The sequence below is a fragment of the Plecotus auritus genome (assembly GCF_963455305.1).
Source record: "Plecotus auritus genome assembly, chromosome: 9".
Taxonomy (NCBI): domain Eukaryota; kingdom Metazoa; phylum Chordata; class Mammalia; order Chiroptera; family Vespertilionidae; genus Plecotus; species Plecotus auritus.
Window position 1 is genome coordinate 56,706,791 of NC_137783.1, and position 144,179 is coordinate 56,850,969.

The window sequence follows — 144,179 nt, forward strand, 5'->3', positions numbered from 1 at the left end:
CCAGTAGGGGGAGTGCAGGAGGCAGCTGATCAATGATTCTGTCCCATCATTGATGTTTCTATCTCTCTCTCCCTCTCCCTTCTTCTCTGAAATCAATAAAAATAAAAATATTTTAAAAACAATAAAAATTACACCCATCTTTACCAAATTAAGATTAATTTATTTGCAAAATAAGTCAGTTCAATAAACTTGGCCTAATTATAAGTCCAGCAAGAAGAGTAATTAACCGGGGATGGGAGGAGGGTGGGAGTGGTGTTGGAGGGGGAAGTCAATCAGGGGAAAAGGAGACATATGTAATATTTTAAACAATAAATAAAAATTTAGAAAAAATAATAGTAATTATCCACATAGGCTCTTTTAAATCTGCTTTGCTGGACTTCTTCATAAGGAATCTTCAGATTGAACTTAAAAAGGCCTCTCAAGGCTAAGAAGCTAAGCCACATACTCGCCATCAGACTTCACCTGCAATGCCTATAGACTTGGAGTTAATTCCTCTCTTCTCAAGTTTCTCCATGTATTCTTAAGTGCTTTCTTTGCATCTCCCAGGAAGCAACTTTTGTTCTATACCTGGAAAGACTGCTATGAACAAGTTAGCAAGATATCAGGCTGTTTTCCCAGAGAGGGCTTTTATTGGCTTCCAAAGACAAGCTTGATTCTTTAAAGCTTTCTAATCATATCTGAGTCTATGCATGTCTCTCTCAAATATGACATTCCAGTCAAAGCCTTAAGAATTAAGTTCTGGAGTTCCAAAATGGCAGCAGAGTAAGTGGAAGCTACACTGACACTCTCCCAGAACCAAACTGGAATTACAACTAAAAAACAGAAAAAACATTCTGAATAATCAACTGAATACTAGCTAGAGAGAACCCTGATAACCAAGCACAGAAAATGGAGACCACACAGAGACTGGTAGAAAGTGCAGAGACATGAGAGGGCTGGCTGGGCTCCCACAGACAGTAGCAGCTGAAGTTCCTGAAGAATATTTCAGCTGTGCGGGGGTTCCCAGTGAGAACTCTGGGGTCAAAACCCCAAACTGGGCTCCCCAGCCGAGAGCACCAGAACTGAGAAAGGTGCCCACATAACATCTAGATGTGAAAAGCAGCAGATTTGCTGTCTGCCAGGGAGAGACGGCTGAAAATGCAAGCACCCTCTTAAAGGACCAAGGCACAAAAGTTTGTGTGCAGCCACTCTCCTTGTGAGAACACAAGGAGAACAGAGCTGTGTGAGGAGAATCCAGGGTTGGGGCTCTGTAGTGAGAGCTTGGAAGGCAGCTATTCTGGTTTCCTGTGTTGAGTCATTCCATCATACTGCAAAAGACATCTTTCTCCAGAAGACCTTTAACAACCAGGCAGCTTTTGCCTGAGGAGGAAGCATTTGTCCCACCCTATTGGAACCCCAACCTGTGGAATTTATGCCTTGCTGTAGTCAATAGCATGAGGCTAATTAAGACTGAGAATAACAATAAAACTGCAGACAGAGGCAGATCTCTGGAGGCTTTGAGTCCTTGTCTGATCTTCTTCTGGACCCAGGGTTAGGAAAAACAGATGTTGGTGCACATCTTGATCCTTTCCAAAGGCACCCACCCCAGCAGAGAGAGCCACAAGCTGTGGATTGCTTATAACTCCATACAGTACTCAGGACCAGTCACAAACCGAGTCTGACATTGTTCTTCACCAGAGACTAGGAATTGTAGCAGATCTACCTAACACATAACACAAACCCAAAGATGCAGTCAAATGGCAAGACAAAAAAAAAAAAAAAAAAAAAGCCCCAAATGAAAGAACAAGAGAATTCTCCAGAAGAAGAGCTAAATGAAATGGAGATAAGAAATTTATCAGGTATAGAATTCAGAATAATTATTACAAGGATGCCCAACAGCGTGAGAAAATGTAGCTATGAAAAATGACCAGTCAGAAATGAAGAATGACATAGCACTAATAAAGAACACATTGGAAGGAATACAGAGCAGATTAGGGGAAGCTGAGGATTGGATCAGTGAATTAGAAGACAGGGTAGAAAAATCATTTAATCAGAGAACCAAAAAGAAAAAACAATTTAAAAAAAACAGGAGGACAGCTTAAGGGAGCTGTGGGACAACATGAAACATAATAATGTTCGCATAACAGGAGTACCAGAAAGTGAAGTAAAGGAGCAAGGGATAGAGAATGTGTATGAAGAAATAATGGCAGAAAACTTCCCTAACGTGAGGAAAGAAAAAGTCACACCAGTTCAGGAGCCACAGAGAGTCCCAAGCAAGAAGGACCCAAAGAGGCCCACACCCAAGCACATCATAATTAAAATGCCAAAAATTAAAGACAAAGAGAGAATCTTAAAGGCAGCAAGAGAAAAGCAAATTGTTACCTACAAAGGAGCTCCCATAAGGATGACACCTGATTACTCATCAGAAACTCTATAGGCCAGAAGAGAATGGCATGAAGTACTCAAGATAATGGAAAGCAAGGATCTTAAGCCAAGATTACTATATCTAGCAAGGCTGTCATTCAAAATAGATGGTCAAATAAAGAGCTTCCCAGCCAAAAAAAAAAAGGCTAAAGGAGTATACCACCACCAAGCCAGCATTACAAGAAATGCTAAAAGGACTGCTATAATGAGAAGAAAAAATAGAGAGAGAAACCTAGGCATACTAATTAAAATGGCAATAAATAAGGTCACATCAATAATAACCTTAAATGTAAATGGATTAAATGCTCCCATCAAAAGGCATATGGTAGCTGAATGGATATGAAAACATGACCCAACTATATGCTGTCTATAACAGACTCATCTCAGAACAAAAGACACACACAGGATGAGAGTGAAGGGATGGAAAAATTTTTTTCCATGCAAATGGAAAATAAAAAAAAGTTGGAGTAACAATACTCATACCTGACAAAATAGAATTCAAAATGAAGACCATTACAAGAGACAACAAAGGTCACTACATAATACTAAAGGGATTGATCCAACAAGAGGATATAACCCTGGTAAACATATATTAGCCCAACATAGGAGCACCTAAATATATTTAAAAAAAAAAAAAAAAAACTTCCAGAGGACTTTAAGAGAGAGATCGATAATATAGTCATAGTAGGGGACTTTAACACCCCACTGACTTCACTGGATAGATCTTCCAAACAAAAACTTAGCAAGGAAACAGTGACTCTAAAGGACACACTGGATCAGAGCTATTTAATTGACATTTACAGAACATTTCACCCCAAAGCTGAAGAATATACATTCTTCTCAGTGGGCACATGGATCATTCACAAAGATAAACAACATGTTAGGATACAAAACAAGTCTTTACAAGTTCAAGAATATTGAAATCATATGAAGCATCTTCTCAGATTACAGAGGAATGAAATTAGATATCAACTACAATAAAAACACCCCAAAACATTTAAACACATGGAGGCTAAATAGCATGTTATTAAACAATGAATGAGTTACCTATGAGATCAAGAAAGAAATCAAAAACTTCTTGGAAATAAATGAAAATGAACACAAAACCACCCAAAATCTCTGGGACACAGCAAAAACAGTCCTGAGAGGGAAGTTCATAACAATACAGGCCTTCCTCAAAAAAACAAGAAAAATCAACAATAAACTATTTAATCCTACAACTTAAAGAACTAGAGCCCTAACCGGTTTGGCTCAGTGGATAGAGCGTCGGCCTGCGGGCTGAAGGGTCCCAGGTTCGATTCCGGTCAAGGGCATGTACCTTGGTTGCGGGCACATCCCCAGTAGGGGGTGTGCAAGAGGCAGCTGAATCGATGTTTCTCTCATCGATGTTTCTAACTCTCTATCCCTCTCCTTTCCTCTCTGTAAAAAAATCAATAAAATATATTTTAAAAAATAAAGAAAGAAAGAAAGAAAGAACTAGAAAGAGAACAACAAGAAAATCCCAGAGTAAGTAGAAGGAAGAAAATAATAAAGATTAGAGCAAAAATAAATGACATAGACACTAAAAAAAAATAAATAAAATACAAAAGATCAATGAAACCAAAAGCTGGTTCTTGAAAGGATAAACAAGATGGATGAACCGTTAGCCAGACTCATGAAAAAACAAAGAAAGAGGATGCAAATAAATAAAATCATAAACAAAAGCGAAAAAGTAACCACTGACACCACAGAAATACAAAGGATTGTAAGAAAATACTATGCCAACAAGCTGGACAATGTGGATGAAATGGATAAATTCCTAAAAAATACAATCTCCCAAAACTGAATCAGGAAGAATCACAAAACCTGAACAGGCCAATAACAACTGATGAAATAGAAGCAGTAATAATAATAATAATAATAATAAAATCCCAGCAAACAAAAGCCTGGATCCGGACAGCTTCACTGGGTTCTTTTACCAAACATTCAAAGAAGAACATCTATACTCCTCAAACTTAAAAAAAATAAAAATAAAAAAATAAAAATAAAAATAAAAATAAAAAAATAAAAAATAACACAAGAGGAAAGAATACTTCCAAGCACTTTTTATGAGGCCAGCATTATCCTAATTCCAAAACCGGATAAAGACACTACAAAGAAAGATTATAGCCCAAGATCCCTGATGAACATAGATGCTAAAATCCTCAACAAAATATTAGCAAAACAGATCCAGCAATATATTAAAAAGATCATACATCATGACCAAGTGGGATTTATTCCAGGGATGCAAGGCTGGTACAATATTCACAAAGCAATAAATGTGATACATCACATAAACAAATTGAAAGACAAAAATCACATGATCATATCAATAGGGCAGAAAAAGCATTCGACTGACTCAGTGGTTCTCAACCTTTCTAATGCCGTGACCCTTTAATACAGTTCCTCATGTTGTGGTGACCTCCAACCATAAATTATTTTCGTTGCTACTTCATAACTGTAATTTTGCTAATGTAAATATCTGTAAATAAACAGCAGCTAGCAGGGTCGCCTAAGACCATCGGAAAACACAGATATTTACATTACAATTCATAACAGTAGCAAAATTACAGTTATGAAGTAGCAACGAAAATAATTTTATGGTTGGAGGTCACCACAACATGAGGAACTGTATTAACGGGTCACGGCATTAGAAAGGCTGAGAACCACTGCTGACTGTATCAGAGGGGAGCGAGGTTGCCAGGAAGTTAAGGCATTAAGCAACAACAACAAAAAACCTCATGGACAGACAATAGTATGGTGATTACCAGACAGAAAGAGGACGAGTAGAGGTTAAATTGTGATGGACGGAGATTTGACTTGGGGTGATGAACACACAATACAATATACAGATGATGTATTATAAAATTGTGCACCTAAAACCTACATAATTTTATTTAGCACTACGGGCCCAGTGCATGAATTCATGCACCTTGAAAGGAACTGTGGGCTGTGAGGCTGTGGTAGGCACAGAGGCGGGTCTCAGCCCATCCTCCATGCCCCCGCCCAGCCCCTCCCACTGCGGCTCTGGTTCCCTGTCTGCTGGCAGCCCCACTTCCACAGCCACCTAGCAATTGGGGCCAGTGCTGTCAGCCAGTACGAGCAGCGGCTGCTGTTCCGATTGCCCCTCAGGAGCAGGAGGAGGTGGAGAAGCCCTGAGGGGTGAATGGGGCTGGAAGCCGCCACTCACATCCTGCTGACGGCACCAAGCAATCAGGGCCAGCGCTGGGCACCAGCAGTGGGTGTGAGCAGTGGCTCCAGCAGCAGCAGCAGGTACAAGCACTGGGCAGGACCGCAGTGCACGGGAGCAAAGAATTTTCAGTAACCACCAGAGGCTTGCCCCAATGGCAGCGACTTGCGCCCCCCTTGGTCTGGCACCCCCACTCACCTGCTCCACCATCCTGCTGCGGCCGACGCCCACCATCTTCCATGCACACCCCCTGGTGGTCAGCCCATGTCATAGCAACCAGTTGTTCAGTTGTTCCAGTTGTTCCACCGTTTGGTCTATTTGCATATTAGCCTTTTATTATATAGGATTGTTTATAAAAGCAATACCTCTATAAAAATAAAATAAACAACCCAAATGTCTATCAAAATGGAAAAGTGTAGCCATACCTGGTTTGGCTCAGTGGATAGAGTGTTGGCCTGCAGACTGAAGAGTCCTGGGTTTGATTCTGGTCAAGGGCACATGCTGGGTTGTGGGCTTAATTCACAGTAGGGGCAAGCAGGAGGCAGCTGATCAATGATTCTCTCTCATCACTGATGTTTCTATCTCTCTCTACCTCTACCTTGCTCTCTGAAATCAATAAAAATATGTATACTTTTTAAAAATGGAAAAGTGTAAATAAATGATCACTGTTCAGCAGTTTAGAAATGAAGTCATCCTATATGCATTAATATATTATATTATATTATTAAATAGAGAAAGCATGTAGCAAAAGCATGAATATATACAATATTGTTTATTTTTAGAATACCATTTGTGTTAACTCACAGATGAAACCCAAAGCACACAAAAGCAAATTAAACAAAAAACTGTCTGGAGTTTTTTCTTGGGATGGTAGAGGCCATGTAGCGTCGCCGTTACTTTGAGGAGCGAACAGTCGGTAGAGGGGTACAAAAAATGCAGAGCAATAAAACCTTTAACTTGGAGAAGCAAAACCATGCTCCAAGAAAGCATCATCAGCATCACCACCAGCAGCACCACTAGCAGCAACAGCAGCAGCCACCGCCGCCAGCAGTACCTGCAAATGGACTAGCCAGCAGCCAAAATGAAGGCTTGACTATTGACCTGAAGAATTTTAGAAAACCAGGAGAGAAGACCTTCACCCAATGTAGCCAGCTCTTTGTGGGCAATCTTCCTCCTGACATCACTGAGGAGGAAATGAGGAAACTGTTTGAGAAATATGGGAAGGCAGGCGAAGTCTTCATTCATAAGGATAAGGGCTTTGGCTTTATCCTCTTGGAAACACGAACCCTAGCGGGGATTGCTAAAGTAGAGCTGGACAACATGCCACTCCATGGAAAGCAGCTGCGTGGGCGCTTTGCCTGCCATAATGCATCCAGTCCGAAACCTTCCTCAGTATGTGTCCAACGAAATGCTGGAGGAAGCTTTTTCTGTGTTCGGCCAGGTGGAGAGGGCCATAGTCATTGTGGATGATCGAGAAAGGCCCTCAGGAAAAGGCATTGTTGAATTCTCAGGGAAGCCAGCTGCTCGGAAAGCTCTGGACAGATGCAGTGAAGGTTCCTTCCAGATAACCACATTTCCTCGACCTGTGACTGTGGAGCCCATGGACCAGTTAGATGATGAAGAAGGACTTCCAGAGAAGCTGGTTATAAAGAACCAGCAATTTCACAAGGAGAGGGAGCAGCCACCTAGATTTGCACAGCCTGGCTCCTTTGAGTATGAGGATGCCATGCGCTGGAAGGCACTCACTGAGATGGAGAAACAGCAGCAGGACCAAGTGGACCGCAACATCAAGGAAGCTCGTGAGAAACTGGAAATGGAGATGGAGGCTGCTCACCATGAGCACCAGGTCATGCTAATGAGGCAGGATTTGATGAGGCGTCAAGAAGAATTTCGGAGGATGGAAGAGCTGCACAACCAAGAAGTGCAAAAACGAAAGCAACTGGAGCTCAGGCAGGAGGAAGAGCGCAGGCGCCGTGAGGAAGAGATGAGGTGACAGCAGGAAGAAATGATGTGGCGACAGCAGGAAGGATTCAAGGGAACCTTCCCTGATGTGAGAGAGCAGGAGATACGGATGGGCCAGATGGCTATGGGAGGTGCTATGGGCATAAACAACAGAGGTGCCATGCCCCCTGCTCCTGTGCCTGCTGGTACCCCAGCTCCTCCAGGACCTGCCACTATGATGCCAGATGGAACCTTGGGATTGACCCCACCAAATACAGAACCCTTTGGCCAAGCAGCTACAATGGAAGGAATAGGGGCAATTGGTGGAACCCCTCCTGCATTCAACCGTGCAGCTCCTGGAGCTGATTTTGCTCAAAACAAACGTCGCCAGTACTAATAAAATTGCAGTGTCTAGTTTCCCAAAACCCTTAAGAGAAGGACCCTTTTTGGACTAGCCAGAATTCTACCCTGGAAAAGTGTTAGGGATTCCTCCCAATAGTTAGTTCTTCCCTGCCTGTACTACTCTAGGGAGTATGCTGGAGACAGAGGTCAAGGGAGGTTCCCTGCCTGTACTACTCTAGGGAGTATGCTGGAGACAGAGGTCAAGGGAGGTTCCCTGCCTGTACTACTCTAGGGAGTATGCTGGAGACAGAGGTCAAGGGAGGGGTGATATTTAACAAATCATTTCTGTGTGGTATATTGTTGAATCGTGTCTGTGTGGTGCATTCCTGAAGTCTCTCGATTATTGAAGGCCAGGGGTGGGGAGTAATGGCAAAGTGGATCCAGTTAGAGCCCCCATGAATCTTGATCATTCCATTCTGTTTATCCTGTTCTATTTGCATTTTCATTTTTAAATTTCCCGACCCCGGAGACACTACCATATGTACCACAAAAACCACAAATGTCCTCCATCACTTTATTCACTCCCAGGTGGGAATTCAGGCAAATGTCTGCAGAGGTCACAGATAACATACATACATACAGTTCTGTTATACCCCATATATTATCCCTTCATACCTTAAGGAAGACATTTTTCTCTTAGAGATTTTTTAGTGTATCTTTTAAAAAAAAATATATTGTGTTAACTTGCCTCCATCTTTTTCTTGGGTAAGGACAACCCAGGAATGGCCCTTTTGTGTCTGATGTTGCTGTTCACAGCTTTTCTTGATAGGCCTAATAACAACCTTGGAACGGGGTTGCTGTATGATGAATGTCCAACAGTAGCTCTTAGCATTGCCTATCATAAGTAGTTATGCTATGCTTTTCTTTTATTGGTGTACCATGTTTGATTTGTTCCTGATACCTTCGGAGTTTTTTTCTGAAAATGAAGCAGTAATGCAGCATCAATTTATTAAAATACATTTTAATCCTTAAAAAAAAAACTGTCTGGAGGGTTACATACGCTAAACCATTACCACATCACCTGTGGGGAGGGCCTCGGGCTTGGCAGCAGGGAGTTTGTGGCCATAGGAGAGAGCAGTTTCATTGTTCTAAATAACAGAACATTCTCATGTATTATTTGTGCATTTAGAAAATAACAGATTCTAGCTATAAAGGACTTGATTTGGTCTAAGGCAGTGGTCGGCAAACCGCAGCTCGCGAGCCGCGGTTTGTCGCTCTGTTGACTAATGAGTTTGTTGACCACTGTCATATACTACCCTTTACCTCTTTGCACACAATATGCCACAATTGCCTAATCCTCACAGCTTCCAACTACACGGTAACATTTAGTCTAGTCCAGTGGTCGGCAAACTCATTAGTCAACAGAGCAGCAAACCACGGCTTGCGAGCCGCATGTGGCTCGCGAGCTGCGGTTTGCCGACCACTGATCTAAGGCAAAGGACAGACATACATGTGAAGCACTTGCTGGGTCTTGGTGATGCTCACATGGGTTCCTGGATTATCAGCATGAAGGCCCTTCCAGGGCAGAAAGAGGAGGAGAGAATGCAAGTCTGCTGGTCATGGGAATGGGAGATACCTTGTCCTGGGGCAGAGGGTGTGTGTGTGTGTGTGTGTGCGTGCGTGTGTGCGTGCGTGCGTGTGTGTGTGTGTGTGTTGACAGAGAGGTGTTGGCATTCACTTTGTGACTCTGAGACATTGATGCCCAGGTTTTTCCACATGATGCCATCCTTTGTGCTGGCAAGAGCATGACTGATGTGACATTTTTTAGCACAATGCCCGCTATTTTTTTTTTTCTGGATTCTCTTCCATGCTGCTGATCCCCACTCTGCAAGGTTTGATGCTGAAATTTTCCTGATCTTACCAGAAGGTGTCAGCAGAATGTTTTAGAGTCACAGCACCAGGACTCGTTACTTCCTCCAGTGGTCCCTCGATGGCTTGCTGACAGAAACACTAAGGGTCTGGGGTCACCCAACTGAGCCACCAGGAGTGACAGTGCAGGAAGTGAGGTTGAGTTCAGGGCTGCCACCTGGCCAACAGGAAGTTAAGGCTGCCAATAGAGAGATGTGCCCTCATTTCTGAAATGTTGAGGTATAAAAGTGTGTGTTTCAAAACTGATTAAATAAACTACTTCTCCCCCATCAAACCCAAACGTCTAGTGACGTCATTAGTCTATAGGGAATCTGAGGAGGAGGGCAGGAAAAGGCAGCACTGTCTTATCACTTGTCACCCCTCAAGTAAGGTAAATGAAATGGAGGCTGTTCCAACCCAGTTTTATAAATGCTCCTGGGACAGCCCCATTCCCACCTGTGGGCAGTCGTGCCGCCTCCTAGGGCATCATGCCCCTTCCTGACCAGTCTGACAGGGGTGGGCAAACTTTTTGACTCGAGGGCCACAATGGGTTCTTAAACTGGACCGGAGGGCCGGAACAAAAGCATGGATGGAGGGTTTGTGTGAACTAATATAAATTCAAAGTAAAGGAGTGGAGGGGAGAGCAAGAGAACCAGATAGAACAGCTGGATCTGGCCCGCAGGCCGTAGTTTGCCCACGGCTGGACTAGACTCTAGGAGAATGCCACTTGCCTCTGTGTGCTGTCTCCCTGGGTCATTGCATGTCCCTCTGCCCAACCTGGTTAGAGCTGGGAATCCCTATGGAATCTCCAGGTCACTCTGGCTCCAAACCCGTGTTAGAAGCCAGCGCCCAAGAGCTCATCACCGAGAACTGCAGATGTCCCAGAGTCGCTGCTCACCTGACCCCAGAGCCTCCATTTACATCTGTAAGACAGAGCCACCTCTGGCCTCTTCGCAGAGTTCCTTGCAGAGCCTAAAGGTGTTAACCAAAGAGGAGCCCAGCCTTGCAAGTGGCCCAGTAGTGGGTTGTTCGATCTGTTCAGTGTCTGCTGTTCCTTCCACAGCCCCCACGTTAGGATTATGCTTCCCGCCTATTGACAGCAGGCTTAACAGTGTAACTTGTTTTGGTCAAAGAAATCTGAGTGGAAGCGACATGTGCCTCTTCCAAGCATAACATAAGGAGCCATTGTGCTGTTCTCCCATTGCTCTTGTCCCTCATCTGGGAGACCTGCAGGTCCCACATACCAGCTGCTTCTTCATCCTGAGGCCCTAACTGAGCAAAGCTGAGGCTCATTTACAATGGACTTTTTAAAAAATATATTTTATTGATTTTTTACAGAGAGGAAGGGAGAGGGATAGAGAGTTAGAAACATCGATGAGAGAGAGACATCGATCAGCTGCCTCCTGCACACCCCCTACTGGGGATGTGCCCGCAACCAAGGTACATGCCCTTGACTGGAATCGAACCTGGGACCCTTCAGTCTGCAGGCAGACGCTCTATTCACTGAGCCAAACCAGTCAGGGCTACAATGGACTTTTGATGTGAGTGAAAAGTGATTCTTTGCTGTCATGTACTGCTGAGATTTGGGGTCATTTATTACAGCAACACCTAAGAGCCTACACTTACTGATATACGCACATAGAGGGCCAGTGGTATATGTGGGTTCCTTACTATCTCCCCTCTAAGGTTGAAGAACCCATTAGGCTTAGTATAATGAATTAGGATGATCAATGCTCCAAGTTTCAGAGGCAGGGAGGGTCAGGGCCTGTTTGGGAATAGCAGGGGGTGGAGGACAGTGGCTGAAGTACAAGTGCTGGGAGTGATGTGGTGGGGGAAGGGGTGGGCAGGTGCAGGGCCCTGTGTGGCAGACTTGGAGCTTGGATTTTACCCAACAGGCTCAGGCCTGGCAGGGGATGGGCTTCATCAATATATGCTGAGATATTGGGATTATGGGTTGAAGACCTAGAGGAACCAAGTTGTGTCGCATTCTTGTCTATGTTTCAATGTGAAAACAGTACCATTACTTACCTTCCACGTCTTTCAGTGATAATAAAATTTTGTGAACCCCTTATTTTGGAGGGGGTGTCACATATCCCATTTCAGGTGTGCCAGTGGGGGCCACGCCAGTTATCCCAGTGTTAGCAGGTGACAGGCTTAGTGCAGGTCCGTGGACATGGTGGAGGTGGGATGGTGTGGACCAGGAGGCTGAGCACAGGTGCGTTAGTCGGTGTAGGTGGGGTGGGCTGGATGTGGGGCAGAGCCACATGGAACTACCTCTGTCCTTGACCCAGCCCAGGTTTCTCCACAGCAGGGCGACTACCATAGGTCAGATGTGACTGGGCTGGGACTACTGCAGCAGCCTGCAGTGTTTGTCTGGCATTAATGAGAATGTTATCTCCAAGAAAGGACACGCTCCTCAGCACACACGGTGATCATGAAACATATTTGGCATGATAAACTTGAAGCCCTGCCACAGAGATCTGAGTGGAAGGAATACAGCTTTTTGCTCCTTGATAATTTCACAGTTGACTTAACTGTCCTTTTTCTTTTGATGAGTTTTAACTGGTTTTTAGAGAGAGGGGAAGGGAGAGGGAGAAAAACATCAATGTGAGAGCCAAACATTGATCCGCTGCCTCCTGCATGCTTCCTACCAGGGATTGAGCCCATAACCCAGGCATGTGCCCTGAACCAGCAACCTTTCCATGAACGGGACAATGCCCAATCAACTGAGCCACACCAGCAGGGCGGACTGTTTTTTATTTTATAATATATTTTTATTGATTTCAGAGAGGAAGGGGAGGGAGAGAGAGAAAAAAAAACATCAATGATGAGAGGGAATCATTGATCGTCTGCCTCCTGCACACCCCCTACTGGAGACTGAGCCTGCAAACTGGATTCGAACCTGGGACCTTTCAGTCCGCAGGCCCATGCTCTGTCCACTGAGCTAGGGCCTAACTGTTCTTAAGTGATTATAAAAAATGCTGGTGAATATCTACAGTGAATATATATAGTGAAGGTGTGCTTGAAATGCTCTTACTTTTTTTACCACCAGTTTTTCTCCCTTTTTTTTTTTTTTTTTTTTTTTTGGTCCTAAAAGAGTCAAACTCATGATTTGAAGTGCAACTTCCCAGCTTTGATGATGATGATGATGGTGAAAGAACTACCTGCATTTCCAAGCAGTCCCCTGGCCAGGCTGCCTGAGTGCCTATGTTCCACGCATTGTTTTGTTGAATTCTCTCCACTGCCCATGAGGCAGGCACAGCCACCTGGACTGTGCGTTCCATGAGGGCAGGGCTTGTTACCACTGCATCTAGAACATACCTCGGTTGCAGGTTCAATCCCCAGCCTCAGTCAGAGTGCAAGCAGGAGGCAACCAATTCATTTGTCTCTCACATCGATGTTTCTCTCTCTCTTTGTCTGTCTATCTCCCCCTTCTCCCTCGCTTCCACTCTGCCTAAAAAATCAATGGGAAAAATATCCTTGGATGAGGATTTTTTTTAAAAAAAGATAGGCAGGGGAATGGCATTAGAGAAAGAGGCATTTTGGAAAGATACAGGAAGAACTTGTCAACAGGATGAGCTGCATGTTTTTAAATGGATTATGATTTAGGTTACACAATAATTTAAAAACTCTTGCAGCAGTATTTCCCAAAGGTGGCCACACACGCTCTTTTTACAGTGTTACATGGACTTGCCTCCATCCAGAGGTGGGGCCCACGTCTCCTGCCCTTGAGCCTGGGCAGACATCAGTAATTGCACTTCTGCAGCACAGCTTTGTCCTGGACCTCTCTTGGGACATGAGCCTTGAAAGTCTGAGCTGACGGAAGACTGACTTTCCTGGGGCTCCTATGCTGGGACTCATTTAGAGGCCACTGAGATAGAAATGCCTGAGGATTCCCCGTGTCCAGACCACCAGCTGTTTGCATCTCCCAGGCAACACTTGCCAGACATGGAAGTGAGGAGAGGAGGAACCAGACCATCAGGTGATTCCCACCTTGGTTTCCCATCTACCCCAGCTTCTGCAGAGTGGACAGAAATGAAAAGGCCCCACCAGAGCTGCTCAAATTGCAGCTTTGTGAGCCATATAAACATTGCTATGGCCCTAGCTGGTTTGGCTCAATGGATAGAGCGTCAGCTTGCCAACTGAAGGGTCCCAGGTTTGATTCCAGCCAAGGGCACATGCCTGGGTTGGGGGCGTGCAGGAGGCAGCCAATCAATGATTCTCTCTCATCATTGATGTTTCTATCTCTCTCTCCCTCTTCTTTCTTCTCTAAAATCAATAAAATATTTTTTTAAAAAAACCCAACATTGCTATGGTTTCTCATGCTCTGGAGGTAGAAGAGGGAGTGTGGACAGTGGAGCTGCTCCACATCCTGCTATACTATGCCCACTAGTGCTGCTGTCTGAAAAGTCCCAGCTGCAGTGTGACCCCTACACCCCTGGATCTAGCACTGCCACCTCTCCACCTGTCTACAGCGATGCTATGGTACTACTCTGCCCCTCCAACAGACGGGTAAGCCCATTACCTCGCTTAAGAAAGGATCCCTTCTCACTCCTACAGCATCACATTCCCTCTCAGTTGGATCTTTAATACAAATCACAAACACCTTTTTATTAATCCTACCCTTAAAAAAATACTGTCTTGGAGCTTCAGGTCAAGATGGCAGCATAGGTAAATATGGTACTCCGCATCCTCCAACAACCGCATCAAAATTACAACTAACTTGCAGAGCAACCATCATTTAGAATCACCTGAATTCTAGCTGAACAGAAGTTCTACAACTAAGGATACAAAAAAAAGCCACATTGAGACTGGTAGAAGGGGCAGAGGTAAGGAATGGGCTGGTCTCACACCCACATGTGGTGGTTAAAAATCAAAAGGGATATCTCAGCTGCAGAGGTTCCCTCTGAGGAGTGAGGAGGTCCCAGCCCCACACCAGGTCCCCAAGTCCAGGGTTCCAGTGCCAGGAAAAGAAGTCCCCATAATTCTGGCTGTAAAAACCAGCAGGGATTGTGGCTGAGTGAGGCAAAAGACAGCTAGAGTCCCAGGTGTTCCTCTTAAAGGGCCATCAGAAAACACAGATATTTACATTACGATTCATAACAGTAGCAAAATTACAGTTATGAAGTAGCAACGAAAATAATTTTATGGTTGGGGGTCACCACAACATGAGGACCTGTATTAAAGGGTTGAGGCATTAGAAAGGTTGAGAATCACTGCTTTAGAGTGTTTCTTGTATACAGAAGGAAGTGCAGCCTTCTGACATGTTAGCCATCCATTTTAACTCTGTAAGTTTAACTCTCCTCTGAAGGGAGGCACAGAAGACTTTCTTTAACTCTACTTGTCACATTGTGAAATTTAATCCCAAATGGATTATTTCACACTAAATCACTTTGATCCAACATGAGATTTGAAAGCAGCTTTAACAAAGTTTTGTAAAGCCTTTATAGAGATACTCTCTCATCATTGATGTTTCTATCTCTCTCTCCTTCTCCCTTCCTCTCTGAAATAAATTAAAAAATTTTTTTAATTTTTTTAAAAAGATAGTCTCTTCAATAAATGCTGTTAGGAAAATTGAACAGGTACATCTAAAAAATGCAACTAGACCATCAACTTACACCCTACACGATAATAAACTCAAAATGTATAAAAGACTTAAATGTAAGTTGTGAATCATAAAAATCCTAGAAGAGTCAGATCGGCATAGTTCAGTGGCTGAGTTTCAACCTATGAACCAGGAGGTTACAGTTCGATTCCCAATCAGTGCATAGGCCCTGGTTGTGGGCTTGATTCCCAAAGTGGAGCATGCAGGAGGCAGCCAATCAATGATTCTCTCTCAATCATTGATGTTTCTATCTTTCTCTCCCTCACATTTCCTTTCTGAAATCAATAAAATTATGTATTTTTAAAAATCCTAGAAAATATACACTGAGTGGCCAGATTATTATGATCTCTGAATGCATAATAATCTGGTCACTCTGTGTGTGTGTGTGTGTGTGTGTGTGTGTGTGTGTGTGTGTGTGTGTGTGTGTACCAGAGGCCCGGTGCACAAAATTCATGCACGGGGGGGGGGGGGGAGTGTCCCTCAGCCCAGTCCGCACCCTCTCCAATCGGGGACCCCTCGAGGGATGTCTGACCGCCCGTTTAGGCCCGATCCCACCAGGATCGGGCCTAAACGGGCGGTCAGACATCCCTCTCACAATCCAGGACTACTGGCTCCCAACTGCTCGCCTGCCTGCCTTCCTGATTGTCCCTAACCGCTTCTGCCTGCCAGCCTAATCACTCCCTAACCACTCCCCTGCCAGCCTGATTGATGCCTAACTGCTCCCCTGCCAGCCTGTTTGCCCCTAACTGCCCTCCCCTGCAGGGCTGGTCACCCCCAACTGCCCTCCCCTGCCAGCCTGTTTGCCCCTAACTGCCCTCCCCTGCAGGGCTGGTCACCCCCAACTGCCCTCCCCTGCAGGCCTGGTCACCCCTAACTGCCCTCCCCTGCAGGCCTGGTCCCCCCCAACTGCCTTTCCCTGCAGGCCTGGTCGCCCCCAACTTCCCTCCTCTGCCGGCTTGGTCACCCCTAACTGCCCTCCCCTGAAGGCTTGATCGCCCCCAACTGCCCTCCCTTGCAGGCCTGGTCCCTCCCAACTGCCCTCCCCTGCTGGCCTGATTGCCCACAACTGCCCTCCCTTGCAGACCTGGTCCCTCCCTCCCTTGCTGGCCATCCTGTGGTGGCCATCTTGTGTCCACATGGGGGCAGAATCTTTGACCACATGGGGGCAGTCATCTTGTGTGTTGGAGTGATGGTCAATCTGCATATTACTCTTTTATTAGATAGGATAGAGGCCTGGTGCACGGGTGGGGGCCAGCTGGTTTGCCCTGAAGGGTGTCCCGGATCAGGGTGGGAGTTCCCTTGGGGCATGGGGCGGCCTGGGCGAGGGGCCTGTGGTGGTTTGCAGGCTGGCCACGCCCCCTGGTGACCCAAGCAGAGGCCCTGGTATCTGGGGTTTATTTATCTTCTACAATTGAAACTTTGTAGCCTGGAGCGGAGCCAAGCCTTCTGCTTGCTCCATGGCAACAGCCATTTCTTTTGGGATTTATGTATCTTCTATAATTGAAACTTTGTAGCCTTGAGTGGAGGCCTAGGCCGGCAAGGGCAGGTGGAAAGCTTGGCTTCCTCCATCGCCGGGGAAACCCAAGCCTCCCTCCTGCTCTCTGTGGCGGTAGCCATCTTGGTTGGGTTTATTTGCATATTCGCTCCTGATTGGCCGGTGGGTGTGGCTTTGGGGTGTGGCTTGTGGGTGTAGCGGAGTGGTGGTTAATTTGCATATTAACCCCCAACCAAGATGGCTACCGCCACAGAGAGCAGGAGGGAGGCTTGGGTTTCCCTGGCAATAGAGGAAGCCAAGCTTTCCGCCTGCTCTTACCAGCCTAGGCCTCCCCTCAAGGCTACAAAGTTTCAATGATAGAAGATACATAAATCCAAACAGAAATGGCGGCAGCCACAGAGCTGGAAAGAGCAGGAGGCTAGGGTTGCCTGTGGCGATGGAGGAAGCCAAGCTTCCCCCACACCCTGGCCGGCCCAGGCCTCTGCTTAAGGCTACAAAGTTTCAATTATAGAAGATACATAAATCCAAAAAAAATGGCTGCCACCACGGAGCAAGCAGAAGGCTTGGCTCCGCTCCAGGCTACAAAGTTTCAATTGTAGAAGATAAATAAACCCCAGATACCAGGGCCTCTGCTTGGGTCACCAAGGGGCGTGGCCAGCCTGCAAACCACCACAGGTCCCTCGCCCAGGCCGCCCCATGCCCCAAGGGAACCCCCATCCTTATCCGGGACACCCTTCAGGGCAAACCAGCTGGCCCCCACCCATGCACCAGGCCTTTATCCTATCTAATAAAAGAGTAATATGCAGATTGACCATCACTCCAATACACAAGATGGCTGCCCCCATGTGGTCAAAGATCCTGCCCCCATGTGGACACAAGATGGCCACCACAAGATGCCAGCAAGGGAGGGCAGTTTGGGGTGACCAGGCCTGCAGGGGAGGGCAGTTGGGAGGGACCAGGCCTGCAAGGGAGGGCAGTTGGGGGCGATCAAGCCTGCAGGGGAGGGCAGTTAGGGGTGACCAGGCCTGCAGGGGAGGGCAATTAGGGACAAACAGGCTGGCAGGGGAGCAGTTAGGCATCAATCAGGCTGGCAGGGGAGTGGTTAGGGGGTGATCAGTCTGGCAGGCAGAAGCAGTTAGGGGCAATCAGGAAGGCAGGCAGGCGAGCAGTTGGGAGCCAGCAGTCCTGGATTGTGAGAGGGATGTCCCAGATTGGAGAGGGTGCAGGCTGGGCTGAGGGAAACCCCCCTACCCCATGCATGAATTTCGTGCACGGGGCCTCTAGTATAGGATAATCACATCACATTTGCTTAGAAGAATTTGTGGAAGTGATTCTCCCTCCATCAGAGAAGCATCATTCCCAGAGGGGCAGTAGCTTTATTCTTCTATATGCATATAGCATAGTGTCAGTAATATCATAAACAGGCTGTAGAATTTACTGAGTATGAATAAATAGTGAATAAACATATTAATGAATAAATAATATATATTTTTATTGATTTTAGAGATAGAAAGATAGAAACATCAATGATAAGAGAAAAATCATTGATCAGCTGCCTCCTGCATGCCCCCTACTGGGGATCAAGCCCAATCCCCAGCATGTGCCCTAACCAGGAATTGAACTGTGACCTCCTGGTTCAGGAGTCATACTCAACCACAGAGCAACACTGGCCGTGCAAATATTCAATAAGTTTTTAAATGGAACTTACTAAAAGAGAGAGGCACGGAGAAGCTGCAAGCTGCATTGTACCCAAGTATCTTTTTTTCCTTCCAGTTTTATAATTGACATATAACAGCACATCTTAATCCAAATTATTTTCTGACTCTTCTGAGGCCCCAGTAAGTGAAGGGATTTACATACTTTTGGGCAGAAAAACTTATGATCAGGCTAAAGCTGACAATTCACAATGGAGAGAACTAGCCCCCCAGCTCACTATCATCCAAGTCAGGACTTGTTGCAGGCTTGGTCTGCCCAGGAAGTGTGGTCAAAGTAAGAGCAGATACTAAATACGGCGCTGTCTCCGCCTGGAGTCCTTTGCTAAGGCTTGTAAGGAAACCAATCCAAGCAAGTAACCATTAAGCTGGGGGGGGGGGGGGTCGGAGGGGGAACACCACAACCCCTTTCACTATTTAACACAAAATGCTGTTTGAAAGAACTAAGTCCCTGAAAGAACTGCAAACCAGGTGGTGACTTACTTCTTGAGTAAGCATTGGTGCTGCTTCAAAGGGCCTGTTTTCTATCATTTTGCCTCTCATTGTCACCTTCCTCTGAGGACTCCTGCCCTTATTCTTCCAATGTTTTCTTTCTCGGATACTTCTTTTGACAATCTGTGCTCCTCTAATCCTCTATTCTCCTTGGCCAGTCATAATCTGACACTACTCCAAACACTCCCTTAATTTTACTGGTGATTTTAAAATAATCTTCTGCTTAACTTATGATGAGTGCCTTGATTTTATCCTCTTTATGAAGTGTCCAGGAAATGGTAATAATCATTAATTCTAGAACATATCGCGAGCCATCTGTTGCACTGCCTCAGGCGGGTCGTCCTGCCAGCCAGCCTGTGGGCTCAGGTGCTCTGTACCTGAAAGGCCCGCATTCCCCCTGAGGCTTCCGAGTCACCTTCGGAGGCTTTGGGGTGTTTAGCCCAAGAGCTAATCTCGTAAGCAACCTATTAATTCCCCCTAAATTCTGCCACCAGAGCAGCCTTCATCCGGTGTTTTCAGTTTCCTCCTCGGCAGGAAACGGCTCTCTCTCTTCTCTCACGCTGGTCTTCAACCCAGGCGTCCTTTGGGCTCACTGGGGGGCTCTCCCTGTCAGTATTTTCAGGGACTCAGCGCTGGGGTACGCTTGCCCCGCAACTCCCGCTGTCCCGCGGCCCACCCCTCGCTCCGCCCCCTCCTCAGGCCCTGCCCCCGTCCGGCTGACCAATCCCCGGCTCCGCTTCGGGTGCGACACAATGGCCACTTGGTGGTCCCGGTTCCCGCATGCCCGCCGTGGAGACCACGCTCCGCGGCTTTCTGCGTTCTTCCGGTTCCGTCGTGGAAGTACGACTGCGTTGCGTCCTCCTGGAAAAGGTGGGGTTCCATAGGGCAACCAAGGGGTCGCGCCGGCAGGCAGAAGCAAGGTGAGGGCGCGGGTTCTGGGGCTGCAGCTCCCGGGTGTGGGGGCGCGGGGCCGAGAGCATCGGCTCCTGTTGCGCTGCATGCGCACAAGGGGCGCTAGTTGTGGACGTGGGCCTGTCGAGCTCTGGGCCTCCGGGAAGCCCCGCCCAGGGCGCGCAGCCAGGGGTTTCCATGGTGATGGTAAACAAGCCTTAACTGCCTCAGCTCATAATTGATTGGCTGCCTCCTCAGGCCCGGGGATTGAGCCTGTAAACCAGAATCGAACCTGGGACCCTTCAGTCTACAGGCTGACTGAACCCCCAGCTAGGGTGGTTGACTCTTGTATATGCCCTGACCAGGTTTCAGACTGCAACCTTGGAGTATTGAGATGACAGCTTTAACCAACTGGGCTAGGTGGTTGGTTACATTTTTTATTCCTTACTAGTGGCCCAGTGCACGCAATTCGTGTACGGCGCGGGAGGGTCCCTCAGCCCAGCCTTCACCCTCTCCAATCGGGGACCCCTTGGAGCAGCCGTGGGCAAACTACGGCCCGCGGGCCTGATCCGGCCCGTTCGGCTGTTCTATCTAGCCCACGGAGCCAAAAGAGCGGAGGGTTCTCTTGCTCTCCCCTCCGCTCCTTTACTTTGAATTTATATTAGTTCACACAAACACTCCATCCATGCTTTTGTTCCGGCCCTCCGGTCCAGTTTAAGAACCCATTGTGGCCCTCGAGTCAAAAAGTTTGCCCACCCCTGCCTTGGAGGATGTCCAACTGCCGGTTTAGGCCCGATCCCACAGGGCCTAAACCGGCAGTCAGACATCCCTCTCGCAATCTGGGACTGCTGGCTCCTAACCTCTCACCTGCCTGCTTGCCTGCTCGCCCCTAATTGCCTCTGCCTGTCTGCCTTATTGCCCTAACGCCTGTGCCTGCCTGCCTGATCGCCCCAACCTCTCTGCCTGCCTGCGTGATCTCACCCCCAACTGCTCTCCCTTGCTGGCCTGATCTCGCCCCCAACTTCCTCTCCCTGCCTGATCACCCCTAACTTCCCTCCCCTGCTGGCCTGATCTCGCCCCCAACTGCCCTCTCCTGCCAGCCTGGTTGCCCCCAACTCCCCTCCCCTGCCGGCCTGATCACCACTGACTGCCTCTGCCTCAACCCCCACCACCATGGCTTTGTCCGGAAGGAAGTCGGAGGTCTGGAAGATGGCCGGTCAACCTGGTTTAATTAGCATATTACCCTTTTAGTAGTATAAATAGATTATATAGGATAGGATTGCTTAAATTGGGGAAGCGGGGGGAAGCCTTTTTCAGCAGGAGGAGATGCTCTTGGCAGACAAAAATACATAATCCTTATATCTGGACTGATAGCCAGCCATATGCACTATGCTGCCAAACTGGTCATTAGAAAATTGAACCGCTTTCTTACACCTTACACCAAACAGCTGTTGCCCTTAAAACCCCTCCTCAGCCCCCATCTTAGGTTCTGCCTTCACAGTTCACCCAGATTAGGTTCTGATTGGTTGGTTTCTGTGCCAGTCAGCATCAAAAGCTCCGCCTCCTAGGCAGCCATTGGCTCCTCACAGTCGCCCAGATTTGATTTTGATTGGTCGGTTTCTATGCCAGTCAGCATTTCCCAGCCAATCTCCAGGCTTGATCAGAGAGGTGGGGCTGATCAGCAGCCCCCTTGGAGGCCCGGAGAGAAGGAGAGGCATGGATGCTGGCCAGGCCCGGAGAGAAAGAGAGAGGCAAGCTCTGACCAACAGCTGCCACGGAGGCTACAGATCAGACCCTGCTTCTCTCTCCAGGCCTCTCTCCGGGCCTGATTCGCAGGACTGACTGCAGGACTGACTTCCGGTTGGTCGAGCCTTCGGTCCTTTTGGACGTTACAGATCCTGGGTTTTTATATATTAGTATGTTTATCAATATCCAGCGTAATGAACTCAATCCCTAGCATGTGCTAAAGACAGTTTTTCTGTTACCATTATGAATTCATGAATTTCAACACACAGTCTGTGTTTTTACCATGATAGGTTTTATTCTCTTGGCTCAAGGTATCCAATTTTTGGCCAGTGGGAGCTCTTCAAATTGGTTCTTGGCTTCCTTGGTTTAAAGTATAATAAATATTTCATTAAGTGGATCCACCAAAGTTTATCACCTGGATCCTTAGTGATGGGTATTGGGTAGTTTCTAGTCTTTTTCTACTAGATGTGGTGCTGCAGTTAACAGCCTTTGCAGGTTTCTTTTTCCCTTTTTGACCATAAAGGTTAAACCATTTAATATTTCCACAAACACTATTCGAGAGTTCCTGCTTATTATCTACAACCTTGCCAAGGAAATGTGTTAGCAAAATTCTGTGTTATTATCAATGTGATAGGTATTTTAAGTGTTATTTTATTTAAAATTTTAGTTTGTCTTATATGGGTGAAGTTGAGCATCATCTTTTCATGTTTAAGCCATTTTTGTTTGGATTATTGGACATTTTGTGTCTTTAAAAGCTCTTTATTAATAACACTTGGGAAATAAATTGCAAATATCTTTCCCATTTTATCATTGGTATTTTTTCTTTGCTTATAGTGTTTTTAGTCATGCAGAAGTGGCTTGGTTTTTAATGTAATCAGATTTTATGTTATTTTCCCCATATTCTGGTTTTTGAGACATGGTCAGGAAAGTTTTCCCTATTCTGAGTTTATAGAAAAATTGTGATAATTAGGTGGGGATGGGATGAATCCTGGCCAGGTAGCTCAGTTAGTTAGAGCAGCAGTCACCAACTGGTGGTCCGCAGACCACTGGTGATACATGAGAAAAATTTGGACATTATTTGCATTTTTTATGTTTTATTAATCCTAATAAATAATAATAAAACAAAATATTCCAAGAAATTCTTATATTCTGACTGAATGACAATTTTGCCTCTAGTACATTTTGTGAATTCCCCTTTCTAGTAACTAGAGAGGGGGAAACAGGAGAGGTGCAAGCGGCTTCAGTATTGTTTCAACCATGACAGCAGTCACCTGCTCTGTGATTACTGATTCTCATCCAGTTGTTTTATTTTATTTGTGTATTGTATGTAACTATTTTCTTTAACTGTTATATTTAACTAGTGGCCCGATGCACAAAGATTTGTGCAAGAATGGGCCTTCCTTCCCCTGGCTGCCAGCACCACCTTTGCTCCAGCCCAGAGCTGCCTTTCAGCCTTCCCACACTGCCCAGAGGCCCAGATCGGCTGGGGCAGTGCAGAGCACCTGCGTCCCACCCCCAGCCGCTCGACACCTGTGTATGCAAATTAACCTTCCATCTTTGTTGGGTTAATTTGCATACTCACTCCTGATTGGCTGGTGGGCATCACAAAGGTAAGGTCATTTTGCATCTTTCTCTTTTATTAGTGTAGATGGCATCAAATAGTTTGACTTTAATAACTATCATTTCTTGCCCTAACCAGTTTTGCTCAGTGGATAGAGCGTCAGCCTGCAGACTGAAAGGTGCCAGGTTCGATTCCAGTCAAGGGCATGTACCTTGGTTGCAGGCACATCCCCAGTAGGGGGTGTGCAGGAGGCAGCTGATCGATGTTTCTAACTCTCTATCCCTCTCCCTTCCTCTCTGTAAAAAAATCAATAAAATATATTAAAAAAAAATAACTATCGTTTCTTGTTTGGTTTTAGATTCGAATAAAATAAACCCATAATGAGTGAAAAAAAGCAAAGGAATATTTTGCATTTCTTTAGTAACACAAAAGATAATGTAACTAATGATAATAGTAACAATAGTAATATGTGTACTTCACTTAACTGTGAGCTGATCAATGAATAAGAGTCTCCACAGTTCTCATCAGGCACCATCAGGAAGAACATTTGAACTGGAGGCGGAGAGAAGAAAAAACTCAAAGTATCAAGAACATATGATTCGAACTACTTGAAATTTGGATTTGTTCAAAAACCTGGTAGTGAGCTGAATCCACGGCCACTTTGTGTTGTGTGTTCTGAGAGTTTATCCAATGATGCCACATAAACCTTCAAAACTTGAAAGACACCTGCAATCAAAACACCCGGATTTAGCTAAAAAACCACTTGAATAATTTCAAAGAATGCATGAAAATATGCAAAAGCAAGTAATTGCTCTAACAAAAATGACTGTTGGAGATAAATCCTTATAAAGGCTTCTCATCTGATAGCCCTTCAGATCGCAAAAAATAAAAAGCCATATACGACTGGAGAAAAATTAATTTAAGACTTCCATGTTACAAACCTGTGAAGAGGTTTTGTGAAAGCAGGCTGTCCAGAAACTGCAAGCAATTCCTATGCCCGCTAAAACTGTCAAATGCAGAATTGAAGTCATGGCTGAAAATATTGAAAATCAAGTTATAAAAATGGTGAAAAATTCACCATTTTATTCAATTCAACTTGATGAATCAACGGACATAAGTAACAAGTTACTTCTCTTTTGTTTTGTGAGGGTTGAGTGTGAAGGAAAGTTACAGGAGGAACTACTTTGTTTGCTCAGTTTGCCAGGTAAATCAACGAGTTCTGAGATTTTTGAAGCACTTAATAGTTATTTCCTGGAACACGGAATTGAATGGAAAAAATGTATTGGGATATGTACAGACAGTGCCAAAAACATGACTGACATCTTTCCGGAATTGTTGCAAAGGTCAAAAATGTTCACCCAGACATTTTGTCTACACAGTGCATTATACATCGTGAGCAACTTATGGCGAAAAAAAATGTCCCCAGAGCTACACGAAGTATTATCAGATGTTATTAAAATGATAAATGAAATTCAACACAAAGCGCTCAATTCTCGCATATTTGAGGCACTTTGTGAAGAAATTGGTTCCCAGTATACTCACCTTCTTCTTCATGCTGAGGTGAGATGGCTGTCGAGGGGCAAGATACTAACCTAACTGTTCACCCTGCACGAAGAAGTCAAAATATTTTTCCAGCAGCAAAATAATCCGAAATTACAAGAACTCTCTCCAACGATGAGTGGGTAGCCAAGCTTGCATACCTGGCAGATATTTTTTCACTATTAAATGAACTAAACATATCCTTGCAAGGACAACTTAAGGACATGTTCACACTACGAGGTAAAATGGATGCTTTTCAAAAAGAAATATTACTGTGGCAATGCTATTGGCTGAAGATGACCTGCAAATGTTTTCAAACTTTGATGAATATATGAGAGAGAAGAATGTCAACCGGCAGGTGGTAACCGTTGTTCAACAGCACCTACAATCACTCACAGAATCATTTACACAGGAAAGAAAATCCCAGACATGGCAATATGTGGATAGTAGATCCATTTGCAGCAAACATTGAAGATAGCAATTTAAGCACGAATGAAAAAGAAAGCCTCATCGATCTATCATCCGACAACAGTCTCTCACAGTTAAATTCCAGTCATCCTTATCAAGACCCCATTTTTGGATCTCCATTAAAAGTGAATACCCATTGCTGAGTGAAAAAGCAATGAAAATTTTGATTCAATTTTGAACAACATATTTATGCGAAAAAACATTTTCATCTGTCACAGCAATTAAAACTTGGTACCGGTCTTGGCTTGAAATACATACGGCTCTTCGTCTTGCAGTAACATCATTGGAGCCAAAAATACATAAATTTATTTCATGCAAATAGGAGCAGATATCACACTCTAAAAATGTGAAATACTGAGGAGAAACCAAGATGGCGGCATAGGTAAACACCTGAACTTGCTGCCTTGCACAACCACTTCAAAACTACAACTAAAAGACAAAATGGACATCATCCAGAACCACAGGAAGGCTGACTGAGTGGAAATTCTACAACTAGAAGGGAAGAGAAAAGCACACTGAGACTCAGAGGAGCTGTGGAAGTAAAGTGCAGAGGTACGGAGGTGCGCGCGAGGAAAGGGCTGGCAACTGAGTACATGGCTGGCTTTTTCAATCCGAAGGGAGACACAAACTCCTGACGGCTCTAAACTCCAGTTCCGGGCGAGACTCTGGGGAACCAGACTCATTCGGGGAGAAACTGGACTGTCTGGCAGTGGGTGGAACTCGAGGGAGGCTTTCTCTCAGAGGTGCTTGCAGCGATTACCACGGGACACTGAGACACAGGGGCCTCATAGGGCAGGACTGACGGGAAACCAATGTCTGCTCTGCCCTGAGACTCCACCCCATCCAAGCTGAGCACAGAGGCTTTTGCAAGTCTTGTCCCATAAGGGTGTCACCAGCACAGAAGTTCTCCCTTCATAGACACAGCTGATCCTCACAGCCAATTGGCCTGGAGGTCAATTCCTCCCAGTGATACCACAACAATCAAGGCTTAACTACAACAAGAGTGTGCACACAGCTCACAAAGGGGTGCATCAAGAGTGTCCACCTCAGATAACTCGGGAGGCTGAGCCACTGGGCCCTATAGGACACCTAGCACACAAAGCCACTCTATCAACTCAAAAAAGCAGCCAAAATGCGGAGACAAAGAAATAGGTCACAAATGAAAGAAATGGAGGAAAACAAAAGACTGGATATAGAGTTCAAAACCATGGTTATAAGGTTTTTCAAGAATTTCCTAGAAAAAGCCGATAAATTTAGCGAGACCCTCGAGGATATGAAAAAGCACCAACTAGAAATTAAGCATACACTGACTGGAATAAAAAATATTATACAGAGATCTAACAGCAGACTAGAGGACGCAAGAATCAAGTCAAAGATTTGAAATACAAAGAAGCAAAAAACACTCAACCAGAAAAGAAAAAAGAATCCAAAAATTTGAAGATAGTGTAAGGAGCCTCTGGGACAACCTCAAGTGTACTAACATCTGAATTTTGGGGGTGCCAGAAGAAGAGAGAGAGCAAGATACTGAAAGCCTATTTGAAGAAATAATGACCGAAAGCTTCCCCCACCTGGTGAAAGAAATAGACTTACAAGTCCAGGAAGCGCACAGAACCCCAAACAAAAGGAATCCAAACAGGACCACACCAAGACACATCATAATTAAAATGCCAAGAGCAAAAGACAAAGAGAGAATATTAAAAGCAGCAAGAGAAAAACAGTTAATTACCTACAAGGGAGCACCCATAGGACTGTGAGCTGATTTCTCCACAGAAACTATGCAGGCCAGACGGGAGTGGCAAGAAATATTCAAAGTGATGAATAGCAAGAACCTACAACCAAGATTACTCTACCCAGCAAAGCTATCATTCAGAATTGAAGGGCAGATAAAGAGCTTCACGGATAAGAAAAAGCTAAAGGAGTTCATTACCACCAAACCAGTATTATATGAAATGCTCAAAGGTATTCTTTAAGAAGAGGAAGAAGAAGAAAAAGGTAAAGATAAAAATTATGAACAACAAATACATATCTATCAACAAGTGAATCTAAAAATCAAGTGAATAAAAAAATCTGATGAACATAATAAACTGGTGAATATAATAGAATCAGGGGCATAGAAAGGGAGTGGACTGACAATTCTCGGGGGGGAAATGGGTGTGGGGGTGCAGGAAGAGTCTGGACAAAAATCATACACCTATGGATGAGGACAGTGGTGGGGAGGTAAGAGCAGAGGGTGGGGTGGGAACCGGGTGGAGGGGAGCTATGGGGGAATAAAGAGGAACAATTGTAATTATCTGAACAATAAAGATTTATTAAATTTAAAAAATAAAATAAAATAAAAAAATAATATACAGAGATCCAACAGTAGACTAGAGGATCGCAAGAATCAAGTCAAAGATTTGAAATACAGGCACAAAAATTTCAAAACTACAACTAAAAGACAGAACGGACACCATCCAGAACCACAGGAAAGCTGGCTGAGTGAAAATTCTACAACTAGAAGGAAAGAGAAAAGCTCACAGAGAATTGGAGGTACGGCAAAGGGGCTTTGTGCGCGCAGAGAGGAAGGGCGGCTAAGAGCCTGGCTGACTTTCTCTGGCGGAAGGGGGAAGGAAGCCTCCGACCGCACTGAACCCCAGTTCTGAGTGCACTGAACCCCAGTTCCGGGCGAACCCCTGGGGACCCACGCTCTTACGGGGGGAGTCTGGACTCTCGGGCGGAGACTCGAGCTGGGAACGGCAGAAGTCTGAACGCGCACACGGGCCAGTGCGCACAAAGGCTGCGGAGGTTGCCACAGGCTTTCCCTAGTGGAAGGGAGTCAGAGGATCCTGACTGCACTGAGCCCCAGTTCTGACAGCAGTGAACCCCAGTTCCAGGCGAGCCCCTGGGGACCCACACTCTTGTGGGGGGAGTCTGGACTCTCGGGCGGAGACTCGGGAGCTGGGGAAGGCGGAGGACTGAAAACGCGCGCGCGTGCCAGTGCGCACAAAGGCTGCGGAGGTTGCCACAGGCTTTCCCTAGTGGAAGGGAGTCAGAGGCTCCTGACGGCACTGAGCCCCAGTTCTGACTGCAGTGAACCCCAGTTCCAGGCGAGCCCCTGGGGACCCACGCTCTTGTGGGGGGAGTCTGGACTCTCAGACGGAGACTCGAGCTGGGGAAGGCGGAGGACTGAAAGCGCACATGCGCACAAGGGCAAGGCTGACAGGAAGCCAAGACTGAGACTCCACCCCATCCAAGCTGAGCACAGAGGCTATTGCAATTTGGCAAGTCTAATCCTATAAGGCTGTCTGCAGCACCGAACTTCTCCCAGCATAGACACAGCTGATCCTTACAGCCAACTGGCCCGGAGGTCAACTCTTCCCAGTGATACCAACAACAATAAAGACTTAATTACAACAAGGCTGTACACACAGTCCACAAAGGGGTGCACCAAGAGTGTCCACCTCAGGTTAACTGGGGAAGCAGACCCACTGGGCCATATTGGAAACCTAGCACAAATATCTACCTTACCAACTCAGGGAATCAGTGAAAATGTGGGGTCAAAGAATCAGATCACAAACGAAAGAAATGGAGGAAAACAAACGACTGGATATAGAATTCAAAACCACGGTTATAAGACTTTTTAAGAATATCCTAGAAAAGGCCGATAAATATAACGAGACCCTCGAAGATATGAAAAAGGACCAACTAGAAATTAAACATACACTGACTGAAATAAAAAATATTATACAGAGACCCAGAAACAGAATAGAGGAACACAAGAATCAAGTCAAAGAATTGAAATACAAAGAAGCAAAAAACACTCAACCGAAAAAGCAAAAAGCAAAAAAAAAAAATCCAAAAAGTTGAAGATAACGTAAGAAGACTCTGGGACAACTTCAAGCGTACCAACATCAGAATTATGGGGGTGCCAGAAGAAGAGAGAGAGCAAGATACTGAAAACCTATTTGAAGAAATAATGACCGAAAACTTCCCCCACCTGGTGAAAGAAATAGACTTACAAGTCCAGGAAGCCCACAGAACCCCAAACAAAAGGAATCCAAAGAGGACCACACCAAGACACATCATCATTAAAATGCCAAGAGCAAAAGACAAAGAGAGAATATTAAAAGCAGCAAGAGAAAAACAGTTAATTACCTACAAGGAAGCACCCATACGACTGTCAGCTGACTTCTCAACAGAAACTATGCAGGCCAGACGGGAGTGGCAAGAAATTTTCAATGTGATGAATAGCAAGAACCTACAACCAAGATTACTCTACCCAGCAAAGCTATCATTCAGAATTGAAGGGCAGATAAAGAGCTTCACAGATAAGAAAAAGCTAAAGGAGTTCATCACCACCAAACCAGTATTATATGAAATGCTGAAAGGTATTCTTAAAGAAGAGGAAGAAGAAAAAAGTAAAGAGAAAAATTATGAACAACAAATACATATCTATCAACAAGCGAACCTAAAAATCAAGTGAATTAAAAACCTGAGGAACAGAATAATCTGGTGAATATAATAGAATCAGGGGCATAGAAAGGGAGTGGACTGATAATTCTCAGGGGGAAAGGGGTAGGGGGGTTCATGAAGAGAATGGACAAAAATCATACACCTATGGATGAGGACAGTGGGGGGGAGGTAAGGGCAGAAGGTGGGGTGGGAAATGGGTGGAGGGGAGCTATGGGGGGAAAAAGGAGAAATAATTGTAATAATCTGAATAAAGATTTATTTTAATAAAAAAGATTTGAAATACAAAGAAGCAAAAAACACTCAACCAGAAAAGAAAAAAGAATCCAAAAATTTAAAGATAGTGTAAGGAGCCTCTGGGACAACTTCAAGTGTGCCAACATCAGAATTATGGGGGTGCCAGAAGAAGAGAGCAAGCAAGATACTGAAAACCTACTTAAGAAATAATGACCGAAAACTTCCCCACCTGGGGAAAGAAATAGACTTACAAGTCCAGGAAGCGCACAGAACCCCAAACAAAAGGAATCCAAAGAGGACCACACCAAGACACATCATAATTAAAATGCCAAGAGCAAAAGACAAAGAGAGAATATTAAAAGCAGCAAGAGAAAAACAGTTTATTACCTACAAGAGAGTACCCATACAATTGACAGCTGATTTATCAACAGAAACTATGCAGGCCAGACGGGAGTGGCAAGAAATATTCAAAGTGATGAATAGCAAGAACCTACAACCAAGATTACTCTACCCAGCAAAGCTATCATTCAGAATTGAAGGGCAGATAAAGAGCTTCACAGATAAGAAAAAGCTAAAGGAGTTCATCACCACCAAACCAGTATTATATGAAATGCTGAAAGGTATTCTTTAAGAAGAGGAAGAAAAAGAAAAAGGTAAAGATAAATATTATGAACAACAGCCCTGGCTGGTTTGGCTCAGTGGATAGAGCATCGGCCTGCAGACTGAAGGGTCCCAGGTTCGATTCCCGCCTGGGTTGTAGGCTCGATCCCCAGTAGGGGGCGTGCCAGAGGCAGCCGATCAATGATTCTCTATCATCATTGATGTTTCTATCCTTCTCTCCCTCTCCCTTCCTCTCTGAAATCAATAAAAATATTTTTTTAAAAAATTATGAACCACAAATACATATCTTTCAACAAGTGAATCTAAAAATCAAGTGAATAAAAAATCTGATGAACAAAATAATCTGGTGAATATAATAGAATCAGGGGCATAGAAAGGGAGTGGACTGACAATCCTCGGGGGGAAAGGTGTGTGGGGTGTGCGGGAAGAGACTGGACACAAATCATACACCTATGGATTGGGGGGTAAAAGCAGGGGGTGGGGTGGGAACCCAGTGGAGGGGAGCAATGGGGGAAAAAGAGGAACAACTGTAATAATCTGAACAATAAAGATTGAATAAAAATTTTAAAAATGTGTAATACTTAAATAACCTTCAATCATTTTGTAAACATTAAACTTACTTTAATAAATTTGTTACAATTAAACAACCTTCGAAGATTTTGTTATGATTAGATAAGTATAATGTTGTTATATTAAATAGGTGCATTTCATATTAATAAAATGGAAGTTCTCTGATCATTATTTTACAAATGTATCTTTTTTTAATCATATTAGTGGTCCACAGGATTTAAAATTATGAATTTAGTGGCCTGTGAGGTCCGAAATGTTTGCTACCGCTGCTATAATGGGCTTCCCCACCCCCAGCCGGGTGAGCAGACAGACTTCTTAGCACTCCTGCAGGGAATCTCTCCACAGGGCTCAGACATTTGGTGGGAGTGAGGAGAGCAACTCCTTGTAAATGTTTCAAATCAAAATTAGATATCACATAGTCTGAATAGTCAACTATTTCTCTAATGCCATATCAAAGACAACAGTGATTCCCTTCTCTGTTTCCTACTGCCTGCTCCCAGAGGACATCATTTCCAAGTTAGGCATTTCCCCTCCTGAGCTCTGCCAAATCTCCCTTCATCTCATCTGAGGTCCTGCATCTGACCCTCAGCTCTTACGTCTCCACATGGGTCTCATTTGCAGCAGTGACTCCTTCATCAGCTTGTGTCATTGGATACAAGATGTTTGGTCAGGCTTTTCATGTGCTTCATGGCAACAGTCTTCTTACACATCCATTTGTGTTTCCTTTACTGTGTGTGTGTGTGTGTGTGTGTGTGTGTGGTATCTTCAAAGTGATCCTTTGCTGGTTCCTTTTCCTTAACTCATCTTGAAGGTGAGTTTTCCTGAATCAAATTTGTACATGACATTGTGTCAGGGAGAACCAAGGTCTGTGTGATTGAAGTTTTTGTATGTAATCATGTTTCTTACCTTAAAAAAATATGATTTCATTGCCCAACTGGGGTGGCTCAGTGGTTGAGCATCTCCTGTGAACCAGGAGGTCATGGTTCAATTCCCATCAGGGCACATGCCCAGGTTGCGGGCTCGATCCCCAGTGTGGGGCCTGCAGGAGGCAGCCAATCAATGATTCTCTTATCATTGATGTTTCTCTCTCTCTCCCTCTCCCTTCCTCTCTGAAATCAATAAAAATATATTTTTTAAAATGATGCTACGTATATGAGAGGTTAGAAAAGGCATATTGAGCGCTAATAAATAAGGCCAGTGCATTCATCAGTAAGGCCTCAACTTGTGAAGTAGAGCACACATCTGAGATGCCATCTGTGGACCTGAGTCTGCACCTGCAGCTCAAGGTTGCAAACTGTTGGCCCCAGGTATGGGCATATCCCCCTGACACACCCTGCGTTCACTTTTGCCCTCAAGTTTAATGATTTCCTTGCTTTTGTTTGTAGTTTTACTACACTTGTGTGTATCCTGAAAGGGCTTGCCCTTGAACACACTCTATCCATGGCCTTGTGCCTGTGTCTTCCTCTCGGGGGCGTAGGAGTCAGCCTCAGCCAGGGGCCAGCCTCCTCAGATGAGCCTTTTTGGTGTTGTCTTCCTTATGATCAGACACTAGCTTGGGGGAGTGGGGAGTGAAACAAGACTGTCAGCAGGATTTTATATCCACCCCATCTTGGTGCTTACCGGAGAGCTAGAGACCCAGCCTGCTCCCTCTCCTGACCCCGCAATCATGTGCCAAAGGGACTGAGAATAACTGACACAGTGCCATCCTCTATATTTAATTAGCTTCACGTTTTTCATTAGTACAACATCCAATTGCTGACCTGCTGACCTATTTATCCAGCCCATAGGGTAGGAAAATCTCTGAAATCTAAAAGGAAAGCTCAGCCTTTGGAAGTTAGTTTTGTATATGCAAAAGGTACAAAGTGTTAATAAAATCTTATAGTGAATGCTTTAGAGCTTATCGCTTGACAGGGTGATTCGGAAAACCTGGCTGTCAATTTGCCTGCTGTCTGTGCTGTTTTTGCTCCCTGGGGATGTCCTTGTGACCTAGTTCTATATCAGACCTCACAGAAGTTCACCTTTTCCTTCTGATATTGCTGGTTACCGTGATAATTTAACCAGGCCATTCAGTCTTGTCTTTGGCACATGGTTTCTGCTTTCCTGCCATGCTTGCCTCAAGATCCATTTTAACCTAAAAAAACAGAAACTGCATGTCCAAGCAAGGACCGTCTCAAAGCCCGAGTGAGGAGGACTGGAGTGGGTACTCAGCCAAGGGCACTACACAAAGACTCCTGGTCCAGGATCCTCAGCCTCGGCTAACATCACCGGACAACTGTCCCAGGGAACTGCGTGAGGGCTTCTGGGGCTCTTAGTTCAGAACAGAAATGAGGCAATCGTCACAACTGTGCTGGGGCTCTGGCGTGTGTTTTGGGAAATCATAGAGATTGGAGCATTGTTGCCTCGTGCGTTGGCACTGCATTGCCCTCGACGTGCAGGCGGAACTGTGCAGAGGGAACGACATCACACCTCAGGCCACGAACCCGCACACTAACCTGCCCCATGAGCAGACAGTACAGTGAGAGCCTAGGGGCCTGCTGCCCGCCCCCGGGTGAGATGATAAATGGCTGGGCTCATGCCTGCAGGCACATTTATCCAGCCCACAGGGTAGGAAAACACACACGTCTGCAGGGCCATCCTCTGCTTCAGCCCTGCCTGAAGGGAGTCTTGGTATCAAGAAGAGACCTCACAGCCCTAGCTGGCTTGGCTCAGTAGATAGGGCATCAGCCTGTGGACTGAGGGGTCCAGGGTTCGATTCTGGTCAAGGGCACAGGCTAGAGTTGAGGGCTCGATCCCCAGTAGGGGGCGTGCAGGAGGCAGCGGTCAATGATTTTCTCTCATCATTGATGTTTCTATCTCTCTCTCTCCCTTCCTCTCTGAAATGAATAAAAATATATTTTTAAAAAGAGAAGCAGCAGCAGCTTCACATTTTGAAGCGCCCCTGCTGTAGCCAGCCAGGACAGTTCACCTACCCCCGTGGTCGGCAAACCGCGGCTCGCGAGCCACATGCGGCTCTTTGGCCCCTTGAGTGTGGCTCTTCCACAAAATACCACGTGCGGGTGTGCACGTACAGTGAGATTGAAACTTCGTGGCCCATGCGCAGAAGTCGGTTTTCGGCCTGGGCGAGTCTATTTTGAAGAAGTGGCATTAGAAGAAGTTTAAGTTTAAAAAATTTGGCTCTCAAAAGAATTTTCAATCGTTGTACTGTTGATATTTGGCTCTGTTGACTAATGAGTTTGCCGACCACTGGTCTAAAGAATATAGACCAGCACGGCATGATGAATGCCTGTGGTTTGCACTCACAAACCTCAAGGAAGACTTCCTTTGAGCTTTAGTGACCATGTTCATCTCAGACCCATCCTGGAGATCAGCTGAGATCATGGTAAGAGCTTCATCAAGGCCACTCACTGGCAGTGCAGGGGCAGGCCTGAGAAGCATTGCAGTGTGTATCTATTGCTTCCCTGGAACTGTGTTGTTCCTGCTCCACTGCACCTGCCCAAGCCTCCCAGCCTCGCTGGGCCCCTCCCTGCCGGTAGTTCCTGCCTCAGATTTTGCCTCCAGTTCAGAGCAGGATTCCTGCCCACCCAGGAGCAGGGTGAGCGAGCAAACAGCCATGGGTGAACCTTATTCCATGTACATAGGCCTGAGAGTGAACTCTGGGCAATGGGCTGGAAGGCGGTCCCGGTCATCCTCAGAGCCGTTTGCCTGGCACATTGCTAAGCATGCCCCACAACTGACGCTTCTGTCAGAGGGCTCTAAGGTCTATCACTAGGACTTATAAAGCTATAGTGTCCCCTGCTAACATTTACATCTTACTACCCTTTGAAATAACATTGCAGTAAATGCCCATCAATAAGTATCTGTGCGTGCCCTTAATTGTTTCTTAGAATAAATTTTTGGTGATAGAATTATTGGGCTTGTGTAATTTTGACACAAACAAGCTGCTACCAATTTGCACTTTTACCAGCAGCAAATTAGCACTCATGGTTCCTGAGTTCTTGCCAAACACATATTTTATAGTCTTTATATATCTTTGTTAATTTCAGAGATGAAAGATTATGTCTCTTTGTGAAATATAAAAAGTTCCCATAAAAATATATTGGTTGGCTATTGTCAGAATACTGTACAACAAACAGCCACACAGTCTGTGGAGTATAAGAAGAGATTTTGTTTCACATTCATGCACCTGTGGGGTGGCTGGGCCTCAGCCAATAGGCTTGACTCAGCCCCAACTCCAGCGTGTGCTCGTGTCTTCTACGTGGGTCTCACTCTCCTGGGACCAACGGGCAACCTGGGTACGTTCTTCTGCTGGCAATGACAGAAATACATGAGGCTAAGTCCCTGCTACATCACAGCCACAGGAGTTTCAAAGCAAATCACCTGCCAAGCCAAGTGTCAAGGGGCAAGAAGTCCATGCCCCTTACCATGATGCCACAGTGGCTGGATGCCACTGTTGCAGGCAAGTGAAGCATCCAGATCAGTAATTCATCCACGACTGTGAAGCTGAACACTGTCCCATGCCCATGAGCAGCATTTCTTCCTTGGGAGTACTGCCTGCCTTGGAGTGCTTTGGGCCAGTGGACAGATTTAGATATGAAGATCGGAGAAGGTAAGTTCTGAAGCAACAATGAGCTTGTAACGCTTGGAGAATTACACTGGAGTCAGTGTGAGCAGAGCAAGAAACAGGGAAGGTGGGAGGGAGCCAGGGGCCCATGTCACACTAACATTCTTCAATTAAAAATGTGGGGAGAGTTGACTGGGATCCAGAGCAGCAAGAGGGAGAATGTGTTCTTGGGCTCTTGCAGTTCAGAGCAGACAGTGGAAACAGTGGGAAGTGATGGAATGTAGACGTAGATGACACAGGAGATGGGAGAGAAACAGGGGCAAGGCCAGGGCCTCCAGGGAACAGTGGTTTGGAGAGTCAGCACACACAACTCAACACCATAGCCTCGATAACTTCACCTGGGGGGTGGGAGGGTCAAGAAAAAGAGGAAAGTCCAAGAGCTAAGCCTACTTTCTCCAGGTGGAGAAAGTGAGATTCAGGGGGTCCATGGAATGTCACCCCAACCTAGGTAGGAAAAAGGCTCAAGAAATGGGGAGGGAAAACACTTTAGTTGGGAGAAACCAAGATGGCAGCATAGGTAAACACCTAAACTGCTGCCTCGCACAACAATTTCAAAATTACAACTAAAAGACAAAACGGACACCATCCAGAACCACAGGAAAGCTGGCTGAGTGGAAATTCTACAACTAGAAGGAAAGAGAAAAGCACATTGAGACTCAGAGGAGCTGCAAAAGGCTGAGGTACGGAGACATGCGCACGCGGAGAGGACTGGCGGCTGAGTGTGTGGCTGGCTTTCTCAAGCAGGAGGGAGACGGAAGCTCCCGACTGCACTGAACTCTAGTTCTGGGTGAGACTCTGGGAACCCAGATTCATTTGGGGAAAAACTGGACTGTCTGGCAGCGGGTGGAACTCGAGGGCGGCTTTCTCTCAAAGGTCCTTACAGCGATTACCACGGGACACTGAGACACAGGGGCCTCTTAGGGTAGGGCTGATGGGAAGCCAATGTCTGCTCTGCCCTGAGACTCCACCCCATCCAAGCTGAGCACAGAGGCTTTTGCAATTTTTCCAGTCTTGTTGCATAAGGGTGTCTCCAGCACAGAAGTTCTCCCTTCATAAGACACAGCTGATCCTCACAGCCAATTGGCCTGGAGGTCAATTCCTCCCAGTGATACCAACAACAATCAAGAATTAACTACAACAAGGCTGTGCACACAGTCCACAAAGGGGTGCACCAAGAGTGTCCACCTCAGATAACTCGGGAGGCTGAGCCACTGGGCCCTATAGGACACCTAGCACACAAAGCTACTCTATCAACTCAGGGAAGCAACCAAAATGCAGAGACAAAGAAACAGGTCACAAATGAAAGAAATGGAGAAAAGCAAAAGACTGGATATAGAGTTCAAAACCACGGTTATAAGGTTTTCAAGAATTTCCTAGAAACGGCCGATAAATTTAGCAAGACCCTCGAGGATATGAAAAAGGACCAACTAGAAATTAAGCATACACTGACTGAAATAAAAAATATTATACAGAGACCTAACAGCAGACTAGAGGATGCAAGAATCAAGTCAAAGATTTGAAATACAAAGAAGCAAAAAACACTCAACCGGAAAAGCAAAAAGAAAAAAGAATCCAAAAAGTTGAAGATAGCGTAAGGAGCCTCTGGGACAACCTCAAGTGTACCAACATCCGAATTATGGGGGTGCCAGAAGAAGAGAGAGAGTAAGATACTGAAAACCTATTTGAAGAAATAATGACTGAAAACTTCCCCCACATGGTGAAAGAAATAGACTTACAAGTCCAGGAAGCGCACAGAACCCCAAACAAAAGGAATCCAAAGAGGACCACACCAAGACACATCATAATTAAAATACCAAGAGCAAAAGACAAAGAGAGAATATTAAAAGCAGCAAGAGAAAAACAGTTAATTACCTACAAGGAAGCACCCATACAATTGTCAGCTGATTTATCAACAGAAACTATGCAGGCCAGACGGGAGTGGCAAGAAATATTCAAAGTGATGAATAGCAAGAACCTACAACCAAGATTACTCTACCCAGCAAAGCTATCATTCAGAATTGAAGGGCAGATAAAGAGCTTCACGGATAAGAAAAAGCTAAAGGAGTTCATCACCACCAAAGCAGTATTATATGAAATGCTGAAAGGTATTCTTTAAGAAGAGGAAGAAGAAGAAAAAGGTAAAGATAAAAATTATGAACAACAAATACATATCTATCAACAAGTGAATCTAAAAATCAAGTGAATTGAAAATCTGATGAACAGAATAAACTGGTGAATATAATAGAATCAGGGGCATAGAAAGGGAGTGGACTGACAATTCTTGGGGGGAAAGGGGTGTGGGGGGTGTGGGTAGAGTCTGGACAAAAATCGTACACCTATGGATGAGGACAGTGGCAGGGAGGTAAGGGCAGAGGGTGGGGTGGGAACCGGGTGGAGGGGAGCTATGGGGGGGAGGGGAAAGAGGAACAACTGTAATAATCTGAACAATAAAGTTTTATTAAATTTAAAAAAAGGAAGAAAGGGGGAGGGCGAGCTTAGAGATGTGGATGAGAAATGGCTGAAATGGTATTACCAGCGCGGGGATGGTAGGTTCAACCCCTCAACCACTGTAAGTAAGGCGCCAAGGCCACTTCTCCAAGAGGCTCTTTCTTCCCCTCATGGTCATGGAGGGCCCACAACTCCACACTTCATTTACCAAGGACAACACTCCCCCAGACCACAAACAGTCCTAGGTTCCATCCTATGTCTCAGCATTGGACCAGGCTGCCTCTTCCTGACAAAGGGACAGGCCCTCAGAAGGCTCCTCGCTCGGCTCAGCATGCCCCTGAACGTTATTATTTTGAGGAAAAAAAGAAAGGAATGACTATTGGGGAACAAACAACTTTGTTTTCAGGGAGAAGGAGTCAAGGATCTGAGAGGCCAGTGTATTTAGAAGGATCTCCAACCCGGAGGGCTGTGGGGGACCTTGAAGTACCTGTTTTCCCAAGGTCGTAGCCCCTCAATGGTTCAACTGCTCCTCAGATACCTGTGCCTGGGGAGGCCGTGTCCTTTGGTCAAAGTGCCCCTCTCTCCTAAAGGCCCGGGCTGTTTACCGTCACCATAACAACACTGCTCCTTGGGCGAGGCTGTGGGGGGCGTGGCCACGAGGCACTATTGTGATGCTCCCAGATGGGAGCCTCGAGTTGGCCAGTCAGGCCTGGGGTGGGTGGGGGGGTGGGGGGTGGGGGGGGTGGGGGGGGTGGGGGGGTGGGGTGGGGGGGGGTGGGGTGGGGGGGGCGGGGCCAGCAGGGCCGCTGCAGTGAAGTGAGTTGCAGGTCAAAGACTCCGGTAAAAGCCCAAAAGCTCCTTGCTAAGCCCTGACAAAGACAGAGGGGGACGGATGGCCCTTCTTACCACTGTATGAAAACACCACAGGGAGCTAAGAGGTGCTAAGAGTAGGGACAGAAGCTTCAAACACACTTTCCCCTGGCAAGGCCACTAACACCCATGTTGTATAAAAATAGTCTACCTCTGGCTACTCCTGAGCCCCCATACTCCCCAAAGAAACGTATTCTTTAAAACCCATGGAACAGCCCTTGCTGGTTTGGCTCAGTGGATAGAGCATCGGCCTGAGGACTGAAGGGTCCCAGGTTGGATTCCAGTCAAGGGCACATTCCTGGGTTGCGAGCTCGATCCCCAGTAGGGGGCGTGCAGGAGGCAGCCGATCAATGATTCTCTCTCATCATTGGTGTTTCTCTCACTCTCCCTCCCTCTCTGAAATCAATAAAAATATTTTAAATAAATAAATAGAACCCATGGAACAGCGACAAACAATAAACGGAGGCCAGAAGACAATGCAGGATTGACATCGCTAATCTTTCAGCCTTTCCCAGAGGACCAACAGCCGCTTGCTAGGGTCACTACTGTGCGGTGGGGAAAGAGAAATAATCATACTTTTTAGGGATTGCAGGACGCTGGCTCTGAACTGATTCCTGGAGACTCGCCATTCAGAGTAGGGGCTCAAGGAGGACAGGTGACCAATGAAGTTGGTTTTTGCAAGACACTTTTTTTTCAAATGCAGTTGACATACAATATTATATTAGTTTCAGGTGTACAACATAATGATTAGACATTTATATGTTACAAAGTGATCATCTCACTAAATCTATTACCCATCTCACACCATTACAATATTATTGACTGTATTCCCTCTGCTGTACTTTACATCCCCCTATTTTTTTTTTAATCCTCACCCAAGGATATTTTTTTCATTGATTTTCAGAGAGAGGGAAGACAGAATCATCGATGTGAGAAAACACATCGATTGGTTGCCTCCTGCATGAGCCTGGGACAGGGAGGAGGCTGCAACCTCGGTACGTGCCCTTAGCTGGAATCGAACCCGGACGCTTCGGTCTGCAGGCCAACGCTCTAACCACTGAGCAACATCAGCTAGGGCCCCCTGACTATTTTTATAACTGGACATTTATACCTGCTCAACCTTCCACCCAAGCCCCCTCCTATCTGGCAACAATCAATTTGTTCTTTGTATCTATGAGTTTGTTTCTGTTGGTTTATTACATTTTTTTGTTGTTGTTTGTTAATCCTCACCCAAGGATATTTTTCCATTGATTTTTAGAGAGAGTGGAAGGGAGAGGAAGAGACACAGAGAAACACTGATGTGAGAGAGACACATTGATTGGTTGCCTCCTACATGCACCCCAACAAGGGGAACCTGCAACCAAGGTACATGCCCTTGACCAGAATCTAACCCAGGACCCTTCAGTCTGTGGGCTGAAGCTCTAACCACAGAGCAAAATCAGCTAGGGTGGTTTATTAATTTTTTTAGATTTCACATATTTGTCTTTCTCTGTCTGACTCATGTCCTTTAGCATAATACCCTCTATAATACCTTCCATGTTTTCACAAATGGCAAGATTTCTTTTTTTATGGCCAAGTAATATTCCATTATATACCACATCTTCTTTATCCATTCATCTATTGATGGACACTTAGGTTGCTTCTATATCTTAGCTATTGTAAATAATACTGCAATGAATATAAGGGTACATATATCTTTTTAAATTAGTGTTTTGGATTTCTTTGAATAAATACCCAGAAGTGGAATTGCTGGGTCATATGGGAGTTCTATTTTTAATTTTTTGAGGAACCTCCATACTGTTTTCCATACTGGCTGCACCAATTTACAATCCCACCAACAGTGCATGATGGTCCCCTTTTCTCCACATCCTCCCCAACATTTGTTGTTTGTTCACTAATTGATGAGAGCCATTCTGACACGTGGTGATAGATCATTGTAGTTTTCATTTGCATTTCCATGATGACTAGGGACATTGAGCATCTTTTCATGGGTTTATTAGCCATCTATATGTCCTCTTCTTTATTTTATTTATTTTTTAATCTTTATTGTTGAAAGTATGACAGATGTCCTCCTTTTTTTCTCATTTACTCCCTCCACTCCCTCCACCCTCCCCCGTCCTCTTTGGAGAAATGTTTATTCAAGTCCTCAGTCAATTTTTTAATTGGACTTTTTTTTGGGGGGATAGTGTTAAATTGTATGAGTTCCTTATACATTTTGGATATTAATCCCTGTCAGATGTATCATTGGTGAATATCTTCTTCCATTCAGTAAGTTGTCTTTCATTTTGTTGATGATTTCCTTTACTGCACAAAAACTTTTTAGTTTGATGTAGTCCCATTTTTTTTATTCTTTTCTTTTGTTTCTCTTGCTTGAGAAGACATATCCAAAAAATTATTGCTAAGAGCAATGTGAAAGAGTTAACTGCCGCCCTAGCCGGTTTGGCTCAGTGGATAGAGCATCAGTCTTCAGACCAAAGAAAGGGTCCCAGATTGGATTCCGGTCAAAGGCACATACCTTGGTTGCAGGCTCCTCCCTGTCCCGGGCCCTGGTCCAGGCTTATGCAGGAGGCAACCAATCAATGTGTTTCTCTCACATTGATGCTTCTCTCTGTCTTTCCCTCTCTCTTCCACTCTCCCTAAAAATCAATGGAAAAATATCCTTGGGTGAGGATTAACAAAAAAAAACAAAAAAAGAATTAACTGCCTATGTTTTCTTCTAGGAGTTCTTTTGTGTGTGTGTGTGTGTGTGTGTCAATACAGATTTTTTTTAATATGTTTTTATTGATTTCAGAGAGGAAGGGAGAGGAAAAGAGAGATAGAAACATCAATAATGAGAATCACTGATTGGCTGCCTCCTGCACACCCCCACCGGGGATCGAGTCCGCAACCTGGGCATGTGCCCTTGACCAGAATCGAACCTGGAACCTTCAGTCCGCAGGCGAACTCTCTATCCACTGAGCCAAACTAGCTAAGGCTCAATACAGATTCTTATTTTTACTTTAAAAAAATATAACATACATATTGGAAATTTAATTACTATGTTTTTTCTTTTTTCTAGAGATGTGACATCTGTTTTCTGGTCAGTGATGTTCTATCAAACATTGTATTAAGCCAGTGTACTAAATCAAAGCAGACAGATGACCAATAAAGCTGTTTGCTATCTCCTATTCCTGCTGAGTTATACCAATAGAACAACATCTTGGTAGGAAGCCATTGACAGGAAGAAGGAATTACTGAGCCCCTACAACAACAAAAAACCTGACAAACTGATCTATACAGAAAAGGTTTTAAGCAAACCTGCACAAACACTTAACATGCTATAAGTCTATTTCCAGCATAAACACATTCATTGGTGCCCAGCAAGATAGCACCAACATAAAAATTATTTTCACTTTCATACCAATAACAACTAAAAAGCACACAGCATATAATACTTTGATCTTTAAGTGGGTAATCATGGAAGTTCCAAGGTTATAGAAGACAAAATGCTACAAAGACCGCAAATGTAAGGCTAGAAATTGATTTTCACACATAGTTTTTAAATAAAGAACATATCTCCCGGTTGGTTCTTACAGCCAAGACTAGCTGTACTAAAGAAGCTTCAGAAATCATAAAACAGGCAGAGCTGGCTTGAGTGACACTCCCAGTCAAAAACCCCATGGAAGCTGAAGGACTGAAATTTTACACATGTAAAAGCTGTGAGTTCACAAAAAGATTGATGCATAGCCTTCTGGGACAAAGAGGATATGATAGTGGGTGCTGACACACCAATAGTATGCTGAGGGAGCCCCCCCGCCACCCCACCGCCATAGAAAGCTGGATATATGTGGGCTTGCTCCAGAGGAAACCAACTCAGAAGTCCCTGAGAGGTACACTTGGGGAGGGGTACTAGGTTACTAAACAAGAAAAAATAGGTCCCAGCAGGATAAGGTCACTTTTTTTTGTCCCATCAGTACTTGAAGAGCTACAGGATAGTCAGCCTTTCTAGGATGTTTTCTTCTGTCACTAGCTGAAGCCTTCCCCAGTGTCCTGGGCAGTGGACGCGGGGACAATCTCCTTGCCTGGAGGTGACTTCATGCCGCAGATGGTTCTGATACGCTGGCAGAGAGGATGATTTACACAGTGAAGTCACCACAAAGCCACTGCTTAAGTCCAGGCCCTGGCTTCTTTTTCTGCTCTGTAGTCCAGAACATCTCTTTAAAAGCCAGAAAATCGGTAAACATGAGCAGTGTGTCAAAATGTCAGCAGCCACTTCATCTGTATGGTACTGTAAAGTTGTGAAAGCGCCATGTTAGACCCCGAGTCCACTCCAGCAGCTGTTCTTCAATATATTTTTCTACAAATAAATCCATTTGTTAAAAATAGGTGTGTAGGGAGCACCAAGATGGAGCCTGCCAGTCTCTCTCCCCAGATAGTGTTCCAGCAGGTCCCCAAATGTGTCTATGGCCCATGCTCAAAGTTTTAATGACAAAGAATGAAAACAATAGCCATGCCTTTATGAAAAGACAATAGGGAATGAGTTATGTAATGACAAGAGTTATATTTCAGAAGAGACAAGAGTACTTCTGTTAACAGGAAAGCCAAACCCTGCTGGAGTACTAGGTGCAGGAAACAAGCCTTTATCAGTAACGGGAAGGAAGCCATGTGTTAGAAGCACTGGAGCAGAGACTGGAAGAAATATTAATGTAAATTCAGAGCTGAGCCCTTCAACTGGAAATCAATCAAGTTTACAGAGTTCAGAGGCAGCAGAAACTGGACTTAGTGAAAATGAAGAGAACCCTGTGGAAATTATTTCTGTCACACCTGTAAAGAATATTGACCCAGGCCCTAGCCGGTTTGGCTCAGTGGATAGAGCATCAGCCAGCGGACCGAAGGGTCCCAGGTTTGATTCCGGCCAAGGGCACATGCCCAGATTGTGGGCTCGATCCCCAGTGGGGGGCATGCAGGAGGCAGCCAATCGATGGTTTTCTCTCATCATTGATGTTTCTATCTCTCTATCCTTCTCCCTTCCTCTCTGAAATCAATAAAAATATAAACTGATTGGCCAGATTATTATGATCTCTGAGCGCATAATAATCTGGCCACTCAGTGTATACCCTATATAATAAAAAGCTAATATACAAATTGTCCCCTCGACCAGGAGTTAGACCAGCAGGCAGGCCAGCCAACCACCCATGTCCCCTCCCCCTGGCCAGGCTGGCTGGACCCCATCCATGCACAAATTCATGCACCAGGCCTCTAAAATATATATATATATATATATATATATATATATATACACACACACACACACACACACACACACACACACACACACTGAGTGGCCAGATTATTATGCATTCAGAGATCATAATAATTTGGCCACTTAGTGTATTTTTTAAAAAAGAATATTGACCCAATACAGAATAAGGAGATTAATTCTGATCAGGCTGCTCAGGGCAATATCAGCAGTGACCAAGGAAAGAACAGTAACAGCAACTGGTGCAGAACATATCTAACAAAAGACAGAGGAGAATGTAGGTGAATCAGGACCACCTGCCCCTCAAAAGCCCAGGAGAGGACATTGACCTGAATCTGAAGCTTAGGATAATACAACCAAAAAGCTACACTAATAAAAGAGATGCAAATTGACCGTGCCTTCACGACGCCCACCAGCCAATCAGGAGTGAGTATGCAAATTAACCCAACAAAGATGGCGGGTTAATTTGCATACACAAGTGCCAAGCGGCCGGGGGCAGGAAGCTTGCGTCATCGCCATGGCGACAACACAGGCGTTCTGCACCGCCCCAGCCACTCTGGGCCTCTGGGCAGTGTGGGGAGGCGGAAAGGCAGCTCTAGGCCACAGCAAAGGGGGAAAGGCGGCTCCAGCCGGAGTGAAGGCGGTGCCGGCAGCCAGGGGAAGGAAGGCCCATTCTTGCACGAATCTTCGTGCATCGGGCCTCTAGTAATAATATAAGTGAACCTCTTAGCAAGGGAAGAAAGAGAGCCATAGTCAGACAGAAAAACCCTGGGGGTTTGGAAGTGGTATGCCAAAAGAACAAACCAAGATGTAGCCAAAAAGACAGCACCAGCTTGGTGGGTGTGGCTCAGTGGTTGAGCATCAACCCATGAACCAGGAGGTCGCTGTTCAATTCCCAGTCAGGGCATATGCCTGGGTTGTGGGCTCCATGCCCAGTAAGGGGTGTGCAGGAGGCAGCCGATCAATGATTCTCTCTCATCATTGATGTTTCTCTCTCTCTCTCTCCCTCTCCCTTCCTCTTTCTGAAATAAAAACATATTTTTTAAAAAAAGAGACAACTTGACTTACAATGGTAACAAGAAAACTCATTTGCAAAGGAGAAATTAAAGGTTAAACAGAAGCTGGCTCCAGCTTCTGCAAAAACTTGAATTGAAAATGTCCCTGAACAGAAAATGAAGTTAACTTTGGAACACACATTTTCTGCCTTGAAAACTGAAAGACACTGTCACTTCCTTTCCACATGATCACAAGTCCTTTGATGGAAATGTACAGCAGGTGCTCTTCAGAGAGAAGCTAAAGCAGCTCTTCTATCTCCCCCAAAGCTTTTCTTACAAAAGGTTAATAATTAAGCAAATTGCATAACACTTGGTTCAAGTTCCTGCATAGCTGGAGTTTAAAGGCATAATACACCATTAATTTTCATGCTTCAGTTTTTAAAGGAAGTAACAGAATGTCCTTCACTGATGCTGAAAATTCATCAGTGGAATTGCCATGTTACACAAGAAAAAAAAGGAAGTCTACTGAATTAATTGTTTAGAGGAAAAGAGAACAGATCAAAACCAAATATTTGGTTTTCCTTTCGGAAACTTTTATGTATAACTAGAGGCCCAGTGCAACTGGTAGGGTCCCTAGAAGCTGCCAGCTGCTGGCTGGGTACTCCCTCCCTTCACCTGGCTGCCTGCTGCTGCTTCCACAGACACCACTGGCCAGGGGCCTCCCTCCCTTCCCCCGGGCTGGCTCTGCCCCCTGGTCGAACTCCCAGACAACTCCTGGTTGAGGGGACAAATTGCATACTACGCTTTTATTATATAGGATTCTTTCCGCCTGCCTACTTTTCTGCAAAACTGCAATACACAGATTGCAGTTCCCTGTTATGAAAAGTGATGTAGCAATTTTATAAATTTTGCTTTCTGATTTTTATCGAAGTGAGAAAATATTTAAAATTATTATTGATTTTATATCACTTTATATTTTGATTTCTGCTCCATTTTAGTTTAATATAATTTGCAATAAATGTACATATTGTTGCTTCATAAAGCATATAACTTTAAAATGGTTTTTACTCCTGTGATTATGTTGAAATATATGGAATTTTAAAAGAGCAAAGACGGAGAGAAACCAAGATGGCGGCATAGGTAAGCACCTAAACTGCTGCCTCGCACAACAATTTCAAAACTACAACTAAAAGACAGAACGGACACCATCCAGAACCACAGGAAAGCTGGCTGAGTGGAAATTATACAACTAGAAGGAAAGAGAAAAGCTCACAGAGAATTGGAGGTACGGCAAAGGGTCTTTGTGCGCACAGAGAGGAAGGGCGGCTGAGAGCCTGGCTGACTTTCTCTGGCGGGAGGGGGAAAAAAGCCCCCGACGGCACTGAACCCCAGTTCCGACTGCACTGAACTCCATTTCCGGGTGAAACCCCGTGGACCCAGGCTCATACGGGGGAGTCTGGACTGTCAGCTAGAGAGAAAGGCACCCAGAGACTCGGAGACCCGGGGGAGACCCGGGGGAGCCCCGGCAGGCAGGGGTCTGGAGGCGCGCACGCCAGTGTGCACAAAGGCTGTGGAGGTTGCCAAAGGCTTTCCCTAGCAGAAGGGAGTTGGAAGCTCCTGACTGCACTGAACCCCAGTTCTGACTGCACTGAACCCCAGTTCCAGGCGAGCTCCTGGGTGTAAGGTTTAATCAGAGATGTAAGAGTTAATCTGACCGAAGCCAATAAATTGACCAAGACAAGCAGGGTAAAAGTGAAAAATCGCGTTTATTGAAAGCTCTCGGGTGAGGTCCCGCGGCCCGAAAGCACAGGCCGGGGGAGTCACACTTTATTCACCGGTGGGCTTCACCGGTGGGCTTAGAGAAAATGAATTCAAATTCTAAGCAAGGCTACAAGCAGAACTTCCCTTTTTATTAAAGAGCCAGCCCTATGTGCACTTAGTGGTTATCTCGCTGCTGGCCTTGAAAACAACACAGTTCTATCCAATTAAAAAATGCACCTGGCATGGCATTGAAATTATGGGCATATCTAGTCTCTGGCCTATAAGGTCAGACAGCTTAAGTTTATTTTCCTCATTATTCAAGCAGGCTAAAGCAGGCTAGAAAGCAAAGTTTGTAAAGTTCCTGCTTTCCCAGCCCCAGACCTTACACTGGGGACCCATGCTCTTGCGGGGGGGAATCTGGACTCTCAGACGGAGACTCGGGAGCCGGGGAAGGCAGAGGTCTGCAGGCACGCGCGCACAGGGGCAAGGCTGACAGGAAGCCAAGACTGTCTGCTCCTCCCTCAGACTCCACCCCATCCAAGCTGAGCACAGAGGCTATTGCAATTTGGCAAGGCTAATCCTAAAAGGCTGTCTCCAGCACCGAACTTCTCCCAGGTTAGACACAGCTGATCCTTACAGCCAACTGGCCTGGAGGTCAATTCCTCCCAGTGATACCAACAACAATCAAGACTTAACTACAACAAGACTGTACACACAGTCCACAAAGGGGTGCACCAAGAGTATCCACCTCAGGTTAACTGGGGAGGCCAACCCACTGGGCCATATAGGAAACCTAGCACACAAACCTACCCTACCAACTCAGGGAAGCAGTGAAAATGCGGCAACAAAGAAACAGATCACAAACAAAAGAAATGGAGGAAAACAAACGACTGGATATAGAATTCAAAACCACGGTTATAAGGCTTTTCAAGAATATCCTAGAAAAGGCCGATAAATATAACGAGACCCTCGAAGATATGAAAAAGGACCAACTAGAAATTAAACATACACTGACTGAAATAAAAAAATATTATACAGAGACCCAACAACAGACTAGAGGAACACAAGAATCAAGTCAAAGATTTGAAATACAAAGAAGCAAAAAACACTCAACTGAAAAAGCAAAAAGAAGAAAAAATCCAAAAAGTTGAAGATAGTGTAAGAATCCTCTGGGACAACTTCAAGCGTACCAACATCAGAATTATGGGGGTGCCAGAAGAAGAGAGAGAGCAAGATACTGAAAACCTATTTGAAGAAATAATGACTGAAAACTTCCCACACATGGTGAAAGAAATAGACTTACAAGTCCAGGAAGCACACAGAACCCCAAACAAAAGGAATCCAAAGAGGACCACACCAAGACACGTCATAATTAAAATGCCAAGAGCAAAAGACAAAGAGAGAATATTAAAAGCAGCAAGATAAAAACAGTTAATTACCTACAAGGGAGCACCCATAGGACTGTGAGCTGATTTCTCCACAGAAACTATGCAGGCCAGATGGGAGTGGCAAGAAATATTCAAAGTGATGAATAGCAAGAACCTACAACCAAGATTACTCTACCCAGCAAAGCTATCATTCAAAATTGAAGGGCAGATAAAGAGCTTCACAGATAAGAAAAAGCTAAAGAAGTTCATCACCACCAAAGCAGTATTATATGAAATGCTGAAAGGTATTCTTTAAGAAGAGGAAGAAGAAGAAAAAGGTAAAGATAAAAATTATGAACAACAAATACATGTCTATCAACAAGTGAATCTAAAAATCAAGTGAATAAAAAATCTGATGAACAGAATAAACTGGTGAATATAATAGAATCAGAGGCATAGAAAGGGAGTGGAATGATAATTCTCAGGGGGAAAGGGGTATGGGGTGTTCAGGAAGAGACTGGACAAAAATCATACACCTATGGATGAGGACAGTGGCGGGGAGGTAAGGGCAGAAGGTGGGGTGGGAACCAGGTGGAGGGGAGCTATGGGGGGAAAAAAGAGAAACAATTGTAATAATCTGAATAAAGATTTATTTAAAAAAAAGAGCAAAGACTGTCCAACATTTGGTTTTATGAAGTTTGTCACCATGTTTTTATTATTAATGTAAAAAAGTCAACATTTTAAAATAGTAGGACTTTGGCAACTTTGTAAAAAACGTTGCAGGTGTTTAAGGTTGCTATTAATTTTCAGCATTGTGCTATTAGGACATAAGATTTTTGCTTTGGTTTGCCAGTCTGGGCTCAGTTTTTATGTTTATCCTAGAAGACAACTGTTGCATCAATATATTGTTGCTTGGCATCGTTCAGCATAGGTAATGTATGCACCTTTGTGTACACATAATCATATTTAAGTTTTTTGCATAAATGAATGCTTCTAGATGAAAAAAAAAAGTGTGTAGGTGAGTATTCTCTTCTGTGTATTCAAACTCCTGGTAGTACTTCTCCACGAGAGTCCAGGATAGTGTCCTCTAAACACCCAAACACATCATCAAATTCTGCCTCAGAGGCCATGAGAGGCAGCCAAGCTCTCCTCCTCGAGAGTGTCCATCTTTGCCTCCATGTCCACCCCCCAGCAGGGGAGCAGGCCCTCCCACCTCCTGCCCTGCCTGAGACCCAGGCCCAAATTCCTTTCTGCTTTGCAGTGCCCCCACCACCAGGGCTGGCCTAATCACCAAGGCCACGGTGAGCTCACAGTCCAGCGTCCAGCAGAGTCAGTGCCTGCTGGAGGCCACAAGCCCCGGACTTGAGCTCCCCAGCTGCAGCTCTTCCAGGAGTTTTATGGTATTAATTTTATGGTTTTAATCCATTTTGAGTTTATTTTTTAATGTGGTGTAAGAAAGTAGTCTAGCTTTATTTTTTGCATGTACCTGTCCAGTTTTTCCAGCACTGTTTATTAAAGAGACTGGCTTTATCGGTTGTATATTCTTGCCTCCTTTGTGGTAGATTAATTGTGGTAGATACAGGCATGGGTTTTCTTCTGGGCTCTGTATTCTACTTCATTGACCTATGTATCTGTTTTTATGCCAGTACCATGCTTTTTTTTAAGGATAAAATAAGTTTTTATTTGTAGTCTTGTAGTAAAGGGGGGGGAAGCCATAAGTTGCAAGACAATTCTTCAGCAGTATGTACAACATACTTTTTATTTCCATGTAATGGAATCAAACACGGACCGAGACTACAGAGTATAAACTAGAAATCAGCAAATGTAGGGAATGGAGTAGAAAAAAGACACAAGAAATTAGCACTAAACACACAAAACCCTTCACCGGGATCTGCTGACCGGAGCAAAAACCAGGGCTCAGTCTCCCAATAGGGACAGGTCCTAGAACAGTCGGAAAGGGAGTGGGTGGAGGGTGAGGAGCCACACTGGAGTGCGGGTTTAGTAAATTGCTCTTGGTATTTATACAATATCAGCTGGCTCAGAACTGAATTGAATTGTAGGACACTCAGCTGGTGTTACAGAATTGCTTGGTGTATGGAAAAACTACACATCTTGTGTCAGAAATGTTGTGAGTGTGGTAGTAGTGTGAGAATAAGAAAAACATCTGATTGTCTGGCCCAGCTGGTGTTGCTCAGTGGTTGAGCATCAAGCTATGAACCAGAAGGTCACAGTTCGATTCCCAGTCAGGTTGTGGGCTCAGTCCACAGTGTGGGGCGTGCAGGAGGCAGCCAATCAATAATTCTCTCTCATCATTGATATTTCTCTCTCTCTCCCTCTCCCTTCCTGTCTGAAATCAATAAAGATATATATTTTAAAAAACAAAAAGGTTACTATGTTTCACCAGGAGAAGTGGGCCACCAGCTTTTCTCATCTCCAACTTCAAGCTGAAGAGGCTAAATTCCTGGTGAGTGTGTCTGAGAGGTCAGGAACCCGCTTTTTCAACAACAGGATAATGGCTCCATCTCAGGTGCAGCAGGTCAAGAATATTGGGGTCCTGATCGCTGGTTCCCCAGCTCACTGGTAGGGCAGAGATCCCATACTAGGAAAAGAAGCTGAGAAGACCAGAAGCTACCACACCAACTCAGCTGCCTGAATAGTGGGTTCACAGATATTGCCCAGAGGGAGAGGCTTCCAATAGAAAAGAGAGGGGGTTTTTTGTTTGTTTGTTTGTTTGTTTTTCCCTTTTTGTTAGAGAGTGGAAGGGAGAGGGAGAGACAGAGAGAAACATAGATGTACGAGGGACACATAAATTGGTTGCCTCTTGCACACACCCCGACCAGGATTGGGATCGAACCTGCAACCAAGGCATGTGCCCTTGACCGAACTTGAACCAGGGACCCTTCAGTCCACAGGCCGGTGCTCTAGCCACCAAGCCAAGCCTGCTAGGGCAAGGAAAGAGAGTTTTGAAGCTCTCACCAAAGAAATTGACTATACTTGAAACAGAGTATGAAGTTCAGGTTCCAGTCAATCGCTCCTCTTAATTAAAAGCAACTAACTAAACTGCAGGCTAGCTAGTTCGCCTGAGAAAACCAATAGAAGAGACAGCTAAGAGCCCACCTGCTCAAAAACTGTCTTCAAACACTACCCTTGACTGAACTTAATTGGATCAGACTATGAACAATGTATGCCCCAGGGCACTGTCGAAAATAATACAGTAATTAGCCAGTAATTAGTGCAGCCTGGTATTACACATATGGGTGTAATACCAAATGAAGCAGACAGCTTAACAGAGATCAGGACAAAGACAGTTTAAAAAAGCCCTGCTGAAAACACGGTCACCCTTGGGTGAATGTGGACATGCCCGCAATGCGCCCTCAAGGAATGTCATCAGAGGATCCTCACTGCAGGGGAAATAGGCTCCACTCAAATAAACTCCTGAGACCACAAAACAAACAAGAAAACAACAACAAAGACAAGTCAGGAAACCTCTTCCATCATGTGAGGACACATTGAGAAAGCGGCCATCTGTGAGCAGGCTCTCACCAGACATCAAATCTTCTGACACTTTGATGTTGGAGTTCCTGTCCTCCAGGACTGTGAGAAATAAATGTCTGTTGAGCCCGGCTGGTGTGGCTCAGTGGTTGAGCGTCGACCTATGAATTAGGAGGTCATGATTTGATTCCTAGTCAGGGCACATGCCCAGGTTGTGGGCTCGATTCCCAGGGTGGGGTATGTGAGAGACAACCAATCAATGATTCTCTCTCATCATTGATATTTCTGTCTCCCTCTCCCTCTCCCTTCCTTTCTGAAATCAATAAAAATATATTTAGCCCTAACCGGTTTGGCTCAGTGGATAGAGCATTGGCCTGCAGAGTGAAAGGTCCCAGGTTCGATTCCAGTCAAGGGCATGTACCTTGGTTGCAGGCACATCCCCAGTAGGAGGTGTGCAGGAGGCAGCTGATTGATGTTCCTCTCCCGTCGATGTTTCTAATTCTCTATCCCTCTCCCTTCCTCTCTGTAAAAAATCAATAAAATATATTTTTTTTAAAAAAAGAAAGCACAAGTGATTCCTCTCACACTTACCAGAAAGGTTAACATGAAAACACTGGAAAATGCCAAGCCTGTGAAGGGGAGAGAAGCCAGGCCTCTGCAGGGATAATCTATGCTTATCCTGTGTTCCCTCTGACTAGCATCTCACTGCCAAGAAGAGACCCAAGAGAAAGGTGGACAGAGGTTTACCTAATAGCACTATTCTTTTTTTAATTCTTTATTATTAAAAATATTACATGTCCCCTTTTCTCTTCATTGTCCTCTCCCAACTTGCCCCCACCCCCCAGCCCCAGTCTTCACCCCCATCCATTGTCTGTGTCCATTGGTTATGCTTATATGCGTGCAAGTTCTTTGGTTGATCTCTTCCCTCCCAACTCCCCGACACACACACCCTCCCCTGTCTTCCCTCTGAGGTTTGATGGTCTGCTCGATGCTTCCATGTCTCTGGATCTAGTTTTGTTCACCCGTTTATGTTGTTCCTTATATTCCACAAATGAGTGAGATTATGTGATACTTAACCTTCTCTGACTGGCTTATTTTGCTTAGCATAATGCTCTCCAGGTCCATCCATGCTATTGTAAATGGAAAGAAAACTCGTACGGTTTACAACAGCACTATTCTTAATAGCCCTATTTCAGAAACTGCCTACATGTTCATCAGCAACAAAACTCAAATAAATGGAAGTCTATGCACCAATGCAAGACCAGGAATGAGAATAAGAAGGTCTTGCCCAGCTGGCATGGCTTAGTGATGGAGCAATAACCTGCGATTCAGGTCCCTGCCTTCCCAGCAACACTACAGCAAGGTGGCGGCTGACTGGGAAAGACCCCAACTTCTTCAAGCTGATGGAGGACCTCAAGACCCAGGAGAGCGAGGAGCAGAAGCAGGATGGGGTGGGCGGTATCCTGAGATCATCAAGTCCTGAAACCAGGTGCTGATCTTGTCCATCCCCATCTGGCGTGATGGCTACTAGGAGGTCCTCGAGGGCTACCTGGCCCAGCACAGCCAGCACTGCGGGCCCTGCCAGGGAGGTGTCCGTTACAGCACTGATGCAAGTGTAGAGGAAGTGAAAGCTTTGGTTTCTCTGATGACATAAGCATGCAGTGGTTGATGTACCACTTGGGGGTGCCAAAGCTGGTGTTAAGGTCAATCCCAAGAACTACTGATCATGAATTGAAACGATCACAAGGAGGTTCACCATGGAGCTGGTAAAGAAGGGCATTATTGGTCCTGGCAGTGATGTGTCTGCCCCAGACCTGAGCACGGGCCAGCTGGACATGCCTTGGAGTGCTGACACCAACGCTAGCACCATTGGGCACTATGATAGTAATGCCCATGCCTTCACTGGCAAGCCCATCAGTCAGGGTGGATTCCATAGACAGATGGATCTCTGCTACTGGCCGGGGAGTTTTCATCAGTGAAGTTTCTTCCACGCGCATTTTAGGAATGACTTCAGGGTTTGGAGATAAAACATTTGTTGTTCTGGGATTTGGTAATGTGGGCCTGCACTCTGAGACATGTGCATCATTTTGGTGCTAAATGTGTTGGTGTTGGTGAATCTAATGGGAGCATATGGAATCCAGATGGTACTGACCCAAAGGAACTGGAAGACTTCCAATTGCTACGTAGATCAATCCTGGGCCACCCCAAGGCCAAAGCTTTATAAAGGGAGCGCCTTTGAGGCCAACTGTGACATACTGATCCTTGCTGCCAGCGAGAAGCAGCTGACCAAGTCCAATTCACCCAGAACCAAAGCCAAGATCATTGCTGAAGGTGCCAATGGACTGACAACTCCAGAGCTGATCAGATTTTCCTGGAAAGGAACATTGTGGTTATTCCAGATCTCTACTTAAATGCTGGATTAGTGACAGTATCTTACTTTGAGTGGCTGAAGAACCTAAATTATGTCAGCTATGACCATTTGACCTTCAAATATAAAAGGGATATGAGCATGTATTATATAAAACATTTTTTAAAATATATTTTTATTTATTTCATAGAGGAAGGAAGAGGGAGAGAGAGATAGAAACATCAATAATGAGAAAGAATCACTGATCAGCTGCCTCCTGCACCGCACCCCCCCCCCCCACCACCGCATTGGGGATGGAGTCTGCAACCCCAGCATGCGCCCTTGACCAGAATCAAACCCAGGACCCTTCACTCTGCAGGCCAATGCTCTATCCACTGAGCCAAAGCAGCTAGGGCTAAACCATGTTTTATAAAGCACAGAGGGAATCTGACATGCCAGGCATGCAAGAAATGTATTACACATCTATCTTCCTACAGATACACATGTAGACTGGTTTAAACAACACCAAAAAGAAATGTAGACTGGTTTAATAAAAATTATATATAAATACATGGAATGGTTAAAGAAGTATAGTGGTTACATAAATATTGAAAGAATGACAGAAGAAGTGTACCATAGTGTTAAAATCAGTTCTAAGGGAGAGAGATGGTACAGATATGCATATATGCACACATGCTATCTCTGTAGATTGGTAAAGGCATACATTTATATGTATATAGTGATTAGATAAATATAATGTTCAAATGAACACTATGTGTAGAGCTCATTTCTTCAGATTTCTTGACAGATCACATAGTTACCATGATTCAAAAAATATACGCTCAGATATTTAAGTTAAGCACAGTTGTTAAGGCATCTGGACTCTGCAAAGTTTTTCCCACCGAAAGCTCATCAGGTCAAGAGGAGAGTGGTCCTGTCCAGTGCTGTGCCCTCGAGCACTAATGGGAGCACATGCCCAAGGGGGCAGCACCAGCCAGTGGTGAGGCTGGATGAGAAATGTGAGAAAGTGATGACAAGGGCATTGAATCAGCACTGAGCACTCAGTATGTACCAGGTGAGCACCTCCTTTCAAATTACCTCCAGCGGAAAATTATTCCATTATCCCCAAGTTAGAGTAGAGGAAACTGAGGTCCAAAAAGGAATATTTGGCACACTAGTAACTCTGTAACCCTTCTAGCCGGTGAGGATTAGTGGGAGGCAGGAATAACACTGCAACAGTATTTCACTGCCACCTGCTGGCCACTGGAGATGGGCTCAGTCCTGTTTCCCACAGTGGAACCACCTTGGGATCCTGTGCCCTTACCTGCCTGACTCAGAGGCCAGACCCCGATGAAGCCAGGGTGGGTAAAATGGTGGACTGGGGGGACTGTGGCCTGGACGGAGTTGCTGTGCCTGGCCTGGAGGGAAACACAGAGGAGACGTCTGGAGCCACAGAAATTTCAGCGATAAGCAAACACCGGGAGGCATTAGATAGAGAAGTAAAAATGGAACAACTCAGAGACCAAAGGGAAGAGACAGAAAAGACCCAGGAAGAAACAAGGGATGCAGAAACACTAAGCCCCACAGAAGGCTGAGGGCCGGTGGGAGGGTTCTCCAGCAGGAAGGCCCTGGCTGCCACTGTCCTGGATCCCAGGCAATCCTCCAGCCCCATGTGCGCACCCACCTTCCGAAGGCCCGGGGCGCTCCAATTCCTAGTCCTTTCTGGTTTTCCTGGCACAAATCAGTTCATCGCAGGGCTTTCCCCAGGACAGGCGAGGTGCTGCCTCTGCTCTGGGAGGCCCAGCCTTACAGCTTCCCTGTATCCCTTCTCTCTCTCTAGGTGAGTATGTGTGCTGTTCGCCTTTGTACACAGAATGTGCATTTTCACATCCATAAAACTCTGTAGCACTTGCCTGGGAGAAAACAACACTGACTCAGGGTTTCCTTCCATCTGACTCTGTCCCGTGGAGGCTGATCAAGTTGGAGGGCCTAGAGATCATTCCTGGGCTTCAACCCAACCTGGCAGACAGACAGAACTTATTCTAACTTACTGTGGACAGCCTGTGGCTTCAATGCTCAGGGGAGTCAGCTCAGCTCACCACTTATCAGAACCAGGACCAGCTCCTGGCTGGCACTTAGCAGGCTCCTGGACGATGCAGGCGAGTTGACAGTGGAGGAACTAGCGAAGGGAGGAAACGCTGACCTCCCCAGCTCAATCTACCATTCATCCTCCTTCCCCCCACCCCTTCTTACCCTCCCCACCCTGTCTCACCCCCAGGCACATTCAACAAACACTGTACAATTTATGGCCCAGAGGCCTTTATCCCTTTTTTGTAGGAGGGAACCCTAGGGGAGGGTTGCAGCAGAATATTCATGGGCTTTCAGTTGTATTTTTTAGTATACTGATGTACCAAAATGAGTGCATAGAGGGGCCAGGGTCATTTTTGTGGTCAGCTTTGTCTTGATCTTGGATTTGTTTGGTCTAATTGAGTTTTTTTGTTATTTAGTCCCCTGACTTTGTCTGTCCTTGGGTTTGGCTGGCACTGATGGCACTAATTGGGTCTCTGTTATCTATCTTCCAGACCAGGGTGATTTAAGCTCTTTACTATCTGGTTAGGGAGGAGAGGTGTAAACCATTTACTCTCAAGTGTCCATAGTTGGGGAAGACAAGATCTTGTGGTTAACTAGCTGGCTGTAATTTGCTTGACTTGTTTGGCCCTATTTGTCTAACCATTTGCCTCAGTTTCCCTTTTCCCACTTGTCAAAAATTCTAACGTAACTATCCTGCCTCTTCGCTACATCCTAACTGCTCTCCACACCCTGCTCCCCCAGGTATAACATAGAATATCAGCAGTGCCAACTTCATAGGCTGATTGAGGACTCAGTGAGTTAGCATTGCCAAGTGAGGTGCTGAACAGAGGTAAGACTCAGGGCTCTGGAGTCATACTGGCCTTGGAGAATACACTTAATCTCTTCAAACTTCGTTTTTCATCTGTAAAATGGGCATAATCTATACTAATAAAAGCCTAGGTGGCCCTTGTGCCCTCACATCATCACAAGATGGCCGCCCCCATGTGGTCAAAGATGGCCACCACAATATGGCCACCCCACGTCATCACAAGATGGTCGCCACAAGATGGTTACCACAAGATGGCCGGCAGGGGAGGGCAGTTGGGGGTGATCAGGCCAGCAGGGGAGGGCAGTTGGGGGTGATCAGGCCAGCAGGGGAGGGCAGTTGGGGGCAATCGGGCCAGCAGGGGAGGGCAGTTGGGGGCCATCGGGCCAGCAGGGGAGCTGTCAGGGGGCGATCAGGCTGGCAGGCAGATGAGCAGTTAGGAGCCAGCGGTCCCGGATTGTGAGAGGGATGTCCTACTGCCGGTTTAGGCCCATTTCCGAGGGGTCCCAGATTGGAGAGGGTACAGGCTGGGCTGAGGACACCCCCCCCCCCACCAGTGCACGAATTTCATGCACCGAGCCTCTAGTGATTCTATAAACACATGGGTCATATCTAATTAAATGTATGAGTGACCCTGAAGGCCTTGAGAAGTGAAACTTGGCCACTATGGCCTTGGAGGCCCTGTCACCTCAGCTGTGCCTCCTCAACCTCAGCCCTACCTCTTCCTCTTCATCTCTAGAATGACCAGCCCCCCCCCCAGCCCATGGCTGATGATTCTCAGAAACCGCTGTACCACTCCATAACACACTGCAGGCCTTTCCCAAATTAGCAGTCCCTTTACTTCTTCAGAGACTTCTCCTTCCTGGCATTCAAGGAGAGTCCTTAATTATGCTAATGGTGTTCAGTTGGTTTTCTCATACAAAGTAAACACAATAAAGTGAGTAGGCAGTACCCAGACCAGTGTTTTGTTTTTTTTGTTCATTTGTTTTTGTTTTGTTAATCCTCACCTGGAGATATTTTTCCACTGATTTTTAGAGAGTGGAAGGGAGGAGGAGAGACAGAAACATCTATGTGAGAGAGACACATAGATTGGTTGTCCAGATCGTCACAAGATGGTCGCAAGATTGGGGGTGAGCAACCAGGACACGTGCCCTTGATCAGAATCAAACCCCCGACCCTTCAGTCCATAGGCCAAGGCTCTATTCACTGAGCCAAACCAGCCAGGTCAGTATCCAGTCCAGTTTAATAGCATCACCTTTACTGGGACCCGTGAAGCCTCCCATGTATACTCTGCCTCGCTCCTTCCTGCCTTTTACTGCTGTCCCAGTGCTGGGGCTCAGAGTGAGTGAGTCTCAGTAAATCTGTCTAGGGGCCCTTTAAGAGGAATGCCTGGGACTCCAACAGCCCCAGCAGGACTGCTTTTAATAATAATAATAAAAATAACCCAAGAAACAATGTATTAGGGAAGAAAAACTTTCCACTACCATCGAAGACAGAAACAGAAAAAGAGATGCTATAGCCCAGCCAGCATGCCTCAGTGGTTGAGCACAGACCTATGAACCAGGAGGTCATGGTTCAATTCTCGGTCAGGGCACATGCCTAGGTTTTGAGTTCAGTCCCCAGTGTGTGGTGTGCATGAGGCCACCAATCAATGATTCTCATTCTCTCTCTCTCTCTCTCTCTCTTTTTTTCTCTCTCTCTCCCTTCCTCTCTGAAGTCAATAAAAATATATTTAAAAAAGAAAAAGAGCCCTGGCCGGTTTTGCTCAGTGGATAGAGCATCAGCCTGTGGACTGAAAGGTCCCAGGTTCAATTCCGGCCAAGGGCACATGCCTGGATTGCAGGCTTGATCTGCAGTAGGGGGCATGCAGGAGGCAGCCAATCAATGATTCTCTATCATTATTGATGTTTCCATCTCTCCCTCCCTCTCTGAAATCAATAAAAATATATACTTTTTAAAAAGGATGCTGTAATCTACACTAATAAAAGAGAAACATGCAAACTAACCATCACTCTGCTACACCCACAAGCCACGCCCACAAGCCAATCAGGAGTGAGTAGGCAAATTAACCCAACCAAGATGGCGGCCAGCCACGGAGCTGGAGCAAGCAGGAGGCTTGGGTTGCCCCAGCAATAGAGGAAGCCAAGCTTCCCGCCCACCCTGGCCAGCCCTGGCCTCCGCTCAAGGCTACGAAGTTTCAATTACAGAAGACTAGGGGCCCAGTGCACAAAATTCATGCACTGGGGGTGGGGGGTCCCTCAGCCCAACCTGCCCCCTCTCACATACTGGGAGCCTTCAGGGGATGTCCCACTGACAGCCATGGGGAGAGGGCCTAAGCCGCAGTCTGGCCTCCCTTTGTGGGAGGCAACCGGGCTGATCAGGGGAAGGCACCAGCCCCATCACCCCACTGCTGCAGCCACTGCCAGTCACCACAGCCACCAAGGTGTTTTCATCAACACAGACTCCAGTCCCTTCACCATGAAAAAATGACAACTTTCTTTAGGCATTTTCAAGATGTGTCTTTCATAGTATATGACATTTCTTTATTTTATTTGTTATCCTCACCTGAGGATATGTTTGCATTGATTTTTAGAGAATGTGGAAGAGAAAGGGAAAGATAGAGAGAAACATCAAAGTGAGAGGAACACTTTTGATTGGTTGCCTCCTGCATGAGCCCTGACCTGGGCCCTGGCCAGAGAGGAGCCTGCAACCTAGGACATGCCCTTGATCAGAATTGAACCCAGACCCTGCAGTCAGCAGCCCGAGGCATCATCCACTGAGTCAAACGGGCTAGGGCAGGATATGACATTTCTTAGCCCTCCAGCAGTGGACCTTCGTTTTTTTCTCCAGAAATGTGGTGGAAAAACCCTAGATCACTTTTTTGGATTCTTGTTACCCAGGTTACTAAGAATATTACCAGTGGCATACAGGAAGCTTAGCCAATGAGCAGTCAGAAAAGGTGTTTCCTCTGTAGTTCACACCAATTGCCGGCTGGGCCCTGCCCAGGCCTAAAGCCTCTGGCCGAAGCTTTAGGCCTGAACAGGGAACCCCCAGTTCCCTCTGATCGCCGGCTCCACCCCTGCCCAGGCCTAAAGCCTAGGGGCCTGGGCAGGGGACCCCCAGCTCCCTCTGGTCGCCAGTTCCGCCCCTGCCCAGGCCTGCAGCCTCTGGCCGAGACTTTCGGCCTTGGGCAGAGGACCCCCAGCTCCCTCTGATCACTGGCTCTGCCCCTGCCCAGGCCTGCCAAGGCTTTCAGCCTTGGGCAGGGGACCCCCAGCTCCCTCTGATAGCTGGCTCTGCCCCTGCCCCCTCGGCTCTGATCGCAGGCTTGGCCCTGCCCAGGAGCCCCCTGGCTCAGGCCCTTCCCAGGCTGCTCAGGGCCCACGCAGGGCTTACCTCAGAGTGACCTGGGTGCCAGGATGTTCCCTGGACCCAGGTGCTGGGCGCCTATGTATGCAAATTAACGGCTATCTTTGTTGGGTTAATTTGCATACTCACTCTGATTGGCTATGGGTGTAGCGGCGGTATGGTTAATTTACATGTTTGTCTATTATTAGGTAAGATAAATAAATCCTAGATACTTGCTTCCAGCCGGCCCTGGCCTCCGCTCAAGGAGGCGCTAAAAAAAAAAAGAAAAGAAAAAGAAAAAAAGGAGGGGCTGGGACCTTGGGTCGCCAGGAGGTGATTAGACCAGGATGGGACAGCAGGGCCGTTGGGGTTAAGCAGACCAGTAGGGGGGCCAGTTGGGGGTGAGCAGGCCAGTGGGGAGGGAAGGTGGGGGTGAGCAGGCCAGCAGGGGGGGGCAGGTGGGGGTGATCAGGCTGGCGGGGGGGGGGGGGGGCCATTTGGGGGTGAGCAGGCCAGCGACAGGGCGCAGTTGGGGGTGAGCAGGCCGGCAGGCAGAGAGGTTAGGGGCAATCAGGCAGGCAGGCAGGTGAGCGGCTGGAGCCAGCAGTCCCGGATTGTGAGAGGGATGTCTGACTGCCGGTTTAGGCCCAATCCCTGTAAACTGGCAGTAGGACATCCTTCGAGGGGTCCCAAATTGGAGAGGGTGCAGGCCAGGCTGAGGAACACTCCCCCCCACCCCCGTGCACAAATTTCGTGCACAGGGCCACTAGTAGATTATAAATTCCTAACTAAGCAGGTCATGGTGGGCAGTCATGCCCCAGGCCTATAACTTCTTTAATGGAAGGTTTTAAGCTAGCCCTGTCCATTGTTCTTGGGCCTCTAACAGACCTTTGAAATACCAAAAGTAATACCCCTCAAAGGAGCTATTAACATGAGCATATAATCTTATTAACTATTCTATAAGCCAGCCCCCACCTTGCTTTCTCCGTAATTTCAAATGCATAAATGAAGCTGAAAAAAACTGTCATTTTCGGGAGCATTTGAAATATTGCTCTGCAGCATATGTCATCAGTTTGGCTCAATAAACTCACAAAATTCTCTGCCAGTTTGGACATTCTTACGTGGGCATATTTATAGTTTTACTACATATAGAGCCTTGAACTATATATAAGCAGTATTCTATTGTTTCATTGGATATGCTATTTACCCTAATCCATGTATATATGCATGACTAGTTCACTAGCTTCACTGCAAACTAAAGTTCTAACCCACAAAACTGCCATATTATCTTTCTCTGTCAACTGAGCGGAGTTGCCACCTTGGAAATATTGATGATTTTAGGCTGGCTAATTTTAAGAATTAGCAGAGTTGGGAGAAGATATGAAAACCAAGTAGAAGTAATCTTTTGTAAGAGGATATTTACATTTATAAAGGAAATTTTAATCTGTAAGTGGAGAAGGCCCTGAATGTAAATCTGCCTAACAATCTTACCCTTGTTTATTGTGCTTTACCTGATAACTTCCCATAACTACCTCTTCACCCCCAACATCTTCTTTTGCTTTTAGCTGAAAGTTGATGGGATTTAAGGAGATGGCTTCCACTATTTTAGCAAGTTATTCAGTGTTCTTGGGTCTCTCCCTTGTAAACAGGAGGTGTACATGTTATTAAACTTTATTCCATTTTTCCCCACATAATCATCTCAATTTGATTATTAGGCCAGTCAAAAGAAATGGGAGTGGAAATTTTTCTTCCCTAATACATTGTTTCTTGGGTTATTTTTATTATTATTATTATTATTATTATTACTAAAAAGCAGTCCTGGTGGTGCTTTTGGAGTCCCAGGCATTCCTTTTAAAGGGCCCGCACACAGATTTACTGAAACTCACTCAGAGCTCAGCACTGGGACAGCAGTACGTAAGGTGCCAGGAACATACTGTGAGAAACTGAATGGTCCGGCTTCAGGTTAAGAGCTGGAGGAGAAGCTTTCTCCCAGACAAAAATGCTGGTAGAGGCCATTGTTCCTTTACTGAACCTACCCGCTGCAGGCACAAGCGCCTCATGCCATACCTCAGTCTCCATCAACCTGGTTTACACTGTTTGCCCATTTCTGGTGATTCCCTGAGACCTCACTCCACCCAACTTACAGGCCCACTCAAGCTCACTCCAGTGATATTTCCACAAAAATGGCCTGTCATGGCTCCTGCTACAGACTTTTCTAAAATCTCAAAGGTCCACAAAACCCAAACAAATATCATCTGGCCTCAACATGTCCCATAACTCTTGCTAAGCAGCCTCAAGCTCTGTACTAAGCAGTAGACAGCTTCGGTTCACAGCTTGGCCTCTCCTGGGCATCTCCATGTCCAGCACAACTGGCAACCATCTGCAGATTGCTTAGTAGCTAATGCCAAGAGGGAAAAAGCAGAGGCTGACCTTGGACTGTACCTTTGGGAAAACCCCTGAGCCAGCCCACCCAGTGGACAGCTTTAGGCCTTGCTGAAGCACCACCCAACCACCTCCATGAGCGACACACTCAAGGGATGGACTCAGTGGGCACCAGAGTCCCAGTGAAGAAGGTCGTGTCTGGGGGGGAGGGGGCGGTACAGGGAAGTGGGGGACTGCATAGCAGATCCTCTACTGTAATGGAAGTGGGTCCCTTCAGCCAGTTGGCCTAGAGGTCAATCCCTCCTGTTGATGTGCCGAGAGCAATCAAGGATCAATTACAATAGAAAGGTGCACACAGCCAACATGGGAAGTGCACCTGGAGCAACTCGGGTGATGGGAGGCTATGCCACTGGGCCCCACAGGACACCTATTACATAAGGCCACTCTACCAAGACCAGGAGACATACCAGCTCTACCTAATACATAGAAACAAACACAAGGAGGCAGCTAAAATGAGGAGCTAAAAAATCAAGTCCCAAATGAAATGACAGGACTAAACTCCAGAAAAAGAGCTAAATGAAATAGAAACAAGCAATCTACCAGGTGCATAGTTCAAAACACTGGTTATAAAGAAGCTCAAAAGCCCAGCCAGCATAGCTCAGTAGTTGAGCATCAACCTATGAACCAGGAGGTCACAGTTCAATTCCTAGTCAGGGCATATGCCCAGGTTGTGGGCTTGATCCCTAGTATGGGGCGTGCAGGAGGCAGCCATCAGTGTGATTCTCTCTCACACTGATGTTTTGTTTTTCTCTTTCTCCCTCCCTCTCCCTTCTTCTCTGAAATCAATAAAAAAATATATTTTAAAAAGGAAGCTCAACAAACTTAGTGAAAGAATAGATAAACTAAGTGAGAACTTCAATGAAGAGATAGAAAACATAAAAAGGACTAGTCAGAAATGAATAATACATTAAAAGGAATAAACAGTAGATTAGATGAAGCAGAGGACTGAGTCAGCAATTTGGAAGATAAGGAAGCAGAAAACACCCAATCAGAACAACAATAAAAAATGAAGATAGTTTAAAGGGTCTCTGGGACAATACCAAGCATACCAATATTCACATCATAGGGGAGAAGAGAGAAAGGAATTTGAAACCTATTTGAAGAAATAATAAAAACTTCCCTAATGTGGCAAAGGAAATAGACACACCGGTCCAGGAAATGCAGAGTCACAAACAAAATAAACCCAGAGAGGCCCACACCAAAACATTATAATTAAAATGGCAAAGTTTAGCCCTAGCCAGTTTGGCTCAGTGGATAGAGCATCGGCCTCCAGACCAAAGGGTCCGGGTTCAATTCTGGTCAAGGGCACGTACCTTGGTTGCAGCCTGGTCAGGGTTTGTGCAGGAGGCACCCAATTGATGTGTTCCTCTCACATTGATGTTTCTGTCTTTCCCTCTCTCTTCCACTCTGCCTAAAAATCAATAGAAAAAAATCCTCGGGTGAGAATTTTTTTTAAATCTATATATATAAAAGCCTAATATGCAAATTGTCCTAGTGGGCAGTGGACCGGGAGTTCGACTGCTCGTTATGACATGCACTGACAACCAGGGGGCATGCGCGGAACATGGTGGGCATCGGCAGCAGTGCCATGGTGGAGCAGGTGAGCAGGGGTGCCAGACCAAGGCGGGGTGCCAGTCACTGTCATCGAGTCGAGTCTCTGGTGGTTACTGAAAATTTTTTGCTCCCACATGCCACAGTCCCACCCGATGCATGCACCCGCTGCCAGCGTTGGGCCCTATCGCTCAGCGCCATTAGCGGGTGCAAGCGGTGGCTACCGGCCCCAATTGCCCCTCAGGGCTTCCCCACCTCCCCCTGGTCCTGAGGGGCGATCGGAGCCAGCAGCCACTGCTCACACTCACTGCCCACACTGGCCCCACTCAAACCTGCTGCTGGCGCCAGCCCAGCCCCGATCACCCCAACACAGCAACCGGCGGTGGCAGCGGGGGCGGGGCCACCGCTCCCAGGCACTGAAGGAACAGGGCAGGGGCTGCAGGCCCACCCAATCGCCCCTCAGGGTTTCTCCACCTCCCCCTGCTCACACCCACTGCTGGCAGAGAGGGGACCAATGGCCACGGCGGGGGCACAGAGGATAGGCCGAGACCCACCCCTGTGCCCACCTCAGCCTCGCGGCCCACAGTTCCTTTCAAGGTGCACAAATTCATGCACCAGGCCCTTAGTGCCAAAAAAAAGAACAGGAGACATCTCCAAAAAATGAACTAAATGAAATGGAGGCAAGCAAACTACCACATACAGCGTTCAAAACAATGGTTATCAGGGTGCTCAAGGAACTTAGTGAGAACTTCAACAGCATTGAAATGGACATAGAAATGATAAAAAAAAAAAAAAAAAAAAAAAAAAGAACCAGTCAGGCCTAGTCAGTGTTGTTCAGTGGTTGAGCTTCGACCTATGAACCAGAAGGTCTCACAGTTTGATTCCCGGTCAGGCCACATGCCCAAGTTGCAGGCTAGGTCTCCAGAAGGGGGTGCGCAGGAGGCAGCTGATCAATGATTTTCTCTCATCACTGATGTTTCTATCTCTCTCTCCCTCTCCCTTCCTCTCTGAAATCAATAAAAATATTTTTAAAAGAAAATAAACTTTGACACAAAAGTGTTATTTTAACATTGTTTTATGAAACAGCAAATTTTTATTTTATTTTTTTTAAATAAATCTTTATTCAGATTATTACAATTATTTCTCCTTTTTCCCCCCATAGCTCCCCTCCACCCATTTCCCACCCCACCTTCTGCCCTTACCTCCCCCCCACTGTCCTCATCCATAGGTGTATGATTTTTGTCCATTCTCTTCATGAACCCCCCATACCCCTTTCCCCCTGAGAATTATCAGTCCACTCCCTTTCTATGCCCCTGATTCTATTATATTCACCAGATTATTCTGCTCCTCAGGTTTTTAATTCACTTGATTTTTAGGTTCGCTTGTTGATAGATATGTATTTGTTGTTCATAATTTTTCTCTTTACTTTTTTCTTCTTCCTCTTCTTTAAGAATACCTTTCAGCATTTCATATAATACTGGTTTGGTGGTGATGAACTCCTTCAGCTTTTTCTTATCTGTGAAGCTCTTTATCTGCCCTTCAATTCTGAATGATAGCTTTGCTGGGTAGAGTAATCTTGGTTGTAGGTTCTTGCTACTCATCACATTGAAAATTTCTTGCCACTCCCGTCTGGCCTGCATAGTTTCTGTTGAGAAGTCAGCTGACAGTCGTATGGGTGCTCCCTTGTAGGTAATTAACTGTTTTTCTCTTGCTGCTTTTAATATTCTCTCTTTGTCTTTTGCTCTTGGCATTTTAATGATGATGTGTCTTGGTGTGGTCCTCTTTGGATTCCTTTTGTTTGGGGTTCTGTGGGCTTCCTGGACTTGTAAGTCTATTTCTTTCACCAGGTGGGGGAAGTTTTCGGTCATTATTTCTTCAAATAGGTTTTCAGTATCTTGCTCTCTCTCTTCTTCTGGCACCCCCATAATTCTGATGTTGGTACGCTTGAAGTTGTCCCAGAGTCTTCTTACATTATCTTCAACTTTTTGGATTTTTTTTTTTGCTTTTTGCTTTTTCGGTTGAGTGTTTTTTGCTTCTTTGTATTTCAATTCTTTGACTTGATTCTTGTGTTCCTCTATTCTGTTTCTGGGTCTCTGTATAATATTTTTTATTTCAGTCAGTGTATGTTTAATTTCTAGTTGGTCCTTTTTCATATCTTCGAGGGTCTCGTTATATTTATCGGCCTTTTCTAGGATATTCTTAAAAAGTCTTATAACCGTGGTTTTGAATTCTATATCCAGTCGTTTGTTTTCCTCCATTTCTTTCGTTTGTGATCTGATTCTTTGACCCCGCATTTTCACTGATTCCCTGAGTTGGTAAGGTAGATATTTGTGCTAGGTTTCCAATATGGCCCAGTGGGTCTGCTTCCCCAGTTAACCTGAGGTGGACACTCTTGGTGCACCCCTTTGTGGACTGTGTGTACAGCCTTGTTGTAATTAAGTCTTTATTGTTGTTGGTATCACTGGGAAGAATTGACCTCCGGGTCAGTTGGCTGTAAGGATCAGCTGTGTCTATGCTGGGAGAAGTTCGGTGCTGGAGACAGCCCTATAGGATTAGACTTGCCAAATTGCAATAGCCTCTGTGCTCAGCTTGGATGGGGTGGAGCCTCAGTCTTGGCTTCCTGTCAGCCCCGCCCCTGTGCGCACGTGTGCTTTCAGTCCTCCGCCTTCCCCGGCTCCCGAGTCTCCGCCTGAGAGTCCAGACTCCCCCCACAAGAGCGTGGGTCCCCAGTGGCTCGCCTGAACCGGGGTTCACTGCAGTCAGAACTGGGGCACAGTGCCGTCAGGAGCCTCTGACTCCCCTCCACCAGGGAAAGTCCGCGGCAACCTCCGCAGCCCTTGTGCGCACCGGCGCGGGCGCGCTTTCAGTCCTCTGTCTTCCCCGGCTCCCGAGTCTCCGCCCGAGAGTCCAGACTCCCCCCACAAGAGCGTGGGTCCCCAGGGTCTCGCCTGGAACTGGGGTTCACTGCAGTCAGAACTGGGGCTCAGTGCAGTCAGAATCCTCTGACTCCCCTCCACTAGGGAAATCCTGTGGCAACCCCCGCAGCCTTTATGCGCACCGGCGCTCGCGCGCGTGTGCACTTTCAGTCCTCCGCCTTCCCCGGCTCCCGAGTCTCCGCCCGAGAGTCCAGACTCCCCCCACAAGAGCGTGGGTCCCCAGGGGTTCGCCCGGAACTGGGGTTCAGTGCAGTCAGAACTGGGGTTCAGTGCGGTCGGAGGCTTCCTTCCCCCTTCCGCCAGAGGAAGTCAGCCAGGCTCTCAGCCGCCCTTCCTCTCTGCGCGCACAAAGCCCCTTTGCCGTACCTCCAATTCTCTGTGAGCTTTTCTCCTTCCTTCTAGTTGTAGAATTTTCACTCAGCCTGCTTTCCTGTGGTTCTGGATGGTGTCCGTTCTGTCTTTTAGTTGTAGTTTTGAAATTGTTGTGCGAGGCAGCAGTTTAGGTGTTTACCTATGCCGCCATCTTGGTTTCTCCTTAATATACTTTTAAACAGCAAATTTTTAGAAGGTTGAAGGATTACTCTATTAGGATTGCCTCTTTGAATAAAATTCTTATGTGGATTTGAATCTATTGGAAGTTTGGCACCAGACTGAACACCAGTCTAAGCCAACATTTTCTCTTTAGTGTTTAGAAGCCCTGAACATGTTTTCCTTCAGATTAAAAGAAAAGACACAAACATTTTATCATTTTATGCTCATAATTTTGTGTTCTTTTCATTGAGAACTTACAGCACTGGACCACCTTAAGATCCCACTTCTACGATGAGCACTTCTTCTGGTGCAGGTGCTACTGTGCTATGAAGGACTCACCTGGGGCATCGCTGCTGGGCATCATGTTTGCACACCTTCAGTCATCTGAAGCCATGCTGATGGTTTTCCAAGGCAGGTGAACCAACTTAGGAATGGAATTGAGACCCACTCTGTCCACACCTGGGAGCTAGAAGGTCTTAGTTATGTCAATATAAGAAACATTCAAACCTGTGAAGAATTTTTGTGAGTTTATTTGAGACAAAACTGTCAACAACTGCTGGGAAGCAAAATCTCAACGGATTAAGACGATGCTCCAGAGAATGACAGTTTTGCACCTTATTTTATACATTATAATCAAAAGAGGAGGTGTAAGTGGTTTACATAAATCCATTGGTGATAGGAAGGTGGGAGGAAGCAAAGCAGGGAAACCTTTGGGATTAGGTCAAAAGTAAAATGATAGACACATACTTCTTTTACTTAGTGGGTGTATAATAGTTAACAGTCAACAATTAACTCAATAACAATGAGGGGATTTGTAGTCTCCACAGAGTGGTGCCTGTGCTTTGAGGGGTCTGGAAAAAGGAAAATTACTTTGCCATTCCAAAGACATGTTATCATAGATGCAAAAAGACAATAGGCAGGCTCAATTAAGGTAAAGATTGACCTTTGTCAGGGAAGATACTGGTCTAGGACATGACTACCCACCAAAAATTGCTTTTCGTTAAAAAGGTTTTAATTCGCCCTAACCGGTTTGGCTCAGTGGATAGAGTACTGGCCCGCAGACTAAAGAATCCCGGGTTCAATTCTGGTCAAGGGCATGTACCTTGGTTAAGGGATTGATCCCCAGTAGGGGGCATGCAGGAAACAGCTGATGGATGTTTCTCTCTCATCGATGTTTCTGTCTCTATTCTTCTCCTTTTCTCTCTGAAAATCAATAAAATATGTACATATTTTAAAAAGGTTTTCATTTCAGACCATCCTTTGTGGTTATTTAAGTCTCTGAGTTTGCAAGGCCGCTATGCAGGCGTTGGCTAAGCTAGCCAGGTTAGCATGTAACCCCTTTCAGTCCTAACACCATCAATGAAAAAGTATAATACTGTCAACTCCACCCATCCCTAGTGGCCAAACTGGTTCTCCAAGTGCTGTGTGGTAGAGGGCATGGCTTCAGACCCTCACTGTGGAAAATTCCAATGTTGATCATCAGAAGGTAAGATATTAATATTTTACTAGTGTGCTAAGAACTTGAAGGCACCTTTTGGTGCACGGGCGATGATCAACACTCCAACCAGCTCCAACCAACTCCAACAAAACCACTGGGCCAGGGCTGTTATTTAATTTTTTAATATGATTTTTTCTATTGTTACTATACTTCAACTTCTTATTAGTTCACATTGCTTGAAGGTACTTGATATTATTTTAAAATATTTTTTTAATATATTTTATTGATATTTTACAGAGAGGAAGGGAGAGGGAATAGAGAGCCAGAAACATCGATGAGAGAGAAACATCGATCAGCTGCCTCCTGCACACCTCCCACTGAGGATGTGCCCGCAACCAAGGTACATGCCCTTGACCGGAATCGAACCCGGGACCTTTCAGTCCGCAGGCCGACGCTCTATCCACTGAGCCAAACCGGTTTCGGCTTAAAATATTTTTTATTGATATTTTTAGAGAGAGGGAGAGGGAGAGACAAACATTAATGAGAGAGAAGCATCCATAGGTGCACGCCCCCTACTGGGGATTGAAAAGGCAATCTAACCAAAGACCTCTTGGTCACGGGATGATGTTCAACCAACTGAGCCACACCAGCCAGGGGTTTTTATTCTCTTTTGTAGTCTGACTGGAGTAGAATACAACACTAGCCTCTTTGTTGATAAAACTGCATAACAAATGACTGCAGGGTTTTTAAATTAGCTATTGCAGTGGAAAGACTCTGTCAAGCTTATACAGTATTGCATTTGAATCCTTTTAATGCATTCTTAATTTACAGACAAACTTCTAAAAACTATTGACATTCATAGTGACATTCAATGCTAAAAACAAAACACAGATAGGCTTAACTGTAGATCCTTTCCAATCATAGTGTCTTTGGTCACTTGAGCCACTGTTTTTAGTCTTTCAACTTCAACGTTCATGCCAGGAAAAACATTCTTTATTTTATTACTGTCAAATATGTAAGTAATTCTTCTTATCAGACACTTAATCTTATTATAACTAACATATAAAGATGTAGATAAATCACATTGAGAGACATTTCTTGGGATGAGAGCCACTAGTTCTAGATAATAAACCCTTTTCATAAATTACACTCTAATCTAAAATCTGGGTATATACTAGTATATATTACTTCATTGGCTCAGTTTAATCAGAAAAAAAAATGCAAAGGAAAATTTATGACTGTGGCATACAAATGTCTTAAACCTGTTCCTATCACTGCCAACTCTGACATCCAACCTAGAAAAGTTGTCTACCACATCACTCTCTACATCTCAGCCATTTTGTGTGTCTTCACTACACCGGTCAATCAATACTTGAAATATCTTACCATCTATTTCTTTTTCCTATTCGTCAGCTATCTGAGGCAGGAGCTTTGCAATGACCTGTTCAGAAGTCCCAGTTCCTGGAAAAGTGCCAGAACTATTGTGTGATTCAAAACATAGCACTTGTAACAAATCAGCGTTGAATCCATCAATAAATATTAATATAGAAATAAAAATTTAAAATCAGCACTGAATCAGTAAATGTCAAGTAATTATATTAGAATGAAAATATATTAAAAGTTATAAAGTCAAATTATAATCTATTAAATTAAAAAAGCACGGTACAGCCCAGCCTGCATAGCTGTGGTTGAATGTTGACCTATAAACCAGGAGGACATGGTTCAATTCAAGGTCAGGGCACATGCCCCAGTTGCGGCTTGATCCCCAGTGGGAGGCATTCAGGAGGTGGCTGACCAATGATTCTCCCTCATCATTGATGTTTGTGTCTCTCTCTTCCCCTACCTTCCTCTCTGAAATCAATTAAAAAAAAATTTTTTTTAATCCTTACCCAAGGATATTTTCCATTGATTTTTAGGGAGAGTAGGAGAGAGGGAAAGACAGAGAGAAACATCAATGTGAAAGAAACACATCAATTGGTTGCTTCCTGCACGAGCCCTGACCAGAGCCCAGGCCGGGGAGGAATCTGCAACCAAGGTACATGCCCTTGACTGGAATCGAATCCAGGACCCTTTGGTCCGCAGGCTGATGCTCTATTTACTGAGCCAAACTGGCTAGGGCAATAAAACTTCAAAAAAAAGAATTGTACACCCGAAACCTATATAATTTTATTAATCTATGTCACCCAATAAATTCAATGACAAGGAAGGGAAGGAGGAACGGAGGGAGGGAGGGAGGGAGGGAGGGAGGGAGGGACGGAGGGAGGGAGGGAGGGAGGAAGGAAGGAAGAAAGGAAGGAAGGAGGGGGAAAGAAGAGAAAAAAGACAAGAGAATCCACGTGCAGTTTAATACCGAGTGTGGTGTTGAAGAGCTGTGTAAACTGTAATAGGGGGGGGAAAAAAAAAAAAGAGCCACCCTGAAGTCAGACTTGCAGCTGCGTGGCCCAGCGCTTCACTTAGCCCTCTTCACCGATTTCCTCATTCTGAATTTGGGTGCTGAGAGTCCTCCCTTAAAGGCTGTGAGGATGACATGAGTTAACATGTGGAAGTCCTGGAAGAGCACCCAGGCAGCACAAAGGCTGCTGCTGTGAGCCAAGCTGCTGTCACCCAGTGAGGAGTACAAGAGCCCTTGAGGGGTCATAGAGCAGGGGGAGGTATATCAACAGATAATCTCCCCAGTGAGGTGCTTAGTGGCGGCCAGTGTGACCAGGATCAGGGAGTGACCTAATGTGGGGGAACTCCATGAAATAGAGACAGGCTGAGGGAGTGGGGGGGGGGGGAGTGTGAGACCACCAAAGGGGTTTATGTTGCTGTTGTTTTTTGTTGTTAATCCTCACTGGAGGATACCTTGACCTGAATCAAATATCCACTGAGCCAAACCGGCCAGGGCCAGAAGGGTTTGTTTTATTTTTAAAAAATATTTTTTATTTATTTCAGAGAGGAAGAGATAGAAACATCAATGATGAGAATCATTAATTGGCTGCCTCCTGCATTCCCCCTCTCCTGGGGATGTAGCCTCAACCAGCCATGTGCCCTGAGGGGGAACCATGACCTGGTTCACAGGTTGGGAAGGCTAAAAAGGGCTAATTCCAATGTAACTGATATTTGAGGCTAGTGATCTGAATCCAAGCCAGCAAGCTCAGTGTACATTCCTGATAACCTATAATTAAGTCCCTATCTCCTTCCCAGATACTGGTCTTGCAGAACCTGTTACTGTGACAGTGCACTGCCCCAGAGGGAGGGTTATTAATGCTGGCGCCAGGCCAGACCATCACATATGGCCTGGAGACCCCCAACACCTATCCATGTTTGTGGGTCAAAGACCACAGGGAGGGAGATATAAAGGAAAGCCCCATGTGTGTTCCTTCACTCAGATTTGGAAGGCTGTTCCCTGAGTCTGCCGGTGTATTAAACAGTGTCCCTCCTTTTTCTTAGAGGCGTCTTTGGTTTTCTTTGGTCTTCTGCAACAAGGTGAGGCCCAACCACTGAGCAGCTGGGCAGAAGGGCTTATTTTTAGAAGGTGACTGTGAAGTGCGGTGGGAAGTGAAACAGGTGAGTCTTGGAGGTAATTCTAAGGCCGAAGGCTTAGAAGTCTGGGGGCACTGGGTGGGGAGCGCCCTGTGGGGTGGAGGGAGGCGCAGGGAGCTCTAAAAGGAGCTAAGCCCCAGCCGGTTTGGCTGAGTGGACAGAGCCTCGGCCTTAAGGGTCCCGGGGTTCAATTCCCGACAAGGTCACGGAACTCGGTTGCAGGCTCCTCCCCAGCCCGGCGCATGCAATGGATGTTTTTCTCTCACACTGATATTTCTGTCTTTCCCTCTCTCTAAAATCAATGGGAAAATATCCTCAGGTGAGGATTTTAAAAAAATATGAAGCCCAGTTGGTTTGGCTCAGTGGATAGAGCGTCAGCCTGCAGACTGAAGGGTCCCAGGTTCGATTCCGGTCAAGGGCATGTACCTTGGTTGCGGGCACATCCCCAGTAGGGGGTGTGCAGGAGGCAGCTGATCGATGTTTCTCTCTCATCGATGTTTCTAGCTCTCTATCCCTCTCCCTTCCTCTCTGTAAAAAATCAATATATTTTTTTTAAAAAAAGAATATGAAAAGGGTTGATGAGAAGCGACAGCGCCTGCCTCTGCTGTCAACCCTTCCCATTTCTCTCTTGCACAGGTCTTCATGCTCACCCCACGAAGGACTCCCCGAGTCTCCCCTGCGGAAGCCCTCCCGGTCCCAGGCCCGGCTCCTGGCCCCACTCCCTGCGGGCCCTCCGCCTCTGCCAGGACCCTCGCCTCAGGCATCCTCCTGCTTCTAAGGCGGCTGCTACTGAACACAACGACCTCGAGCCCGTGACCCGCTTCGTGGAGCGGACGGAAGAACCAACAAAGACGCAGCGATGAATTAACCAAGAACCCGACCGCCACGGGAGGGGGCGGAGTAGCGGCCGCTCAGCGAAGCGTGGATGGCCGGGCGGCGCTCCGGAGGCGCCAGCAGCCAATCCGCGAGAGGAGGGCGGGACCGCTCCGCCGAGAGGGAGCCCCGCCGCCACTGCCTGGCCCCAACGACGCCCGCCTCAACGGCCGTTCCTAGGTACTGATTGGCTGGAAGCCAACCACGGCCTTGCTCCGATTGGCTGCTTCTCCACTCCTTCCTTGCGGAGGTGGAGAGCGTGAGTCAGGCGTGGCCTCTTGGACGTGACCTCCTGGAGGTGGAAGAAGTCGTTCCTGAAGGCTAGAGTCTGTGAAAGGGAGCAGGGTCTTCACGCCAGACTCGCAGGAGGGTGGCTGCCACGGGGACCCCAGTGTTCCCCTTCTTGAGACCCACACACCGTTTCTGTACCCGCTTGTCCAGAAGGCTCGGAGGCCCCGCTGCGCGAAGGGCCCCTCCCGCAGCCTCCCCAACGCGCTGGAGATCAGCACAGGCTGAGTTCGAGAAGTGAGCCCTTGGTCCCTCAGCCACTACCCTTCAGGTGGCCACCCTTCCCTCCTGTCTTACACCGCTCACTCCTGCTCTAACGTAGGCAGGCCAGTGAGCAGTGAGGCTGCCTTTCCCCCTCCTCCCCCCTCTACGCCCCTCCTCCCCCCGCACACACTCAAACACGGGGTCCTCCAAGGGAGTGAGCCCTAGATCTATGGGCTCAGGACCAGAAGGCGCTCAGCACACACAGGGGACCAGAAGAACATGCAGAGTGTCGCAGGGCTAGCATCTAGGAAATCCTACTGTTCACAAATGTCAGGTCACAAGCCATGCTTGCTCACTGGAAGTAAGTGGAACTGCTAATGGTTAACCGCAGCACCTGCAGACAGCTCCAGTAGAGAGCTCAACAGCAGTACCTCCGGGGAATTTGTCTTCATTAACATATTAAAAATCACACCCAGGGAACCATTTGTGCTCCACATACCCCAATACTTCCTTGAAATCGGCTCCCTTTTTCTTGAAATTCATCATCTCCAGTATCCCACCTACCTACCTACCTGAAACCCCTTAAAAGCTTCCTGACCTCCCACTTGGAGAAGGCATATTTCCATGCATGACTCACCCTTCTCCACTCCTTGATCAAAGAAGACACTTTCTACTCTGCTTTACCCGAGGGATCCCTCATTCTAGTTCTATTAGCTCTGCGCAGAAGGGCCTTCCTTCATTTGGCTCACTGGCCCCAAAAGGGTTGGCAACAAGAGGGCAAGAAGAGACACACATTCTCGAGAAACCAAGATGGCAGCATAGGTAAGCACCTAAACTGCTGCCTCACACAACAATTTCAAAACTACAACTAAAAGACAGAACGGACACCATCTAGAACCACAGGAAAGCTGGCTGAGTGAAAATTCTACAACTAGAAGGAAAGAGAAAAGCTCACAGAGAATTGGAGGTACGGCAAAGGGTCTTTGTGCGTGCAGAGAGGAAGGGAGGCTGAGAGCCTGGCTGACTTTCTCTGGCGGAAGGGGGAAGGAAGCCCCCGACCGCACTGAACCCCAGTTCTGACTGCACTGAACCCCAGTCCCGGGCGAAACCCCGTGGACCCAGGCTCATAGAGGGGGAGTCTGGACTGTCAGGTAGAGAGAAAGGCACCCAGAGAGTCAGAGACCCGGGGGAGACCCGGAGGTGCCGTGGCGTGCGCCAGTGTGCACAAAGGCTGCGGAGGTTGCCACAGGCTTTCCCTAGCAGAAGGGAGTGGGAAGCTCCTGACTGCACTGAACCCCAGTTCTGACTGCACTGAACCCCAGTTCCAGGTGAGCCCCTGGGGACCCACGCTCTTGTGGGGGGAATCTGGACTCTTGGGTGGAGACTCGGGAGCAGGGAAGGCAGAGGTCTGAAGGCGCGCGCGCGCAAGGGCAAGGCTGACTGGAAGACAAGGCTATCTGCTCCTCCCTCAGACTCCACCCCATCCAAGCTGAGCACAGAGGCTATTGCAATTTGGCAAGTCTAATCCTATAAGGCTGTCTCCAGCACCGAACTTCTCCCAGCGTAGACACAGCTGATCCTTACAGCCAACTGGCCTGGAGGTCAATTCCTCTCAGTGATACCAATAACAATCAAGACTTAACTACAACAAGACTGTACACACAGTCCACAAAGGGGTGCACCAAGAGTGTCCACCTCAGGTTAACTGGGGAGGCCGACCCACTGGGCCATATAGGAAACATAGCACACAAATCTACCCTACCAACTCAGGGAAGCAATGAAAATGCAGCGTCAAAGAAACAGATCACAAACGAAAGAAGTGGAGGAAAACAAACGACTGGATATAGAATTCAAAACCACGGTTATAAGGCTTTTCAAGAATATCCTAGAAAAGGCTGATAAATATAACGAGACCCTCGAAGATATGAAAAAGGACCAACTAGAAATTAAACATACACTGACTGAAATAAAAAATATTATACAGAGACCCAACAACAGACTAGAGGAACACAAGAATCAAGTCAAAGAATTGAAATACAAAAAAGCAAAAAACACTCAACCGAAAAAGCAAAAAGAAGAAAAAATCCAAAAAGTTGAAGATAGTGTAAGAAGCCTCTGGGACAACTTCAAGCGTACCAACATCAGAATTATGGGGGTGCCAGAAGAAGACAGAGAGCAAGATACCGAAAACCTATTTGAAGAAATAATGACCGAAAGCTTCCCCCACCTGGTGAAAGAAATAGACTTACAAGTCTAGGAAGCACACAGAACCCCAAACAAAAGGAATCCAAAGAGGACCACACCAAGACACATCATAATTAAAATGCCAAGAGCAAAAGACAAAGAGATAATATTAAAAGCAGCAAGAGAAAAACAGTTAATTACCTACAAGGGAGCACCCATACGATTGTCAGCTGATTTCTCAACAGAAACTATGCAGGCCAGACGGGAGTGGCAAGAAATTTTCAAAGTAATGAATAGCAAGAACCTACAACCAAGATTACTCTACCCAGCAAAGCTATCATTCAGAATTGAAGGGCAGATAAAGAGCTTCACAGATAAGAAAAAGCTAAAGGAGTTCATCACCCCCAAACCAGTATTATATGAAATGCTGGAAGGTATTCTTAAAGAAGAGGAAGAAGAAAAAAGTAAAGATAAAAATTATGAACAACAAATACATATCTATCAACAAGTGAACCTAAAAATCAAGTGTACTAAAAACCTGAGGAACAGAATAATCTGGTGAATATAATAGAATCAGGGGCATAGAAAGGGAGTGGACTGATAATTCTCAGGGGGAAAGGGGTATGGGGGTGTTCAGGAAGAGACTGGACAAAAATCATACACCTATGGATGAGGACAGTGCGGGTGAGGTAAGGGCAGAAGGTGGGGTGGGAACCGGGTGGAGGGGAGCTATGGGGGGGAAAAGGAGAAACAATTGTAATAATCTGAATAAAGATTTAAAAAAAAAAAAAAAAGATGGCAAGAAGAGCAAGGGGATCCCTAAGGGAGACACAGCCTAGGAAGTGGGTTCAGATGGGAGAGTTCTCAGAGAACAAATTCCCTCTGCCCACCTCTGGTTCTCTTACAAATGGGGTATATTTTGCCCTGACCAGGTATGTCAGTTGGTTAGAGCAGCCTCCTGATACACCAAGATTGTGGGTGTGATTCCTGGTAGGGCACATACAAGAATCAACCAATGAATGCATAAATAAATGGGACAAGAAATCAATTTCTCTCTCTCTCTTTCATCAACAAATAAAAACTTAAAAACACAACAAAAAAGAAGTATTTTTCCTCCTGCACCAGAGCCCTCAAAATAGACAATCTCAGCCTCCCACTAAATGCCTGTGACATTCAGTCCACCCTAGAGATAGGAAAAAGACTCATGTTATGCTCCCATGGAAACCGAAATGGTTGTTTGGGTCCAAGTCGGTTGTCTCGCAAAATCGAAGAATGAAGTCACAGACAAAAACGGTTAGCAGAAGCAAAGTTTATTGAGAGAAGTCAGTCCTGGAAAAAGTGCAGCTAGGGTTCGAAAAGCAGGCCAGTGTACAGAGCTTCCACGCCATGCGCAGCTAGATGTAGTTCAGCATCCACGCTAATTAAAGTCCATTAGTCCACGTGTGGAGTCCCACATGGCCATAAGACACATGGGCGCAGGCGAGTGTATCTCCTGCCACAGGAGTGTCAGGGGGGTGGGGAGAGAGCATGGCCTTTTTGCCTAGGACCATGGTCGGCAAACTGCGGCTCGTGAGCCACATGCAGCTCTTTGGCCTCTTGAGTGTGGCTCTTCCACAAAATACCACAGCCTGGGCAAGTCTATTTTGAAGAAGTGTTGTTAGAAGAAGTTTAAGTTTAAAAAATTTGGCTCTCAAAAGAAATTTCAATCGTTGTACTGTTGATATTTGGCTCTGTTGACTAATGAGTTTGCCGACCACTGGCCTAGGGGTAAGATACATGCTTGCTAGCTTCTGATTGTTTTTTTCAAATAATTCTGCCTTAGCAACATCCTTGGGATTGTTTTCTACGCCTCACTGCATTATGACTGGTTATCTGGAAGCTGCCTGTCTTTGCAACATCCATACATTTTTTAAAAATATTTTTTTATTGATTTCAGAGAGGAAGGGAGGGGGAGAGAAAGATGGAAACATCAAATTATCCATTGGCTGCCTCCTGCATCCCCTACACCGGGATCAAGCCTGCAACCTGATCAGGTGCCCTGACAGGGAATCGAACCGTGACCGCCTGGTTCATAGATCAATGCTCAACCATTGAGCCACACAAGTCGGGCAACATACATACATTTTATTTTATTTTTTACTTTTTCAACCACATTTACTGGTTCACATAAATATTTGAAAACAAACACATCTGTCTTCCCTTTCTCTATCCTTAGCACAATTTATTATAGATCTTAATAAATAAACAACGGTAAATAGTCATAAGGGGAAAATGCATTTTAAAATATGAAAGATAGGTCAATAAATAGCCAAATAGGTCAATCATTAAAAGGACTAATGTTTTTTAAAATTAAGCCACTGATTTGCAACTTTTATTAAAATAAATAACATCTATAAAAACAAGTTGAGTGCTCGCTTCAGCAGCACATATACTAAAATTGGAACCATACAGAGAAATAAATGGTGTTGGGAAAATTGGACAGATACATGCAAAAAAATGAAACTAGACCACCAACTTACACCATACACAAAAATAAACTCAAAATGGATAAAGGACTTAAACATAAGACGGGAAACCATAAAAATACTATAGGAATCCACAGGCAGAAAAATCTCTGACATATGCCAAAGCAATTTCTTCACTGATACTGCTCCTAGGGCAATGGAAACTAAAGAGAAAATAAACAAATGGGACTACATCAAAATAAAAAGCTTTTGCACAGCAAAGGAGACCATCAATAAAACAACAAGAAAGCCCACTGCATGGGAGAACATATTTGCCAATGATATCAACGATAAGGGTTTAATCTCCAACATTTATAGGGAACTCATGCAGCTTAACAAAAAGAAGATAAACACCCCAATCAAAAAATGGGCAACTGATCTAAATAGACACTTTTCAAAAGAAGACAGAAGGAAGGCCAAGAGACATATGAAAACCTGCTCAAAGTCACTAATCATCAAGAGATGCAAATCAAAACAACAATGCAGTACCATCTCACACCTGTCAGAATGGCTATCATCAACAAATCAACAAACGACAAATGCTGGGGAGGATATGGAGAAAAAGGAACCCTCCTGCACTGCTGGTGGGAATGCAGACTGGTGCAGCCACTGTGGAGAACAGTATGGAGTTTCCTCAAAAAACTAAAAATGGAACTCCCATTTGACCCAGTGATCCCACTTCTAGGAATATATCCCAAGAAACTAAAAACATGAATCAGAAAGGATATATGCACCCCTATGTTCATAGCAGCACAATTCACCATAACTAAGATTTGGAAACAGCTTAAGTGCCCATCAGCAGATGAGTGGATTAAAAAACTGTGGTACATCTACACAATGGAATACTATGCTGCGGTAAAAAAGGAGTTCTTACCATTTGCAACAACATGGATGGAGATGGAGAGCATTATGCTAAGTGAAATAAGCCAGGCAGAGAAAGATAAATATCACATGATCTCACTCATTTGTGGAATATAATGAACAACATAAACTGATGAACAAAAATAGATCCAGAGACAGAGAAACATCAATCAGAACGTCAAACCTCAGGAAAGGTAGGGGATGGTGGGGGTAAGAGGGAGAGATCAACCAAAGGACTTATATGCATGCATATAAGCCTAATCAATGGACACAGACATCAGGGGGGTGGGGGCATGAATGGGAGGTGGGGGGTAATGGGGGAATAAGAACACATATGTAATACCTTAATCAATAAATAAATTTTTTAAAATTGTAAAAAAAATAGCAAGTTGATTTATAACTTGATCTTAACTCAAGTTTTGATAGCAGTTGAATTTTTACATTAAAAATTGCAAAATTTCAACTAAAGAAAAAATAAAGCATTCAGACATGTTGTTGCTTTTTATTGTTTAACCACTTTATTTTTTTAAATATATTTTTATTGATTTCAGAGAGGAAGTGAGAGGGAGAGATAGAAACATTAATGATGAGAGAGAATCATTGATGGTTGCCTCCTGCACACCCCCTACTGGGGATTGAGCCCGCAACCCAGGCATGTGCCCTTGACTGGAATCGAACTCAGGACTCTTCAGTCCACAGGCCAACTCTCTATCCACCAGCTAGGGCCAGACATGTTTATACTTTAAAAATTCTATCAACTTCAGCAAATAAAAAATGACTGCACATCAATTTACATTAGCCCTTTGGTCCAGAATACACTTTCTATTTAAAATATTTTTAATATATCTTCTGCACGGCATGGGTAGCTTCTAGTGGGAATTTGTATACAGTCTGTTCTTGATGAAGACAACACTAGACAGATGTTGCCTGATGCCTGGATAATGCTGAATGTGACAAAACCAGCGAGACACATTAAGATAATTCTCCTTTTCCTGAACTGTCAGGTCAACTATGAAGCGATGGAGTCCATAGTATAAAACAATATCTGCTAAGGTAAAGTTATATCCTCTAAGATAGACTTTAGCTTCAAGATATGAATTAAGATCCTTCAACAGAATGCAGATATCATCTTTATTGGAGTTTCCATCTACTTGAGTTACTCTGTATTCTAACCATGTTGAACTATTGCTTTTTCTTCTGCAGTGCTCCCAAGCAAATATTCTTTGTTGGCTTCTTTGACTAGATGAGCTGCTATAGTAGTCAATCCTGTTAGACATGGACCGCTGTTTGTTTGAAGAACTGGAATCTGGCGCTCACCCTGAGCGCTGTACTTGTTCCCTTTACTCAGCCCCAGGAACTTCTCCAGCAGCGTCAACTCCGCGGCCGCCGCCATCTTTCAGTCTCAACATCCATACATTTTAAAGCTCACGTCTCCCGTGCACACCCTTCTTTCCCCATCCAGCTGGGTTGCCTTAGCTATTTTGCCTAGCTTGGTCTAGTTCTAGGTCATTTTGCCTGTCTCCGTGGTTTTTCTCGGAACCAGGCGTGGTCAGGAAGCTGTATTTTACCCACGCCTGCAATGCTCCACTTCCCAGCCCCTGTGGTCCTGCCCCTCTCTACCTAGCCCACTTCTACTATCTCCTCACCATTATATACCAGACAAGATATGAGCCACTTCCCTTTCATTTTACCTTTGGCAAGGTTAGAATGTCCCATTTCATTACCTTTCCTCAGGAAAATCAATGGCTTTTAGGATATATCTTTCTCACAGGACAATAGGCAGTGCTTGGAGAAGGGGGAAAGCACAGTTTGCGAGTGTGGGAGCTGTGGCAATGATTGATTTGATCAGAGGAGGAAGTCCTAGGTGTGAGTGCTGATTTTCAGCCCACTCTTGGCAACAGACTTCCCTCCTTCCACACAAGGTTCTTTATATCCTTTGTAGTGCTGAGTCCAGAAGAGAAAAAAGAGTTCAGAGCTGGATCTAGCAGTTTTCTCTCAGCTTTTGATACCTCCAGACTCTCATCTGCACCCACCCAGTTGAGGCTAGCTCTCCATCATCCACTCCTCCCAGACTTTCATCATCTGAGGTTTGATTTCCCTGTAGGTCTTAGTGCCTCTTGCCTAGCTCTCCCATCCTATATAATAAAAGCCTAATATGCTAAATGTCCAGTCATCCAGTCTGACGTTCAACCAATCAAAGCATAATATGCTAATGATATGCTAAGGCCGCTCAACCGCTTGCTATGACGTGCACTGACCACCAGGGGACAGACCCTCCGACTGGTAGGTTAGCTTGCTGCTGGGGTCCGGCCAATTGGTACTGAGTGAGACGGGCCAGACATGCCCTGGAGCCCTCCCACAGTCCCTCCTTGGCTGGCCAACCTCCCAAGTCCCTCCCCAGTCCCTATCATGCACCAGTGGGGTTCCTCAGCCTGGCCTGCACCCTCTCACAATCCAGGCTAAGGTACCCTCCCCCCACCCCAGTGCACTAATTTCATGCACCAGGCCTCTAGTGTAGTAAATAAAAAATCAGACCCAAATGGATGGCTCCAGGGATTTGGATGAGAAATGTATATCCAAGCCCTGGCCATTGTGAACCAGTGGTTAGAGTGTCTGCCCGAGCACCGAAGGGTCACAAGTTCAATTCCCAGTCAAGGGCACATACCTGGGTTGCAGGTTCCATCCCAGGCCCTGCCAGCATGTGTGCAGGAAGCAACCAATTGATGTGTCTCTCTCACATGGATGTTTCTCTCTCTCTCTCTTCCCCTCCCTCCCTTCCACTCTCTCTAAAAATCAATAGAAAAAGCCCAGCCAATGTGGCTCAGCGGTTGAACCAGGAGATCACAGTTCAATTCCCAGTCAGAGTACATGCCCAGGTGGCAGGCTCGATCCCCAGTGTGGGGCATGCAGGAGGTAGCTGATCAATGATTCTCTCTCATCATTGATGTTTCCATCTCTCTTTCCCTCTCCCTTCCTTTCTGAAATCAATGAAAATATATTTAATAAATAAATAAATGTCAATGGGAAAATTATAATTGGATAAGGATTAACAACAAAAAAAGAAATGCATATTCAAGAAGCAGGGCCTGTGGGCAACCCTCCTTGAATGTGACTTCCTGAAAACATCCTTCACTACCAGTCCAGCCCTCAGGAATCACATCTTGAGAGAGTAGTTGTTCATTCTAAACACTCCTAAGGGCCGAAACCGGTTTGGCTCGGTGGATAGAGCGTCGGCCTGCGGACTCAAGGGTCCCAGGTTCGATTCCGGTCAAGGGCATGTACCTTGGTTGCGGGCACATCCCCAGTGTGGGGTGTGCAGGAGGCAGCTGATCAATGTTTCTCTCTCATCGATGTTTCTAACTCTCTATCCCTCTCCCTTCCTCTTTGTAAAAAATCAATAAAATATATTAAAAAATAAATAAAATAAAATAAACACTCCTAAGGAATAAAAGGACAGTATAGTAAATACTTCTTAGTATGTAAAGCTTCTAATACTTTCTATACCGAGTTTTGTGACCATTTATAAGTACTGGGTTTAATATCTAAGAAAACAATTTATTAACCTGGGAACCGACTTGACATCACTTCCATTGCTACCCATCACTGAGTGTGTAGACAACATATGGGGCTTCTCAGAGGGGTCAGATGCAGGACTTGGCCATGGTACACCTACACCTACAGCCAACTTGGGCAAGAAGAGATGAGGTGATGACTCAACATTGTGCTTGCAGAAATTATTCACAGGTAGCTGGGATCCTCTTCCTGATTCTGCCCCAGACTCAACCTGTCCCCTACCTTGGACCAGTGTCAATACCACCTGGCTCAGGTGACTTTTTCTTTCTACTTGTTGAAGGTGATAATCCCTGGTGGTAAAAGGGATAGTAGATGGTGAATCCCTGAAGAGGTCAGAAGCTATAGGGCAAAAGCACTAGACCCTCTGGAGTGGTGGATCTGAAGTCCTTTTCCTATTTCATGGAAACCTTCCAAAGCAAAGATGGCACTTGGGACTTAAAGTGCCCCCTTCCTACAAATGCCTGCTTTCTTGCTGCTTATTTCCCACTGTAGCCTGATAGGGCAGAAGAACTCCACCGAGGAGCCTAGAAACTTTGGTTGAGTGTCCAGAGTGTGACCTTGTGCTAGACCTTTCTTTTCTCCGGAATGCAGTTTTCCCATGGGGATCTCTCTAATGATGATCCCCTTTTTCTCATGCCGCAGATCTCTCTGTGTGTACATCAGGGCGATTCCCAATTCCAGTTAGCAGCTCCTGGGAACCCAGCAGCGTAGTCAGATGTCATCGTACCATAAACATTCAAAGCAGGCACTTTATAGGTAAGGTAAGTAAACAGGTTCAGTCAGTTGCTCAAGTGCACATAGCAAGTAACTAACAGAGCCTGCATTTGACTCCAAAGTATGTGGCTATTAACGTTTCTTCTGAATCTTGAGGTTAACAACTTTCCACACACCAGGCCTGAGAGGCATTCATTCTGCAAGTACACACTGAGGGCAGATGAGGTGGCCCCGAGCCCCTGCAGCACTTCCACCCAAACCTCCCAGGTAAAACCTGCCATTAGTCCATTTTATGGGAGAGGGAACTAAATGAAGCCCAGAAAGCGAGTGGCAGAGCTGGGCTTCAAATCCAGCTCTTTCTGACCTCAGAACCTCTGGTCAAACTCCGTGCAGAAGCTGAATCTTGAAAACTGAGCTCCATGAAAAATTTTCATGAGGAAATGCAACATATTCACAAGAGAAATGCCCCCTCCCTTCCTACTCACCTGAATCCTCCCTGCACTGCCTTTGGGGCCTTGGCCTGTCTGTCCCCTGCCCCCAGCACTGGGAGCATCTGATGGCTTCTTGTCCTCACTGACTTAACAATCATTGATTCTAAAATTGGCCGCCTACATGAAGGAGAGGAAGAGACCAAAGAAAGAGGCAGACCAGCCCTAACCGGTTTGGCTCAGTGGATAAAGCATTGGCCTGCGGACTCAAGGGTCCCAGGTTTGATTCTGGTTAAGGGCATGTACTTTGGTTGCGGGTACATCCCCAGTAGGGGGTGTGCAGGAGGCAGCTGATTGATGTTTCTCTCTCATCGATGTTTCTAACTCTCTCTTCCTCTCTGTAAAAAATCAATAAAATATTTTTTTAAAAAGAAAGAAAGAAAGAAAGAAAGAAAGAAAGAAAGAAAGAAAGAAAGAAAGAGGCAGACCAGATGGATAGGCAGAGGTTAATAAGCAAGGGAACTTATTGTCTTGGTCAAGCACAAGAGGAGTAAATATCCGCATCTGCCCGCCAGAAACTTAAACGTTTATATAGAGCCCTTAACTGGGCACAGTGGTACAGTCCCATCAAAAAAGTGTTCTCAGCCCTGACTGGTTTGGCTCAGTGGATAGAGCGTCGGCCTGCGGACTGAAGGGTCCGGTCAAGGGCATGTACCTTGGTTGCGGGCACATCCCCAGTAGGGGGTGTGCAGGAGGCAGCTGATCTATGTTTCTAACTCTCTATCCCTCTCCCTTACTCTCTGTAAAAAAAAATCAATAAAATATATTTAAGGAAGAAGAAAGTGTTCTCAACAACACCTTTCTCTCTCAAGGTTTAGTGTTAGCCCTGACAGTTACTGTATTTATTTTTTGTAATGCAAGTCTCTGACTTAAGCTTGATTGTCCAGGTATGAAATATCCATTTCAAAGAAGGTTATCTCAAAGAAATACATGGCTAGTCATATAGATAAAGAGCTAGATAAAGAACCAGGTCACCTCCCTTCAAGGCTCCTTTGCTCTAAGAAATTTGATTTCAATAACTGGCCATTAGGGCTATTTGTTTTTCTTTCTCTTCCTGGACTTTAAATTCCGGCTCTAATGTTTTAAATCCACCAAAAAAGTGTGAGCCTGTGAAACCCTAGGCTCCCACCCTCGACCCTAATAACTGCAGAACCCAGGCCCATTCCCCCGCCCCCTCTCTCTCTCCAACCTCATTGAGTGGTCCCAGGTGTGCTGTGTAATTTCCCGGTTCTATGAGCAACAAACCTCTTCTTTTTTTCAAAGTTTCTTGATGGTGATTGCTGAAGGGCATCTTGCAATCATAATAAGAACCACAAGGACTGGTTATGGATAGGCTGAGCTCAGTACAAAACACACAAGGCTGTGTCCTTGAACAGCTCCCCGGGTGGGGTTGGTAGGCAGAGCATGCATTTCAAGAACATGGGACGAAGTGAGGAACCTTTGACTGCCATGGTCCAGCTCGAGGGTCAACCAGCAGCCACATCCTCTTGATTACCTCCTCCAATAACAATCCAGTCAAAGTCTATTTATTGGTGTCATAGCTGGGCATTGGGAATAAGGGAGGCAACTTCCCTGCCTTCGGTTGTCACCATGCAGTGGGAAAAGCAGTGAACAGAGAGAAATTGGGGGGAGGGGGTTGCAGAATAGAGAGGCCTGGGGTCATGCAGGGCCAATGGCACAGCCTAAAGGTATGCAGTGGAATGAGAGAGGCAAGAGGAGATTTGGCCAGCAGCACATGAATCAGGCCTGGGGGCCCACAGAGGAAGGCGGCCCACTCCTTATCCCTGAGCTGGCAGCCCTCCTACACCCACCGCCCAGAAGGTAAGGGAGAAACCCGGGCTGGGCTGGGTGCTTTCTGAATTCCAGTTGTCAGTCTCCCTGGATAAAGTGGGGCCTGGTCAGAGTGGTGGATGATCCTGAGGGGTGCATCAGCCCCAGCCTTCCTCCTCCATGAACACCCAGTCCAAGGAAAAGCAATGGGACCACTGAGCAAATGGAACTGACTCCAGGTCAGTCGCTGACTCCATGTCAATTTGTTATGGGCAGAAATAGAATACTGGGGACTAGCTATAGTTATAAGAAATATTAATCATGCTTTGTTAACTTTGATTGTGAAACCGGAAAGCCAATGGATCTGTGCTGCCTGTCACTACTTGAGCCAATTAAGCAGAGACAGGTTAGAATCATATATGAGTGTTTATTCCAAAATGACAGCAGTATGGGAGAGCATCAGGTCATTAATGAAAATCTGCTCTGCAACCCTCCCATAACCCAGCTGCTTATCTTGGGCAGGACAAAGATGACATGGGGAAGTAGGCAAAAAGAATAAGAATGGGTATGCAGATGGATATTATAGGTTTGGGGAAATAGCAATGCAAGCTGGGGTCAGATTCTATTGTTTAGGCAACAAGATTGTTAATCTTTCCATGATAATAGGCAATTCTTGAACGATAGTGGACTGCATTCCAACATTGACTCCCAGGGGGCATACAACTCCGAGCCATGTTAGAATGTGCTATCTTTAATCAGAATAAAACAATTGTTAGGGGCAAAAATAGAATACTGGGGACTAGCTGTAGTTATTAGAAATATTAGTCATGCTCTGTTAACCACGATTGTTTTGTTTTTCTTTTTCGTGTATTGTGGCCTCTGTCGAGAGACAGAATTCTGTGGGAATAGTCCAGCCTGAAGTGGGGCTGGTTGTAAAGCAGCCCTTTTTGCTGTAGTACCAGCTAGGTTGTTTTCTGTAATAATGTTTGTGTTTTCCCTTTGATGTCCTTTATTGTGAATTACAACTACCTCTGCAGGTTTTACTCTTGTTTGTAGGAGAGTGAGTATTTCCTGGAGATGCTGAATAGGGGAGTTCTTTGCTGTTAAGAGTCCCGGTCCTTTTTATGTTGCTGTATGGGGGAGGAAGGCATACCTGGAGTCGTAAATATGGACTTTTGTCCCTTCCTCAGCTGTAGGACTCTGGTCAAGGCAATGAGCTCAGCCTTCGGTCAAAGGCATTAGGAGGCAATGCCCGGGCTTCAGTGACCTGATTATGGTCTCTTATTGTATATCTAGTTTTCTTAATGTCTTTCCTTCTAAAATTATTGTCATTAGCAAACCATACTTTATCTGGATTGCCTAATAGCTGGTATTTTAGATCAGGCCTGTCTGAATAAACTTGTTCTACTGTTCTTATGCAGGAGTGCCAAATGTTCTCCTTTCCCTACACAGGCAGGAGGGTGGCTGGAATGAGTTTGACATACTTTGAGAGTCACCCCAGGCGAGTCTAGGAGTAAGGCCTGGTATCTAGTGAGGTGTCCCCCCTGTAAGTCATTATGGCCTTTAGTTTCTTTTTTTTTTTTTTTTAAATATATTTTATTGATTTTTCATAGAGAGGAAGGGAGAGGGATAGAGAGTTAGAAACATCGATGAGAGAGAGACATCGATCAGCTGCCTCCTGCACACCCTCCACTGGGGATGTGCCCGCAACCACGGTACATGCCCTTGACCAGAATCGAACCCGGGACCCCTCAGTCCCCAGGCCGACGCTCTAGCCACTGAGCCAAACCGGTTAGGGTGGCCTTTAGTTTCTAAGACCCTTTGAATCTAGTGTGGGGTCAGGACCTCTAGTGGCTGTCCCAATGTTAACATGGTGGCCTATTTTACCAGGAGCATTGTGGTTTCAACAGCCCTTAAAAAATGCTCTCTTAAAAATGCTAGCCATGCCCAGCCGGCATGGCTCAGTGGTTGAGCATCAATACCTATGAACCAGGAGGTCATGGTTCAACTCCCAGTCAGGGCTCATGCCCAGGTTTCGGGCCCGAACCCCAGTGTGGGGTGTGCAGGAGGCAGCTGATCAAGGAACTCTCTCTTCATTGATGTTTGATCTCTCCCTCCCTCTCTCTTTCTCTCAAATAAATTAAAAAATATATTTTTAAAAATGCTAGCCGTGCCCAGCCAATGTGGCTTGGTGGTTGAGCATTGACCTATGATGAACCAGGAGGCCACAGTTGACTCCCAGTTGGGGCACAGGCCCGGATTGTGGGCTGGATCCTCAGTGTGGAGCATGCAGGAGGCAGCCAATCAATGATTCTCTCTTATCATTGTTTCTATCTCTCTCTCTCCCTTCTCTGAAATTAATAAAAATATAAACAAAAAATATATATATTTTTTAAAAAGTCCCCTTCTCCTCAAGGGAAGGGTCAGAGGTTCTGCTCATCCCTCTCCCCGACCACAACCTCAGTGTCTGGGCTGCCCTGGAGCCCCCAGGAGCTCTGCTCTGCACTGAGTGTGGCAGGGATAGCCATCTCCTTAAAAGCAAACCGGGGGAGAGAGCTGCAGGAATCTTACAGAGTCTGACCAGTTCCCTCCTGTCGGAAGGTATTGTTGCCCTGGGCGAGGCTGCTGGGTTTAAAGAGCTGGAACCCACTAAGCTGAACACAGCCCCAGCGACCTCCTCAGACCTGCTCTGCGCACCCTGCCCTCAGGTGAGCTCAGGAGAACTGGCTCTCAAGTGAGCAGGCGACTGCTAGGACTTCAGGTGGCTAGGTGAAGGGGTGGGGGCCCAGACTACCAGCCTGAGGAAGGGGTGGTGGTGCCTGTATGTTCTTGGTAACAGGGGTCATGTTTGGGGGTTTGAGAATTGGAGGTGTCTATTCTGTGACCGCTGTCAGATGGATGGAGGAAACAGGAGCCAGCCTTTGTCTAAAGAATATGTAAAATGGAGTTGCAACCCTCAGGATCCAGGAATTCCAGGGCTTGAGATGATCCAGTAATTCCAGGGCATGAGAGGAGGAGAGAGGCAGGCTAGTCTAAAGGAGGGCCAGCTTCAGAGACTGCTCAGAGGACAGCATGTTAAAGGCCCTCCCTTCAAGGCAGTAGGACCTAGGTATTTATGTATTTATTATTGTAACACGTTTTACTGTTCTTAAACTTGACAAATTAACTTACTTAATTCAGTCATAACCTCACGAGGCTGCTATTCCAGTTATCCTCATTTTACAGGACAAAGAAGCACAGAGAGATTAACTCCCTGAGTCACACAGCTGTGAAGTGGCTGAGAGTGGCTTAGACTTCCCGCCAGCTGAGCCCAGCAAATAGTAACAATGGCTTCAATATGGAACACTGACCATCCCTATCCCTCCCTGCAGCTAACAATATGCAGAGAGTTGGGAAGGGCCTTATCTCCAGGGTAGAGCCACCCCTGGCACCCTAAGGCGAAAGATGCATGTCCCACCCACCAAGCAGTTTCCTGCCAATAGCAGTTTGCACTCTGAGTGGAATTTGGGGCAGCCTGGAGCAGGGTCCCTGCCAGGCTGGGGTGGAATGGGAGGCTCTGTCTGCCCCTAGCAGTCCTCCCACTCTCCTGGTAAGCCGCTGGCTCCTCTGCCCAGCTCAGACCTGGGTGCGCCCTTTGTGGAACAATAGCCCAGGACCTGACAACCTTGCCCTTTGTGTGTGGTTAGGAGAGCTGGCATCAAAGCTTGCGTTAGTACACCTGAAACTAATACAAAATAATATTGAATGTAAAGTGCAATTTAATTTTTTTTAATTAAAAAAAAAGGAGCCGGGGGTTGGGGGGGGGGGGCGGGGACCTGAGTTAGAACAGCAGCCCTGTTCACCTGACCTTAGGTCAGGCATCTGACATAGATTTTTTTTTTTTTGGATCCTCCCCCGAGGATATTTTTCCATTGATTTTTAGAGAGAGTGGAAGAGAGAGGGAAAGACAGAGAGACATATTGATGTGAGAGAAACACATCGATTGGTTGCCTCCTGCACATGCCCTGACCAGGGTCCAAGCTGGAGAGGAGCCTGCAACCAAGGTATGTGCCCTTGACTGGGATCGAACCTGGGACCCTTCAGTCTGCAGGCCGAGGCTCTATCCATTGAGCCAAACAGGCTAGGGCCTGACAGATTTTAACAAAGCCTTATAGGCACTCACTATGCAAAGGCACTGCTCTAAGCATTTACCCAATAAGCAAATGCACCTTTGGGGTTGGGACCCTTGCTTTCCCACCTGACTCCAGCCTGACCCTCCCCCTACAGACCTGCCCTGCAGCTGTGGCATGGAGGGAGTGACCTGGGGCCTTCTTGTGCTGGCAGGTGAGTCCTCTAGAGGTGACCCTGCTGCCACTCACATACCCACAAAGGCAGTGAAGACCAGAGCAGCATCTCTCAAGTGGAGCCTGGTGTCAAATAAATGTGTTGTTGTTAATATATTTTTATTGATTTCAGAGAGGAAGAGAAGAGAAAGAGATAGAAACATCAGTGATGAGAGAGAATCATTGATAGGCTGCCTCCTGCACACCCCACACTGGGGATCGAGCCCGCAACCCAGGCTTGACCAGAATCAAACCCGGGACTCTTCAGGCCGCAGGCCAATGCTCTATCCGTTGAGCCAAATCAGCTAGGGCTCGAATAAATGTGTTTTCATTTACACTGTCGATTTAAAGGGAAAAGATAGTACAGGAAATAATAGTTCAGGGAAGAAGTGGAAATTGCACAATTTATTCTGGGTTATTGAACTCGGGGAAGCCTGTAACCATCTGTTGGCATGAAGAGAATAGCGTCCCCATTTCTTTAGGAAGAAGAGGGTCAGCTAGGGTCTGTGTTGGAAGCTTCTCTGGAGAGGGTAGAGATACAGACATGCCATCCCATTTTGAGTGCAAGAAAGAATAGCAGGAAGCCTGAGAAATAGCAGCAAGGGCTGAGTGAGGGGCCAAAGGCTAAAGGATGGGAGACAATCTCAGCAGCACTGTCTGGGGCTGAAGAAGATGTGAGGGAGGGAACCAGCCCCAGGGTGCCTCCCAATGAGCTGGTTGTCCTTGCCCTTTGGGCTGAGGTCTGCCTGCTGATTCATGTTGAGACCAGTGTCATGAATGATCACCCAAATTCTCTGCTTCTCCCACCCAGGCCTGCCTGCCTTGGAAGCCAACAACCTGATTGGTGAGTGAGGCCCCAAACTGCTCTTGCTGTCCCACATTTTCCCTCTAAGACCCCACATCCTGCCTCCAACTTTTGGTCCTTACTTATTTTTTTCTTTCCTACAGATAAAGACAGTTCCTTCTCTTACGGTAAGAGCTGATATCCCTCACGCCACCCCTTCCCTTGCCTATCCTGGACCTCTGCTAGAGATTGGTGAGGGGTGATGTGGAGCCTAATGCAGACATAGCAGGGCTTCAGGAGGTGAGGAAGGAGGGGCAGCATGGGGCGGGGGCTGGAGATTAAAGTGCCAGTGTAGTCAATTGAAAGAACAAAGGCCAACATGCAACCTGGTCTTTGAAAGAACCTCCTTCCAGCATGGAAGGAAGGCACCCACCATGTTTAGGAAGAAGATTCTGGGGAAGTAGCTGCAGGCAATGGGCTGCTGGGTGGCCAGGTATCTCACACCATCCTTCTTCCTTCCCCTCACTCTCACTTGCCTTTCTCAGTACCCAGTTCTCTGCTGCCCTCCAGCCCCCCAGTGGGTTTGCACTGTCCTCCAATGCCCCTATATGCCCTTGAGCTCCCCACTTACTCAGATCACATGCCACCATTCAGAAAAGCCTTCCTTGATCATCTCTTAAATGCCCCCTCCCTTTTTTTTCTGTGCTCTTCTGCTTAATTTTTCTTCCTAGTCTTTGCTCCCACCAGATCATGTACTAGTGCTGTGTATCTATTTACTGGCTGGGTTCTCTGCCTGGAATGTGAGTGCAACTGCATAGGCAGGTGCTCACAAATACCTTGCCCGAGTGCTGGGGTGGAGAAGCCTGGCCCCAGCTCCCTCTCCTCTCCTAGACTGGGAGGCCCTGCAGCTGGGCGGGATGATCTGCGCTGCGCTCCTGTGCATCGCTGGAATCTTGTTCGCCCTGAGTGAGCTGTGGGGCTGGATGGATGGGGCTGAGGGGAGGGCATGTGAGAAGAGGGGTGGCCCAGGGTCCCCATGCACTTTGAATTGATGTCTCTTCCTCTCACAGGTGGCAAGTGCAAATGCAAGCACAATCGCAAGCACAGGTGAGCATAAGACCCCTATTGTGTGCACCTCAAGCTGAGCAGACTGTTGTGGGGGAAAGTCCTGTAACTTGGAGAAAGAGGACAGCTTCTTGGCTGCTCCCTGGGCTTGCAGGGGATTATTCACAGATAATCCAACCTGAAGGGAAAGCTCTTTCTCCACATCAGAGAAAGCTCTGAGCTCTGCTATTGTTTAAAATGACCGTGGAAGAATAGCAAGGGGGCAGTTGGGGACCCTCTCGGGAGGGGGCACCAGTAGTCTTGGTGGAGAAGGACAGAAGGTCCAAGTATGCTAATCTGATGTTCCTTCCTTAGCCCCGTATCTGAGAAAGCTGTTCCACTCATCACTTCAGGTGAGGCGGGCTTCTCCGAGAGGCTTCAGGGTGACCATAGCATTGGAGAGTTAAAAAATGATATGCTACGTGTCAGGCGGGACTGTCCCGAGCCAGCCCAGCCTTGGGGTTGCCCAGGGCTGAGGGGGACGTCTGTGTAGTGACCATGTTGTGAGGACCTGACTCCCATTCTCTCCACAGGCTCTGCCAGTACCTGCTGAGCGCAGGACCAGCTTCGTAACACCGCCAGGGCCAGCTCCCATGCGGTTCCCTCCCCGCTTGGGGGCCTTAGGCTCCTTCTGATCAGGTGGCTGTTCAAAGCTTATTTCTAAATTAAACTGGTCTCACTCCTCCCCTGGCCTGGTGACCTTCTGCGGGACTGGGCAAGCCAGGCAGGAGCTCTGACATTTTGCTCAGGAAAACCCAGGCCCTCAGCAGGATGGTTGCTCATGCTTCCTGGGACCACATATCTGGCCTAAGGCCTACTCCCAACATGTCTCCCACTTTGAGAACCTCCTGATACTTGACTTCCTACCCCCTTGCCTCATCTATGCCCCATTTGAGACACCTCAATATTATACCAAAGGGCCTTACAATTTCCACACCTTGCCTAGAGACCCTAGAAGTCCCAATGAGCCAGGTACCCACGACATCCTGTAACCTAGAATGATCCCGTGGTTCTCCCTCCACTAAAACCCCACCTCACTCAGGGAATGCTCTCTGTTGCTCACACAGCCCAGGAAATGCAGCAATTCCTTCATTGCCCCATTCTAATAAAACCCTATATAATGTTCACACCAACCCCTGGACCCTTCCCCTCACTTAGGTAATATCCCAAGACCCCACTATATGCTGCATCCCAAGAAGCCCACATAGGGCATTCAGGACCAAAAACCATCCGTGGAAATCTATCTCCCTTACTGTTACCAAACACAAGGAGGGCTCAGTACTTGTGTGCTCTACTCAAGAATGACATGTGGCTACCCTTAGGTAGTTTTAGTTACTTGCAGCAAGTAAAGAACACCAGGGATTCACATACAAAACTCTGTCTCTGAAGGGAGGCTTAGCCATTGCTTATATACACTTTTGGATCAATTACATGTTGATTTCTTTGCCGTTGGCTACACTTAACCAGTTGAGTTCCTGTCAATTGCTTCCTGTTTACAGCCACTTCTGCAAAGTATTTAGCATTTAGGAAGAATAGAGTTTAGTAAGAAGCTCGCAGACCTTTAGAACCTTGTCCTATCTAACAGTATTCACAAGCCCACCCCTGGAACCCCTCACTTGAAAGGTCCCTGCTTGCACGGACTGGGGCTGGAGAAGGGTACCTCTCTCACTTCAACAGCTGCAGCCTCACTGCTCTTGCCAGCCTCCATAGCCAAGGGTGTAAGATGCATTCAGCCCATCCCCGGCCCCCAGCGGAGACCCTGAGGCAGTAGAGGTGTGCCCTGGCCCTGCCTGGCAGTGGCTCACAGTCTAGGTCTGGATTGATGGGGCAGCCCCTTTTGATGTTGCTTCAAGCCAGCTCTCTGATGGTGTCCTGCTCCAAACCCCTCATTTCTCAGTGGTGCCAGATCTGGAAAGAACGACGTGGCCTAGACTTTGGGTCCCTGTCTTGTGGGCTGGGGTCAGGAGGTCAGTGGGCAGGGACCCTGCCTCCAACTCGCATTCCCAGGCCCTGAGGTCTGAAAATGGGGTTCTTAGACTTACTTAGAGCCCTTCAAGCAGAACGTGTAAGGGGAGGTTTCTAAGGTTAGTCCAGAGCTGCAGCAGGAGCTCCGAGACCCTGAATGGGACTCAGGACGCCTGGCTGAAAGTGCAGCCACTGTCCAAGCTGAGTGATGCATTGTGAGCGGGAGCCACCGGAGTGGGCGGCTGCACCAAGCCCGTTTATTTGCCAGCCAGATACTCCAAGCCCCAGCTCTCTGAGCGGGATGGGATGCACACCAGAGAAGAGGAGTGGGTGGGTGCATGAGCATCAGTGGGTGATGTGGTCAGGTCAGAGGTGACATCTGAGGTGACTCAACTGTGAACAGTAGAAGAGCCAGCCATGCAAACATCTTTCCTAGTAGAGGGCACAGTGTCTGTGAGTGACCTGCAGGACACTGGCCTTCATGCCTTTTCAGGGCTAGAGGAAAGTCAATGTGACTCGAACGCAGGCAAAGGAGACAGTGTGGCCATTGCAAGGAGTACCACTGCCCCCTGCTGAGCTGGGACTCCGGAGGGACCAGGGAGCAGGGGAGGGAGCTCGGTGCAGGAGGAGCACAGTGCAAAAGTGCGATCTCCAGAGGAGGGCGCAGGCGGGCGAGCCACCACAGAGCCTTACCCACGGAGTGGGTGCATGTCCCTTCCCTTCTGGGACACGGAGGATGCTGGTGTGAGTGGATTATGTGTGAGAAACTAAACACGAGCTCTACCTAAGAACACAAAGTCTGTGGCCCTTTGTGGGGCCGCAGCATGGAAACAATCTTGGCAGGCGCCCCTGAGTGCCTGACAGCTGCTTCTTCTGGAGAAAGTTGGGTCCCCAACGTCTCACGCTGTGACAAACTGCTGTTTGAAATCCTTTCAGTAACAAGGAAACCCCATCGTATCCTGGGGACCTAAGTCCTAAGTCATTTTGACTCACGATGCGGAGCGCGCAGGGAAGAGCATTCCACATTCCTCTTCCCGTGTTGGTCCAGTGGACGGACACACACACACACACACACACACACACACACACACACACACACGGTTCTGCTCTGCTTGCAGCCTGCCAAGCACGGCTTCATTTAAGTTTTGCCTGAACAAATCCCACAGACCCCTCAAGTCCTATAAGCACCCATTTTGGGTGAGGGCCCCGCGACCTCCACCCCCAGAGTGTGTGGGAGAGGCTGGGTGCTCAGCGTCCATGAGCCTTGTCCAATAACAGGCTAGCGCCTGGCGGTTTAGGCTGATTCTACCTGTCCCAGGCTGGACAAGGGTATCATGGAGGATGTCTGGGAGCCTTGGGCTAATCCTGGGTGGGAGGAGTCAGGACTGTTGATGGAGGGAGGGCGATGCAGGATGGATCGTGTGGTGTTACCCCAGGCTGCCCCTGGAGCCCTGCAGGTGGGCTGCTGATTCCCAAGGGAAACGAGCTCTTCTCTTCCCCGCTCTGGAGGAAGGCGTGGGAAAGGTTGCCATAGGATGTGGGAGTCTCTGCTCCGGCTTCCTGTGTGCTCCAGAGACCCATTCACAGGGCCTTTCTCTCCTAGGGGAGTGGGTAGCTTTAGTAGAAATTCCCTCCCGTCATTTTCTCCCAGATGGGGTGCAGCCCAAGAAAAGACCAGAGAAAACAAAGGGTAATTTTCACCTATTGAATCCTTAGTATGTGATGGACACATAGATATTTCACATGTTAACTCAATTTTCCCAGCAACATGAGACACAGACTTGCATTGCCCCCTCTGTGCATAAGAGGAGACTCGGGCTTTCTTGCTTTTGAGCCGTTTCTGAAGGACTAGGCCCCACTGCCTTTCTGATATTTATCATTATCTGAAAGAACCCAGTGACTGTGCCTGTTTGGGGACTCTATATCCCTCCTCCCCTTTAAGCAATCTTATTTTTTCTAATTGCAAACATTTTTCATGCCTATTAGAGGAAACTTGAACATTACAGAGATATCCCACTTAGAAGATAAACCAATTTCTAACCCAGCACCCCAAAATAAATCAAGGTTAAAAGTTTGATATAATATTCTAGAATTCTAGAGATCCTGCCAGGTTCTTATAGTAATCAGTAGTTCATTACTTTGTATTGCTGAGTTGTAGTCTGAGAGAGTGCTTTTAAAATGAGGGCCTAGCCAAAACCGGTTTGGCTCAGTGGATGGAGCATCGGCCTGCGGACTCAAGGGTCCCGGGTTCGATTCCGGTCAAGGGCATGTACCTTGGTTGCGGGCACATCCCCAGTGGGAGGTGTGCAGGAGGCAGCTGATCGATGTTTCTCTCTCATCGATGTTTCTAGCTCTCTATCCCTCTCCCTTCCTCTCTGTAAAATATCAATAAAATATATTTTAAAAAAAAAATGAGGGCCTATTATATGTTATAAGGTTTATTCTAAGACTAATGACTTGAAAACACTGTAATATTTGTTTCCTAGAAAGTACCAGCATCTTACCCTAAATTTTTGTGTCAAATACTATAAAACCCAGGGTAAGAAGTAAGGGCTCACAGCTAACACAGGAGCGTGTGACCGGATTTATCTGGGTTGATTACTGATTAGGTCCTATGCCTGACTCTGGAGAGGTATTTATTCCTCAAGTCTCAACTCCAGAGGAATATTCTTAAAGCAAGGTCAGATCAACTCTGTTCAAAATGCACCAAAGATCCCCTACTTACCTTTCAGAAAAATCCCCTTAACATGGCCTATTGACCCTTGAGTCTGACCCCAGCCCCATGTCTGACCATCAGTCCTCCAACATCACCTGTGCTCTCCCACACTCAAGCCTGCCTCCTAGACACACCATAGGCTGCAGCCTTAGCCTAGGGCAGTGGTCAGCAAACTCATTAGTCAACAGAGCCAAATTTTTTAAACTTCGTCTAACGCCATTTCTTCAAAATAGACTTGCACAGGCCGTGGTATTTTGTGGAAGAGCCACACTCAAGGGGCCAAAGAGCCGCATGTGGCTCACCAGCCGCAGTTTGCCGACCACGGGCCTAGGGCACTGCACTCCCCTACCTCTGCTGGGCCTTGTCCCTATTCCCCAGCATCTCTGCATCCCCAATTCCCTTCCTGTAGGACCTTTCAGAGGCCTCCAGGGCCACTCTACAACTGCACCACCAACACTCGTCCTTATCTGTTTCCTGCTTCTACTCTTTGTATATTGCCTTAATTCATGTAATATTTATATTTCACTGATTCATTTAATGTTCTTCAATGTAATTCAAATTGGCGCCTGCAGAATTTCCTGGGTTTTGGCTCACAGATTTGGTTGTTCTGATTGCCAGTTTTATGATTTCCACTGAATACATATTGGCCATTTTGAGCTTCTCATGTTCTCAGGGGATAAAAAAAATCTGATTGTAGTCTTTCCACCAATCTGAAAGATGTTAATAGCTCATGGATCTTATAGTTATTCTGTATCTAGACTCTATATTCACAATACCTGGTAGTCTATCAAAAATATCCAGGCACAGCCCTAGCTGGTTTGGCTCACTGGGTATTGATGAGTCTGGCGTTTGATTCTGATTAAGGGCATATGCCCAGGTTGCGAGTTTGATCTCCAGTGGGAAGAGGCAGCCAATCGATAATTCTCTCTCATCGATGTTTCTATCTCCCTCTCCCTCCCTCTCTGAAGTCAATAAAAATATATTAAAAAATATATATCCAGGCATAAAAGACAAACTAGTACCAGACATAAAACATAAACACAAAGAAGATGCAGATATTGGAAAGATTAGGCCAAGATTTGAACTGTGATTGATATGTTCAAGGAATGAGATAATGTTTGGAGATTTAAAAAAAAAAAATTGAATATATGTGAGTTAAATTGTGTCCTGAACTCCCAGTACCTGAGATTGTGACCTTATTTGGAAATAGGGTCTTTGCAGATATAGTATTTTTAGATGAGGTGATACTGGATTAGGGTGGGCCCTAATCAATGACTGGTGGTGGCCTTATAAGAAGAGGAAAATCTGCACACTGGGAGAAGGTCATGTGGCAACAGAGGTAGAGAAGGAAGTGATGCAACACCAAGATTGCCAGGAACTACCGAAGTTAAAAATAGGTAAGGAAGATTTCTTCCTTGGAGAGTTCAAGGGCGAATGGCCTTACCAACACCTTAATTTTGATATCTCACCACCAGACCTGAGAGAAAAATAAATTTTTTATATTAAGTAAAAAAAAAAATTAAAAATTTTAGAACTAAAAGTTTTTTTCAAGAACTAAACGTTAACTGAAGTTAAGAACATAATTGATGTTTAACAACAAATTAGACTCAGCTGAAGAGAATGAATTGGGAGATAGATAATAAGAAATATCAAGCCCTAGCTAGAACTGGCTCAGTGGATAGTGTGTCGACCTGTGGATCAAAGGGTCCAGGGTTTGATTTTGGTCAAGGGCACGTACCTCGGTTGCAGGATCCTCCCTGGCAGGGCCCTTGGTTGGCGCTCATGCAGGAGGCAATCAATCAAAGTGTTTCTCCTACATCGATGTTTCTGTCTTTCTTTCCCTCTCTTTCACTATCCAAAAATCAATGGAAAAATATCCTCAAGTGAGGATTAGAAAAAATGCATTAAATAAAATTCAAAATTAATGATTAAAAAAAACCCTTAGCCTGGCTGATGTGGCTCAGTGGTTGGGTGTCGGTCTATGAACCAGGAAGTCATGGTTCAATTCCTGGTCAGGGCACATGCCTGGATTGTGGGCTCTAGCCCCAGTGAGGGGTGTGCAGGAAGAGGCCAATTGATGACTCTCTCTCATCATTGATGTTTCTCTCTCTCCCTCTCCCTTTCTCTGTGAAATCAATAAAAACGTATTTTAAAAAATAAAAACCTTATACTAAGCCAGAAATGGAAATTCAGCTAATGTAATAAAGGGTATGCAACCAAGAATCAATCATTTTAATGGAGAAATACTGAAAGCTTTCTCTCTGAAAGTGGGAGTAAGATGCCCTCTTACTCCAACTTTGTTCAGCATCATTTTCTTTTTTCAGCATCATCTTTTCTTTTTTTAAAATATATTTTATTGATTTTTTACAGAGAGGAAGGGAGAGGGATAGAGAGTTAGAAACATCAATGAGAGAGAAACATCGATCAGCTGCCTCCTGCACACCCCCTACTGGGGACGTGCCCGCAACCAAGGTACATGCCCTTGACCGGAATCGAACCTGGGACCTTTCAGTCCACAGGCTGACGCTCTATCCACTGAGCCAAACCGGTTTTGGCACAGCATCATCTTTTCTAATGATAAAAAATAAACTTATCTAAGAGCAGGCAACAAGGCAGAACAAAGTACACAAGGATTAGAAACAAATTAATAAAACTGTCACAATTTGTAAAATGGCATAGCTTTGTATGTAGAAAATCCAAAGAATCCACATTTAAATAAGCACAGATAAGTGAATTTAGCAGGGCCACAATATTAAAAAATACACCCTTAAGAAATAAAATATTTAGAAATGTCTGATTAAATATGTGCATGAATTTTAAATAAAAACTGAAACCAACACAGATGCCATGAGAGCCTTACAGCTTGATGCACCTGCCAACCGCCAGAGCATGAGTGGGGCTTAGTACACAGTGGGCTCAGCAGCACCAGGAGCTGCTTTGTGAGCAGTGAATAGCTCTCTGCTGCATTAGACACATGCGCCAATTCATAACACGCAGGGTCTGAGCTGGCTGCTTATTGAGATTTGTCAGAGACACCACACAAAACAATTTATGAAGATACCTCCAGGATGGGGCTTGCTCTGTCCTTTGTAGCAGATCGCAGGGCAGCTTGTGGAACCCCTGCAGCCTCTGGTCACCTAATAATTGTGTAGGAGCAATATTTTCAAGCATAAGATTTCTCCAGCCCTGGCTGGGTGGGTCAGTTGGTTGGAGCCTTATCCCATAAACCAAAAGGTTATGGGTTCAATTCCCATAGGGCACATACCTGGTTTCCAGTTCAATCCCCAGTAAGAGCGTGTATTGGTTTCTTTCTTACCTCTCCTCCCTCTCTAAAAATCAATAAAAAAATATTCTCACCTTAGCCGGTTTGGGTCAGTGGATAGAGCATAGGCCTGCAGACCCAAAGGTCCTAGGTTCAATTCTGGTCAAGGCACATACCTGGGTTGTAGGCTCGATCCCCAGTGGGGGGCGTGCAGGAGGCAGCTGATCGGTGATTCTCATCATTGATGTTTCTCTCCCCCTCTCGGAAATCAATAAAACATCCTCACCCTGACCCTGACCATCCTCCATTTAGATCCTGAGTTCCAAGAGATGCTCCATATTAACCATCTGTCCAGCATCAAGATCCCTCATGTGCTATGGGTCCAGTCCACACATACCAAGCAGCTTTTCTGATAAATTATCCGCTTCCTGCTATAGTGGCGTCTCTTCCTTCTGTACCATGCTCAGTCCATAACATTTTTCTGAAACCTAAGTCCGCAAGCTTTTCTTAGGAGACTATTTCAGATTCTGCACAGGTTGAGGCAAATTTGAAACTTTCCATTTTTTTTTTTTACAAGTACAATATTTTGTACTACATCAAATATTTTTTGGGGGGGGATATTATACTTTTAATTGGGGCTCCCTTCCAACAAATTGACTCAGCTCGTGGACCACAGAAAAACAGGTGGCAACCTGATTGCACTTACCAAAATAATTTAGCAACCTATTTTGGAAACAAGCTTGGCGCAGACTTTATAAATCACCTACTTTAGGTGCTGCCTCTGGGTAGTTTCTCCTGGTAAGTGGGAAGGGCCATTACCGCTGGCCCAGAGCTGAGGACCACCTTGGGATTTAGGGTCATCTAGCACATTCCCTCCAGACTTTCCATATCTGGAAGAACATAGCAAAGGCGTTTTGCATTGTAGCCTGTCATTCAAGCTTTCATAAGGTTCCAGGTGCTGTCAGCGTTTCCTCATAACCCAGCAATGTGCTTCCCTATGGCAGATGTTGCCTGAAACTTGGATGGTGGACCCATGGAGTGTGCAGATACTGTGAACGTGGCCTAGAAAAGGTGCCTGGTCTGTGGCTACCTAGAATTCTCATGCTACCAGTCTTCTTTGAATCTTCCTAGTTCCACCTGTTGTGGTACTTGCAGTATTCCTGGGTGCTGCTGCAACCTTGAGTCTGTGGAATACTAGTGGGAAGGCTAGGTGGGCCTGGGATGCCCAACTAAGTCAAAAGACTGGAGACAAGGACTAGTCTACCTATGGACTTATTTTTAATACTCTATGGGGCATAACAGAACACTTTCTCTGTAAATATTCTCTGAAGAACTGGTGAAACTAGAGACATGTGGGCTATATTATATGGTCATTAAAGACAAATGAGAAAATAAACTAGGGAAAATTACCAATAGCAGCTATCAAGCAGTTCAGTTTCATTTAAAAATAAACTCCATACACCTCGGCTGGTAGCTCAGCTGGTGTCATTCTGATATGCTGAGGTGGTGGGTTTGATCACTGTCAGGGCACATATGACTCAACCAATGAATGAATATAACAAATCAATGTCTACCTTCCTAAAAACAAAATAAAAAATTAAACTCCATTCACATTTTACAATCTTGGCTTTATTGAGTGCATGTCAAAGTGTGGTGGTAATATGACATGTGTAGAGCTGCCTGGAATTTGGATGCTTCTTCACTCTGCTAGGCAGATGACAATTTTCTAACAATTCTGGAGAGAGATCTATTGATAACCCAGGAGTGTACCCTATAGAAATAGCCATTACGTATGAAAAAGACGTTTTATTCAAAACTATGGATTTCTAGCTATGAGAAATGGTTGCGATTCCAGCATAACATAAGGGACCAGCAGGGCTGAAGAACAGAGCACAAAAGTTACAGAAGGCACAGACTGTGTGCTTCTACTTTCCTTTCTGGGATGTGTCACCATTTCTACCACCCATTTGTACTAATACTTTTAAAAGATGACTTTTAACTCGGCTTCCTTGAAAAAAGATAAGGAAAATCAGACTTGATGTGCTAACTTAAATTCACACTGAAACAGCATTTAAATGAATTCTCTTCAACCACCCAGCCATTTTGCTACTTTTTGGTGAGTCGATAGTCTATGCCAGTCATTGTGAAAAAGTCTTTATTTTAAGAAAAAAGTTTAGTTAACAAAAAAATTTTTTTTAACAAATTTCACTTAGCAAAATACACCCAAAAGGAAATCACAGTAAAGAAAGCTTTAAGTCAAGGCCTCACCAATTCCTACAGTATTAGTAATGTGTCTCAATTTTCAAAACTAACTTTTAAAAAGCTTAAACTTAACCTAAGAGATTTTAAATGAAAATAAACTAGAATGAACAAACATGAGAAATGTTCCTCTTTGAATTAGGGATCTAGCACCTTGAGTTTCCCAAAAATCTCATCTCCCCAATGTGTTCATGGTGATATGGTGTAAAAGATCCACATTTGATGTACTTAAAACTACTTGAAGTCAGATAACATCACCCCCTGAAATACGCTACCAAAATATTAAAGAAAAAACCAAAAAACTGAAAACAGCTTTAGTTTACTCAATATCACATGCCAGAAGAAAGTTTGCATGAGAAAACACTGAAGAGGTAACTTTTTAATCCAGATTTCACAAACTCATGGTGCAAAATGGGTCCCCACAGCTTCTTCTAGAGTATTAACTGCTTTTCAATGGTTGTTGGTTGCCTATGAAAAATTATAACTCAAATGCTTTATGAAATATAAAATTAGTCATATCCAGTCATGCTGTTCTGGCCACTGTAGCTAGCAGCTCCATAACAGCCACTCACAGATGGGCTCTCAAGGCCACTGTAAGTGGACTGGGCTGACACCCCCATGCCTTGCATCATCTGGCTGCTGTATGCCCCATTGCTAGCCCCTGTTGTGGAATTCAAGAAAAGTTCTATGTATCTATGCTGCATGTTGGCCCTGTCTTTGGACATAGCTGCCACAGCTTCTTCGTGAGTGGCAAACTCAACATCAGCTTCGCCCGTCACTCTTCCATCAGGGCCAATCTCAATATGGACTCTTACAGGATTGAGAGGAGAGAAGAAGTTGTAAATGTCATTCTCTGTAGCTTTATACGGCAGCCCTCTCATATGGACACAGTGTCCAGTGGTACTCTGGACAGTGAACTCGCCATCTCCATATCTGTGGTCATACACCCCCGAGAGACAGTAACTGAGGTCTCTTCCAAACATGTCAGCGGTAAAGCCGTAGCCATCGCTGAGACCGCTGTACTCCTCATAGCCCCCATAGCCTGCACTATAAGCACCAGACCTCATCCTCTCCAAGCCTGCCTGCTTGACAATGCCAATATATCTCCTGGCTGTACCTGGACGGTCATAGGGCCCTGGCCGCTGTACAGACATAAACTTCAGAGGGGGATCCGAATATGTCCTAACTTCTTCCTGACTGCTCTTGAACACTTCAATATACCTGTGCCCTATTCTCTCCTTGTGCTTTCCTAGAGCCTTCTCAGCTAACTCCTGTGAGGCAAACTGCACAAAGGCTTCCCCTGTAATCTTGCCCTCAGGGTCCACAGGCAATGTGATCCCATTTGGCACGATTTCCAACCCTGAGAAGAACTGAACAATTTCCTCCTTGGTGCATCCAAATGGGAGTCCTCGAAGTCGCACGAAGCCATCATTAGCAGTGTCAGCACTGTTTGGACCACTGTGCTTCAACACCCAATCCATCTCGGTTCTGTGGGACTTGAACACCTCAATGTACCGGTGTCCCATGCTTTCCCTGTCCTTTTTAAGGGCCATTTTCACGTCATCTTCGGATTCAAGTTCAACAAAAGCCTCACCACTCTGCCTGCCTTCTCTAGTGTAGATGAAATGAATGCCTGCGGACCCGTCATGAATTATGCAGCCGGAGAGGAAATTCTGCACATCCTCAATAGAGCAGGACCAGGGCAGGCCACGGAGCTTGACCACAAAGCCTTCACCTCCCTCAGGGCCCAGCATCATGGACACTTGACAGGGCAGACTTCAAATAAACTCAGCTGCTGCTTTTTGTAGCTGAAAAGAAAGCAAAATCTACATAATTTTCCCTTTCATATGTATAACAAGAACATGCAGTAAATACAATTTTCTCCCATTTACAGAGAAGAAGGTTAAGAGAAGTTCAAATACACCAAATACACTTGAATTTAAAATTCAATTCCAGGTCTTTAAGTGGGGGGTGTTTAAGACCTCTATGAGACTCTTGGACATCAAGTAAGAACAAGTGATTTACAGTCTAGTTTAAACCACAATACAGGCTAACATTTCCTTTGACACTGGGAATTGGTGTTCTCTTTATAAACAATGCTGCAAGGATTGTTTATAAAGACAGCAATGGCTTGCTGAGTCTAAGGATCATTTTTTTTTTCTAGATTGTCAAACTTCTCGGGTTCATAGAAAAATTATCACCCTGGCCAGGTAGCTCAGTTGGTTAGAACATTGTCCCAATATGCCAAGGTTGCGGCTTCCATCCCGTCAGGGCATATGCAAGAATCAACCCTCTCTCCCCCCCCTCTATAATCAATTTTTAAAAAAGTTTCAACATTAGCCCTAGCTGGTTTGGCTCAGTGGATAGAGCTTTGGCTTGCGGACTGAAGGGTCCCAGGGTTTGAATCCGGTCAAGGGCACATGCCCAGGTTGCAGGCTCGATTCCCAGCAGGGGGCGAGCAGGAGGCAGCCAATCAATGATTCTCATCATTGATGTTTCTCACTCTCCCTTCTCCCTTCCTCTCTGAAATCAATATATATGTATTTTTAGAAGTGTCAACATTAGAAACTTTTTTTTTGGGGGGGGTGGGAGTATCAACATCACATAATATATATATTTCTGTTTCGTTTTGTTGAAGGACTAGGAAAAAAAAAATCTCAAGGTGTCATAAAGTACATTATGGCATCTGGCAGCCAGTCAAGCAGAAACAGTAAAGGTCAAATCCAACTGGAAGGACAGTTTTCTGAAGAGGAGGAACCGAACCATTATATGGTAATATATGCATAAAAGACAATATTTTTAGTGATCAATGCTCAAAATGGGCACATAGAAGGATATGGAAATTAAATGTTTCATGAAAAGTGTCATTTCACATGAAGTATAAATTCAGCCATTAAAATCAGTGGTGCCCTAGCCAGTATGGTTCAGTGGATAGACTCGGCCTGCAGACTGAAGGGTCCCAGGTTCGATTCTGGCCAAGGGCACATGCTTAGGTTGCAGGCTTGATCCCCAGTAGGGGGTGTGCAGGAGGCACCTGATCAATGATTCTCTCTCATCATTGATGTTTCTATCTCTCTCTCCCTCTTCCTTCCTCTCTGAAATCAATAAATAAATTTTTAAAAAATCAGTGGTAAAAGATGCCTTAAGAAATGTGGGCATGCCTCTAGCCAGTTTGGCTCAGTGGATAGAGCACTGGCCCTGGGACTGAAGGTCTCTGGTTCAATTCTGGTCAAGGGCATGTACCTTGGTTGCAGGCTCAATCCCTGGCCCCCGGTCAGGGTGTGTGTGGAAGGCAACCAATTGATGGGTCTCTCTCATATTGATGTCCCCCCCACTTTCATTCTCTCTAAAAATCAATGAGGAAATATCCTCAGGTGAGGATCAATAAAAAAACACGAGCATATTAGAAAAAGGTAAAAATAAAGCCTTAGCTCAAATAAATCACAAAACATCCCTCATGGAATTGAGGTAGTTACACTATTAGTGCAAAATATGGACAAATGTATAAAAAGAACTCCTAAACTCGCCCAGCTGACATGGCTCAGTGGTTAAGCATCAACCTTCAAACCATATGTTCGGATTGTGAGCTCTATCTCCAGTGGGGGCGTGCAGGAGGCAGCCAATCAATGAATCATTCAACACCGTTTCTATCTCTCTCTCTCTCTCTCTCTGAACACACACATACATACAACTCCTAGTTTTTCCTAAAACAAAACAAAACAAACAACCCACAATTTAAAATATAAAAAGAATAATTAGGTAATTTGAGCTAAGAAATAGCAAGCTGGTAATAACTGCACTAGTATCAGAGAGAACAAATTATTGACAAGTTATGTTTTGATCCATCATAATTTTCATAATTTAAATTCAATGCAATAAATTTGAGGCCTCTGCCTCAAATTCAATGAACCCATGATTACTCTCAGGTGGTCCCATTCTCCACCGTAACCATGCCCCTAAGCCCTATCAGTAACTCTTGACTTCAACTATTAAGGCTTCTTCAGTCTGAGCAGACTGCATGTCGAAGAATGAGCTAAATAATTCCTTCGTGATCTCAATGATCAAATTGTCATTTTCTTTTTGCATTGCCCTCATATTTCTAATTCCTCTGTCAATATCCCATACCAGGATCTGTTTCTTAAAACTTCTCTAAGCATAATCACTCAATCGGCAGCTGAAGTGTTCCATGGTAAGGTGACTTTATGTCACTCTCCCATTCAAAGTCTCGGTGGCTTTCCACTAACATTGGAACAAACCACAAGGCTAAGGGTTTCTAAGGTCTTGCAACTCTGGCCTGCCACACACTATCCACTAGCTGGTATCACCCCTTAATTTTAAAATCTTGTTTATTCCTGTGCCTGAAATGTGCCAGGCTCCCTTGGATTTGACACACGTGGTAATTCTCTCCAAATATATTCCACCCAACCTTCTGTCTAGCTAAATCCTACTAATCCTTAAAGCCTCAGCGCAAATATGCTACGGTTCCAAAAGATCTTCCCCTTGCTACAAACTAAATCTTATGATTCTATGCTCTCATAGCATAGAACTTGTATTCAAACTGCATTGAAGTCTATGTCAGTTCTGTTGGTCACAGCGGCCCCACCCCACACCCAGGCACTGAAGGCTGAAGACCAGCAAGGAATTAATTTATGGCCACATGGGGGTATCTTCCTCTAGAACAGCGGTGGGGAACCTTTTTTCCTGCCATTTGGTTATTTATATTATTTGAAGGCATACAAAATTACCAACTTAAAAATTAGCCTGTTCTACTTGGTCAAACATTACCTCATCCCTAATGCCTTTGGGAGGGCCAAACCAATGACTTCTCAGGCCTTAGAAAGGCCTGTGGGCTGGAGGTCCCCCACCCCTGCTCTAGAAAATGGCAGTCCGGTTAGGGTGAGAAAGACATGCAGGAAACATAAAAGAACAGGCATTTCATAACAATCAATTATGCAATTAAACACCACATAAAACTAAAATATTTCCACTTTGCTTTCATAATCCTCTACACGTGTATATTGTTTGCCGAGACAGTACTGAGGACAAAAATTTTTCAATTTCACATTCCTAAGAAAATTTTATGCTTGAATAACACTAACATAAATTACATTCCTTAAATTAGCTCACCTTAAAGAACAAGGAGGGATGCCAACAGTCGGAGACACTCCTGGTAGGTACGAATTGTCCTAAAAAAGAGCAATATGGCCACCTTGCCTCAGTGCCGAGAACTCACCAGAGCAACCAGAGACGTGGTCCAGGCGCCTTCCTCTGAGAAAGCGGGGCTGGGGGCTGCCCTAATTCAAGTGCACACCTGCCCCGCCCTCAAGCACTTAAAAGATTTACCTTTTCATAGGGTAATACGGAGGATTAACAGCAAGGCAACTCCCACTTGCCTGGAGGGGACAACTCAATTCCCTATTTCTATACAAAAAACTACCTGAAGAAAATTTAAGTATTGAGGGCGGGTGGAGCAGGAGTACTCGCGGGGTGGGGTGGGGGGGGGGGGGTCGGGGGTTGGGCAGCGTGTCTTGGGGGGGATGGGCTCCAGAGAAAGTCGGCCAGGGCTGTAATTTACAAACACCCCTGGGTGGCAGCGTGGAGACAACACTTTCTTTCCCAGTTTTACTCGATAACTTCACTTCTTGTGACCTGACATTAACCTTTTGATTAACTGAGGAAGAATAAGGGGAGGAAATGTTGAATGAAATATGCTTTCAATAGGAAAAACACTGTCCCCGCCCACAGCCACGCGATAAGGCTGCCCCAAAGGCCTGACTAGGTGCTGAAGTACAGGAAACGTATCTGAAAACTAAGCTACAGACAAAGAACTGGAACGTCGTTAATTTCTCTGAACGTTATCCATTTGCCTTGTCTTACTAGCCTCCGTGATAATCACAGGAGGCACTATTTTGGCGGGAGGTTGGGGGGAGACCTTGTATAAATATAAATTGTTAGTTTTAAGTGCTATATCTGGGGCGAGATTCCGCATTTCTAACAGACTGCCTAGACTCCCGCGAGGCTCTCCCGAAAGAGCCCATCACTCTACTGGTTCAACGGGATTTACTCAAATTCAGGCAGATCCAATCAAGATAAACTGGGCGCGCCCTCGCGGGCCGGCCGATTAGGTTTATCTGTGCAGTAAACAAGGCGCTCAAACCGCACCTCCCACCTTCTGGAAGGTTCAGGGACGGGAACTCGGCCCTCCTTCCCAGCCGTGTTCTAGGGAGGCCCGAAGCGATTTCCGCCCTCATTTGTAAATTAATTTTAACCCGCAGCTGGCAGCACGCACAGCCAGGTTGTCCGGGACGTCTTAATGACCCGGAAACTTCTATTTCTAAATCTCAGCCCGCGGGAGACGCCCCTCAGGTCACACGGTTGACTTTTTGGCTTTAAAACTTACCGCTGAGGGGAGCAGGGCCGATGTCGATTTTCATCAAGCGAGCGCGGTTTACAGCCAAAGGACCCCGATTCCACCCGCCGCTCAGAAACGCAGAGGGCTCCGGGGGAACTCCAGGCGCATCTCCCGGTGGTTCACCTGAAATTGAAACTGCCGGCGGTGAGGACACGTTAGTGCGAGGCGGAGGCGCCGCCAGCCGCCAGGGGCGCGTCGGAGCGGTTTCGGCGGGAAGCGTGGCGGCGGTCCCGGACGTGGAGCTCCTGGGGCGCACCGGGCACCGGAACTAGGAGCAAGAGTTCGCCCCGCCTCCGACCTGGTGCCCGACAGACCCCGCGGCGGAGCTGGGAGTAACGCTGGACCCTAGGGCGCCCGAGCCAGCGCCTGGGCGGGGTCAACGGCCGCTTCCGGGGCGGAGCGAGCTGCCGCGCGGGGGGGGGAGGGAGAAAGCGAGCTGCGCGCGCGCGGGGGGAAACCTGAGGGGGGCAGGGCGGGGAGAGCGGATCACCCGGACGCGCGGGGATGGGGGATGGGGGATGGGGGATGGGGGGTGGGGGGTGGTGAGAGTGCACAAGGCCCTAGGCTTCCCAAGCCAGCGGCGGGAGGGGAGGCCCCGGGTCCGAGGGCTTACGGGAACGCCGGGAGTAAGTCCCCGGGTAGCTAGAGGAAGAGTTCTCGCGCCGGCTCCAACGGGCCTCGGGGAGGGGGGCGAAGCTCCTGATCGAGGGGGGCTTCCCAGGGAGGCCGAGAGAGTTCCCGGGACCCGCAGGGAGACAGCGGCTTCCAGGGCTGGGGCGGAGCTCCCGAGTCGGGAACTTCCTGGGACGGGTGGGGGTGGCGGAAAGTTCCTGGGGCAGCGAAGGAAGAGTTGGGGTGGGGGGGCGGTGGGGAAGAGTTGCCCCAATCGCGGGGGTGAGGGTGGCCGGTGGGGGGGGGGGGGGTCGCCCGCTCGCGGCGGCTCACCACGACTGGCCTGGGGTCCGAGTCCGGAAGGCCGGCGCGCGCGGCTGCGTCCCGTAGGCAGAGGCCGCGTGACTAGGAGGGCGGCGAGCGGACGTGGGTCACGGGGTGTAAAGGAGGAAGTGCCACGGCCGGGCCCGCCAAGATGTCACCAATGGAAACGCGTCCTGCAGGTGCGGCCCCGCGGCCCGCGCGGTTGGCTCAGGCAGGAAGTGGGAGGGAAGAAAAGCGACGAGGAAGCGCGTTCCGAGGGCTCAGAAGGTGCCAGTGGGAGGAAAGTCCAGAGTACCAGGGGAGGGGGGGAGGGCGGGCAGCAAGGTTACGTGGAAGGAGAAACCGTAAAATTTAAAGGAAAAACCCATCTCTGAAGGCAGGAAGAACTTAGAATGGGAACTAGTGGATACACCTTAAGCACCTGGTTTTGTAGCTTTGACTGGACTCAAGTCAAAAGTTTGCCGTTTTTAGAAGATTAATTTTAAAGCACGCAATTCTCAAAACTATATATCCAACGAGCAGCTACATTTTAGAAACCTTTAAATCCTAATTCAAATGAACACACTGGAAAACAAGGCAATTGCAGTAATGTGAGTAACGACTTATATCAGGAATCATAAACTAGAACTGAAAAGTAGAGACAAATGAGCCAACCCTTCAGCAAATTAAGCTCCAACAAAAAAGGGGGGCATTTACTCAATAAAGGGAATTTAAGAGACTTATCAAGGATTTACAATGCATGGGACATTTTTGGATCTTCATTCAAACCAAATGGTAAACATTTATGGGACTGGGACAATTTATTTGAATATTGACTAGAAATTTGCTTTTAACAAGTTATTTTGGATATCATAGAATTGTAACGTTTAAAAACAAAGGAATTAACATTTAGAAATGTATTTTGAAGTATCTGTGGATGAAATGGTGTGATGGCAGGGATTGCTTCAAAATTAAGTAGATGGGGGATGTAGAGAAAAACTGTCCATAATTGGTAATTGTTGAAGCTGGGGATAGGATTCAAAATCTAGCCATCCCATCAAAAGTGAGAAATACACTAAAAACTCACACATTCAAGATAAGCAAAATAATATTCTGAAATTTATGGAAAAAAATATCTCTACAGAAATGAGTACCTTGACTGTTTCATAAGCATTTATTTCCCTTTAAGTCCTCTTCAAAGTATATCCTCTTGGTAATTTAGTATGTCGGGCATGCATTTTCTGACTTATATTTGCTGCATTTTAGTTTTACCAGTCTTCTTAGCTTAACTGGTTGGTGACACCGGCAAGGAGAGCATTAATAATTGATTAATCATGATAATGGTTTCTGCCAGTGAAGGAACAACAAGTACAGAATACACCAGGGAGCCTGTTGTGCTCGAAGACAGAAGGCACCTGAAAGTACCTGCAACAGCTCAACAAAGGAGGAAAGCAGAGTGAGATCCTCCACAGCCCTGAAGGTCTGGGGTCTGGTTCGCTATTTTGGACTTTGGATAGAGTGTTGGCCTGCAGACCAAAGGGTCCCGGGTCCAGTTCTCTCACATCGATGTGCTTTTCCCACATTGATGTTTCTCTGTCTTTCCCTCTCTTCCACTCTCCCTAAAAACCAATGGAAAAATATCCTCGGATGAGGATTAACAACAACAACAAAGTGAAAGGATTTGAGTGATGTGCAGTAGATAAAATTACCCAACTAGAGTCATTCATTAACCCAGAAATATTGTGCACTTACCACAGGGGTGGGGATCCTTTTTTCTGCCAACGGCCATAACAGTAAAAATAAAATAATTAATTTTTAGAAATTCATTCAAGTGTTTGTGAATGAAATAGTGTGATGGCTGGGATTTGCTTCAAAATTATCTGAGTGAAATAGATGGGGATGTAGAGAAAACTGTCCATAACTGGTAATTATCGGAGCTGGGTGATAGGATTCAAAACTAGCCATTTTATGTAAAGTGAGAAGCAGACAAGAAATAAATGTCTGATGACAAATTCTGAAATGACAAAATACTAGAAAATGAGGATTAACATTGGGGTTCTGAAGAAGTGACATTTAAATAGACCAGAAGCAATGCAGAGGTAGGAACGTGAAACTCCATTCCACCCCACCCCCACAACCTCCAGCCACAATAGCTAAGGTTTCAAAGTATGTTAGAAGACCATTATTAGTTTTTTATTCCTTTGTATTATTACCCTACTTAGTCCCCCTGATGTTTGTTCGAATTCTTTATAATTTAAAAATGCAACCCCTTGCTAGGATGTTTTGGTGTTGGTTGCTTTGTATAAACATTTTTATTTTGTGCTTAATCCTTTTAATCTTTATATTCAGTTATTATATACCTACATTTCCCAGGGGCTCATGCACCCGAAGTGTGAAGAACTCATCTAATTTGCACAACATGCAAGTTCAAGATACAAAGCTACCTGAGAGAAAATTAGAGATGAGAGAAGGTGTAGATGGGTCATGAAATACACTAACATTTTAAGTGTTTATTGCTATTACTATATTTTTATCCATCAAAGGGGATAGGTCATGTTCTGTAAGCAACAGGAAAGCTGTTTTCTATTATCTTTTAACTATTGGGCCCTTTAGTTTACTTAGAATAACTAAATCTGGAATTAGAATACACTATTTTTCCTAAATATTTAGTTATCTAAAGCTGTGTTAACTAAAAAAGCAAAAATAGTATAATATGATGCCAGGTAAATTACATCTATAATGCTTGCATTGAAATTAACTTAAGGGATGAATTTTTATCCAACAGAACAAGTAACCATTGCTCTCTCTGTTTAAATTTCAATGATTTAACGTTATATAACAAAAAAAATTAATATAAAAAAGTGAGATTGTTTACATTTTTTCATACTAAGTCTCAAAATCCTGTGTGTATTTACTTTTACAGCCCTTATCTATTTGGACTAGTACATTTCAAGTGCTTACTAGCCACACGTAGCTAGTACCTACCATAGTGGACATTGATCTATACGATGATTTTCAACCTTTTTCATCTCATGGCTCACCAACTGATTTAAAAAAATAGGTATAATTTTGACTTATCCACACAGGACAGCTATTGTTGTGTTGGCTGATGTCATTTTTTATTTGACACTATAAGGGAAAAGTGGTCAGTGCCCCTGACTCTTCTCTCTCTGAAATTAATAAAAAGAAACACTGCTATTAGATTTCCCTTGCTAAAGATAAAATCTGTTCTCAATTGAGAGGGAAAATTAATCACTTGTATTAATTGGTAGTACTCTCCCCCATAGTAAGAAATATGATTCTAGCCTAAGAAATGAAAGTGAGGAGGGGAGATTTTTGCTAAAGAAAATAAAATTGCTAAGAAGATAATCTCCCAGTTACCCCACTCCCTAACTTTCCTGTAGCTCTCTCTCCTGAAGCAAGCAGCTCTGGGGTGGGTAGATTCTGGAGCCCAGCTAAAGGCCTCAGAAGGGGTGTGGGTTACACTTATGGTCTCCAGGGAGAAGAACATTGCAGTACTTGCCCACAGCCTCCTCAAAGAGGTGTCCTTCAGGGAGCCTAGAGCTTCCTCCTGGGGCTCCGTGGAGAGATGTTATCTTGTCAGGTCCCAAGCAGCTGCCACAGGAGTGGAGACCGCTATAGCACCTTGACTCAATGTTCACTGCTCAGGGACCACAAAGCACACTATCCATGAGAGTGGAGAACAGAGCCAAGAGGAGGGAAGGAAAAGGACAATGTACTTGAGGGGCTTCCAGCACTGGAAAAGAATACCACACATAAGAAAACAGCTTACAACAGCAGTTTTCAGAGCACAAGAAGTGCTGGGCAAAATCATAATATTTTAACAGAAAAAATGAGCACTTTCAGACAATCAAATGCAGAATTAACTTTCCAGTACTAAAAATTGAGTTGAAATACTTTGGGTGTATTGAGTTAATAAAAATACATTAAAACATACTAAATTAAAATAAGAGTGTGATAGGAATTTGTAATATAATAGGTGAGAATTTTTTAAGAGGAGGTATACTGTCAGGGGAAACCTAAAAGTTTAGAATTTTTCATTTCAGTTTCGCATTACCAGCCCCCCATTAAATTTTTTTTTTAAAAATCTATTTTAGAGAGGGAGAAGGGAGAGAAACATCTATTTGTTGTTCCATTTATTTACGAATTCACTGGTTGATTCAGGTATGTACCCTGACCCACAATCTGTCAGGACTATGTTCTAACCAACTGAGCTACCTGGCCAGGATTCCCCCCACCCCCACCTAATTATCACAATTTCTCTATAAATTGAGAACTGGGAAAACTTTCCTGACCATGTCTCAAAAACCAGAATATGGGGAAAATAACATAAAATCTGAATACATTAAAAACCAAGCCACCTCTGCATGGCTAAAACCACTATAAGCTAAGCAAAAATACCAATGATAAAATAGGAAAGATATTTGCAATTTATTTCCCAAGTGTTATTAATAAAGAGCTTCTAAAAGACACAAAATGTCCAACAATCCAAACAAAAAGGGCTTAAACATGAAAAGATGATGCTCAACTTCACCCATATAAGACAAACTAAAATTTTAAATAAAATAACACTTAAAATACCTATCACATTGATAACACAGAATTTTGCTAACACATTTCCTTGACAAGTTTGTAGATAATAAGCAGGAACTCCAATACTGTTTGTGGAAATATTAAATGGTTCAACCCTTATGGTCAAAAAAAGGAAAAAGATACCTGCAAAGGCTGTTCACTGCAGCACCACATCTAGTAGGAAAAAACTAGAAACTACCCAATACCGCCGAAACCGGTTTGGCTCAGTGGATAGAGCGTCGGCCTGCGGACTGAAGGGTCCCGGGTTCGATTCCGGTCAAGGGCATGTACGTTGGTTGCGGGCACATCCCCAGTGGGAGGTGTGCAGGAGGCAGCTGATCGATGTTTCTCTCTCATCGATGTTTCTAACTCTCTATCCCTCTCCCTTCCTCTCTGTAAAAAATCAATAAAATATGTTAAAAAAAAAAACAAAAAAACTACCCAATACCCATCACTAAGGATCCAGGTGATGAACTTTGGTGGATCCACTTAATGAAGTATTTATTATACTTTAAACCAAGGAAGCCAAGAACCAATTTGAAGAGCTCCCACTGGCCAAAAATTGGATACCTTGAGCCAAGAGAATAAAACCTATCATGGGTAAGAATACAGACTGTGTGTTAAAATTCATGAATTCATAATGGTACCAGAAAAACTGTCTTTGGCACATGCTAGGGACTGAGTTCAGTATGCTGGATATTGATAAACATAGGAATAAAAAATGTAACCAGCCAGCTAGTCCAGTTAGTTAAAGCATCATCCCAACAGTCCAAGGTTGTTTGAAACCTGGTCAGGGCATATACAAGAATCAACCACTCTAGCTGGTTTGGTTCAGTGGCTAAAAGGGTCAGCCTGCGGACTGAAGGGTCCCAGGTTCAAAGGCACATGCCTGGGTTACAGGCTTCATCCCCAGTGGGGCATACAGGAGGCAGCCAATCAATGATTCTCTCATTGATGTTTCTACCTCTCTCCCTCTTTCCCTTCTTCTCTGAAATCAACAAAAAATACATATTTAAAAAAACAAAAACCAACCAATAGCTGGAACGGTGTGGCTCAGTGGTTGAACATCAACCCATGAACCAGGAGGTCATAGTTCAAGTCCTGTCAGGGCACATGCCCAGGTTGTGGGCTTGGCTCCATCCCTGATAGAGGAGGACATGAAGAGGCAGCCAATCGATGATTCCCTCTCTCACTGATATTTCTCTCTCTCTCTCATCAATGGAAATATATCCTCGGGTGAGGATTAAAACAAATATTTTTTTCAAAAAGATATAATCTACCAAATATAAGGTGTGCTCTTATTTGTTTTTTTTGTTTTTTAAAAAAATATATTTTATTGATTTTTTTACAGAGAGGAAGGGAGGGGGATAGAGAGTTAGAAACATCGATGAGAGAGAAACATCGATCAGCTAGCTGCCTCCTGCACACCTCCTACTGGGGATGTGCCAGCAACCAAGGTACATGCCCTTGACCGGAATCGAACCTGGGACCCTTGAGTCTGTAGGCCGATGCTCTATCCACTGAGCCAAACCAGACAGGGCAGGTGTGCTCTTATTTGAATACCAATTCAAACCTACCAGCTGTATAAAAATATTTATTAATCCTGGCTGGTGTGGCTCAGTGGTTGACCATTGACCCATGAACCAAGTTTCAGGCTCAATACTCAGTATTTGAAAATGTATTATAAAAAAGAAAGATCTGAGTCCCAGTCCCAGCTGTGTCACTGAACAAGTGACTTGTCTCCTGGTCTCCATTTTCTCATCTGTAAAATGGGGATAATGGCATATCCCCTTACAGCCTGGTCATGAACATGTGATTACAAAGAGTGAGTGCCAAGGCTCAGACCAAGGGGAGGTTGGCAGGAAGTTACCTTTGTGGAAAGGGGGTCCTCCTCCCATTTCTGTAGCCCCTCCAGGCACCTACCCTGTCTCCACATTCTCCTTCTCAGTTTTGGCCATAAATAAGAACTAACTCTTCTACTTAATTTTTTCCCTTAAGTCAGTCAGCATTTTCACTTGAATATTTTGTTTTGTTTGTAGCAAGACTCAAGTGAAAACCAATCACTTGTCAAACTGAAGTAACAACTCTAATCAATTTACAGCAATGCATACAAGAACATGAATTCCCCAAAGCAAGGATGGACTCACCCAACTCTAGTGATAGAGCAATCAATCTCTCCCAATATTAACTTACTTTATCATTTTTTGGGGGAGGGGGAAAGGGTGTGGGCACATAATAAGCTCACATTTTTTGTTGCTGTTAATCCTAACCCGAGGACATTTTTTTCATTGATATTTAGAGAGTGGAAGGGAGAGGGAGACAGAGAAACATGGATGGACCTTCGCCCACATACCCGACCGCCTGGGATTGAGCACGCAACCCAAGTAGGTGCCCTTGACCAGAATTGAACCCGCGACCCTTCAGTCCGCGAGCCGAGCTCTAACCACTGAACAACCGGCTAGGGCATATTCACTTATTTTAAAATGAAAAAATCTTGTCTAGAAATTAGCACTGAAAACAAGTTTTCACTGACATCCTAATATATTGTGTAACCGGAGAACCCAAAGTATTTCGTTACTGGAAATTCGGAAACAACTTTTAAAAAACGTGGCTAAGGGTAATTGTGAGAATTACATTAAGATCGGTAGTTTCGATGACGTTTTGAATGAAAAGATCATATGCAATTTTCAAAATTCTCCCTGCTCCACCAGGTTCAGGGCGCGCAAAGGCCTCCCCTAACCTCCGGCGTTTCCGCTTCCCACCCTCCCACCCGCGCGGGGCCAGGAAGCGGCGGCACCGCCTTCTTCAGCGTGCGCTGCTCGCGGGCTCCTCTCCCGCTGCACACGGGCCGCCGCAAACAGTTGTGAAATACAGAAAGGGAAGCACGTTCACTTGTACCGGGCTTCAAGGGAAGAAAACTGGGGGGAAGGCCGTCCTGCGTGAGGCAGGCGGGGACCGACCGGACGCCGGGTGGCGCTCTCGCAGACACCCCGAGAAGGAGGGGGGGGGAGGGGAGAGGGCGGGAAGGGGGCTCTCCTGGGCTTGTGACCGCCCAACCGTTTCTATAAAGTTTAAAGAAACCAGGGGAGGTCGGGACCCCGCGACTTGTCCGGCGTCACCCAGGCCACCGGCGCCCCCTTCGAAGAGTGAACCACGCCAAGCACGGGAGCAGAGGGCGCAGTGAGAGCGCGGAGAGCGTCCAGAAGTTTCTTAGGCGCAGTCAAGAATCAGCAAATATATTCAAAGATACAAAGAAGTAAAAGACAAGAAAAAGGGAACGGCCGATTAAACAAGCTTGCTCAGAAAAAGTGTGGCAAACAGGCAAAGACAACGAGACCAAAAAACCAGCCAAAACACAGACACAATACCTCTCAGGGCAGGAGACAAACGCAGACAGCCGCTCAAGGCACACACGCCGCACAAAGAGGAAGAAAGGCCGGCCGCAGAGACCGAAAGCGGAGGCCTGACGAGCGGGAACGTGGGAGGGGGAGGAGTCAGGCCCAACCCTTCTCGGGCTACTCCCCAGCGCTTCCAGCCACGTGAAAGTACAGCTTTCACTTTAAAACTCCCTCTCCGTCGGTCGCCCGGCGTCCTCACTCTACTCCTGCCTGGCAAGGGCGCTCGGCCGCTGCTCTCCCGGGAGTCCGCACGAGGCCCTCCTTCCCTCCATTGCTGCAGGCCCTGTTTCTGCGGACCCCAAACCTCAACCCCGAGGTCTGGTCCCAGAGTATAAGGTCCTTGACCTCAGGCCCACCTCTCCCAAAGCCGAATCTCTGCCCGCCACCCTCACCCCAGTAGGCTCAGCCCCAGATGGATAAATCCGTGTGCGGCCCTAGACCTCAGCCCCTCGATCCCCACCAGCAGAAGGCCCAAACTCTGGTTGGTCCCGAGTTTGCGGCCCTTGACCTCAGATCCGGCCTCCTGGGACCCCAAATCTCAGCCCTGCCACTCTACCCCCAGGGGGCGCTATCCCCAGTCGGTCCTAGGTGTGCAGCCCTCAGCCTCAGACCTTTTGCCCTTCCCGGTCCTCACCTCGGGCTCTGAGTCGTCCACGCTCCCTTTCTACTTCACATCCGGCACTTCGGTCGTCCCCCAGAGCACCTAGAGGAGGGTGGAACGCAGGACACTTGGCAGTTGTAGCTGAGGCAGTTGAGGCTTGTTTACCATCACCATGGAAACCCCTGGCTGCGCGCCCTGGGCGGGGCTTCCCGGAGGCCCGGAGCGCGACAGGCCCAAGTCCACAACTAGCGCCCCTTGTGCGCATGCAGCGCTTCAGGAACCGCTGCTCTCGGCCCCGCGCCCCCACACCCGGGAACTGCAGCCCCAGAACCCGCGCCCCCACCCTGCTTCTGCCTGCCGGTGCGACCCCTGCTCGGTTACCCCATGGAGCCCCACCTTTTCCAGGACGACGCAACGCAGTCGTACTTCCAAGACGGAACCGGAAGAACGCATAAAGCAGTGGGGCGGGGCCTCCACGGCGGGCATCCGGGAACCGGGACCACGAAGCAGAGCCGGGGATTGGTCAGCCGGACGGGGGCGGGACCTGCGGCGGGGGCGGGACCTGCGGCGGGCGCGGTGGGGAGGGGAGTGTCGGGCCGCAGGACAGCGGGAGTTGGGGGTGGCAAGCGTACCCCAGCGCTGAGTCCCTGAAAATACTGACAGGGAGAGCCCCCCAGTGAGCCCAAAGGACGCCTGGGTTGAAGACCAGCGTGAGAGAAGAGAGAGAGCCGTTTCCTGCCGAGGAGGAAACTGAAAACACCGGATGAAGGCTGCTCTGGTGGCAGAATTTAGGGGGAATTAATAGGTTGCTTACGAGATTAGCTCTTGGGCTAAACACCCCAAAGCCTCCGAAGGTGACTCGGAAGCCTCAGGGGGAATGCGGGCCTTTCAGGTACAGAGCACCTGAGCCCACAGGCTGGCTGGCAGGACGACCCGCCTGAGGCAGTGCAACAGATGGCTCGCGATATGTTCTAGAATTAATGATTATTACCATTTCCTGGACACTTCATAAAGAGGATAAAATCAAGGCACTCATCACAAGTTAAGCAGAAGATTATTTTAAAATCAGTAAAATTAAGGGAGTGTTTGGAGTAGTGTCAGATTATGACTGGCCAAGGAGAATAGAGGATTAGAAGAGCACAGATTGTCAAAAGAAGTATCCGAGAAAGAAAACATTGGAAGAATAAGGGCAGGAAGGTGACAATGAGAGGCAAAATTATAGAAAACAGGTCCTACAAAACTCAGGGGTTTTTGTTTTGTTTTTTGGTTAATCCTCACCGGAGGATAGGATATTTTTTCATTGATTTTTAGGGAGAGAGGGAAAGACAGAAACATGGATGTGAGACAAATACATAGATTGGTTACCTCCTCTAGGAGCCATGACCGTGGCCCCAGGCCAGGGAGGAGCCTGCAATCAAGGTATGTGCCCTTGATCATAATCTAACCCAGGACTCTTTGGTCCTCAGGGTGATGCTCTATCCACTGAGCCAAACCGGCCGGGTAGGGCCAAAACTCAGGCATTTTTAAGAAACCCCACAATGATTCCATCAGGGCTATAGAAAAATATTTTTCTGGAGAGAAAATGCAAGTAGCTAACCTGAAGCAAATATTACAATTATACCAAAAATAGTAATGCTTCCAAATTTCGGGACTGTGAAACCAGGTCCAATAAGATATACTTATGCAGTTCATTAGGAGGGACTCTGAGCCCAATGGGCTATTTGATCCCATAAAATGTGACAGTTCTCTATTATTCATCAATGATGCAGTAATCCTTTTTTTAAAAAAGTAATTTTTCCCTTTATTTTGTTATTTTCCATCACCATTTATCCCCCATATCCTCATCAGAGCTGTCTGCCTGTTCTCTGAGTCTGTTTCTATTGTTCTCTGACTGGCGTATTTTACTTAGCATGATGTTCAAATAAAGTTATTTGTGACAGTACCTTAAAGAGACCCAAGCTAGACTCCACTTAAAATTTGTAACCATGAACTTGAGTGCCTTTGTCCACCACTCCTTTGTGTTCAGCTGGGTTCTGATGGAGTAGAATTCGTCACTGACTCCGGGGTCTTCTATCAGGCCCTTCTCCACATGGATCCTGTGCAGAGAGCCGGCTCACCTTTCTCGGCTTCCTCCTTGAACTGCTGCATGTAGTCCAGGAAGGCCACCATCGCATGGTCAAACTTGTTATCCAAGAGAGGACTTTTCCCCTCGGTGCAGAACAAGGGCAGCTCAATGGGGTCCTCTGTAAATGACTTCAGATAGGAGTGGTTTCTGCAGAGGATGAGTTGCTCTGAAACTGCAGACCAATTGTGTTAGACGGAGCCACGAGCAGCAAGGCTGTTCACCCCCAGCCTGCATTGATCTCACTCCAGCAAACAGGAAAGTGGGGACACAGCCCAATCTGAAGTTATTGATAATGGCCAAGGGGCCATCATCGCAGATCTTAGCCAAGCTATCTGGTTCTGGGAGTACCACAGCCAGTTCTCCACGTTCCACAGCTCATCCTGTAATCCTAATTGCAATTTACTATAGTCCCTATGGCACTGCCTTTCCTGCTGTTCCAGTGTCTCAGTCTCAGCCTGGGCTGCCTCCAGAGCCACAGCTGCCCTTTCTCTGTTCTTCTCCACCTCCTCCAACTCCTGGACAAGCCTCGCTTCCTCCAGCTCCACAACCTTCAGCTCCTGCAGTGCCTCCCTCTCATCCTCACTTAATCCATCCCTGGTCTCCAAACAGCATTTTTCTGACTGTCAGATTCTGAGATCCTGAGCTGGGTGTCCAGCTGCTCCAAAAGATTATCAGTACAGTCCTCGCACAGGGTTGGTCCAGATCTTCACCAGAAAGGATGTCAAAAATGCCCCTCATGGCTTTCTGGATGCTACTGAGAGTCCCCCAGCAAGGTGAAGTTGCTGGGACCGTACCTGGACATCTCGCCATCAACAGGGAGGGTCCAGCCATAGGCACTATCCTGTAGCTTTGCAACATCTGTCTCCACCCTGGAGGTGGAGCCTTCCTCCAGAGTTTCTTCTGGCTGCCCCTAAGCTGAGGGGAACTTTGAAGCTGCAAGTTCTTGGCTGAAGCCAAGGCCGAGGTCTCCATGGACCAAATCAGCTTCAGGGGCTGGTGGTAGCACTGGCAAATGAAGCAGACGGAGGACATGGTGGAGGTCTTGACTTTGACCATTGATCCTAAGTTTCCTCTAGTAATCCTTATAGTCTGCGAGTGAGACTAGGGCCTTGGCCTGGTTATGAACATGCTCCGAGTTCGAGGGAGCTATCCCAGGTGGTCACTATGATTTTATTTTCTTCTTTTTCTGCCTTTTATTTCTGGAATTTATTGGAATGACATCTTACCTAATAATAGACAAACATGTAAATTGACTGTACCTCCACTATACCCACAGCCAATCAGGAGTGAGTATGCAAATTAACCCAACAAAGATGGAGGGTTAATTTGCATATGCAGGTACGAAGCAGCCGGGAGGAGTGGGACGCCTGCTATGAGGGGGAGGAGGGGCGGCGGAGGGAGCTACAGGAGCGGTGCTCTGGCCTGGAGCGAGGACTTGTAGGCTCCTGGGTGGCCGGGAGCGAAGCCGGGGGAAGGAAGGCCTATTCTTGCACAAATATCGTGCAACGGGCCTCTAGTTGGTTAATAAAACTTTATGGGTTTCAAGCCGAAACCGGTTTGGCTCAGTGGATAGAGCGTCGGCGGCCTGCGGACTGAAGGGTCCCGGGTTCGATTCTGGTCAAGGGCATGTACCTTGGTTGCGGGCACATCCCCAGTGGGAGGTGTGCAGGAGGCAGCTGATCGATGTTTCTCTCTCATCGATGTTTCTGGCTCTCTGTCCCTCTCCCTTCCTCTCTGTAAAATATCAATAAAATATATTTAAAAAAAAAACTTTATGGGTTTCAGATGTACAATTCTATAATACATCATCTCTATATAATGTGTTCACCAAGTCAAGTCTCCTTCCATCATAATTTATTCCCCCTATACCCTTCACGCCCCTTTGCCTCTGGCAATTACTGTACTGTTGTCTGAGTCAGTGAGCTTTTTTTCCTCTTAATCCCTTCACCTTTTTCACCAGTCCTGCAACCCCCCTTCCCTCTGACAGCTGTTAGCCTGTTTTCTGTATCTATGAATCTGTTTCTACTTTGTTAGTTTATTTTGTTCACTGGATTGCACATATGAGTGAAATCAGATGGTACTTGTCTTTCTCTGACAGGCTTATTTCACTTAGCATAATGCTGTCCAGGTTTATCTATGTTGTCACAAAAGATAAGATTTCCTTTTTTATGACTGAGTAGTACTCCATTATGTAAATGTACCACAGCTTTTTTATCTGCTCATTTATTGATGAACACTTGGGCTGCACTATGGGGTTTTTTAGAGGTGAGTGCCAGCACAGTCACTAGTGCCACAGACCTCTGGCCTTTTCCACAAATGTCTGGCCCATCTCACCAACTGGAGAATGCTTGCCCACACTTGGTCTACTTGGACCACTTCAGCTATGGGGCCATAGGGGCCTCCACCCTTTTTTTTTAACCTTTGTGTCCACAAAAGTATCTCCCCTAAGCTCTGAAATCTAAGGAGATATTTTCTGATTCTTGGGAGTACCTGCCCAGAGGTCTATGGTTCAGAAACAATTAAACTTGGAACAAATAAAGGTCACCCCAAGATATATTATCTTACAGATTGACCTGCCTGTTTTTTCCCTGTTGTTTATATCAGTAGATTAGCACAAATTTAACATCTTTCAATAAATGTTTTGTTTTAAAATAAGCTCCTCTCTGGAAACCACTAATATATAACAAGTGATACAGCAGTATTGTCCAGGGTCTATTAAAATTTTCCAATTAACCCTTAAAAGAACACTGTACACATTAAACTTTGACCCAGAGAGTGTCAGTGGGTAGGCAGAATCACCATAGCCCAGTGAAGGCTCTTAGTTAAAATCACAGTATCTGTTGCACAGCAATAACGATAGCTAACATGTATTGCACCTTCACTGTGCTTTGCACTGTTGTGAATACTTAATCACATTTAAGCATAGCAACCCAACAGTAAGTGGTATTACTATCATCACAGTTAGTGGAAGAAAACTGGGGTACAGAATCATTAAGGTAACTTTCCTAAGATCACTCAGCTTGTAGGTAACAGGTCTGAGCATGGAGCTGAGTCATTCTGGTTCCAGAATCTGGACTCTTAATTGTTAACCCTTTAAAAAAATATTTATTTCAGAGAGGAAGGTAGAGGAGAGAGAGAGAGAAAGAAACATCAATGTGAGCCGAAACCGGTTTGGCTCAGTGGATAGAGCGTCGGCCTGCGGACTGAAGGGTCCCGGGTTCGATTCTGGTCAAGGGCATGTACCTTGGTTGCGGGCACATCCCCAGTGGGAGGTGTGCAGGAGGCAGCTGATCGATGTTTCTCTCTCATCGATGTTTCTAGCTCTCTATCCCTCTCCCTTCCTCTCTGTAAAATATCAATAAAATATATTTAAAAAAGAAACATCAGTGTGAGAGGAGAGGAACATCAATGATGAGAGAGAATCACTGACTGGCTGCCTCCTGCACGCCATATATTGGGGATTGAGCCCACAATCCAGGCTTGTGCCCTGACCGGACATCGAACTGTGACCTCCTGGTTCATAGGTTGATACTCAACCACTGAACCATGCCAGCCCAGCACTGTTACACTCTTAAACCCAGGGAGAGACAGAAATTTAGGCTAATTCACAAACCCTTTCCCATCTGAGAGAAGGAAAGGATGAAGTGAGAAAGCAAATTGAAGTGCCCAGCTATAGTATATATAGGTCCGGTCCAAATGTAATGTATCTTCTTGAGGTCAGGTGCTCTACTAGGTAGAGATGAGGGATAAGATAACCTAGGTGGGATTCAGGCAAGTTCAGTCATTACCTCATCAAGTTAATTTTTCTTTTTTTCTTTTTTAATACTTTATTGATTTCAGAGAGGAAAGAGAGGGAGAGATGGATAGAAACATCAATGATGAGAGAGAATCATTGATCGGCTGCCTCCTGCACGCCCCCTACTGTGGATTGAGCATGCAACCAAGATATGTGCCCTGACCAGGAATCAAACCATGACCTCCTGGTTCATAGGTCGACAATCAACCACTGAGCCGTGCTGGCCAGCTAGTTAATTTTTCTTAATCAATATAGAAAAATGCACCTTTGAAGCAACACCAATGCTTTTTCAAGAAGTAAGTCACCACCTGGTTTGCAATTCTTTCAGGGACTTACAATTCTTTCAAACAGCATTTTGTGTTGAATAGTGAAAGGGGTTGTGGCACCCCCTGAACTTGATGGTTACTTGCTTGGATTGGTCTCTTTGCCTAGCAAAAGACTGCAGGCGGAGACAGGGCAGTATTGAGTATCTGCTCTTACTTTGACTGCTTCCTCGGCAGGCCAGGCCTGCAACTAGTCCTGACTTGGATGATAGTGAGCTAAGGGGCTAGCTCCCTCCATTGTGAATTGTCAGCTTTAGCCTGATCATAAGTTTTTCCGCTCAAAAGTATGTAGCTCCCTTCACTTACTGGGGCCTCAGAAAAGTCAGAAAATCATTTGGATTAAGATGTGCTGTTATATGTCAATTATAAAACTGGATGGAAAAAAAGGTGTTGGGTGAAATGCAGCTTGCAGCTTCTCTGTGCCTCTCTGTTTTTTGTTTGTTTGTTTTAATGTTTTCATTGATTTAAGAGAGGAAGGGACAGGGAGAGAGAGAGAAGAACATCAAGGCTGAAAGATTAGTGATGTCAATCCTGCATTGTCTTCTGGCCTCTGTTTATTGTTTGTCGCTGTTCCATGGGTTTTATTTATTTATTTAAAAATATTTTTATTGATTTCAGAGAGGGAGGGAGAGTTAGAGAAACACCAGTGATGATAGAGAATCATTGATGGGCTGCGTCCTGCATGCCCCCTACTGGGGATCAAACCTGCAATCCAGGCATGTGCCCTTGATCAGAATCAAACCTGGGACCGTTCAGTCCACAGGCCCAGCTGTATCCACTCAGCCAAACCAGCTTGGGCTGTGCCTCTCTGTTTTAGTAACTTCCATTGGACAGAGCATTAGCCTGTGGACTGAAGGGTCCCAGGTTCATTCCGGCCAAGGGCACATGCCTGGGTTGCAGGCTCCATCCCCAGTAGGGGGCGTGCAGGAGGCAGCCAATCAATGATCCTCTCTCATCATTGATGTTTCTATTTCTCTTTCTCCCTTCCTCTCTGAAATCAATAAAGAAATTCATTTTTGCCCTAACCGGTTTGGCTCAGTGGATAGAGCGTTGGCCTGCGAACTGAAGGGTCCCAGGTTCGATTCCGGTCAAGGGCATGTACCTTGGTTGCAGGCACATCCCCAGTAGGGGGTGTGCAGGAGGCAGCTGATCAATTATTTTCTCTCATCATTGATGTTTCTATCTCCTTCCTCTCCCTAAAATCAATAAAAAATATTTTTAAAAAGTTACGGAATATTAGGACATACAGAAAGTTACAGATATTGTACAAATGTAAGAGATATTGACTTTGATTTTTTTTTTAGAGACAAAGGGAGGGAGAGATAACCTTGATGTGAGAGAGAAACATTGATTGATTGTCTCCCATATGTGCCTGACCAGGGATGGAACCCACAACCTGGGTATGTGCCCTGACTGGGAATTGAACCTGCCACCTTTTGGTGTATAGGATGACACTCCAACCTACTGAACTACATCAGCCAGGGCAGATACGTATTGACATTTTGAGTTGACTATTTTCTTTCATGGTTTTTGAACAAGAAAATTACAAATAAACCTGAGGTGCTTTTCAACTCTGCACAAAACTATTATATAATTTTCAAGTAATAAAATATTTCAAAATTTGAGAAAAATTTTGAAGATAACATAGAGTCAGTGGGGAGTATTAAAGTTTTGTGATCTGAGAAGTAAACTGTGGTCCATTTACATAAATTTCTTTTAAGAGTATCACTGTAATATATTTTGTGTGGGTAGGTGTGTGCTTTTTTAAAATATATATATTTTTATTGATTTTAGAGAGGAAGGGAGAGGGAGAGATAGAAACATCAATGATGGGAGAGAATCATTTATCGGCTGCCTCCTGCATGCACCCCACTGGGGATCGAGCCCACAACCTGGGCATGTGCCCTTGACTGGAATTAAACCTGGGACTCTTCAGTCTGCAGGCTGATGCTCTATCCACTGAGTCAAACCAGCTAGGGCTAGGTGTGTGCTTTTTAAAAAAAGATCTATTTTTATTAATTTCAGGAAGGGAAGGGATGAGAGAGAAACATCAATGATGAGAGAGCATCATTGACCCGCTGCCTCCTACATGAGATCGAGCCTGCAACCCAGGCCTGTGCCCTGACCAGGAATCCAACCATGACCTCCTGGTTTATCGGCTGATGCTGAACCACTGAACCACGCCAACCAAGATGTAGTTTAAACTTACATTTCTCTGATGATTAGAGACATTGAGCATTTTTTCATATGCCTATTGACCATCTGTATGTCCTCTTTGGAGAAGTGTCTATTCAGGTCCTTTGCCCATTTTTTAAATTGAATTGTTTGTCTTCCTGGTATTGAGTTGTTTGAGGTCTTTATATATTTTGGAAATTAACCCCCATACAGTGAGCTCCCATTTAATTTTTTAAATATATTTTTAAATTGATTTCAGAGAAGAAGAGAAATCGAGAAAGAGATTGAAGTATCAATGATGAGAGAGAATCATTGATCAGCTGCCTCCTGCTCAACTCCTACTGGGGATGGAGCCGACAACCCGAGCATGTTCCCTGACAGGGAAGCAAACCATGAATTCCTGGTTCATAGGTCGACACTCAACCTCTGAGCCACAGGGGTGGGCTCCCTTTTCATTTTTTTTTAAAATATATTTTATTGATTTTTTACAGAGAGGAAGGGAGAGGGATAGAGAGTTAGAAACATCGATGAGAGAGAAACATCGATCAGCTGCCTCCTGCACACCCCCTACTGGGGACATGCCCGCAACCAAGGTACATGCCCTTGACCGTAATTGAACCTGGGACCTTTCAGTTCGCAGGCTGACGCTCTACCACTGAGCCAAACCGGTTTCAGCTCCCTTTTCATTTTGTTAGTAATTTATTTTGCAATGCAGAAGCTTTTTAGTTTGATGTAGTCCCATTTGTTTATTTTTCCTTTGTTTTCCTTGCCCTAGGAAATGTATCAGTGAAAATTCTGCTACAAGATGTCTGAGATTTTACTGCCTATATATTTTTTCTAGGATTTCATTAAAAATATTTTTTTATTGCTTTCAGAGAGGAAGGGAGAGGGGGAGAGAGATAGAAACATCAATGATTGAGAGAGAATCATTGATTGGCTGCCTCGTGCATGCTCCATTTTGGGAATCAAGCCCACAACTGGGGCATAGGCCCTCATTGGGAATCAAATCATGTCCTCCTGGTTCATAGGTTGATGCTCGGCCACTGAACTATGCCTGGCTGACTCTTCTAGGATTTTTTATGGTTTCACAGCTTACATTTAAGTCTTATGCATTTTGAGTTTATTATTGTGTAGAGTGTAAGTTGATGGTCTAGTTCAATTTTCCCAGCAGCATTTATTGAAGAGATTGTCTTTTCTCAATTGTATGCTCGTACCTCCTTTGATAAATATTAATTGACCATATTGGCATGGGTTGATTTCTGGGGTCTCTGTGCTATTTCATTGGTCTATATGCCTGTTCTTGTGGCAGTACCAGGCTGTTTAGATTACAATGGCTTTGTAGTATAACTTGATATCTGGTGGTGTGATCCCTCCAACTTTGTTCTTCTTTCTCAGCATTGCTAGAGCTATTTGGGGTCTTTTTTTGGTTCCATATAAATTGGAGTGTTTGCTCTAGATCTGTGAATTATGCCATTGGTATTTTGTTGTTGTTGTTAATCCTACTTGAGGATATTTTTCCATTGATTTTTAGAGAGAGTGGAAGGGAGGGGGGGAGAGAGAGAGAAAGAAACATCAATGTGAGAGAGATATATCAATTGGTTGCCTCCCACAGGAGCCCTGACCAGGGGCGAGGATCGAGCCTACAACTGAGGTATGTGCCCTTAACTGGAATTGAATCCAGGACCCTTCAGTCCACAGCCTGATGCTCTATTCACTGAGCCAAACCAGCCAGGGCACCTTTGGTATTTAAATAGGGGTTTCATTGAATCTATAGGTTGTTATGGATAGTAAATTATGTTAATTTTAATGATGTTAATGAAGTTAATTCTTCCAACTTATCAACATGGTATATGCTTCCACTTGTTTGTACAATGGAACCTTGGTTCTTGAACTTAATTTGTTCCAGAAGTCTGTTTGAGAAGCAATTTGTTTGAAAACTGAATCATTTTTTTCTCCATTAAAAATAATGAAAATTGAATTAATTCATTAACCTTTCTTATATAAAGTACATGTCTAATGTTCTATAAACAAACACTTCCTTTCTTAAATGTATCAAACCACCCCCTGCTAGCCTTAAATGAATCACTTTCAGCACTCATTCCAGAGGTGTAGCATCTTGGCTTTTTCACATATCACTGCCTCTGAAATGGTGTCATTGGCTAATTGCTTTACATTTATCCAAATCAACAACAGTTTTTCCACCTCTTCAATTGCTTGTGATCATAGTTTTGTGAGCACTTTAATGCAACATAAATATCCTCTTTATGTCTTAAAATTGTGCTAATCAGCCTGGCCAGTTTGGCTCAGTGATAGAGCATCGACTTATAAACTAGGAGGTCATGGTTCGTTCCATTCCCGGTCAGGGCACATGCCCGGGTTGTGGGCTGGATCCCCAGTGTGGGGCACGCAGAAGGCAGCTGGTCATTGATTCTCTCTCATCATTGGTGATTCTGTCTCTCTCTCCCTCTCCCTTCCTCTCTGAAATCAATAAAAATATATTTTAATTTATTTTTTTAATATATTTTATTGATTTTTTACAGAGAGGAAGGGAGAGGGATAGAGAGTTAGAAACATCAATCAGCTGCCTCCTACATACCCCCTACCGGGGATGTGCCCGCAACCAAGGTACATGCCCTTGACTGGAATCGAACTTGGGACCTTTTGGTCCACAGGCTGATGCTCTATCCACTGAGCCAAACTGGTTAGGACAATAAAAATATATTGTAAAGAATACATTAAACTGGCCAGTTTTTGGCTCAGACAGAAACATCAATGGAGCCACATTGGCCAGAGCCTCACTTTTTATTTTAATTGTGGTAAAATATACAACATAAAATTTACCATCTTTTAGACTATTTTTAAAAAAATAGATTTTTAGAGAGAAAGGAACGGAGAGGGAGAGAGAGCAAAACATCCATGTGAGAGTGAAACATCAATCAGCTGTCTCCTGCATGCTCCTTACTGGGGATTGAGTCCGCCATCTGGGCACATGCCCTGACCAGAAATCAAACTAGGAACCTTTTGGTGAACAGGAGGATGCTCAACCAACTAAGCCATACCAGCCAGGGCTTTGTCACATTTTGTTTATCCATTCATCTGTCAATGAACACTTGGGTTGCTTCCACCTTTTGACTATCTATACTAATAAAAGGGTAATATGCAAATTGGTCAGGACATCCTCACAGTAACGACCGAACAGCAGTCTGCGTGGGGCGACCAGGCCGGCAGGGGGGTTAGTGAGGGACAACCAAACGACTGAACAGCTGGCTGTGTGGGGTGACTAGGCCGGCAGGAGGGGCAGTGAGGAATGACCAGGCTGGTGTGGGCGGGCAGTTGGGGGCAACCAGGCCAGCGGGGGGGGGGGGGGAGGGCAGTTAGGGCAACCAGTCTGGCGGGGAGGGGCAGTTGGGGGCGATCAGACCGGCAGGCAGGTGAGCAGTTAGGAGCCAGTGGTCCCAGATTGTGAAGGGGTGCAGGCTGGGCTCAGGGGACACCCCCCCATGCCGAATTTTGTGCACTGGGCCTCTAGTCTATATATATAAAAGCCTAAGTGACTGAAGGACCGAACGACCAATTGACAGTCACTATGACATGCATTGACCACCAGGGGGAAGACGCTCAATGCAGGAGCTGCCCCCTGGTGGTCAGTGCGCTCCCACAGCAGGAGCGCTGCTCAGCTGACCAATGGGCTCCAGAGGCCTGGCTCACGGCTGGCAAGCGCAGCTGCAGCAACACGAGCCCCTCCTGCCTCCACAGCAGCACTACCCAGCAGTAGCGACAGCAGGCGCAGCTGGGCCAGAATGAGCGGGAGTGGCACAGCACCAGGCCTGGGCTTGGGCTTGGACTCTTCCCCGGCCACCTGCCACTTCGCATACTACTACATCCCTGGGGGATGTCGGACTGCCGGGGATTGGGCCCAAACCGGTGGTCTGACATCCCCTGAGGGGTCCCAGATTGTGAGAGGGTGCAGGCCAGGCTGAGGGACCCCACCAGTGCATGAATCCGTGCACCAGGCCTCTAATTGTAAATAATGTTGGCATGAACTTGTACAAATATCTCTTTGAGACCTTGCATTCAGTTCTTTTGAGTGTATATCCAGAAATGAAATTGCTGGATCATAAGGTAGTTCTTTTACTTTTTTGAGGTATAGCTGTACTGTTTTCCATAGCAGCTGCACTATTTTACATTCCTATCAGCAACACACATACGTTCCAATTTCTCCACATTCTTGCCTTAATTTAAAAACTGATATTCAATTCAGTTATTGGAACACTTTTAAGTATGTTTGGAACATACTTAAGTATGTGGATATGTGATCTATTTTTCAATTGTAAATGTTATGAAATCTAAGTATACATTAAGTATTCCCAATAAAAATTTAGCATCTGTATTGATATGCACCATGAGTGGAAAATACACACCAGGCATGAAAGATTTAATATAGGGGGAAAAAAGTTCATTGATAATTTTATGTATTGATTACATATAAAATGATACTTGGGATATGTTGACTCAAATACAAATATTGCAATTAATGTTACCTGTTTTTTTAATTTTTCAAATGTGGCTACTATTATCAATAGACCAAAGTCCATCACAAAGGACAGGGACGACTGCCTCTTCCCAAGAAGGCTGTGTAGAGCATTTGAGCTGTCTTGTTTAAAATAGAATGATCTTAAGTGTTTGAAAACATGTATCAGAGTGCTCTAGCATTTTAAAATACCAATATATGTGGTGCAAAGCTAAGATGGCTATATCTTTTTTAAAAATATATTTTTATTGATTTTTTAAAAAATATGGAATGCTTCACGAATTTGCGTGTCATCCTTGCGCAGGGCCCCTGCTATCTTCTCTGTATCTGTATCGTTCCAATTTTAGTATATGTGCTGCCGAAGTGAGCAGTTACTGATTTTTTAGAGAGGGAGGAAGATAGAGGTAGAGAGAGAGAGAGAGAGAGAGAGAGAGAGAAACACTGATTAGTTGCCTCCTGTACGCACCCCAACCATAAAGGGCAAAAATATGGAGACAGTATAAAGCAGTGGCTGCCAGGGGTGGTGGTGGAGGGAGGGATAAATAGAGCACAAAAGATGCTTAAGATAGTGAAGTATTCTGCATGATCCAATAACGATGGCTATATGTCAATATACATTTGTCTAAACTCATAGAATGTACAACCTCAAGAGTGACCCCTAATGTAAACTATGGACTTTGGGTGATTATGATGTGTAAATGCAGGCTCATCAATTGTAACCAATGTACCACTTTGGTGGGGGATATACACTGAGTGGCCAGATTATTATGATCTCTGAACGCATAATAATCTGGCCACTCAGTGTAGATGATGGGAAGATTATACATGTGTGGAGACAGGGAGTCTGTGGGGAATTTCTATACAGTACCTTCCTTTCAATTTTGCTATGAACCTAAAACTGCTCTAAAAGAAAGTCCTTTCCAAAAAATCCATTTCATGTGTGATGGAGATCAAGAAATAATAATCACATACCTAATATGTATGTGTAAGCTATCCAATGGGCCTGTGAATGAGCTGTGCTATTTAAATTTTTAAAAGGACTGCACAACTTCTTCTCCATCATCATAGTTAGAAAATAGTCCTTGTTGCATCTCAAATAAATCTTCATGTAGATGACTTTTTGCCTCTAAAGTGCATCTACTAAGGAGAGCCTCTCTTGAAAACAGCCTCTCTTTCCCTACTCTTGTGTGTGTGTTAATCCTCACCTGAGATGTTTTTTCCATTGCTTTTCAGAGAGAGTGGAAGGGAGGGGAGGAGGGGGAGATAAAGAGGGAGAAACATCAATGTGAGAAAGACACATCCATTGGTTTCCTCCCCCACGCCACAACCCAGGTACGTACCCTTGACCGGGAATCGAATCTGAGACCCTTTGGTCCACAGGCTGATGCTCTAACCACTGAGAAAAACCGGCTAGGGCCCTACTCTTTTTTTAATGAATAGATATGTCAGATTTAGCCTTTCTGCTATGTGGTATTACACATGGAAATACTTAAAATTACACTCAAATTTTGGCAGATTTTTTTTTTCTAATTTAGGAAAAATACCTAGTTCTTCAAAACTAGGTATTTTATTTCAATTTTATTTGTAATAAAAATATTTCTCTGGCCGAGACCGGTTTGGCTCAGTGGATAGAGCGTCAGCCTGCGGACTGAAAGGTCCCAGGTTCGATTCCGGTGGAGGGCATGTACCTTGGTTGCGGGCACATCTCCAGTGGGAGGTGTGCAGGAGGCGGCTGATCGATGTTTCTCTCTCATCGATGTTTCTAGCTCTCTATCCCTCTCCCTTCCTCTCTGTAAAAAATCAATAAAATATATTTTTAAAAAAATATTTCTCTGGAAGCATTTTCTGTAGCGTTACTTACTCAAACATGTTTCTATGGAACTTTTATGTCACCACTGCATGATAAACCTGCACATGGCAAAGGTTTAATATTAAACTATTCCATTAATTTTTTTCTGTCTTCATTTTTAAAAGATCTTTATTGTTGAGAATATTATAGATGCCCCTCTTTTTCCCCCCTATTCCATTACTTATGTTCAGAAGTTAAATTGAAATGATCTCTAAAATTTTTTTCATACTTCTAATAGGCAAAGTGGCAGCTGCTTGTCTACACACCTGGGAGATATAAATTAAGCTAGAATAAGATTAAGAAAAAAGTGTTTCTACTTTGCTACTTGTTGATATGAAATAAAATACTGGTCTTTAAAAAAAAAAAAAAGAGCTAAAAAAATTAACGTGGCTACTAGCCTCCACTTCCACCACATAATGAAAGCCACCGGATTCCAGAAGACAAACTTCTTCTTTTAGAGTTCCAATTGTTGTACGTCAAATAAAGCTTCATCTTCTCTCCTGCTGCTAATATATATTTTTAAAAATATTTTTTATTGATTTCAGAAAAAGGAGAGGGAGTTAGAAACATCGATAGTATCACTGATCGGCTACCTTGATCAAGCCCACAACCCAGGCTGGGAATTGAACCATGACCACCTGTTCATAGGTTGATGCTCAACCACTGAGCCAACGCTTGCCAGGCTCTCTTGCTGTTAATATTTACATCTCTCATTCTTTTACTATGGAAGAATTCCCTGAATGAAAATTTCTGTCCAGTTATTGCAAAAAACTGGGCTGTTATATTTAGACTCCTGGTGACTGTCTTGTGTTCAGGTTTGGGTATCCTATTTTCTAGGCTTTGTTGGTTTATCATACAGCCTGATGCCTTCCATTACAGAGTTGACTAATTCCTGTGCTAGTGGTTAAGGCTGGGGGTCAATGCTACACCAATGAAAGCTCAGATGTGTTAATGTGTTTGCAGAATTTCCTTCCTTCTCCTTTGATTTGACATTGCTGCCTTGACAACTTCTCCTTCTGTACCTTTGTGGTTCTTACCTGCTTATAGCTGATTTCCACTCTGAAAGCACTCAGGAATCCTGGAATAACTTTCACTTTTCTGACAACAAAATAGTGGGGCAGGAACTAGAGCAGATGTGGTCACTTTCAGTGACTGATGGCCATGTATCCAGAGAGGCTGGAGTGTGTGGGGACCCAGGGAAGATACTGAAATGTTGGGTAGGGAAAAAGCAAGAAACTGGAACTGAGGCAGAAGAGCTTTGAGTATATTTCTGTTACTCTTTCCAGGGTCACTCAAGATGCAATAACCACCATGATCCCAGCTAAAAGCAAAAATTACCCTCCTGCTGAAACCGGTTTGGCTCAGTGGATAGAGCGTCAGCCTGCGGACTGAAGGGTCCTGGGTTCGATTCCGGTCAAGGGCATGTACCTTGGTTGCGGGCACATTACCAGTGGGAGGTGTGCAGGAGGCAGCTGATCGATGTCTCTCTCTCATCGATGTTTCTAGCTCTCTATCCCTCTCCCTTCCTCTCTGTAAAATATCAATATATTAAAAAAAAAATTACCCTCCATCCTGGCTGATAAATTGTGCATAAGTTTTTGTTTTTTTTTTTAATATATTTTATTGATATTTCACAGAGAGGAAAGGAGAGGGATAGAGAGTTAGAAACATCGATGAGAGAGAAACATCGATCAGCTGCCTCCTGCACACCTCCCACTGAGGATGTGCCCGCAACCAAGGTACATGCCCTTGACCGGAATCGAACCCGGGACCTTTCAGTCCGCAGGCCGACGCTCTATCCAGTGAGCCAAACCGGTTTCGGCTGTGCATAAGTTTTAAAAAATAAAATGATTTGGAATAATTTTAATCTACAGAAAAGTTGCAAAAATACAGGGAGCTCCTGTATACCCTTCACCATTTCTTCTATATTTAATGTCTATATAACCATGGCGTATCTGTTAAACTATGAAATTCACATTGGTACAATACTGTTAAAACTATAGACTTTAATCTGATTTTACCATTATTGTCCTGTTTAAAATCCAACACACTCAACATTGTGTTTAGCATACAATTTTTAAAATATTTTAAAAAATATTACCGGTTTTGCCCTAACCAGTTTGGCTCAGTGGATAGAGCATCAGCCTGCGGACTGAAGGGTCCCAGGTTGGATTCCAATTAAGGGCATGTACCTTGGTTGTGAGCACATCCCCAGTAAGGGGGTGTGCAGGGGGCAGCTGATTGATGTTTCTAATTCTCTCTCCCTCTCCCCTCCTCTCTGTAAAAATCAATAAAATATATTAAAAAAAAATGTTACCGGTTTTTAGAGAGGAAGGGAGAGAAAAAACCAGTACAAAACATTGATGTTTGAGAGTAACATTGATTGGTTGCCTTGCATAGGAACCCACACCTGGGTTTGTGCCCTGATCTGCAACCTTTTGGTGCAGGGGATGATGCTCAACAAAGAGAGACACATCAGCCAAGGCTGCAAACAAGCTTTTATATATCAAGGTGTTGCTCTAGTTTACTATTCACATAGCTTGCTTTGATTTCTTAGGTTATGGGCTCTGAGATTTTATTTTGTGTATGGTTAGGTATAATTCAAATATATAAATTCACCCACACTGGTGATGCCCACCAAAGATTACCAAATAATGGTTACTGGTTGCTATAGTTGTCTCGGAAGAGGCTGTTAAAGAGGGATTATATCATCTGCGCTTGTGTTAGATGATTTTGGGGAGGATCCAAGGAAATGGAATAAGGAAGCAGGGGCAATTCAATCAGCAATTCATAAGTTTTAGTTAGAAAGCAGGCCTAGAGATGTCATTGGAGTAGTCATGGTAGCTGGTGAAGGGATATCTGGGTATCTTTTGTGATTGCACAGTGTGTTTTTAGCTGTTCAGGCATGATTATTATTTTCTTCTCCATTCATCAGAGAGAGACCTCATGCGTCAATATTTTATGACATTGCTTATGTTCATCAGGCCCCCCAAGACGATACCAACTGTGCCTCTCAGGGCCGCTTTTCTTCTTAGCGCTGCACCTGACCATAACCGAGTTGGAAAGCAAAAGGAGACGCCTACCAGCCTTTGCTACTGAAATACGACAACTCTTCGTCCCTGATACTGCTAATTCCTCACCAAGGGCTGGCAACACTCTGTCTGGTTTAGAGCAAAAACACAGGTGGCCTGCCTGGAAGAGGCAGAATTCTTCTCAGGATCCTGAACTGGGGCGTGTTCCGCGGCGGTGAAGGCTTAGCAGTGACACCCTCTGCCCAGCTCTTTGTCCCTGAGGACCAGATGAGCCAAAGCCCAGACTCCCGGAGGGTCCGCGAGCGATGGGGGCGACTTAACGGTGCGGAATAGCGGCCCAAGGGCAGGGAACACACCTCTGTCCACTTCTCAAGCCACTGGAGCCGTTATTCGTCCCCGATTCCCTTTCCTCCTCGGCAGGAAACGCCTCTCTCTTCTTTCACGCTGGTCTTGGACCCAGGCGTCGTTTGGGCTCACTGGGGGGCTCTCCCTGTCAGTATTTTCAGGGACTCAGTGCTCGGGTACGCCCGCCGCCCCTTCTCACCCCGCTCCCTCCACAGGGCCCGCCCTGCCCCTCACCCGCAGACCGACCCCCAGCTCCGTTTCGGGAGCGAGAAAATGGCGACCAGGTGGTCCCGGTTCCCGAAAGCCAGCCGTGGAGGCCCCGCCCCGCAGCTTTCTGCGTCCTTCCGGTTCCGTCGTGGAACTAGGACTGCGTTGTGTCCTCCTGGAAAAGGTGGGGTAAGGTGGGGTTCCGTGGGGCAACCAGCAGGGTCCGCGCCGGCAGGCAGAAGCAGGGTGGGGGCGCGGGTTCGGGCGCTGCAGCTCCCGGGTGTGGGGGCGCGGGGCCGAGCAGGGGCCGGCGCTCCGAGAGCAGCGGCGCCTGAAGCGCCACGTGGGCGGATGGGCCTGACTTCCGTGAGCCCCGCCCAGGGCGTGCAGCCGGGCGTTTCCAGACGTAAACAGCCTCCCTGCCACGCTAACGCGTGCAAAGTCCTCCTGCCACCGGCCGCTGGGTGCTCAGAGGCTGGTGCTGGACGGGCGAGGCCTGAGTGGGGACTCGAACCCCGAGCCAAGAGGGTTCTTGGCTTCCCTGCAGGAAAGAATTCAAGACCTGAGCCAAAGTAGAAAAACAGGTTTACTGAGCCGAGAGGATAAGCAAGAAAGGCCACCCCATGGCGAAGCAGACCCTCCTCTCAAGAGACCCCAACCATCTCTAGAGGTTGAGCTTACATCTGTTGGTAGTTTCTATGCAAAATTGCTGGTATAGGGGAATGGAGAGTGGGAAACAACGTTGGGATTAATTTTAAGCTTTACAAGGTACCTGTTACGGCCTGGAAGCTGTTTGTGGTTGGCCTGCACCTCTGGTCAGCCGAGTCGCGTGTCAGAAAGCATGTAACAAGCCCCTGACTTAACTTTGTAGTTAATTTATATAGTTCTCATCTCCCTCTCCTCTATTATTATTTTATTCCCATACTCTTAAGGAGTTGTTGAAGAATGGAGGCTCGTTTTCTGTAACTTCTTTGAAGCTGAGAAAGGGTTGTAGTCCCTGCCTGTTTGGAAGAAAAAGCTCTGGGGATGTTACGGGTTGGGCTGTCTCGCTGTGTCCAAGAAGGAAGGCAGAGTTAAATCATATTAGGCGTTTATTGAGAAGGCCAGCCAACCAAGAAGACAGGGTGCTTCCAAGCATCAAATCCTGCCTCCCAGCAAGATTCAGGGGACAGGATTATAAAGGGGAAGGGGCTGGGGTGAGGAATGCAGCTAAGTGCAGGCCTGGGGGTCCCTAGATGTCAGCTATTGTAGTCATCAGGCGATGAGATGATGTTGATGAGATGATGTTTTGACTCCTGGTGGGTAGGTCTGACCGTGCTTATCGGTTCTGCTTGCTGGATTCACAGCTGAGTCACCACCTCAATTGCTTCACACTGGCCGGGAAAAGGAAACTAAGAAAAACAACCTCCTATTCACATCTGAGAAACTTAACCCCCTATTCACATAAGTATATGTATTCTAAGATTTAAAATAATATGATTACTTTTCAGCTTAAGTCAGGTGCTCTACCTATCAGATTATAGGTCCCCCCCCTACCAGAAGCCTGTTCTAGGGGCAGAGGAGGCTGGGGTGATTCGGTGGTTGGAAGCCTTCATGACATCTTACCATGGAACCTCCTCAGCTATAGTCTCTGAGCCTTACTTAGAGGGAGCCTTCTAGGCATTTAATTTACAAACAGGAAACACATCAATGGTAGAGGCAGTAGAAGGCCAGGATATCTGCTCTAAGTACCGATCAGAGCAAACCTGTTAGTCTGTGAGTCTTTTTTTAAAAATATATTTTATTGATTTTTTTACAGAGAGGAAGGGAAGAGGGATAGAGAGCTTAGAAACATCAATGAGAGAGAAACATCTATCAGCTGCCTCCCGCACACCCCCCACTGGGGATGTGCCCGCAACCAAGGTACATGCCCTTGACCGGAATCAAACCCGGGACCCTCCAGTCCGCAGGCTGACGCTCTATCCACTGAGCCAAACCGGTTTCAGCTAGTCTGTGAGTCTTTAAGACTGTCAGTTGAGAAGACATGCAGGTCAGCAATTTTCAACGTTTTCCTTCTCATGGCACACTTAATTACTAAAATTCTGTGGCGCACCAAAAATGTGTTTTTTTACTGATCTGACAAAAAAATTATGTATGATGTTGAACAGCTATTGTTATATTGGCTATTTATTTAAAAATATTTTTATTGATTTATTTAAAAATATTTTTATTGAGGAAGGGAGGAGAGAGAAACATCAATTATGAGAATCATTGACCAGCTGCCTCCTGCATGCCCCCCACCAGGGATCAAGCCCATAACCCGGGCATGTACCCTGACTGGAATCGAACTTGGGACTGTAAAGTCTGCAGGCTGATGCTCTATCCACTGAGCCAAACTGGCTAGGGCTGTTATTTTTTATTTGACAATCTAAGGGAAAAGAAAGGTCAGTGCACCTGACTAAATAGGTATTGCATGTTTTTTTTTTTTTTTAAATATATTTTATTGATTTTTTACAGAGAGGAAGGGAGAGGGATAGAGAGCTAGAAACATCGATGAGAGAGAAACATCGATCAGCTGCCTCCTGCACACCTCCTACTGGGGATGTGCCCGCAACCACGGTACATGCCCTTGACTGGAATCGAACCCGGGACCCTTCAGTCCGCAGGCCGACGCTCTATCCACTGAGCCAAACCGGTTTCGGCAGGTATTGCATGTTTTAAAAATTCTTGTGGCACACGGGTTGAAAATCTCTGCTGTAGATGAAAGGCCCAGAGCTTCATTTTTGCTGGAATGAAAGCAAGCAGTGACAATCCACAGAGTTCCCTGGTCAGAAGTCCCTAAGGAATGTCCTGACACCAGCCAGCTCTCTGGGTGGCTTACCCAGCATCAGTCACTGAATGAGCTGTTGTGATGACTTCTCTAAAGTTTACATAGTGTCGTCTAGCTGGGGTCTGTAAGTGCAAGGCTTGAAAAATAAACAAGCTAACCAGTTTTAGTTCTCAATACCAAGGCAAAGAATGGGAGAAAAATGAAACACTGGTTCAGAGGGCTGTAGCTAATCACTTTCACTAGAAGTATTCAGGATCCAGTCCAGCCCACAGATGAGATTTTTAAAGACAATTAACTGAACTAGAATTTAATATCCACAATTTGGACATATGGTTTCTATTGAAACATTTTTCTCTGTAAAATCACCCTTATTTTATCAAAAGACTAGAGGCTTGATGCACGAAATTCGTGCAAGGGGCTCGGCCCTCACAGCCCCAGCTTCGTTCAGAAGGTCGTTCTGCTGTTTGGTCTAATTAGCATATTAGCTCTTTATTATATAGGATAGCCAAGTTAAGACTTAATTTATTGTGTAAATCCAGTTTCAATGAATTTGGTCTGTTATTTGTATAAGTACAACAAGAACAGTAATTTATCATATAGGCTTTGCTGGAATTTCATAAGGAATATTCAAATTGAATTTTACCCTTGCAGGGCTAAGAAGCTGAGCCATGTAGTTGCCATCAGCATTTGCTTGCAATACCTCTTGATTTGGGTGAATTTCTCAGGTACTCTAGATCCCCATAATGTCTTGAGTATCTTCCTTTGCCATCTCTTGGGAAATCAACATTTATTCCAAACCTGGAAAGACTGCCATGGACCATGTAAATAAGGTACCAGGTAGTTTCTCCAAGGAACTTTTATTGGCTTCCAAAGTCAATCTTAATTCCTTAAAGCTTTCTGGTGACATCCAGAGTCTATGCATGTCCCTCTCAAACATGACATTCAGTCAAAGTCTTGGTAATAAACAATTTCCAGTTGTGTCCTGTTATAAAAACAATATATTCCTATTGAATTTATGGAAACAAGCATATTGCCATGAAAATAAGAATGCTCATTCAGAGTCTCCTAGAGGGATCCGGTAGGAAGAAAAATATAAATGTTTTGTCCTGGCCAGTGTTGCTCAGTGGTTAGAGCATTGGCCTTCAAACCGAAGGGTCAAGGGTTCGATTCTAGTTAAGTTAAGGGCATGTATCTGGGTTGCAGGTTCCCTGCCCTAGTTGGGGCATGTGTGGGAGGCAACCTATGGATGTGACTCTCACATCAATGTTTTTCTGTTTCCACTTTCCTCCTCTCTTCTCCCTTTCACTCTCTCTAAAATCAATGAAAAAAAAAAATCCAGTGGGGATTAAAAAAATAAAGTTTCAGTGTTGCTTACAAAGGTATAATTTACTTAATTGCCCAAGTCATAGGTAGTTTAAAAGAAAACAAGTTTTCTTATATTTGGAAAACAAATGATTAAAAATTAGCAATATTTCCAACAAAAAGTTATAAAAATTATAATCATTCTCAGTTTATTTAGTCCCATAAAACTAATTCTTGTCCATTTTGATCCTTTGCCAGCAGTTCATGAATCCAGTTATTCCTTAGAGCTTTATAAATTTTCATCCAGTTAAAGGTATGATCTAAAAGTTTATTCTCTGAAAACTCTGTTTTTTAGTCAGTCAGAGTCCTTTTCATGGGATCTTTCTGAAAAATTCTTGCAAAAGTATCAGAATAAAACAGTGTCTGTAAATGACAAAACTTAAAGTGACATGGTTATAGATCTGATTATAATGTAATTGACAATTTTGATTTTCTGTAACATAAAATGCAGGTTAGCAGAACTTCAGTTTTTAGGCTTCAGAAAATTGTTTTCTTAAGTAATGAAGGACCTGGTTAAGACGACAGACGATTTTTTTTTAAGAAAATATGTTTTTGTTTTAGAGAAGAAAGGAGAGGGATAGAGAGAGAGAGAGAGAGAAAGAGAAATCCACGTGAGAGAGAAACATACACTGAGTGGCCAGATTATTGTGATCTCTGAACGTATAATAATCTGGCCACTCAGTGTATATCCTATATAATAAAAGACTAATATGCAAATTGTCCCCTCGACCAGGAGTTTGACCAGCAGGCAGGCTGCCAACCGCCCATGTCCCCTCCCCCTGGCCAGGCTGGCTGGACCCCACCCATGCACGAATTCATGCACCAGGCCTCTAATACACACACACACACACACACACACACACACACACACACACACACACACACACTGAGTGGCCAGATTATTATGCGTTCAGAGATCATAATAATCTGGCCATTTAGTGTATGTGCATCCTTGCATCAGTACTGCACTGTATTCATTGTAACTCTTATGCTGATTCCTAAAATTGGGTAGTATGAGTTGAACTTTATTTGCCCTTTTCAAATTTTTTTTGGCTATTCTAGCCCCTTTGCCTTTCCACAGAAATTTTAGAATACATTTGTCTATACCTATAAAAAATATTGGTGAGATTTTAAAAGGAAAAGTGTTAAACCTATGTAGTATACCATTTTGGGAAGAATTGACCTCTTTGTTATGTTGAGTTTTCCAATATGTGAACACAGCATGTCTGTTCATTTACTTAGAACTTCTTGGATTTTAAACAATGATCCTTTTGTAGTGTTTAGAATATAAGTACTGCATGTTTTATTAGATATCTATGTAATTTTAATCTTTTTGAGCTGTCATAAGTGTTATTGTATTTTAAACTTAGATTTCCACATATTGTATTGCCATTATATAGAAACTAGAGGCCCAGTGCACAAATTCGTGCATGGGTGGAGTCCCTTGGCATGGCCTGCAAGGATTGGGCCGAAACTGGGAGTCCAACACTGCCTGCTGCCCCTGCCTGCTGCTCCCGCTCATCCTGACCCTGCTGCGCTTGCCGCGGGCTCACGCCCAGTCAGTCCTGATTGGGAGAGGCTCACGCTGCTGTAGTGGGTGCTTGCCAGCCATGAGCCCTACGTATGGTGCCTGTCCAGAGGGGGGTGGGAGTGGGGGCTGGGATCTGGATTCTTCCCGCTGACATTCACACCGGTTGTTGTGAGCCACCTGGTGGCTGCTTTTATATCGTTTCTTCCTTGTGGAGCATTTAGGGAGGGGAAGTGGTCGTGCTGCCCGAGGCTTACATCCAGGAGGCTGGCGGCACTGTTGGGATCAGTGGTACTGTTGGGATTGTGCCCGTTGCACCCGGTCTGTTGGTGCCTGGCCTGTTCTCCAGAGATTGGACCTGCAGGACTACTGAGGAGTGAGTAGTCCCTCAGAAGGGCTGCCAGGATGCCAGGCTGCTGGGATGGGTTGGTCAGCTGAGTGGGTTGGTCAGCTGAGTGGCACTCCCATTGTGGGAGCGCACTGACCACCAGGGGGCAGCTCTTGCGTTGAGCGTCTGCCCCCTGGTGGTCAGTGTGTATCATAGCTTAGGCTTTTATATATATATAGATACATTTGACTTTTGTATATTGATCTTGTAGTCTGACTGTGCTTATTAGTTCTAGGAACTTGGGGGGGGTATGTTTCTTAGGATTTTCTATATAGCATGTCATGCTATCAGCAAAAGGAATAGTTTTAATTTGTATGCTTTAAATTTTTTTCTTGCCTTATTTCACTGAATTGGACTTAAAATATGATATTGAATTAGAGTGGTGAAGTGGACATCCTTTCCTTGTTCGTGATCTTAGGGAGAAGTATGCACTTTTTCACTAAGCATGGATTGTAGATGCTTTTTATCAAGTTGAGATGGTTCCCCTCTATTTCTAACTTACTGAGAGTTTCTATCATGAATGTGTGGTGTTGCGTTTTGTTGAATGCTTTTTCTGTGTCAATTCATATAATTATTATATATATTTCCTCTAGCCTGTTGATATGCTGCATTACATTGATTGATTTGCAAATGTTGAACTAGCCTTGCACATTCCAATCTCTACTTGGTCATGATGTATAATTATTTTTCAATATTATTGGTTCTATTTGCTAACATTTTGAGAAGGTTTTACGTCTATATTTATGAGGGATACTGACCTCATTAAATGAATTGGGGGAAATGTTCCCTCTTCCATTTTCTGGGAAGAGATTGTATAAAATTGGTTTTAACTCTTCTGTAAATATTTGCTATAATTTTTTAGGGAAACCATCTGGGTCTGGAGATTCTGGGTCTGGAGTCTTAATTACAAATTCAATTCCTTTA

At 45.5% G+C, this 144,179-nt stretch overlaps 2 protein-coding genes and 4 pseudogenes across 12 annotated transcripts; 3 read left to right on the plus strand and 3 right to left on the minus strand.

Annotated features, from left to right (window-relative positions):
- The first annotated feature begins 6,490 nt into the window (after window positions 1–6,490).
- On the plus strand, window positions 6,491–8,085 carry LOC308234099 (non-POU domain-containing octamer-binding protein-like; annotated as a pseudogene). Its single transcript has one exon. The product of its transcript is annotated as a non-POU domain-containing octamer-binding protein-like (transcript).
- Window positions 8,086–19,886: 11,801 nt separating this feature from the next.
- On the plus strand, window positions 19,887–73,858 carry LOC308233517 (glutamate dehydrogenase 1, mitochondrial-like; annotated as a pseudogene). The gene is made up of 4 exons: window positions 19,887–20,026; window positions 53,330–54,492; window positions 57,161–57,212; window positions 73,742–73,858. The product of its transcript is annotated as a glutamate dehydrogenase 1, mitochondrial-like (transcript).
- A 6,551-nt stretch (window positions 73,859–80,409) lies between these two features.
- On the minus strand, window positions 80,410–81,302 carry LOC308233222 (eukaryotic translation elongation factor 1 epsilon-1-like; annotated as a pseudogene). The gene has a single exon. The product of its transcript is annotated as a eukaryotic translation elongation factor 1 epsilon-1-like (transcript).
- A 7,712-nt stretch (window positions 81,303–89,014) lies between these two features.
- Window positions 89,015–93,349, plus strand: FXYD4 (FXYD domain containing ion transport regulator 4). Its single transcript, XM_080687827.1, has 8 exons — window positions 89,015–89,162; window positions 90,721–90,777; window positions 91,588–91,620; window positions 91,725–91,748; window positions 92,452–92,526; window positions 92,631–92,667; window positions 92,980–93,017; window positions 93,198–93,349. Exons 2-8 carry the CDS (start codon window positions 90,741–90,743, stop codon window positions 93,215–93,217), a joined length of 264 nt encoding a protein of 87 aa, XP_080543953.1. The 5' UTR covers window positions 89,015–89,162; window positions 90,721–90,740; the 3' UTR covers window positions 93,218–93,349.
- Window positions 93,350–103,230: 9,881 nt separating this feature from the next.
- Window positions 103,231–119,243, minus strand: HNRNPF (heterogeneous nuclear ribonucleoprotein F). Of its 7 annotated transcripts, none has more exons than XM_080687251.1 (5): window positions 119,182–119,243; window positions 118,819–118,887; window positions 109,267–109,401; window positions 107,994–108,052; window positions 103,231–104,674 (listed from the first exon to the last, which is right to left on the minus strand). In XM_080687251.1, exon 5 carries the CDS (start codon window positions 104,621–104,623, stop codon window positions 103,376–103,378), a length of 1,248 nt encoding a protein of 415 aa, XP_080543377.1. In that variant the 5' UTR covers window positions 104,624–104,674; window positions 107,994–108,052; window positions 109,267–109,401; window positions 118,819–118,887; window positions 119,182–119,243; the 3' UTR covers window positions 103,231–103,375. The 7 variants fall into 7 exon arrangements, with proteins under 7 accessions (XP_080543377.1, XP_080543376.1, XP_080543381.1 ...); XM_080687250.1 differs by having other exon boundaries at window positions 109,267–109,413; window positions 119,182–119,236; XM_080687255.1 differs by lacking the exon at window positions 119,182–119,243 and having other exon boundaries at window positions 118,819–119,168.
- Window positions 119,244–120,656: 1,413 nt separating this feature from the next.
- Window positions 120,657–122,096, minus strand: LOC308257499 (beclin-2-like; annotated as a pseudogene). The gene has a single exon. The product of its transcript is annotated as a beclin-2-like (transcript).
- Window positions 122,097–144,179: the final 22,083 nt, after the last annotated feature.

Excerpts from the sequence above, each read along its gene's own strand:
- FXYD4 (XM_080687827.1), top strand. The coding sequence starts at position 90,741 with ATGGAGGGAGTGACCTGGGGCCTTCTTGTGCTGGCAG. Across the intron at positions 91,749-92,451 it reads AGACAGTTCCTTCTCTTACG|ACTGGGAGGCCCTGCAGCTG; the intron begins GTAAGAGCTGAT and ends CTCCTCTCCTAG. Across the intron at positions 92,527-92,630 it reads TGGAATCTTGTTCGCCCTGA|GTGGCAAGTGCAAATGCAAG; the intron begins GTGAGCTGTGGG and ends TTCCTCTCACAG.
- HNRNPF (XM_080687251.1), bottom strand. The coding sequence starts at position 104,623 with ATGATGCTGGGCCCTGAGGGAGGTGAAGGCTTTGTGGTCAAGCTCCGT.